This window comes from Cupressus sempervirens, chromosome 9 (genome assembly GCF_028749045.1).
Source record: "Cupressus sempervirens isolate cs-2001-9-10 chromosome 9, ASM2874904v1, whole genome shotgun sequence".
Lineage (NCBI taxonomy): Eukaryota > Viridiplantae > Streptophyta > Pinopsida > Cupressales > Cupressaceae > Cupressus > Cupressus sempervirens.
In genome coordinates, this window is record NC_143126.1 from 387,888,155 (window position 1) to 388,032,333 (window position 144,179).

At 32.0% G+C, this 144,179-nt stretch overlaps 2 pseudogenes; one reads left to right on the forward strand and one right to left on the reverse strand.

Moving 5' to 3' along the window:
- Positions 1-7,153: 7,153 nt before the first annotated feature.
- LOC149538894 (sugar transport protein MST4 pseudogene) lies at positions 7,154-80,046 on the forward strand (annotated as a pseudogene).
- Positions 80,047-123,115: 43,069 nt separating this feature from the next.
- LOC149538895 (U6atac minor spliceosomal RNA) lies at positions 123,116-123,245 on the reverse strand (annotated as a pseudogene).
- Positions 123,246-144,179: the final 20,934 nt, after the last annotated feature.

A 144,179-nucleotide genomic window follows, 5' to 3' on the forward strand; every position in this document is an offset into this window, starting at 1 on the left:
TCACCTTGCTGCAGAGACTACCATCGAGCACAAGTTATTGGAAATTGCTTTGCATAATTGGGATGCAGCTCTCAAGATGATTATGAAGGTAAATAGCCCATTTTTGGCAAAATATGGTCTTAACCCTTAGTACCCTTTGACATTTGTGTCAAAAGGGGGGAGATAAGCAAAAAGAGGAAGATATAACAAAGGGGGAGATATACTATATAACAAAGGTATAGAGTACAGAAACAGCTAAAGAGTATTAGATTTATCAGGATTTTGGTTATAACAAAGGTATAGAGTATAGAAATAGCTAAAGAGTATCAAATTTATCAGAATTTTGGTTACAAGAATTTTGGTACAATCAACTCATGACACAATCAGCTCAGGGGGAGTTATAAGAATTTTAAGGTATACTGTTCCTTGCAAAACTTTTGAACAAGTTTTTGAGATTTTGTGCATATGCTGAACATAATGAATTATGTACCTATAAGGTTAGACAAATAATTATTAGTTAAGTGTTTTTGGCACTCATGTGAAAGGGGGAGGTTGTTAGTCTCAGAATGGTTTTGACATTTGAGTGCCAACACACTTAACCACTTTCTACATTGAAGCCAAGTACACTATGTATGCTGAGTCAGAATTCCAACAAGTGCTGAGAAATCTTTAAATCCCAAGTGAAGATCAAGTGCCAAGTGACTACAAGTGCCAAGAATGATACAAGTTATGAGTAATATTTAGGTTCCGAGTCATAGATGATGCCGAGCAGGATAGAATCACTACAGGAACCGAGTGAGCTAGTTTCTTATATGTGTCAAGCATCAGGAATTAGTAAGTGCCAAATAATACAGAATGTGTATATGAGTTTGAAAAGGCACAAACTCATATGTAAACTATTTTTATGGCTGACATATGATGAATCTCAAAGGATCTAAGTGATAAGATTGAATCTTTTGTATTTCTTATGCAATCTACATGTAGCCAATAAGAAAAATGGAGAAGGCATGCAACCAATAATAAAAGTGCAAGGAATGAGTGGGAAATAAAGATTCAATATGGATCATAGATCCATACCTAACCCTAAGCCTTTGAAAGCCTTTATAAGGAAGAAAAATCTCATTGTGATAATGAGAAAAGAAAAATATGGAAAGCTATAGTGAAATTCAGAGCAAAGAGTGAAAAGACTTAGAGGAAAAGAGTAGCAATTAGATATTTAGTTGATCAAAACAAAGCAAGGAATATGAACAGATATCAAATTTCAGAGAATCAAGATCAGAGAGAGTAGATCAAGTGCCTAAATTCAGCAATCAAGGATTGTAAGCTATTAGGTTTATTATACCTAATATTCTCTAGCAATTGTATTAGAAAGGAAATCCTATGTTGATAGGTTAGCTTAACAGCTAGGTTGTAGATCCTTTTGAAGAGGTGATTAAATCTTTTAATAGGGTGACACTTAATGAAAAGTGTTTGTAAATCCTTTAACCAGGTCACTATTGATATAGTGTAAAGCCTTTAACAAGGTAGGCCTTTCACAAAGCAGACCATCAGAAGTGATCAAAACATTAATTGCTGCAGTGATTTTGTGGGTATCATCCCCACCCTAGTTTTACCTTCTTATTCCTGCAGGGTTTCTGGGTTACAAAAATCTAGTGTTATGTGTTGTTGATGCATGTGTTTACTTCATGTCTATTTCATATGTTTACATGCATGTAATATACTTTTAGTTAAAAGTTATAAAAGACAAAGTGTAATACTTTTGATTCACCCCCCCTCTCAGAAGCATTCTTCCCATTTGAGTATTCTAACAATATAAACTCCCCAAATAATTTGACACCATTTGTTGCCATTGAAAGCCTGAGATTTTGAGGTTCTTCTTTATAGTATGGCCACTTTTCCTCCATGTCCATAAATACTAAACCATTCACATGCATTCAAATAATTTCATCTCAAGTTCTATTATGTGCATGGTAATCCATAATTTTTTCCAAGCTACTGCACTTGTATAATCATTGCAAACATGGAATAATGGGGATGTAACAAAGAACCTTGTAAGGAGCCTTTTTTATTATTTCATCTAGTGGATATCTAATTGTATAAAATTTATGGCATTTTTCAAAAATTCATGTTCTTAATGGTAAATAATATGATCATTGGGGCAAGCATCTATTTCTTGATACTCTATTCCAATATCTTTTATAGTGCCACATAATTATCGATATGAGCAAGGGAGGATATTTGATGGTGGTAACAAAAAGTTACCTATCATTCTACAAAAATATATATAAATTATTAATATAAACAACATTAATGGTACATGTTTTACTCTTTATTAACTATAATGACATTTATGGAAAATCTTAGTATACATGGCATTAGTATGTTAGATAAATCATTCATAAACTTTAAATTCACCAACACCAATACATCAAAGAGAAGAGTTATTTGAGATCTTGAAGTAGTGAAAGGTGGGAGAATCCCCAAAGGATATGTCCTATCCCCTAGAAAATATCCACACAATGAAAGATAAACAACAATGCAAGATTTGAAGCCAAGTCACAATAAGCTATTCATACATATACCTGATTACATGTAATGTGTGGAGCTATAAGGCCTTCCTAATTATGACTAAATACAAAGAAAGTAATAGTTAAATGAGATTCCTCAAGATCCAATCCAAACCCTAGCTAGTCCAAATCCACACTCTGGTAGAAACCTCCCAACTTTGTTAGTAACTCTACTCTTATTCTTAATGACAAATGTGAAACTTTGCAAGTACTCAACCCACTTTATATGTCTCTAATTCAATTTATGTTGACTTCCCAAGTATTTTAAGGCTTTATGATTAGTATACAACACAAACTCCTTAGAAATCAAATAATGTCTCCATTTCTTCAATGCTTGAACAATAGCATAAAACTCTTGATCAGACATAGAATATTTCCTTTTAGCATCATTCAACTTTTCACTAAAAAAGAAATAGGTTTACCTTCTTGAATTATTATAGCTCCTATTGCACTACCACTTGCATCACATTCAATTTTAAATACCTTATTGAAATTAGGAAAGGTCAATATAGGTAACTCAACAACCTTTTGTTTCAAAGTCTCAAAACTCTTATTAGCTCCATGTGTCCACTTAAATTCCATTTTATCTCCTCTCATTGTCTCAATCATAGCATTAAAAATAGAACTAAAATTTCTTATGAAATGATATTACCTCACCCACATTCTTAGGTAGAGGCCATTCCAAAATTGCTTTTATCTTCTCAAGATCTATCTTCAAACCATTAGTTGAAATCACAAATCTTAAATACATAATCTCCTCTTGCATAAAAGAACACTTCTTCAAATTAATCATCAACTTCTCCTCTTTCAATCTCTACAATATTTTTCTAACATGCTCAAGATGTTCTTCCTTAGTTTTACTAAATATTAGAATGTCATCCAAATAAACAATCACAAACTTACCCAAAAATCTTTTCAGAACTTCATTCATCAACCTCATGAAAGTACTAGGTGCATTAGTCAAACCAAAAGTCATAACCAACCATTCATACAAACCATCTCTTGTATTGAAAGAAGTCTTCCATTAATCACCTTCTCCAATTCTAATTTGATGATAACCACTCTTCAAATCAATCTTTGTAAAATGCATTGCTCCACTCAGACAATCCATTATGTCATCCATCCTTGACAAATGAAACCTATATTTTACTGTGATCTTGTTAATAGCTTTGGAATCCATACACATTCTCCATTCTATATTCTATTTAGGTGCTAATACAATAGGCACAACACATGGACTCAAAGTTTCTTTGATTAAACCTTTCTACAACAATTCATGCACTTATTTGTTAAGTTTTTCATTCTATGTAGGTGTTAACCTATATGGTGCTTTGTTTGACAAACTAGCTCCAATAATCTTATCCATACAATTACTTATACTTCTTGTTGGAGGTAAACCATTAGGAATATCCTCTACAACAATCTCTTTATACTCATTCAACAATTCTAAAATTTCTTCTGGTACTTGGTCAATACTACCAGCGATCACTCAGTCACCATTAACTAGCACTTGGTTAACATTGTTTTCTGGCACCCAATTACTATTAACAAAAATTGGTCTCCTTAGAATTATAGCAAAAAAAAATTAATTCGTTTTCATTTCCTTTTCAAAAAAATTCCCATTAACCATGCAAATTTTTATAGTAGTGTAATTAACCTCATGTGGATTTTCAATCAACGACAGCAATATTTATTTCTTCCCATTCACTCAAAGAGTATATTGATTCAAACTTCCATCATGTATATCATATCTATATATTGCCAAAGTCTACCCAATAGAATATGACAACAATCCATAGGCATAATATCACATAAACCTTCATCAAAGTAATGTCCAATCTTGAACTTCTATAATGTCCCCCTTTTTTAGCATTCATAGCATGATGTTGTCGTTAGCCTATTTCCCCATGGTCCCATAGGCTAACCAGGACATTAAAGGGACTTAGAGGCCATTTGGCCTAGATAGTTTCAGTTGCAGGTCTTTCTAAGGGGTTTTGAGGAAACTTTGGGCATACTTACTATTTATAGTAAGTCATCTTGGATATGGTCAGACATCTAGTGGCAGCGGTATGTCGATGGTAATTGTTTAAAATCGACAAGAAGACTTGTTTATCATTGATAAGATTTTTTATGCATTGATAAAGCTATTTTATAAAGTTAAATTTAAATATTTAACTTTATTAATGCATAGACTATAGTTTGTGGGAAATATTTAAATTAAAAGAGTCCCCTTTATTTTATAACACATGGAGACATAAATTACATAAAGGGAGTTATCTTTTATCCCACATTGAGAAAACAAAAGATGGAGCTCTTGTGAGAACACTATAAAAGAAATTGAAGAGCTTCTTTTTAGCATGCTTGGAAATATCAAAGAAATTGGGAAATTTTTTGGAGATTATGTCTCAATAGTTTGGAGGACGAAATCCCTTCAAGCTAGAAATCTTGATGCCATTGAAAGATATGGTCTTTAGATTCAACATAGTAGCAGTCCAAAAAAGCAGAACTGAAAAATCAGGTTGAAAAAGTGGGTACGAAAAAGTAGTTCGAAAAAAATGGAACCGAAAAAGCAGACTGAAAAAGTGGGTACAAAAAAGCAGTCCGAAAAAGTAGAATCGAAAAAAGCAGGCCGAAAAAGCAGTTCGAAAAAAGGAAAGCAAAAGGGGCAGCATAGAAGGAAATTATTATAGCCATCTACAACCAGGTTCTTTTGTTAGTATTGTTTTTTAGGGTGTTATAAGCTTTTAGCTGTAAGTGTGCATTATACCAGCATTATCATTTTGTAATCCATGTAAATGCCAAAGCCTTGGCCATATTTCATGAGCATTGTAATTTTCATTGCAATTAAGAAGATAATAGTTGCTGGTGTTATTTAAACAATTTAATATCATTATTTATCAGCTAGTTAGTTTGCATACCAACTGTTTGTAAAAATGCCAGTTGATTGTAGGTGTTCATTTCTCATGCTTAGATCATATATATGCACTGAATATTGTCAAAATTAGTAGCACACTCATGTTAGTTCATTGTGTAGTCCATTGTAGTCTTCTAGCACAAGATTCTTATTGATGCAAATTGAAGAAAAAGTCATTTGAAGCTAGCTGAAATACTATATCAGTCATACGTCCCTTGCATGTGAATTGTTTGATGAAATTCCTTGAGCTTTCATCAGCATTTTTGAGACCAAATTTGAGGAGGGTTATTACAGTGGTATTAGAGCGGTTTCCTGCCATCCTGTGGAGGTCTTATTGGGAATTTGGATTAGCCAGATAGAGAGAAAAATGTTTGACAAAATGAATGCCAGTCTAGATTAGGGAAAGGAAAGATTCTTACAGTTATTAGACACCTTAGCACAGGGACAACGATCAGCAGAGCAGAGAGCACAGGAATAGAGTCAAAGATTTGAGCTTATGATGTAGATGATGGCTCGTCAAATAGGGTTGAATGCTAACGTAGGTGGAAGAAATAATCAAAATGGTAATAATCAGAATGGTAACAATCAGAATGGGAATAATCAGGATGGAACACATAATGGAGGTGAACAAGTTGGGAACAATTTTAGTCATGCACCCCAGCAAGCTAGGACAGTAAGTTCAAGGCCCATGATTCCCACATTTCCTCCTAGAGCTCCAGAGAAGCCCATACCAGAGCCCTAGATCACTGATATTCAGGACTAGCTGAGGAGAGATTGGGAAGCCAGAGGTCTAGATTTTACTGCTGCAATTACCTTTAGGGAGTATATAGATGTGTGTATGAAGCATATGCCTCGTGGACATGACAAGAACCAAAGCTATGAGCTACGAAAGAAAGTAGGGAAACTTCAATTACCACATTATAATGGCTCGAGGAAGTCTACAACAAGAGCTTGGGTTCAAAGGCTTGACACATACTTTCAAATGAACCCTATGCCTGAGGAATAAGCTATTAAGTATGCAGCAGTTCACTTGGATGGGTTAGCACACGAGTGGTGGCATCATGGTATGGTCACTATGGGTCATGTACACATTACCTCATATGTAGAGTTTAAGGAGAGACTAATTGAACATTTTGATAGGCCTAAGGATCGTACCTTCCCTATGATAGGAAAAAACTTGTATGAGGAGTTTAACAGACATGCTGATTTGATACAGGGAGACATTAGCATATCTTCAAGTAATGGTTTATTTGCATCATCTTCACAGGTAGAAGGGGTTACAGACGTTGTGCAGGTTGAGCCAGAAGGTGATATCATAGGCACACCAGATTGTGCGATTGACACAAATAGTGATTCTAGTAAAGTTGAGCTGGATGAAGTTACAACAATTGAGGATACTGTCATGTTTGAGGATAGTACAGTTGATCAGAAAGTGAGCATTCAAGACTTTGCAGAAAGTGAGTATCAGGCACAGTTGGATGCTTCTTCACATGAGATAGAGGCTAGTAGCTCTTTACTTGGTTTGGCACGCCAACTGAAGATAAGGGACAAGAATATTGTCACAGCTTTATCTCATCATGATAGGATACATGGATTGATTGAGAATCACATTTGGATGATTCAACTGCAGTAGAGACAGAAAAGAGTCACAACAGGTTCTTCTTGTGATGACTTAAAGCAGATCAAGGAAGGCATGGAGGCAATGAAGTTGGCTCTCCAAGATTCTAAGAGACATGTGGACGAGTGCTATCTCGAGGTGAGTTCAGTTCGGGAGTTAGTGCATATAGCAGGGACTCAGTTTCCTTTTATAGTCGAGTCACATATTGATGATGATATAAGTACGTCTAGCATTCACACTCCAGATTTAGAGACTGTAGACACGTGTGTGAAGTCAGTTGGTATTGTTCACATTACTTAGGTGAGAAGTTTACTTGAATTTCCAGTTGGTTTTCGTTCATGGATTAGATGTTGGGATCCTTATCTTAGTACTTGGGATCATTTTGATCAGAGATATTTATCATTCTTTGGTAGTAGTATTTGTTGCACCATCATGGATTTGATTAGTAGCTTGCTAGGTGTAGTTCTCATCCATGTCAGCAGCTTGTTTGATGCTGGAATTAGTTTTTACACACTTTTGTTGGGCATTGTTCATGTATCTAATCGACCATTCTTGTTGGAATGGGTTGATGATCTCTCAGATATGAAAAAGTTTACAGAAGAGTCCCAGGATCTGATTATTACAGATGACACCCAAGGGGATGTTGTGGATAGTTTTGAGGACTTAGTCTCCTCAACAGTTTCCTTTGATACGAAGGTTTATGTTGATGCCTCAGTCACTCCATTTGATGATACAAGTTTAGCAGTTGGACTACAAAATTTGGATGGCAGTATTACAGATGATAGCCATTTTGAGGTTACTCCTTTGGATAGCGTACCAAGGGTAGAGTATAGGAGTTTGACCAGTCAACACAATCATGTGTCTAGTCAGTTGAGAGTTTGCGAGTGAGACATTGCTATTGCGTGCGAACATTTTGATGCTGCTCGCCAATTGTTAGCAATTTATGGATGGGGTTCTCCTACTAGTGATGAGCAGGGAGGCAGTTATCTTTCCTTGACAGAGATCCACTCTTTAGGGGAGGTTATTCAAATTTTGAGATAGAATTATATGCAATTGGTAGCTGACAAAGATTATCTTATGGAGTGGGGGAGTACAGCATATGAAGCATTATTAGCCAAGGAAGATGAGGTGAGTGAGCTTACTCAGTAGCTCGAGATGACTTATGAGATTCTTGAGAGTACACAGCTGGCTTTCGAGGAGTCGCAATTTCATTTGGCTAAGGTGACCATGGAGTTAGAGTGACTGCAGTCTTTACCAGATTCTATACAGTCACAAGCTGTGGTGTCTGGTGATCCGTGGATGTCCATGGTCGAGATTATCAAAGACAGTGGAGATGGGAATGCATCCATCCTTGATACTAACAATTGCATATCGGGTTCATTCCCACTAGAGTCAGGATTAGTTGAGTTGGGTGTTGCAGCAGATTGTTGTGGTATACTTGACATGGTGGTGGCCTCTAGTACTGATGGCACGGAGACTAGAGATTTTGTATCAAAGATCATGTGTGATATTGGTGAGCTGGTAGTTGGCATGGTTCCTGCTAGTAATACTACTCCCTTGGTGATGTCTTCGGAGGTAGTAGTCAATTCCAACATGGTTAATGATCAATTACAGTCTGAGCCACTAACTAAGATTGGCGCATTCTATCGGCATTACACTGTGAGGTATGCTCATCAATTTACCTTTGATGACCATGTTGATGAGATGATGATACAGAGATGTACTTTGGTTCCTAGTGCTTCTCATCAGTTATGGGATGATTTGACACCTTGGGATCAGAGTTCTGATGGGCATGACATGGCGATAGGTTTTGTGGTTGACAGCTTGATAATACATGTTTTAGAGCAGGAGTTTGGGAGTGATGCTTCAACAGTTGTTGTTATTGATTCTACACCTTTGGCTATGACATCTCCTGAATTAACTGGTGATCAATCACAATGGGTTGTATCACTTGTTCATGGTGAGCTATTGACTGAGGTTGGTTCTTTTTATCAGTATTATACTGCAGGGTATGGACATCAGTTAGCATTTGATCCTTGTGTTGAGTAGTTGATGGTAGGAAAATTTGGTTTGGGTTCCATTTCTTGCTGTTTATCTTGTGATGTCTTTTCACCACCAACGGTGCAGGGGAGTTATGGTTATGAGATAGTGGTCGGTGATCTGCAGAGTTGTGTTGACTGTAGGAGTTGTACAGTGTGTGGATTCTCCATACTTGGTATAGTTTCATTCAGGAGCATTCACCATTATTGTAGAGTTGGATTATACATTTCATATAGGCTCATGGGATGTGTTGATGGTATTTACTATGTTGGCAGTTTCAGTTATCTACTCTACTTGGGTTCTGATATTTCGAGAGCTTTTTTCTCATGGGTTCTTGACTTTGGAGTTTGGGTGAGTTGTATTCGCCAATTTGATTATGGATTCCTCTTGGTTAATTTTCAGAGGTTGTTGCAGGAGCCTATGTTGACTGACAGTAGTATAGTTCATGACTACATTTGGGATCCAGTTGGATTGATTGGGTTGTTGTTCGACCATTGCTTGGGGACAAGCAATTTTGGGAAGGGCAAACTGTAATGTCCCCTTTTTTAGCATTCATAGCATGATGTTTTTGTTAGCCTATTTCCCCATGGTCCCGTAGGCTAACCAGGACATTAAAGGGACTTAGAGGCCATTTGGCCTAGATAGTTTCAGTTGCAGGTCTTTCTAAGGGGTTTTGAAGCAACTTTGGGCATACTTACTATTTATAGTAAGTCATCTTAGATATGGCCGGACATCCAATGGCAGAGGTATGTCGATGGTAATTGTTTAAAATCAACAAGAAGACTTGTTTATCATTGATAAGATTTGTTATGCATTGATAAAGCTATTTTATAAAGTTAAATTTAAATATTTAACTTTATTAATGCATAGACTATAGTTTGTGGGAAATATTTAAATTAAAAGAGTCCCTTTTATTTTATAACACATTGGAGACATAAATTACATAAAGGGAGTTATCTTTTATCCCACATTGAGAAAATGAAAGATGGAGCTCTTGTGAGAACACTATAAAAGAAATGGAAGAGATTCTTTTTAGCATGCTTGGAAATATCAAAGAAATTGGGAAATTTTTTAGAGATTATGTCTCAATAGTTTGGAGGATGAAATCCCTTCAAGCTGGAAATCTTGACACAATTGAAAGATATGGTCTTCAGATTCAACATAGTAGCAGTCCAAAAAAGTGAACTGAAAAAGTAGGCTGAAAAAGTGGGTACAAAAAAGCAGTCCGAAAAAAGCAAAACCGAAAAAGCAGACTGAAAAAGTGGGTACGAAAAAGCAATCTGAAAAAGCAGAACCGAAAAAAGTAGGCCGAAAAAGAAATTCAAAAAAAGAAAAGCAGAAGGGGCAGCATAGAAGGAAATTATTACAGCCATCTACAACCAGGTTCTTTTGTTAGTATTGTTTTTTAGGGTGTTATAAGCTTTCAGCTGTAAGTCTGCATTATACCAACATTATCATTTTGTAATCCATGTAAATACCAAAGCCTTGGCCATATTTCATGAGCATTGTAATTTTCATTGCAATTAAGAAGATAATAGTTGCTGGTGTCATTTAAGCAATTTAATATCATTATTTATCAGCTAGTTAGTTTGCATACCAACTATTTGTAAAAATGCCAGTTGGTTGTAGGTGTTCATTTCTCATGCTTAGATCATATATATGCACTAAATATTGTCAAAATTAGTATCACACTCATGTTAGGTCATTGTGTAGTCCATTGTAGTCTTCTAGCACAAGATTCTCATTGATGCAAATTGAACAAAAAGTCATTTGAAGCTAGCTGAAATAATATATCAGTCATACGTCCCTTGCATGTGAATTGTTTGATGAAATTCCTTGAGCTTTCATCAGCATTTTTGAGACCAAATTTGAGGAGGGTTATTACAACTTCACAAGGCATTTCTCACTTACCAATATCTTATACTCATCTTTGATCCATGAAACATGATAGGGTTTAGGATGCTTCAACCTCTACAATCAAAAATTTGTAACCAAATCTTCTAATGCCAAATTTATAGAACTTCCACTATCAATGATCACCTTGCAACATTTTCCAGCCATCTTACATCTTGTCTTAAAAATACTTCTCCTTAAAACAAGTTCCTCATCACTTCCCTTATTACATAAGGTTCTTCTCACCATCAAATTTTTTCTAGCCTCAAGTCCACTTGGTGAACTCTCATCATCTCCTTGAATGACCAAATTTTTTTTAGCTTTCCCTCTTTCAGAGGATCTACATTCTAAAGATATATGTCCCTCTTTACCACATTTGAAACAATTACCATGAAAACCACCTCTAGAATAAGAATTGCCTCTTCCTTGGTAAGAATTAGTACCTCCTTAGTAAAAATTACAACCTTTCCATTCATTCTTTCCTTTTTCATCATTCTTCCATTCAAATTTTCCCTTATCTTGTATAAAATAATTAGATCTACCACCTTCACCATAAGATCCACCTCTACCTCTCTGGAATCTACCATCTCTACCTCTTTGTCTTTGTTCATGCTTCTTTTTCAAGATCTCCTCAGCCTTCAAGGCATATTGGTATGCTTCTTCCACACTTTCAAACATCACAAAACCTATTTCATCTTGAATTTCAGATCTCAATCTATTTATGTATGTTGCATTTTTTTCAACATCATCATCCACATGTCTAGATTTGATGTCCAACCTATAGAATTCCTCAGTATACTCCACACTCATGTCTCTTTGCCTCAAATTTTTGCATCTTTCTCAACAAGCTAACTTGGTAATTAGCAAGAAGAAATTTTTGCTTCACTTTGTTTACTGTCTTTGGCCAAGTCTTGATATTTTCCTTTCCTCTCGTTTGTATATCAGTTTGTAAATGCTCCCACCATAATGAGGGATGACCCTTTAACCTTGTAACAAAAATTTTCACCATCCTATTATCAGGAGTGTTTTCATACTCAAAGAAATTCTCCATATTAGAGGTCCAATCCAACATAACATTGGTGTCCAATTTTTCATCATAAGGAACAACTTCTACAATAGCCTTTGAATGTGCCCTATACAATACTCTCAACAATCAATTTTCATCTTGGTCTTCTTCAAGTTCTAGATTAGGGTTTGGTGCTACTGCTTCATCATCACTTACATCATCAAGATGTGCTCCTCTCCTTTGGGTAGTCTCTATAGCATCTAATCTAGCTGTAATTTGTCTCAATGTATCCAATATTGTATTATCAACATTTCCTCTACCTCGAACCATCTTTACAAATCAGGTTCCTACAAGATCATAACCCTCTACAACTTATAGGTCAAATACATAGATCTGCAACCCTACAACCCAATACACTTAGGGTTCTACATGATCTAATCAGCATAAGGATGAACCTCAAGCTCTAATACCACCTAACATAGGGAGGAGTGAATAACTAGGGCCAAAGGCACACCCAACTATCTAATCCACCTTGCAAGAGTTAACACAATAGAAACACAAGACAAAGAACAGTAGCCAAAGGAGGAAAAAGAGAAAACACTTTTATCAATTCACCAAATAATCAACATACATGCCTAGTTGTAAGGCCTTTTGGGTTATGACTAGAAACAAAATACAATAAAATCCACAATCTAGCTTCAAATTCAGATTTCTAGACACATATGCCTTCAACTTTTACATCATGTAAGTTCTTTTCTAAAACTTAATCCTAGACCTCCTTAAATACTTATGTGGCCACAAGTTGGGCTATCACAAAATTAAACCCTACATTAAATGCATGCATAGCCACAAGCTAACGCACATCAAATATTAACTACCAAAATCGATTAAATGCATAAAAGGTCAGCCCAAACTGGAATGAGACACAGTCAACTTGGTCAAAGAAGGACCAAGACAAATTTTGTCACTCAACACAACAAGAACACTCAACACCAATAGTAACACTTGGCAGCAACAGACTCACTCGGCACATAAAAGAACACCTAGTCAACACTAGATTGCTACAATAACTTAGCATCCACTAGAGCTATCCTAAATTGAAATCAACTAGAGCTATAGTAAGTTGGCATCTACTAGAGCTATAGTAACTCAACATCCACTAAACAACTCAGTAGCAACAAAAAATTGGAAACCATCAGTACTTGGCTCCAACATGTAGAATGAACAAAGATGAGAAGGATAATAAGGAAACCTTAGGATGCTCTTGCATCACATAGGGAATGGAAAAGAGGCCATTTCTTGGAAAGATTCATGGGAGAGACTACCTACTCTAGATTCTAGTGATCTTCCCCTCAATATTAAAATTATGCTTGCAAACTTATGCGGTAAAAAGGTTACAGACTATAAATTGAATGTTTAGGATGAGTAGAAATGGAAAAAAATAGAAGATACAAACCTCATAGCTTAAGAAAAATCTTTATATTCTAAATTTATAAACCAAGATTAGCCAAATATATTGATAGATAAGACAGACTGATTTGGGGTGCATCTAAGATAGGGTCCTACAACATAAAGAAAGGTTATAAATTAATTATTAATTCCAAAAATTAGGACCCGATTGCTCTTCCATTAGACCTTTGTTTGGAATCCAATATTCCTACCAAAGGTAGGAATTTTATCTATAGATAGATTTATAAAATGGGCTTTGAAGGTCTAACCAGATGCCCCTATGTAAAAAGGCCTTATAAACAATAGATCACCTATTGTTCTAATGTTACCTCACAAAGGAATGTTGGCAGTGACTAACTCATAAAGTTAGCTAGTTTTCAAACTTCCCCAAAACCTTGTGGGAAATCCTTTAATGCTAGCCAAGGAGAGGCCAATCTAAGATGAACTATGGAAGATATCCCCTACAATCCTCGTATGGGAGGTTTGGAAAGAGAGAAACAAAATAATATTTAAAATTGAAGAAATGAATGTGAAATCTATCCAAAATAAAATTGAAACTAGAATTATAGAAGTTATAAATAATAATCTTAGAAATTTAATCAAAGAACAAGGTACTTTCTCATACTTAGATGCAAAAATGTAGAAGAATTGGAAAAATCTTATAAATCCACCATTAACATATAAGAAAGCTAGTAAGAAAGTGAGAGAATTTTGTGAATGGGAGCCTCCACTAGAGGAATGGGAAAAGATTAATTTTGATGGGCTCTTTAGAGGTAATCCTAGTCAAGTTCGTATTGGATGTAATATTTATTATAGCTTTGGATCTTATATCGTATCAAAAGCTCAATACATTGGGGTTAACTCTAACAATGTTGTAGAATTAGAAGCATTGATAAAAGGTTTAAAACTAGGATTAGAGCTCAAAATTCCCAAAATTGTGATAAAAGGTGACTCTCAAACTCCCAAGCTATAGTGGTGGGAAATGTTGAAGGTTTGCTTGCTCCGTTCTTTCCTATTAGTGGTTGGTTGAATGGAGACATTGTAACCTTTTTATTTTATTTAATATAATACAAAGACTTAGACCTTTTACCGAGCAAAGAAGACAATGTAAATTAATTAAATAATGAAGTGGTAAAATTTAAATGATAAAATAAATTATTTATGTTAAGTAAAATACTAATAAAAATAATAAAATATGACATATTATTAATCAAATGTTTTCAAAAGGGCATGACCCTTGGGATTACCATTTATATAAAGGTGAAGAAATCTCACTTATTAGATATAGATTCAGACTAAAATAAATTTGGATAAGTAGAGATTAAAAATTGGATAAAGTTCAATTTGGGACATTACACAAATAGTCAAGCAAGATTTGCAAGGTGTGAAATTGTGACAAAAAATTAGAACCCTAAAAACTGAGGTGAAAATACAATAAGTAGGCATGAAAAATCCTAGGGTCATTTAGAAGATAGAATCATGAGATAAGAGAGGTCAACCTTCCAAGAACATGTAGCTGACCACCCCAAAACATCCTTAGACCAAGTAGAATTGATGTGAAAATTAGAATTTATACAAAATTGCCTCATAAATCCCTCAAATGATGCAAAACTAATGAGTTCATAAGAAGAAGAGAAATCAACCAAAAAATGAATGCAAAAATCAAACACTAAAAGACTACTAGACCTAAAGGTCACTGAATTGGTATGGAACCCAAAAGTAGGCCTCAAGAAACTCCCGTAACTACCTAAAAATTGAAAAAACCTCTCTCATAGTCTGTTATAACTGACATAGAAAAAACCTTTGAGTATTACGCATGTACAAGAAAACAAAAATAGCTTCCAAGATCATAAAAATTCACTGTGATAGACTACTAAAACTAATAGAAAATAATATTCCCCTCCCCCCAAGTTGTAAGAATCATACCTGATAGAAAATAATAGCCACCCATGGTTATTTGGATGCATGAAAATGTTAAAAGTGTAATGCCCCACACAGAGATCCTTGGAACAAGGATAAATAAAAGCCAAGATATTTATTTTTAAAACAAGTATGGATGTACATGACATACAACATACAAGGATCAAAAGATCATAATGAAAGACTTAACTCACAATCCCATCAACCAATGAATCTGCACACACCACTACCAAACTAACACACTCAAACTAAAGACAAAACCTAAAGATGACAATAGAACACAAAATCTCAGATCTATCAAAGCATGGAAATACAATCAATCAAAAAGGGTACTCAAATCACCAAATTGAGTTCCCCAAAAAATAGTAGAGGTGCCCCCTATTTTCCATGTGAGGAAATACAACAAACAGTCTCATGCAAGGAAGTGCCCCTTCGTGTGAGGAAGTACAACAAGCTACACAAGAAACTAGCCTCTTGCACAAAGAATTGCCTAGCCCAGTGGCCCAAAACCACTACATTATTGTCAAGGTTCATGTGAAGAAGTACCAAGAACTACGTGAAGAAATGCAAGCCTGCATGTAAGAAAACACCAAGTCTCATGCAGGAGAGTGTACAATCCTGTATAGGAGAGAGTACAATATTCTGAGAGTATTTATGAAAGAAAGAAAGGAAAACATAAAATGATAAGATAGAAAGATAATTTCCTTCACACTAGAGAGTACTGGATCCACAAGTAGAGGCTTGAACAATCGAACACAAGAGCAAAAACATAGAAACTACATCTAATCATCTAAAACATAGCGGCAAAGGAAAAGTATTGAAAACAACATCACTATGAACAAACATAACAAAACTCATGCATGGTTCCTCCCAACCATAATAGCATCATAAGACCTCAAAGGCCCTAGCTATCCCCCACGTATAACATCCCAAATTGCCAACTAGATAGTCAGAGCTATCTTATGAGGATGTCACTACTAAAACATAATAACATCATAAGAATAGGAAATTTAACGTTCTAAACCAATAAGCAATAGATACTTGAACTAAATAAATCACATGATCTAATTATATGTTAATCATCATAATATAGGAATGTGTCAAATAAACTAACAGCATCTAAAACATGATATCCAAGAATTCCAGTGAAAGCATAAATTACAAGAAAACATACTCTAGAAACCTAAAATACTAAGTAAAACATCAAGCAATAGTTTCACTAGAACAATAGACCATCTCTATACATTTGTCTCCCAGCAGTGGTATAGGTAGCTATGCCTCCCAAACATGGGAAACCTCTAGGTCCACTCCCATTGTACTAATGGAGCAAATGATCCAACCACAAATACACATAAAATAAACATCCATGGCTAACAAAAACTAAACAATAAGATGACTGAAACCACGATCATGAGACAATACAAGTACAATAGGTCCTAGTTAGACACTCAATGGGTTACTATGAAGGGACTCACCTAGAAGGGAAATAGCTTGACATCAAGTAGCCCAAGCTAGTGTGGTGCTAAATCAAATTCCCAATGGAACACTTCACACACTGTGTCCTCAAACTTAATCAGGTGCTCGCACATTTTATTATCTTAAGTTTTATTACCACCCAATATTTTACTTAGTTATCACTTAATTAAGCCTTCTATCTGTCAACCTAGGCATCATCATTAGGGATGTAGTAGAAGTCCCTCCATGAAGCTACCCTACCCTACCCATACTCATCCAACGATGAGCACCTGTAGGCATGCATATTTCCAAACCAACCCCAAAGTGTCATGCCCAAACTACGAGGTAAAGACACAATTTTTTTTTTTTTTTAAATAATTAGAACGCTCTAAGTTGATAAGTTTACGTTCAAAGTTAAAAGTAAAGGTTCTCTATTTTTTAACTTAAGTTTATAAACTCTTGAGGATGAATACATCGTGAAGATTTTGAAACTTTTGTTATTAGATTGATATCGATCATTAGATTCGTTATTACATTTCTTATACAATCATTATATTTAAATTTATTGAAAACCATCTAAATGAATACGGGTCAATTAAATTGAATATTTAAATCAAGAACTAATTAAGGTAGAAGTCACATTACGAGTTTTATTTAAATCACTTTATTCAAATCTTGAGTCTTATTTAAATCCATGAACAGTTTTTTAATTTTAAATCAACATTCCTAATTAAATAATAAATTTAAAACTTAAATTCCACTTAACATTAAAGCAAACAATTTAACCTTTCTTATTAGTCTCACATAAATTTACAACTAATATTAATTTACAACTTTTTAACTAATAACTCAATAAGCCATTTTCAAAATACCACTTAAACAATATTAATAAATCTAATTTTAAAACTAACTAAAATAAATAACTAAATATTATCTAGCAACAATTCATATCTAAAAATTAAATACTGATAAATAAACTAATATAAATAAATAATTAAATAACTTATACTAACTTAAATTATAATATAACATCTAACTAACTAAAACTTTAATAAAATAAAATAACATAAAAAAAAAATCCTAACCTAAATTAACATAACATAACATAAACTAACTTATACTAACCTAATCTAACCTATACTAACCCTTCCCCATACTTCCCCCCTACACCCTACCTAACCTAGGCTGAGCGCTTCCCAAGTGCTGGCCAAGGATAGCGCTCTGCCCAAGCTTGATACCATGCGCAGACCCCATCTAATAAAGGTGAAGATAATAAAGGTGAAGACCAAAACAAGCAAGGGGGGTTAAGGTCTTAACAATATTATTTCCCCTTTTCACATTGCAAGTCAGATTTAGGGTTATGTGAATTTCATGGAGGGGACAGGGTGACGTCACCCTCATAATCAATTTGACTTTGAAAAAAAACTTTGTAATAAAACCCTTTCAAAAATGCATTTTCAGAAGTGACGCCCAAGGGGGAGATGGGTAAGAATTAAACACATAAAGTTTTATAGGTAAGAAAAGATATTTAGGATATTTAGCTTAGTTATAACTTTTTTTTTTTTTTTTTAATATATATTTCGCTATTGTTTTTTTTCATTTTAAATATAATTTTCAATAAAGAAAAAAGGATAATAAGAGAATCTTTTAGATTCTCTGTTACCAAAAAGGTAACAATTCTATTTCTCATACAAAATACAGAGAGTTTTTACTCTCTTGAAACATTTATTTTTTTCAAAAAATTTCTAAGTATAGATTTACAAGGTCATGTATATATATTTTTTTCCAAGAGTATATTATTTGAATGGATTAAAAACATGGAATTTATAATTGTGTCACAATAAAACATGATTAATTGATCTCCTAAACAAAATTAAAATTGAAATATACCAACCATATCCATTTTTCTTTTCTTAACATAATTTTCATATTTAACATATAAGGAAAACTTGAAAATTTTGCTTAATTAAGCCATCAACATTTCATCCTATTTTTGATGTGCATCCATAGAATTGAAAATTACAATTAAATCTCATGATAAGCAATATTACTCAGTCACCATTTTTATTGGCAAACCTGATTCAAAGGCTCAGCCGGGAAAGAACTAGGAAGAAAACCCGACATTGTTGCCATTACAATAGGGTTTTGAAATAAAAATTACATAGGATTCCAATTCCAAATTTACAACAATCAAATAAATTTCCTTCAAGTCCCTTATCAAGGGATCAACATCATTTTCTGCAACACATTTCTAAGAACCGTGGAGGGAACGAAATCTGATCAGGAGTCAAACAAGCATGACCAAGAGACAAAATCAAACATGCATATTCATACTAGGTTCTCACAATAGGATTCACAATGAATCAACACTAGGGAAAGGTGGATTTTCTTGATAGGAGACGTCAACCACAATACCATAACATAGCCCTTTCGAGGCTAAAATCTTAGGAACTTTCTTTGTTCCACAAATGCCCTTTCGAGGCCAATAATACAAGGATTTTCATTCCTTCACTTCTTCAAATTTTACAATTTCAAACATGGTATGTGATGACAAGTAGGGGCCCATAACACCCTACCCTCTTTCCCTCTTCTCATCATGAGAAGCGATTCTACACTATCAGGGTCCAACTTAAAAAGACCTTTCCTGAAATGGTCACTTATGCCCTATCCAAGGGTGAGTAATACCAAAACACCCAACAAGAAAACTTTAAAATTCAACATAAACATGAAAAGAAAACATTCAAGAAACATGGTTGCAATCCTTCCCAACATACCCAACATACATACAAGCATCCAAATAACAACACCATAGCATAAGCATGAAACAAGCATGAAAGTCTGAACAAGGGAGATGAAGAACTCCTACCTTCACAAAGTGGTAATGGCAAATGAATAATTTGAGTAGAGCTTTTCCCTTTCTTCCTTCAATCTTCTAAGTCTCCTCCCTAAAAGTAGAGATTGGGTAACCCCCTAAACTACTCCAAGAAGGGCGTCTAACTAAGCCTCAAACTTAACCACTAAAAAAAATAATAACTTCTCCTACCCACCTACAAATCTAGAAGTTCCTAACTCAACCCATACTATGGTTAACCACTAAGTGGAGGTGGTGTGAGGCAACTCATGGTAGCCATAGTCAATTTTCGCACAAAGGCAAAAAGAGACTTTTTGAGTGATCTCAAAAGTCAATAAAAAGGGCTTAGGGGTTGAAAAAGACCCCCAACCCATACCCATACCCTTTGGGCATAAATATTTCATGTTTTAAAGTCTTGGGAATAGATTTGGAACCAAACAAAAGCTAGGAAATAATTAGGACCATCTAAGAACTCTAAAAATGCAAATTAAGCACTAATCCAGATTAAGGGTGACTAAACTCAATTAAGAACCAAATTAGAAAAAAGACACTAACTTAATCCGACTTAGGTCCAAAGGTTACATAGCTAATCCTAACTAGCACACTGAAGAGCATAAACAATTTCACGAATGTCAAGTGACACTAAAAGAACACAGTTACGAAACATTAACATTTACTGATTACGGAAAGATACATTCATACATCTCACAATACAATTAAGTTACGAACAACAAGGTTTCCATGAATGGCACATAGGGATCAATTTCATTCCTTCGTTGAGTTTCTCGGCTAAAATATCCTGCACACTCATTGCACACATCAGTAGCCCCATAAAATCATATGGACATATATTCAAAGCTTATTTGGATCGTTACATAAATCAAAACATGAATGTATTAGGATCTCAATTCTTATTAGGACATCTAAACCATAAAACATTATTTCATATCCATTCTAATCTCCTACAACAATTTTAATAGAGAGATACATATTTAATAAGTACATGCGAGGAGGGACCTTACACAAAGATATAACTCAACCACATTACCACCAAGAGTTTGGGTCTCGTAAGTCACCTAATAAATGTACACACATGTGCTTGTGAGTGGGCACACCACCATCACAAATATCAAAACACAAGGGCTGGATGAGAACACAAGAAAAATAATGCTCAACCAAAAACAAGCTCAAGAGAACAAATTCTACTTGAATTCCAAAGAACAATAAAACCATACATCATAAATTCACTCAATCGACCTTAATTCAGGAATATGTATTCTACATGAATTCAAATGATGCATCAAGACCCAACATCATGAACTCACTCAACTGGCTTCAATCCAAAATAATATATTCTACATGAATCCTAGTGTCCATGAAATAATAACAAGGGTCCAAAAGAAATAATAACACCAGGTATAAAATCACTCAACCAAACACAATGCCAAGAGTGTGGATGTGTCACACATCTCAAAGAAAACATAAAGATGGAACAATGGTCTAACTGACATCCTACAGATGATCCAAGTCCACAACTAACATTATGCCAAAAAAACTTGAGAAAATTTGGCAATATGGAAATCAAGGTAAAAACCCAAAAATTTGAAAACTTTAAAAATAAAACCCATTTGGTCTTGGGGTACAAAAACAATGAAAATAAAATAAAATTTAGGTTTAGACACCATATGTAAAAATGATCAGCATAACAATGTGAAACCCCAAACCCTCATCTCAAAAAAAGGAAAAATATTCATACCTATCGAATTAGGTAGAACTAGCAATAAAAAATGGAGGGGACCACTAGTTCTCAGCCTTCTAACATACATCTACTAGAAATAGAAACAAAAATAGAGCTGAAATACAAAAAAGGAGAGCCCTACCTAATAGCCAAAAAGGGTAGAAATAGGAATCAACATAATAAAATAAATAACTTGTAGAAGCTGTTGAAAGTCATGACAAAACAAGGTCTCCCCGAGCTAGATCCAATGAGACCAATTTCACAAAGATCCCATGCCCATAGCTCCCATAATGAATAGAACAATAATTCCTCATGAAGAGAATTTTGGGTTTTACTCTCAAACTTTCTAATTCAAAAGTGAGAAGTCTAGAATAAAATTCATTTTTGGATACCTATTCACTTTTTGAGTGAATAATCAATTAAGGTAAATAACTAGGTAACCTAGTTAGACCCTAAAACAACCCAAACAAAAACAAGCTATTCCAATTAATTGGAATTCATCTATGGAAAGCTGCCTAGAATTAAAATTAATTAAAATAAAGACCAAATAATCAAAAACCAAAATCATAGAATCCTTAACAATTTCATGACAATGTGAACCTCTAAATGCACAAGCATGTTCACGGGTCTAATCACATAATACAAATGAGTCCAAATTTATCAAATCATTGGAAGTTTTAATTTAAACATTTAAATAAGATACATCAACCATATAGAGATGACATTGGTAAATATGAATAGCTAAATCACTAACTCCATGTGCCACTGCTAAGAATATAAATCCAACACACTAAAAAACATGATCAAGTGCAATTGCATATGATAACATGACCGAAGAAATAAATACATCAAATACCTAATTTAACCATTTATTCAAATATATTGAAATAATCTATTTACACCACTCACATTCACATAAAGCATAACAAATAAAGAATGAAGTAAATAACCATAGCATTAAACCCACATTTAACATAATCAAATATTTTGAAATACTTTAGAATAACTAAGAGGGGGAGGGGGGTGAATCATTTATCAAAGGTCCAAATGTATAAATAAATCTTTTCACAACTTAGTGAACCAACAAAAAATTTGTCTTCATCCATGCATCCAAAAGATTATGCAATCACTTAAAAACTTGTAGGTTACTGTCAAATCAACTTGTAGAAATATAAACATGAAACATAATAGATTCATCAACACACTTGACACAATGATTTATGTAAAAACTCAATTTGGGAAAACCCACCAGTAACATGCTACTCTTTTTCACTCTTCTGAAGTGATGACCTATGAAAGGCCAACTCTATTAAAGGTTACAATACAAACTATTAAATGTGACCCTATTAAAGGATTTGAAGCACCCTATTAGGAGTGAGCTTTATTAGAGGACTTTAGACCATTCACTTGGAATGTCACCCAGTTAAAAGATTTACAAATGACTATTAGGTTAACCTTAATCCAAATGATTTACCCTAGACTGATACAATTATTAGAGAGTAACAGTAAGACTTGATCTGATAACAACTTACAACTCCATTTGTAGATTATAGATCTCTATTTTAGTCCTCCATTCTACTTGGCCTTCAGTCATTACAACTCTAATAGCTTGTTCACCCTTCAAGCATTCATACCCTTAAGCCTTCTTACTTAACATACGATTGTAGAAGCTTTTCTTAGGTCACTTGATGAAGCAAAAACCCTTGTCTCGATGTCTTCCTTAGGTTCTCACATATGAAAACCTTTGCTTCTAACTAGTCATTCCTATAAATAAGAAATTAAGATCTTTTTCCACTCATTCTCCATTTTCCAATTTAGGGTTAGGATAGATTAGGTAGGATACAATGAATCTACCCCTTATTCTATATCTCTTCTAGAAAATTCTCCTTAAATCCTCTTTGAATTTGCCTAAAAATAGTTTACCTTAAATTCTATGCCTTTAGCTCATTAATCTTATCTTCCACCTAGTTCACATAATCTAAGAAACAAACTTGTCATCTCAGATCCATCAAATTCACAATCTTTTAAATAATGCAGCCACTGGACATTATCTAGCTTCTGATGCTTAACACATACTACATTGCTTGACATCCTCTGTAAAATCACTCAGCACAAACTAAAGTTTACTAATGCTCAAGATCAAAAAAACTTTACTTGACATCCATTGTTCTACTTGGCATACACTAGAATAGAGTTTTTCTTAGCTGTAACAAATTTTCTGCTCGGCTTTCACTAACTTTGCTCGGCACCTACTATCCACTCGGTCAATCTTGGTAGACAAAATTTGTGTAACTTGTTCTTCTAAACTTAGTGTAACCAGCCTTTGTAATCTTAAGTAGATTATCAATACATCGTGTTATGACTATCTTAACTAATTCTTGTACTTCTTTACATAAGCATAACTCAACCTTTCCTCTAGATTCTATTTTTACATCTTTTGATCAAATCCTCTTCATCAATCAAATAAGAGGTAGTACTTAAATCATATAAGTAGTTATTTTACTATAAAATAGTAGGTTTGACATTAATGACAAAATAATGATTGAAATATATTGATCATACTTGTATGTTCTCAACAATCTCCCTCTTTGACATTGATGGAAAATCAAACTAATCAACCAAACTGACTAGGTTAAAATAGTAAGACAATACCAAAAGGAAAATGATTCCTTGTATTGAAATCTCTCCCTCTATCAACAACTTCCATATTTTGAATAGGTTACAAAAATCTTCCTTATAACTCCCTCAGACTTTCTTCTTGTATGGCTCTCTTACTAGGTAGATGTTAGGATTTCTCTATCTTTGTTCTCATGATTAGCAACTATCTCCCTCTAAGATCATTTTTAATTCATTCTTGTATTTCTCCCTCTTATCAATAAACCTCTCCCTCTTTGACAACAATGCCAAAGAATTGTCATTTTAACATGTAGATATAAGTTTATTTAGTTTCATCCTCCATCACCATACTTGTGTCTAATTTGGACTTTTAGCTCTTTGATTACTTTAGACAACTCTTAAAGTAAGATCCTCTACATCAATGTGTAACATATGGACATCAACTTGTTTGATGCAAGGCACTCCTCTTGTTACTTAGATAGCCTTTGATAGGGGGTATCACTACTAGTTTGCCTCTTAGATACTCATGAGCATCCTTAGGTAATGCTTTTGTGAAGATATCAACAATTTTCTCTTTAGTGTTAACATATTCAATCTTCACCTCTTTATCTTGAACTAATTCTCTCAAGTAATGATATCTGATTGAAATGTGCTTAGTCTTTGTGTGCATTACATAATTTTGTGATATATTGATAGCACTTGTATTATCACAATAAAGTGTCACTGGTTCTATGATCTCTTCATACCTTTGAGTAGCTATTTGATCCATACAATGTTTGTACAATTTACAATAGCAACAACATATTCACTTCAACAATAGATTGTGAGGTGCACTTTTGTTTCTTGCTAGTCCATGTGACCAGCCTTTTGCTTAAGAAAAATGCTCCTCCACTGGTGCTTTTTCTATCATCAATGTTTCCAACCCAATTAACATTAGTATAGGATCTTAATTAAAATTTCTCATTTTTCTTTTAATATAGACCATACTCCTCTGTTCCTTTCAGATATCTCATTATTCTCTTTATAACCATCAAATGATTCTCCCTAGGATTAGCAAAGAATCTTGTAACTATCCCTACAAATAATACAATGTCAGGTCTGCTATGTACTACATATTGTAATTCTCTAATCATAGACCTATAGAATGTTTGATTTACCTTAGCTAAATCATCATTCTTTGACAACTTGTGTCCTATCAGCATAAGTGTACTTACTAGTATGGTATCCTCCAATCCAAAAGTTTTTAGTATTTCCTTGACGTATTTAGACTGAGTGATGTATATACCATATTTCATCTGATATACTTGTGAACCCACAAAGAATTCAATCTCTCCAAACATGGACATTTCAAATTCTTACTTCATTTGATTTGCAAAATCCTTACATAAAACATTTTGACCTCCAAATATGATATCATCAATAAAAAATTCAGATAATAAAATATCTTTTCCTTTCTTTGTCTTCATGTACAGATTGCTATTATCATTAGTCCTTTCAAATCCAATCTTCACAAGATAATTATGAAGTATCTCAGACCATGCTCTTAGTGCTTGTTTCAAACCATATAGAGTTTTGTGTAATCTACATACCATGTTCTTATAGTTAATATCAAGAAATCCTTTTGGCTATTCTACATAAACTTCTTCCTCTAATATGCCATTTTAGAAATGTAGATTTAACATCCATTTGATAAACTTTGAAACCTTTGTATGCAAAATAAGTAGAGTTCTTACTCCTTCCAATCTCGTAATAGGGAAAAATGTCTCTCCATAGTCAATTCCTTCCTCTTATGCATATCTCTTGCAAACTAATCTTGCTTTATTCCTTGTGACTTCACCATTTTCATCTAGCTTGTTTCTAAATAACCATTTGGTGCCAATCACATTTTTGTCTTCTAGTCTAGGAACTAGAGTCCATGTTTTGTTTTTCTCAATTTGTTCAATCTCTTCTTCCATGGCTTTACTCTAGTAAACATATTCTAAAGCATCTCTCACTGATTTGGGTTCCTTCATGCCCAACAAACATGTATCATTTCTCAATCTATTTCTTGTCATTTGTCTAGCATCTTTATCTCCAATAAGTTGTGTAGTAGGATGATGCCTTTTGACATATTTGGACAATCTTGGTTCAACTCTAGTTTCTTCAATTTGTCTTTTAACTTCAGAGTCCTTGTGCACATTTCTATCAGGTAGTTTAGCATCTCTTTCATGTACACTAATCTCAAAATGAGAATATGTATCAACTTTTTTCTATAACTTGACATCTAATTATAGCTTAATTTTTTAATGCAACTCGACATTCATAGTATGTGACTCGACAGTCACTAAAACTTACTATTGGTTTGTAGCTTAATTTGTAGAATCATCCTTAGTAGACATACCTTCATAAAAGTATACAAATGATTTGTATTCTTCTATTTCTTTCATAGGTTCAACCTCATGTACTTCTATATATTCATTGAAATTTACATTTTCACTTTCCACAACTTTGTTAGTGTTAGTATTTAAACACTTATAAGCTTTACTTCTTGTGGAATATCTTAGGAATATACCTTCTTCACTTTTTGCATCTATTTTACCATTCTTAAAGTCTTTTAAAATGTAACACTTTCTTCCAAATACCTTAAAATATTTTACATGCAGTGATTATCCATACCATAGTTCAAAAGGTGTTGAATTAATACCTTTCTTGACTTGCACATGGTTCAAGGTATAGACAACTATACTTATAGCTTCTCTCCAGTATTTCAAATCAATAATTTTCTCCATCATGAGTGTTCTAGCACAGTCCATTATAGATCTATTCCTCCTTTCAACTATTCCATCTTGTGGAGGGGTTCTCAGTGCACATGTCTATGTTTTGATTCCTCTATCATTACAGAACATCTCAAACTCATGTGATGTAAATTATCTTCCTCTGTCAAATCTTAAACACTTTAGACTTTTACCTATTTCCTTCTTGACTCTTGCTAAGTACCACTTAAACACTTGGAAAGCTTCAAATTTTTGTTTCAAAAACATAATTTTCATAATTCTAGAATAGTCATCAACAAACAACATAATGTATTTATCTCCTTTGTAGATTTGCACATCAATTGGTCGACACAAGTTAGTATGAACAATCTCTAGTATTCCTTTAAAGTTATGAGTTTTACTCTTAAAACTTGACTTAATCATGTTACCTAAGTGACATTGTTTGCACATTATATTATTAGGCTTCTTCAACTTATGCAAACCTCTAACTTTTCTCATACTGATATTGACTAGGTTATCAAAATTAACATGACATAACCTTTTGTACCACAAGCACACATCATCAAATTTTACAAATAGACAAGTAGAATCCTCTATATCAAGATAGAATAGATTAATCCTAGTTTGATTACCCTTTCCAATTAGTTTTCCATTTGTGTCATATATCTTAGCAATCTTGTTTTCAATCTCAACCTTACATCCCAAATTATTAAGTTGTGACACACCCAACATACTATAGTTCAGTCCTTCAACATATGATGCAGGAGCAGCAAGCTTGGATTTTTGTGGAGTTATGATTTTCATGGTTAGGGATGTGTTGGAGACACATTGGGGAACCTTTCCTCATGATTGCATAGAGATTGGATGGATTGAGTTGAATTTTGAGTCCTTTTTACCTTGCTACTAGAGATGCATTTTTGAGTTTCTAGGTTCTTGTTGCAGGCCATGCAACTAATTTTGTGCAATGAATGAGAGGATTTAGATTTTAGGTATTGAAGAGGGCCTAGATTAACATCTCTAGTTAAATGCATAAGTCATAATTATTTATTAGTTGGGAGATATGGCAATTCTCCTAGAGTATCAATTTTTGGTAGTTTGTGCGATAGGTTTCTATGCATGACTTTTGGGTTGGATGCACAAATATCCTTAATAAATAAGCCTTTCCACATTTCAAGTTTTTTAGATGACCTAAACTCATACATTTAGTTCAAAGAATGAGTTCTAATTCAATCAGGGCTATGAGATATCATGATTTTGATCATGTATCAATTTTTGGACATTTAATTGTTGTTGGAGGCCAACTTGTGGCTCTTCAAGTATTTAATGATTGTTTTATTTAATTTTTAATTGCTAGGCTAACATGTGACTTATTTGGGTATAATTAAGGTCTCTTTTGGAGTATTTTATTCATTCATGGAGGGATGATTCATTTATTTGGAAGAGGAGTGAGTGTGGAGAGTAGCTGAAGAGCTATTTTTCCTGACACTAGAGCCCTGAATGTGAGGCAATTTATAGTAGGATTATGATGGAGTTGTGAGTGTGCAAAAAGAGTGTCAAATTTGAGGTATTTTACACTTGGATCTTGGATAAAGTTAGAGAAAAACTAGGGCTGCATCTCAAAAACAAGGACATTGCTTGGTGGGCTTGTGAGCACAAGTTTAGATTTCCTTGGTGGTTTCTTCTTGATTGTTGTTATGTTATAGATCTAGGCTAGCTAGGATAGTGTTTGGGTTGGATCTTGAGAGATCTTACATAATTGTTATTGTAATTGCTATGTGTTTGGCCATAATCGAGAAGGCCTTATAGCCTGACACATTGCATGTAACAGTTATTTTATGAATAAATTATTGTAATTTGGTATCAGATCTTGCATTATTATTCTATTTCTACTATGTGGTTATTGTTGAGGGATTGAACATCTCCTCTAGCGATTCTCTCCTTTCCTACACTATGTTAGGTGGCATCAAAAGTTAAGGTTGTTCCTGAGCATGTAGATAGATCACCAAAGTTGAGGCAGTTTACACTAGGACTTGGGTTGGAGAAGTTGACTTGACTTGATCATGATCTGGTGGTGGATTTTATTTCTAGATTCCTAGGTCTCTTGGTTGTGAGGTGGAAAATCATGGTTCTGACTTGCAATTGTAGAGGGCTTACAAATGGATCAATGGATGCAAAGATGGAAGACTGGTCTTGTTGAGGCATGATCATAGAGAGTTTGTGGATTGCAGATCTGTAGTCCTAAACTCTTGATGTGGATTTTGATTGTTCATATGAGGTGGCAGGTTGTGATTTGACTTGCAAAAAATTCAATTTTTTCATAAAGAGCATGGGAAGGATTTTTTGCAAAGGGTTTACTAAGATCTTGGGAGATGGCTCCGAGAGGATTAGACCTTGAGATGATTGCAAATCTCTATGATGTGCTAAAAAGGAGGTTAACTAAGATATCTACTCAGGTTAAAGCTAGTTTGGCTAATCAAACTAAGAAGGTGGTTTCTCAATTTGAAACTAGTTCATCTGATCAAGATAAGGATAGGACGAGGAAGGAATTTCATGGATGTTTGTGGAGTTGGAGTCTACCAATCCAAAAGAGATTTCTTTGGCCAATTAAGAGACTTGTTCATGAGAGAAGATGGCATGACAAGGTTGAGGTGGAAGACGTTGGCTTTGTTGATCAGTTTGTGGAGTATGATACAAAACTTTTAGAGTAGCTGGAGGTTGTTGTTGAAGATATTCCTAACCTTGTTGATTCTAGGATAGACATTGGTTTTCATGATTAGTCAGTTGGGTCTAACATGGAAATCATAGAACACTTGGTCATGGATGATCCAATTGTTGTTGGTGATGAGTTGTGTGTTGTAGAGCATCTTGTTGTGAGAAATAAGATTTCTAGGGTTGTAAATTTGGTATGTGTTGATGGAGATCTACATGTTGATGTTGATGCAGAGTTTGTTGCTAGTTTGGATTCACTAGTTGCTAATGTAGATAAAGATTTGTTGATGAAACATTATGTTTAGTTTTTTCTTGGGTGTGAGCATGCTAATTTGGGTTGTTGATATGTATTTGATTCTAATTTTTTAGTAGATAAAGTGTAGATGGTTAATTTTGGATCTATTCTATTGATTTTGATGAAGTGGGAGCCTTTGGTAAAGATGAAGTTGGTTGCAGATTCTTCTCTGGGCATCAAAGTATGGGACATTCTTTCTATTTACTTGGAGAATTTGATGCAAGAGCATCAAGCTTGGATTTTGGTGGAGTTATTCTTTTCATGGTTAGGGATGTGCTAGAGACATATTGGGGAACCTTTCCTCATGATTACATAGAGATTAGATGGATTGTAAAGTTTGAGTCATTTTTACCTTGCTACTAGAGCTCCATTTTTGTGTTTCTAGGTGCCTATTGTAGGCTATCTAACTAATTTTGTGAAATGAATGAGAGAATTTTAATTTTAAAAATTGAAGAGAGCCTAGATTAATATCTCTAGTTAAAGGTTCAAGTCTTAATTCTTTATAAGTTGGGAGATATGACAATTCTACTGGAGTATCAATTTTTGGCAGTTTGTGTGATAGGTTTCTATGCATGACTTTTGGGTTAGATGCACAAATATCCTTAATTAATCAGCCTTTGTTCATTTTAAGAGTTTTATAGGACCTAAAGTTCTAACTTTATTTTGAATCATGATTTCTAATTCAATTAGGTATAGGAGATATCGCGATTTTGATTGGGTATCAATTTTTGGATATTTAATTGTTGTTGGAGGCCGAGTTGTGGCTCTTCAAGTATTTAATGTTAGTTTTATTTAATTTGTAATTGCTAGTCTAAATTGTAGCTTAGTTGGGTATAATTAAGATGTCTTTTGGAGTCTTTTATTTATTCATGGAGAGATGATTCATTCATTCGGAAGAGGAGTGAGTGTGGAGAGTAGCCGAAGAGTGAGTTTTTCCTAAGATTATGGATAGAGTGTTGAATGTGAGGTAGTTTACAGTAGGATTATGATGGAGTTGTGAGTGTATGGATGGAGTGCCAAATGTGAGGTAGTTTACACTTGGATCTTGGATAAAGTTGGAGCAAAGCTAGGGCTGCGACTAGAAAATAAGGAGATTTCTTAGTGGGCTTGCAAGCACAAGTTTAGATTTCCTTGGTGATTTATTTCAAATTGCTATTATGTTACAGATCTAAGCTAGCTGGGATAGTGTTTGGGTTAGATCTTGAGGGATCTTGCAAAACTATTATTATAATTTCTTTGTATTTGGTCATAACTGAGAAGGCCTTATAGCCTAGCACATTGCATGTAATAGGTATTTATAGAATAAATTATTGTAATTTTTTATCATATCTTTGCATTGTTATTGCATTTCCATTGTGTGGTTATTGCTGGGAGCTAGGACATCTTCTTTGGAGATTCTCTCCTTCCCTACACTGTGTCAACATAGTAAGAATTGTCAAATAAAATATTGTCTGAGTTTGATAGAACCTTTTCCTTTTATCAAACATGGTACATCATTACTAAATATTAGACTATTTCCATCATAACAATTCAATGTAATGAACCTACTTTTGTCTCCAATCATGTGATGTGAACACCCACTATCAATGATCCATCTATCATTCTTGTTCAAACAAGTCACAAGTGCAGTTGCCTCATCTTCATCAGATTGATCCTTCATTGCAACATACACCACTTCATCATCATGTTCATCATATTCATCATTTTTTTCCTCTTCAACAATGTAGCAAGACTTCTTGCCTTTGTCTTTGTAGTCCTTGCTCTCTTTATCTCTTTTACTTTTATACTTGTCGCCATCTCTATAGTTCTTCTTCTCTGGACATCTAGCAGCAATATGACCAACCTCATTGCAATTGAAACAAATGATAGGTAATTTACCTTTGAACTTTCCTTTACCTTTGTGGTATCTTCTTGCAAGTAGTGCTTCAAGCTGTTCTACATCCTCCTCATTTGTATCACTATCACTAGACACATACTTCCTCTTTTTCTTCTTCTTCTTCTCACGAGGTTCTTTTAATGATACCTTAGCTTTGAAAGAAGATTCAATAATTTTAGGTTTTTAATTATCAAAGTTAGATAGCTCGAAAGTAGTGAGTCTACCTACCAGAACTTCAAGTGATAGATCATTCCCTACTATACATATCAGTTCTTGAATTGCATAAACTCTAATAGCATATATAGGCAGTAGTGTTCTCAAAAAAATTCTTAGCATAGTATCATCATCTATTTTACTAGTAACTTCTCTTATTTCATTAACAACTTCTCTTATCCTTGCAACATATTAAGCAATATTTTCACCTTCTTCCATTCTCATATCATCAAGCTTACCTCTGAGACTTTTAGCTTTGGCTCTTAGAACATTTGCATCTCCTCCATAGATAGTGGTTAGGTCATCCCACATTTTATTTGCACTGTCAAAACCTTTGATATCATCAAATTTGGCATAGCTTAGGGCAGAGGCAATCTCCACCATTACTTAATTGTATTCTTTCTTCTTTTTTATATCCTCAGTAGTTGGGGCTCTAAAAGGATTAATATGCTTGGTGGTAATGGTAGATTGTGTTGGAAATATGACCAATCAATCAAATAAAGTGAGACATGTGGTTGTCATTTATGGCAACATTTGTTTTGCAGTTTAGTCATGATTATTTGTGAAGGAAAATTGTCTAAGTATTAGATAATGTGACAACAACATGACAAGATTTGTTGATAGTAGAATATTCTATTGGAATATTCCCTTATGTAGTTAACCCTAGATGCATGACATCATTTGATGATGCATACCAGTGCACATGTATGTACAATCAACTGAGTTCAAGTTATGGAAGAAATACTAATGTAGATACCTCACAGTGTAGAATAGAGCATGTCAACAAATTGACTTGTATGACTTGCAGAATTGTTTTGATTACTAACTCTTGTTGAGTTGACCCTAAGGATGATATGTGAGCCAACTAAGAAAGAAATTATTAATATGTTTGATATAAGTAAAGAACTTCAAAGGTGAAGATAAATATATACAAGTGAGTTTGAATGCGATATTATGATATGTGATGCAAAGTAATGTTGTGTGAGATATGATGCAAATTGATATGTGCATAGTCACTCTTTGTATGAAGAACTGATGATCAGAAAATTTGTGAAGTAGAAGAAGTGATCTAATATTGTATGTATACCTATTCTCTTGAAGAACTTATTGTATAGCTGCATTTTAGGGAAGTTGGCTCTTCTTGCACATATTTGTATATGATCTACCAACTCCTAATAGGAATGAAGAAACTCCTAATAGGGTTGAGGTTTCTAGCAAGGCCTAGTCTACTAATAGGGACTCAAGACACTATAAATTCTTCATAGACTCCTAATAGGGCAAATATCCTTAATTAAATTCTTTTATAAAGTGAATCATCTAGTGGGTTTCATCCCCTCCAGGGTTTTCCCTTGGCCAGGGTTTCCCTAGTTAACAAAATATGATGTTATGAGCTCTCTCTATGTATGGTTGTTTCTACTATTCAACATTGTTGAATTAATACTTATCCATATGGTAAAGTAATTAATAATATTCAGTTGAGGTAAAAAGATTGAAAATACAAATTCACCCCTCCTCTTAGTATTATCTATTTCTAACAATTGGTATCAAAGCCTACTTATTTAGATGAGACTTAATAGCTTGAATAAGATCCCTATGGATATGGAATAGTTGAAGAAGAATCTTGAAGAAGCTCTTGAACAAATTGATCTCCTTACTAATGAAAGAGATGACCTGAAGAAAAAAGGATCTAGTGAGCAAACTAGTGATGATGATATTGAAGATCTAAAGAAACAAAATGAGATCTTGAAACATGATTTAAAAATAGTTGAACTCAAGATAAGTCTTAAGAAAAATGGAGGAAAGAATGACTCTGAAATAAAATCTAAAAATAAAGATCTATGATCCTAGTTAAGCAAGGTAACATCCGAATTGGAATATATAAAGTTAGAGCATGCAGAATTAGAGAAATACAACACTATTGTGAAAGGTGAGTTGGTGCAAACCAAAAAAAAACTTGAGAAATTATATACCAGTAGTGAAAATATTGAAGAACAAATATTTGTATAGAGACCTAGTTATGACAAGACTGGACTTGGATCCTTCCTTGGAAATTCACCAAGAAATCCATTGAGAGAAAAGAACCTAATAACCCTAAAGTAAAAAAGGATTTAAGCATAAGAAAAATAGATGATACATCTAAGGAAAAGGAGAATGTTGTTCACTTTGAGAAATCTAAAGAATTTGATCAAGATGAGGATACTAGAAAAAAGGAATCTCATGCCTAGTGTAATGAACTTGAACATACTGGAGATGATTGCAAAGGTAAATCTTTTAAACCTATTCTAAATTTTTATTATCATAATTGTCATGGATATGGACATTATGTATTAGATTATAAGAAACCTAAATTTTTTAGTGATAATGCAAATAGTAGAATGTTTAGAAACACTAACTATGTAGGAAAAAGAAGAATATCTCACAACAATGAAAGTGGAGAAAGAAGACAAATTGTTTGTTATAGATGCAACAATCTTGGACACATACCAAGGAATTGCAGAGAACCTAACAACTAGAATAATGAACAAAGAAGGAATGTACCTCTATGCCAATTATGTAATATCTTTGGACACACAACAAAGTTTTTCATAATGGATAGAAGAAACCTTAAAGAAATTAGAATCATAGAAGGAACAATAGAAGAAATGATAATATTCTGAAGGAAGAAATGAAGGAGCTAATAGAAGAATTTAAGGAAATATTTGTAAAAGAAAGAGAACCTAGAAATTTTCATACAATTTAGGAAGAAGCTCATCCTAATGTACCTAACAAGATAGTAAAGTCACTTATTTTTTGTGACTCATCTTACCTACATTAAGCACTCTTAGTAAGAAAGTGCATTAGTTAATCATAACTAATGTTAGAATGCATATCACAAGTTGCACAGTTAACAATATATACTAGACATTGAGAGGAGTCTATAGTTAAGTGTGCATTGCTTAATATGATAAGGATAAGGATATATAATAAAAATAACCTCTATGTTATATAGAGATAGTACTTGGACTAGTGGCAAATACACATTAAATGTGAAGTATAGATTGCAAAAGATTTAAAGGACACAAACTAATTTAAAAACATCATTTTCTTGTGCAAAATCTTAAATGTGAGATTGCAGAGAGATTTGAAGTGTTGAAGAAGTTTGGAGATACGCAAAATCACTAAAAACCCTAAAATGAAAATTTAAGGTATTTTCTAAATTTGTTGAGTATATTTTCAAAAATGGTAAGTCAAGAAGTGTTTAATGTAAGTAATAGACCTAGATATAATTTCAAGAAACACCCATTTGTTTCTCTACTTGATGACCCCATTGGAGCATTTTCACAAGTGCCAAAAAATGTCTTCATGTTGAGGACATAAGAGGTTATATTCACTATAAAATTGAAAGCATATGAGATACAAAGATTCGTAAGGAATTAGAGAAAATGTGCAACAATAATTTGTCACTAAAACTGAAACATGCATACCTAGAACAACTTAACCTAGTTAAGCACATGTTCTATATGGACTTTGATAATCATGAATGGACAAGAATAATTCTGAGCAGAGTTTATGATGACCTTCTATCATTGGGAGATTCTATCATATGTATTGATAATGACCTAATTCACCAGGTCACAGGTTTAAATAATGAAGGATGCAATCCAATAAACATAAAGAATGTGCACAGGTTTAAAGGACACAAATTGATTTATGAATATTTGTTTGTGCAAAATCTTAAGTGTGAGATTGAAGAGATATTTGAAGTGTTGAAGAAGTTTGGAGATAAGCAAAATTGTTGAAAACCCTAAAATGAAAAATTAAGGTATTTTCCAAATTTGTTGAGTATATTTTTAGAAATGGTAAGACAAGAAGTGTTTAATGTAAGCAATAGACCTAGATATAATTTCAAGAAACACCCATTTGTCTCTTTGGTTGATGACCCCATTGGAGCATTTTTGCAAGTGCTAGAAAATGTTCTTCATGTTGAGGACATAAGAGGTTATATTCACTGTAAAATTGAAAGCATATGAGATACAAAGATTCATAAGGAATTAGAGAAAATGTGCAACAATAATTTTTCGCTAAAACCAAAACATGCATACCTAGAACAACATAACCTAGTTAAGCACATGTTCTATATGGACTTTGATAATCATGAATGGACAAGAATAATTCTGAGAAGAGTTTATGATGACCTTCTATTGTTGGAAAATTCTATCATATGCATTTATAATGACCTAATTCACAAGGTCACAGGTTTAAACAATGAAGGATGCAATCTAGTAAACATAAAGAATGTGCACAATTTAGTTGAATCAAATATCAACACATGTTTTCATGGCAGAAACATGAAGGTCATATCATTCAAGATGATGAAGTGAGACTCATTAGTAATATTTTGGGATTTAGGTTCAACCATGGATCTAGGATAGATTCAATTCCTGTCGAATTTCTTCATGTAGCTTATATGGTAGTAAAGGGTGAAGAGGTTAATCTATGTGATATTATCCAAACAAAGTTTTTGGATAACATATCAAGAATAAAGAAGTCTAAGAGCACAGTCTTTAGATTTGAATTGCTATTGACAATATATTCTTGTACGCAACAAAGAAGTTTCCTGGTATCACAAATTGGGATGGAAGTGAGTGCGCAATGCAGACTATCACTCATGCATACAGAACCAAACCAAAAATAAGTCAAAGACAATGATATTAATAGAATGATTAAATATTTCCAAGCTGAAATGAAGCAAAGGTATAGGATACCTCCTGTGCCAGTGGAAAAATATAAAGATGAACTATGCTTCATGGTAGAAATATATTTCACATGCATGGAGGTAGCAATTCCTTGAGTTAAGCTCATTGAACCTATGGGTTACAAAATAAGTGAGGAACTAATTGAAGGATATGTGCAGATAATCCTACACTTAGAAGTTGATTTTGAATGTCCTAGATGGTGGACATATACTGAGAAGATGAGAGAAGTTAAAACAAGTTAGATAATCAAGGAATTCAAGAAGAAGGTAGAAAAAATGATTGATTCTATGTTGAAGGAATCAAGAATGTCAAGAAAGGAATTTTAGGAGGTGAAAGGGATAGACATAGAAATGAAGGCCAACAGTCAATCTAGACTATTGACCCCTAGACATATTGTAATGGCTAGATCTACTAAAGAGAGGTCACAGTTTCCCAGACAAGTGCACAAGCACCTACAATGCCATATGCAATAGTTGCACAACAACAACCTCTAAGGAACCCAAAGAAAACAAAGGAATTGTCAACACCTAGGAAACACACAAGGCTTGAGAAAACCCCTCCTAAGAAGAGAGTCAAGCAAACTACAAGTGGACCAAGTAAGAGGAGAAGAACCTTGCAAATTAGTTCCTCTTAATTTGAAAAAGAAACTAGTGACAAACTAGTAGAGCCAGCAAATCGAGAAGTAAAGACTTCAACATGAAGAAAAACATGGAAACCAAAGGTAGAAAATATTAACATGAAAATTATTAATGATAATAATTTTGTACAATTAAATAAGTACAATGACTTGTATAATAATATGGATAGAAGATATCTAGAGAATGTTGTAGTTAGAAATATGATCCTAAAAGATACAAGGTTTGATAGCATAAGAGGTCAAATACCTGAAGACTTGTACAATAGACTTTTAAATAGAAAAAGTAGAGTTATTAAGGTAGATAAGAAAATAATGATAAATATGGTGAAAAGGCTATGTATTGTAAACAATGAGGAAGAAATAACTAAAATTTTGAAAGGAATAGGACCATTATTGAGAAATAAGAAGAGATCCATTCTCTTGATGGGAGGAAATTATTAAGAAGTAAATGTGGAAACTCAAGGAAATAGTCACAAACATGTCTACTATGCCAAAGGAGAGTGTGCAACTAGAGAAGGCAAGCCCTATGCCTAACAAGTCTGAGAAGAGTGTGCAGACAGAGAAACCAAGTCCTACTATAGTTAGCCCACCTCACAATTTTGAGACCCAACTAAAACACCAATTCCAAGTGATTCACCACATATTATCATTGGTAGTGAATCTATGCAAGTGGATGAAACCAATGTGATAATGGATAAAAGTGAGGACCCATTTAAAGATTTTGGTTCCAACATTTTTGGCAATATTGTTGATTACAGTAGCTCATCTGATGAAGAAAAAGATTAGGAGCCTAAGGAAGAAGATGCACATTCTATAAAGAACATTGAATCTAGCATTGAAGCAACTACTTCAAGTGTGCCTTTAGCAATAACATTAGTAACACCTTCTACACCACCTACACAAGCAACAATGATCACAATAGCAATAGTACAGTTAGATGAATAAGATGAGGCACAAAATCTTACATCTTCTTTAAGTAAACTTCTTAAAAAGAAGAAATTTATTAAGTCTATTGAGAAGACTCTAACTTTAGTTTTGGATAGATTGGAGAAGACAGTAAGTCCTATTGATACACCTATCAACAATTTTGTGCAAAACCTTTTGATAATGAGTTTACAACACTTACCAATGTGGCTACAATTCAAGTACAAACTGAGCATGATGGTAAAATTCTTAATACCATGTGTATAAATATAAGGAATGATATATAGAAACTCTAAATGAATGCATTAAGACATTAAGGTAGAGTATGGAAGAAGGGAAGTAGATATATGACAAGTGCAACATGGCATACCTTCATCTTCATAGTTTTGATAAGCAAATCAAAGAGAAGATAACTGAGCTTCAGATGCTCACTGATAACTTTTTGAAATAGAATCAAAAGTTAGAAACCATTAAGCTTACAATGCAAGCACTTCATGATAGCATTAGGGATACTCAAATACAAAAGGAGAAAGTTCTGAAAAGATTCACTCTTTTAAGGGACTATTTTTACCCATAGATTACATTGTTACAAAATCAGTTAGAGGAATGCTTGGCAGCCAAGTCCTCATATGAAAAGTTTGTGGCTATAGATTTGAATGAAGCAGAGTTAGCTGCATATGCTCTATGTGTGCTAATCAGTGTGTATGATGCATTGGAAGATAGTTGGAAGAAACACCTTGCATAGTTGAAGACTAACTTCAGTGATTGTTTTTCTAAGTTTTGATGTAGCTTTTAGATTTTGATAGGATATTTTTTCCTTATTATTGGCACCTTTTTCATTGATGCCAAGGGGGGAGAAATAAGGAAAATTGTAGTTTTAAGTTATATAGCTATATTTTGAAGTATAGTAGTAAGTTTTTCTTTAAGAAAACTTTGTAATCAGAGTTATAAGGGATTCAATCTTTTTCAAAACATGAATACAATGTTTTTACTATGTTATGGTTATTTACTTTGATTGGTATGACATCATGTTTGCAACTTAGCCAATTTTTCCAAAATGCTACCATCAATGCCAAAGGGGAAGATTGTTCAGAATACAACCAATCAATCAAATAAGGTGAGATATGTAGTTTTTATTTATGGAAACATTTTTTCGTAGTTTAGTCATGATTATTTGTGAAGGAAAATTGTCTAAGTATTAGACAATGTTACAACAACATGAGAAGATTTGTTGATAGTAGAATATTCGATTAGAATATTCTCTTACACAATTAACCCTAGATGCATGATGTCATCTTGATGATGCATACTAGTGTGCATGTTTGTATGATCAACCAAGTTTAAGTTATGGAAGAATTACTGATGTGGATACCTTAGAGTGCAGAACAAAGCATATCAACAAATTGACTTTTACGACTTGCATAATTGTTTTGATTACTAATTCTTGTTGAGCCGACTCTAAGGATGATATGTGAGCCAACTAAGGAAGAAATTATTAGTATGTTTGATATAAGTAAAGAACTTCAAATGTAAAGATAAATATATACAAGTGAATGTGAATGTGATATTATGATATGTAATGCGAAGCAATGTTATGCGAGATATGATGAAAATTGATATGTGTAAAGTCACTCTTTGTATGAAGAACTGACAATCATAAGATTTGTGAAGTACAAGAACTGATCTAGTATTGTATGTATACATATTCCCTTGAAGCACTTATTGTATAGTTGGATGTTAGGGTAGAGGGATCTTCTTGTACACATTTGTATATGATCTACCAACTCTTAATAGGGTCAATATCCTTAACCAAATTCTTTTATATAGTGAATCATCTATTGGGTGTCATCCCCACTAGGGTTTTCCCTAGGCTAAGGTTTCCCTAGTTAACAAAATATGGTGTTATGATCTCTCTTTATGTCTGGTTGTTTCTACTATTCAACATTGTTGGTTTATTTTCTTATGCATATGGAAAAGTAATTAATAATATTCAGTTGTGGGTAAAAGATTGAAAATACTAATTCACACCCCCCCTCTTAGTATTATCTATTTCTAATAGATTGTGTATGATCTCCAAGTCCTCCAAGGTGTAGCTTTATCAAACTTTTTCTTGTAGGAAAGTTATCTCTATTAGGCTTGGGTACTTCTCTTTTTGACATCATGATCTTTGTGCTTCTAATACCTTCAAACTAGTGCTTTTAAGTAGATGGCTCTAATACCAATTTTTGAAATACTTTAGAATAACTGAGATGGGGGGTGAATCAGATATCCAAGGTCCAAATGTATAAATAAAAATTTTCATAGCTTAGTGAACCAACAAAACATTTATCTTCATGCATGCATCCATAAGATTATGTAATCACTTAAAAACTATTAAGTTACTATCAAATCAACTTGCATAAATGTAAACATGAAACATAGCAGATTCATCAACATACTTGACATAATGATTTATGTGGAAACCTGATTTGGGAAAAACCACCAGTAACATGCTACTCTTTTTCACTCTTATGAAGTGATGCCCTGTGAAAGGCCAACCATATTAAAGGTTACAATACACACTGTTAAATGTGACCTTGTTAAAAGGATTTCAATCACCCTATTAGGAGTGAGCCTTGTTAGAGGACTTTAGACTATTCACCTGGAATGTCACCCAGTTAAAAGATTTACAAATGATTGTTAGGTCAACCTTAATCCAAATGATTTACCCTAGACTAAAACAATTATTAGAGAGTAACAATAAGGCTTGATCTGATAACAACTTACAACTCCATTTGTAGATTATAGATCTTTGTTTTAGTCCTCCATTCTACTTGGCCTTCACTTATTGCAGCTCTGATAGCTTGTTCACCCTTCAAGCATTCATACCCTTAAGCCTTCTTGCTTAACATGCCATTGTAGACTATTCTCTTAGGTCACTTGATGAAGCAAAAACCCTTGTCTCTTTGTCTTCCTTAGGTTCTCACACATGATAACCTTTGCTTCAGACCAATCATTCATATAAATAAAAAATTAAGATCTTTTTCCACTCATTCTCCACCATCCAATTTAGGGTTAGGATAGATTAGGTAGGATATAATGAATCTATCCCTTACTCCATATCTCTGCTAGAAACTTCTCCTTGAATCCTCTTTGAATTCACCTAAAAATAGTTTACCTTGAATTCTATACTTTCAACTCATCAATCTTATCTTTCACCTAGTTTACATAGTCCAATAAAATAAACTTGTTAGCTCAGATCCATCAAATTCATGATCTTTTAAATAATACAACCACTCAGCATTATCTAGCTTCTTATGCTTGACACATACTGCCTTGCTTAACATCCTCTGTAAAATCACTCAACACAAACTAAAGTTTACTAGTGCTTGGCATCAACTAAACTTTACTCAGCTCCAATTGGTTTTCTGCTTGGCTTGCACTAACTTTTCTTGACACCTACTATCCACTTGGTCAAGCTTGGTAGACAAACTTTGTGTAGCTTGTTCTTCTAAACTTTCTTAAAGTAACTAGCCTTTGTAATCTTAATTAGATTATCAATACATCATGTTATCACTATCTTAACCAATTCTTGTACTTCTTTACATAAGCATAACTCAACCTTTCTTCTAGGTTCTATTGTTACATCTTTTGATCAAATCCTCTTCATCAATCAAATAAGTGGTAGTACTTAAATCATATAAGCATTTGTCTTACTAGCAAATAGTAGGTTTGGCATCAGTGAAAAAATAATGATTGAAACATATTGATCATACTCCTATGTTCTCAACAATATTCCTCAAACAATCTCCCTCTTTTATTGTTTTCAATCTATTCACAACAAAATATATATCCAAATCATGGATAGCCAAATATCATCATAAAACATATTGTCATCTCAAAAGAAAACATCATCATGCAGATATGATCAACTGAACAACATAGTAACCTAACATGGATAATTCACTTCTAATTATTTAATAGTTTAATAATGATTGTTTAAACAACATAAAAAGGCACTAAACATACATAAGTGAACATGGTCAAATACATGACTAACCATTGCTACAGGAACCTAGTCCAATGTAGTAGGGTAATAGTACACCGTGCAAACTCTGCACCCATCTTAGGGTAATCACATAAAAAAATCATGATAGCACAACAATCTTGGTAATCACTGGCACAAACCTTAGTGAAACCATCTAACACATCATAATATTATAAACCAGCCATAATAATAATCAAAGCAAATGATACAATAACATAAATCAAATCAACTTGTGTAGACCACTCACAGTCCCAATCATGATCACTCACCAAGAAATATCATCAAGGTTGCATCCATCAAGATGCCTTATAGAAATCAAATGGGAGATGCACTACAAAAAAAAAAAAAAAAATCTAAAAATAACATGCAAAAAATCCACTCAAAAAAAAACCATAATGTTTAGTTCATGCTTTAAGCAATAGATATTTCATGGGATGAATAAATAATAATGTAAAAAGATTAATTAATATACTAAATATTAGTAAAAATAAAATTTAGTTACATTTACTATATTAAATATTAATTTAATTCCATATATTATAGCCTATTTCTAAATATATGTACTTAATAGATTTATAAAAATCTATTAAATGTAGCTTATATATATAGAATTAATATAATACTAAATTTGAAACATTTTAGAAACTTTCATCTCTTTTTGGCCACCATTTTAAGACTAGGGTTTCAACTATGGCTAACAAAAAATTAGACGATCACAAAAATGGAGGATTTCAACTGTAATTTTGAGATTGGTGAAAATTATCCATGCTTTTTGGTTCCATGGAGTTTTATTAGAATTTCTAGGAGTCCATAGAATCTCTTCTTTGCACAGGCATGAATTGATTTTTAGCTAGAAACTTTGAGAGTTTTCCCCTTTATTTTGGGATTTTTACCAATAATACATATTTACAATGATGATTTGCTTTTATTTTCTTAATTTTATCTTTTCTACTAAATATATCTTTCATTTTTTATGTCCATCGATTCATATACATAGGGTCTCACTATTATTGTTTGGTCCCCCCAATTATGACTTTAGATTCTACTTATATCTCAACCTTTGTCATCTTGCTTGACATTTTTTTCTTGAATATACTCTTGGATACAACTTTGGTAAACCTCTTGTATGTTACCACTTCATATTTTTTTATCTAGGTTGTGTATATGTGTTCCTCTAACAAATTGATATGGCTTTTTTGAAGCAAGGGATTCTTTTTTATTTTTAGTGCCACATGTTACTAGGCATTTGTTCTTATTCATGATTTCTCTATTATGCTTTGAAAAACTATAGGGTTTGATTGATAATGACATCATACTCTAATTATTTGGTTTTTATCAACATCTAGACTTTAATTGACTAAAACCACACAGTTTGATAATGATGTCATTAATTAGACGATGAAAGCTCTCACTTAATACCTTCTCTAATTAACCATGGCTATTACTATTTTCTATTAATTACATAATGAATGGTCTCTACTTGCACTATTTTCTATGTATTCTGGGTTGATCCTACTCTATTTTACCAGAAAAAAAAATGAATCCTTTTTTATAGGATTCTTTGCAACATGTCATTGGGGATTTTCCATGGGTTGTAATAATGTCATTTTTCTTGTTGAGAAGATAACTGAAAATTAAGCCTACTTCCCATGTCAAAAGAAATTCTATTCCTAAGGAGATTGAATATATATGCTATTTCTTTGTCATTACCCATGTAGCTATTGAATATTATATATTCCTCAAGGATTAAAGCATTCTATTCTGATTTCATCAAATCATTCAACAAACATACAAAATGTAAAATTACCATCCTATGAGGACATCTTGGGTGTCTTCGATACTACTCATAATTCATCAAGTTCATCAGCATTTCTCTTGTGTTTTCATCCATGCCCAATTTAGGAAGGAAAAATTGCTCCTTTCAAATATGATTTGGCATAGTTAAAATTTGATACCAGCCTTGTGTAATAATTTTGCATGTGGGGTAGGTTTTCTCTCATAATATGTTAGCCAAAGATGATTAATCATGGAGATGCAAAAAATTGGAAGTTTATGCCATCTATTATAGAATTTGATATTTATATTGCCAAAATAGTCATCAAGTTAAAATGTAGTAGCCCAATCCTTCATCAAATCTATTAGAAGATTCACAATCACCATTATTTTCAAATATAGTAAATGATATGGATATTTCTTTATATATTGCATGATTTTACACATAACAACTAATTTTCCATTAGATGATGATGAACTACTTAAAGGATACATCACCCAATGTATAAGTTCACTTAAGTGAGATGTCAAATCATTAAACTATATTTTAAGCATATTTTTGAGAATAAACCAAGGAATTTGATTTTCCATCTTCATAATGTCAATCAATATATCCAATTGGAATGAATATATTGGGTTTTCATCTTTGATGCTTACACAAACTAAGCAACAAAACTTTTTCATTACAATAGATAGTCTAACAAAATCTAGATCAACATGCATCTAACATCATTGATAATATGTCACCATTATTATCAATTGCTTAATTATAGAACTCCATGATTTTACTTTTCAAGATTTTAATATTTTCTATTTACTTTTCCTTACTTAAATTGAGTCTCTTCAACATTCTTTAAACTACTTCTACCTTCTTCTTTTTTGTCACAAATATCTTGTTAATGTGGCCACTTTTGGGGGCTTTTTACTTTTTGATCCTCAATTTATGATTCTATTGTAAATTTGTTTTAGAAGAAAATGGATATATCCTTTCAATGTTGGTAGTGCCCAATCATAAGTTTCATTTTGGTTTAAATGCAGATGTCGCTACTATAACCTAACATAGGATTTTTCTATGTTTGTCATTTTTAGAATGAGATAATGAATGCTTCTCTAAATTTAATAATATCTTTTAAAATAATAATTCTCTATTCCCACTTTATCATGAGGGTTGTGTTTCTCAATATCATATATAATGCTACCATGTTGGCATTTTGAAAACTTCTACTCCATTTTTCTGAATGATTCTTGGCAACACTAAAAATATATTAGCAAATGAAAAACATTCATCTTATAAAGGTTGAAGTACTTCCCTTTTTGTTGCATTCTAAAAGTACCTATCTATGCATATTTAACTCATTTTTCTATTACTATTGTTGGTGTAAATAAGTATTAGTATTTACACTTTAATTAAGTTTACTTAGGTTAATGCATTTTGTATATTAGTTATCATGTAGACACCTAGCAGTTTGCATATTGATATGAGTTTTCATGTAGATAACACAGTAGTTTGCATTCCAATTAAGCACATATTGTCTAATACATATATTTATGAGATACACCTTTATATTCTTATCCTCTCATTATTGCACATACACTCATGCACAATGGAGGATAATTCACTCTTGGTAGACATGTGCTTAGTTGTTATGCTTATCTCTTGCATGACTCCTAGTCATCTTCTTTGCCTTTATATACAAGGCATTTCTATGATGTATTTATCCCACTTTCTAATTAATCCATTCTCATTTGATCATCTCTTGTCTCTCTTGTGCTATCTTTTGTACTTCTTGATCTTGACATTTCATTCTTTCCTTAGGAAACTTCTTACATTCTATAACAACTTGAGGCAAATTTTTACAACTATAAATGCATAACCCTTTGTTTTATATTATTTTTAGTCTCAATAGGTATCCTAGATAGTAGTTTGCATTTGATTCCATTTCATGTATGGTGATATGATTATGGCTTCTATATATTTTTATGTTGTGAATTTTCGCACTTTGTTTCTATTTTACTATTTAAATTTTCTTCCCTCTTTAGTTCTAGCTATGACCATTTTTTTTCACTAAGAATATTTTTAATTCTATTGTTGCTCCTCTTATGCATATGCATTTAGTTTTATTAATGTTCATAGATATGATAGAATAATGAAAAAGTTATCATTGATATTGCAATATTAATGTCCTTGAAAGTTTATTGTAAAAAATCCACACATTAAAGAAAACATGTTAGAATAAAAACACTTGTCTCTCTTTTCAATTACTTTCTTTCATTTTAGAATGATGTAATTAAAGGTGCACTCATATGGCAGTCAAATGTAGAGATATGAGTTAAGGTCTGGCATTGTTCAATTCGTTTAGAACTAACACCATTTTATCATCTCATAGGTACAAGCTCATGAGAACACAAAGACAAAGGCACTAAAGCAGCCAACTGATCCAGATCAACAACTTGGTCTACCATTACCAAGAAATGGAAGACCTTACCTTCTTGCTTCATATTTGAATTTTAAGCATTTGTGCTTCCAACTGAATCATTTTGAAATCTCATAACTTGTGTGAGATCCTTTACCAGTACTTTTTCATTTGAGACAATGAAGGATATCAAATTATAAAGGATGCATTTGTAAATATGTTTTAGAAACACATTTTCTTATAAATATTGTATTTCTCACCCCTAAGTTACAATTTTGTTATCATTGTTGAACTCTTTTAGGCCTATTTTATATTTGATGATTAGTAGTATTGTTTTAAAATTATCAGATATTGTTTTACATTCAATTTATTATATGATGAGATTACTTGGCACTCTATATTTCATGTATGCATGACAATTATTTAGTATTTTTAGTTATTAATGATGATTAGTTAGATGGTTTATTATCATATGTATTTTCTTACAGATACTTATCCCATACTGCATGTGTATGGTGTGCGTGTTGGTTTTTCTTTATGTATGTCATTTATGATGTGGTTAAGGGAGGGAATCGTAGTCACCTGCTAGTCAAGATCTACACGATGCACCACTTCCTACCATTTCCTGTTTAGCTTAGAATATTGTGTCTATACATGAGTGGATTTTATGCAGGTTGTAGGTACCAAGTATCAACTTCCCTGAATTGCTAGGATGAGCATACCCTATCGCATTATCTCAATGGTAAGAGAGGGGAGATAAATTCTTGAGTCCAAATCCCAAACCTTTAAGCCATTTGTCTTGATTGAAAATTAGGACAAGTATATGAGTCAAGTACCCTCCGAATGCATCAGATGACATTAATTCATGATTATCACCATTTAGTTTGATTTTCTATGTGGTTTTCTGTGATGGGTTTTCGTATGTTGTTTAATCAGTCTTTGATGAATTTTCTATTAATTAAGTCTAATTAAAAGATTAAATTAAGGATTTAATTTAATGGAAAATTATTATGATATTTTAATATTTAATTATATTTAATTAATTGAGAAATTAATTAAATAAAAAGAATTAAATTTGGAGATAAAGGTTCTAAGGATAAATTTAGAATGTGATAATATTTATTTAATTTAATAATAATACTTTTAGTGTTCATTTTTAAATAAATGCTAAATATTATTATTATTTAAGTTAATAAATATTTTATCGATTAGGTTTCGAAAATAAATTAAAAAGTGATAAGGATATTAAATTATGAAAAGTTTTAAGTTCTCATGATGTGTACATGAGATTAAAATATAAGAAATTAAATTAAAAGATAAATCACATGAATTTAATAAAGATATTCTAATTGCATGATGTGCGCATGAGTTTAAAACTTAATTAATTAAGTAAAGCAAAGTCAAGTGGAAATTTAATAAAGTTATTTAATAATTCTTTTATCGTGCATGAAAAAGATTAATGCAAAAAGTTAGTATGGAGTTAAGAGTTGTGAGCAAGGAGTTCTCTGGGGTGAATGCATAATTAGTGCCTTGATTTTTGGGAGAGAACTCCATATCATAACTTGGGGGTTCATTTTCAAAGGACCACAAATTCTAGAGAAGGAAGGAATTTTCAAAAAAGAGGAGGTTCTAAAAAGAGGGATTCTTCTCTACAGTTTTCTGGGGTGTAGCGATTAGCATCAGTGTTTAGGTAGACACTTGTCATTTTTGCATATCTTAATGCATACCTTTCTTTCTTGTCTTCATTGCATCTATTTAAAGGATGCCTAGATAATTTTGTAAAGAAATTTATCATATTATGACTCTTTGGTGCATGCATTAAATCTTTTGTGTATGGGAAGTTTTAAATGTTAATATAATATTTCTTTTCATAGGTCTTGAATTTGGAAAAAAAAATGGGATAGGGTTGTGCAATAAAGATTGAAGCTCTTATTCAAAGTTTGAATGTTCTTAATTGAACAATAAAATCTCTCTTTCAATGGATTTAAAATTGCAAATTAAACAGGGAAAGGGTTTTGCTCTTAAAAAAAAAAGAAAAAAATTAAAAAATTAAAAAATTTGACCAGTTGGCCATATTTTCCCTACCAGAGTAGTGCTAGAATTTTTATTTAAATATATATATATATATATTAAAAGTTCTTTTTATTAGGAGGGAGTTTCATTGTTTTATAACAAAATGAATTGTTAAAAAATTAATTTAAAAAAAAGTGTTTGGATGGGCGGGGACCACCACACCCCCACCCCCCTTATTTCCTCCTAGCACTGCCTAAGCGGGGTACCCCTGTTGATCGTAGGGTACTGCGACAGTAGTGGTATGAACCACTGCAGTCGTAGGCACCCTGCGACAGTAGGTGGTCACCTTTATTAAGGTCAGTGACTGTTTAAAACAATGCCTCTCTTTTAAAACAAAAACAAAAATGTAGGGTTATAATTGTATTTAATTTTATAAATGTTATTTTAATATTGATTTTAAATATTATTTAATAAATAAAATTGTAGTAATTATTTTTTAAATTTTAATAATTAATTTAGAATATAATTATTTATATTTATTAATTGATTTAAAATATAATTATTTCATATATTTATAATTATTAATTAATTTAATTTAATTTAATTAATTATTTAATAATGCTAATTGTTTAATTAAAAAAAATATAGATTCATTTAAGTATTAATAATTTCTAATTTTTAATAAAATTGCAAATTGTTTTATTTTAAATCCATGGAGTTTTGTTAATAATTTAAATGAATAAATAATTATCTTTTTTTTAGGAAATTAACTTTAAATAATTGTCCCTAGAATATTTTAAAAATTATTTTAAATATAATGTGGTTAATTCTATATTGGGTTCGTATAAATAGAATGGGTTAACTCATAAGGTATACCAAGAATCTCTTTTACCTAAAATGCTCTTTGAAACAAAAAATGAAAACCTTATATTTAACCCAACTATGTGATTTTGAAAACAAACCAAAACATGTTCGTGCATCTTACTTTCTATATGTTGTTTGTATTTGGGGTTTTGGGGTTGATTAGATGTTGACCAATTTAGGTTGTTACTAGAGGCTCGGGGGTTGTGTGATTGTGATGCTATGTTGTTTTTGGTCTCGATCTTTTTAAACCCAACCATGGTAATGCGATGGCATAATTTATGATGTGTGTGGATTATTTATTGTTATTGCTTTCCATTCTTCTTGTGTGAAGCTAAGGTGTATGTTTATGAGATACTTGACTTAACCATTTTTGAGTCATCAATCAATTATATTTGATTTTCCTTCCAATCATTTTGAGAGGACTGAGATGCTTTGGATGATTTGTTCTTGATGATATCATGTTGTGACATGTTTGACTTGACCATTTTGGAGTCTTCGATCAGTATTATTTTGGGATGCTTTCTAGTTTCTCGTTGAGCACCAATGGATATTGTGGAAAACTTTCTAGTTGCTCATTGGAGAATCGATGGATATTGTGGTTTATCATTTGATGCTATTCAGTTTCTTGTGGAGAACTGATGTGGCTATTGTGGATTATAATTATGATTCTTTCCAGTCACTTGTACAAGATTGAGGTGATTTTACTATGATTCTGATTTTTGATTTCATGAGCTTAGGGTAGGTAATCTATATGTAGTGTCGAGAAGTGGCCTGCAATGGGGGTTGGGGCCTTAAGTGGCTACCAAGGTAACTCATTGTAAGTTGTTTTTTATAAGTGATAAAATTTACACTAAATGAGAGTAAAATGAACCTAACATGATTAATTGTATGTTCTTGCCCATGCCTCAAGTGCTAGTACAGACTAGGATGGGAGAAAAAGAAAATGTTTGGTTATGAACTTGCATTCTATAGTATGCCTCATCAATACAAGAGGATACTAGTAGCCATAGGGATCATTAGGGACCCGAGATTCCTAAGGGATTGCTCAGGTAACTCCAAACTTGATTCATGTGATGACACTTGCCCACTTATATAGTAGATTCTTACATGTCTTGTGTGCCTCTGGGTCTAGATGTCGATCTATGTGTTGGAACCTTTGAGTTAGTATACTTTTAGGATTTCCTAGACTTAGAGAGTATTTGTGATATGTGATTTGATATCCTATTTGGGACTTGAGACTATCTCCTCAGTATGGTGGGAGTGGGTCATTTAGGTTCCATGTGGTCGGGTGGTAGTGCTTTTTTCACTCTTACCAGTGAGATTCATCTGTAGTCACCATTGCTGGAGCTTCTTGGGATGCTTGTTTATCATGATTAGGTGATTTTATTTACTAATGCATTTCCTTATATTGATGATTAGCATGTGATAGATGATGTTATCTTCTTTGTAGTATCATCTTATGCTTTATTCTAGCATGTTAGATTTCTTTATGCATATGTTGTAGCATGCTTAGGAGTGAAATCCCTATTACTATAGTACCAACAATCTTATCGGTGACTTGGGATGTTACGCATAGGGATGGCTAGGGCCCACAATGGTTTAAAGATGTTATTGACGGTTGGGAGGAATCGTGTATTTAGTTAGTTATGTTTTATGATGGATAGTTGTATTTCATGTTGGATGTTTATATCTTTTATGATGGATGGATGTATCATGTATGGTGGATGGTTTCTTTTATTTTACTATACTTTGTATCATGGATTCGAGGAGGATGATGTATCTTTATTTCTATTTCTACATATGTATATTCTTTTAGCCTTTCATACCCTATGACATGTATAGTGGATTATTGAGCATTCTAAATTAATTTTCCAAGAGGCATTCAGAACAAATGTATATTAAATGGACATTGGACTTTATTATTATTCTTTCATGTGGATGTGGTAGTTGTTAGACTTAGTATTAATTAAAATTTAAATGTGACTCAACGTCTTGGGACCCTTAAGGAATGTAACCTGTTATGTATGCTTTTAGTTGATTGTATGTTATTGCTTCCACTACTATGTGTTTGATGTGTATGATGTATATTTCTTGCTTTAAAAAAAAAAATGTCTAGCAAACTTAGTAAAACTCTAGGTTAATTCTTTTGGATCCCTTGGTGGGGCATTACAAATATGATGATCTATCTTTCATAAATGAACTATAAGTCATTTTATTTTTTCACATTGTGATTTGGTCTTCTTGGTACTTGCATAATTTCAAATGAAACATTTCACCTTGCACCTTTTGAAAAATTAATGTTGTATGAGTGTAAGAAACACCTCAAAAAATTTATAGGGCTAGCAATGTTTTGGATGAAGGCAAAATTTTGGTAATATGAATAAGATAAATATATCCAACATAATCACACCATCAACTAATCTAATAATAACCATCGGGTAATCATAAATCAACAACATAAAATACACTAAATAACATCACAAAGAACCATCATGTGTGTGTGTGTGTGTGTGTGTGTGTGTGTGTGTGTGTGTGTGTGCATGCGTGCGTGCGTGTGTGTGTGTGTGTGTGTGTGTGTGTGTGTGTGTGTTCAAAATACCACTATTTAACATGGTTAAACACATGAGTCACGACTACCATAGAAACCAAGTTAGATGCAATAGCCCAAAGCATCTCACATTGAAACCATTATATATATCTCAAGGGTACTCACAAAAGATCATTGTGATATCAAATAAATCTAGGTAACCACTAGCACAAACCTTACTAAAATCATTTGATACATCAAAATCTCAAAATTTAGGCATAAAGTAACCAACCTACGAAAACAACTTAAATCAAATAAAATCACCCCAAGGGTGTAGATTGCTCATGGGTTTCAGAATGATCACTCTTAAGGAAAGAGCATCAAGGTCACATGCATCAAAATGACTTGTAAATATTAAATGGGAGAAGCACTACATAACAACTTAACTATGACAAACCAAAACATAAGAAAAATAAAAAAAAGTCCAAAAAGGTTGAGACTACATAGTCATAGTCTATCACTTTCTAAGACTAATGCACAAGTATATTCCACTTTCCAAAATTAAATAATCATAATATTCTATCTAAATTGTTTAACATTCATGTTAATCTATTTAATACAATGAATTAACTACATTAAGATGACAACCAAAACATTGTGTATCATACATCATGGCTATGAAAAATACATCAAGTAATTGAAACATAGGTCAAATAAATCCAAATATCATAATATGCCATCAAAATGCCCATTTTCATGCTCCTATCTCCCAAGTCTTCTAATACCTACCTATTTTCAAATCTTGAGATGTGAGTGTAGCCCAGACACTTTCTTTTTTTTATAGACATTCTACCATTTTTGCAAAGAGAACAACACCATCTTTGTCATTGTAGGTTTCTATTAAAAATATCTAGTTGGTAATAAAAAAATAGAGTTCATCCCAAATTAAAAATAAAATTATAAAAAAGAATCTTAATAGTTTCCTTCTCTAGCAATGCATCTAAAATTTGTTATTTTTGTTCAAGAGTATAACACACAAATATACATATGTTGGATTGGGTACTTTTAGCTATCATGAGAGAAATGATAGCATGGTGATTTGATCTTGAACATAATAATTTAACCTCTTAACATGTACTAAACATGTGACTAACAAAATACAATGACTTTAATAATAATAGTTTTTGAAGGGAAAAGAATTATAATAACTAAATTTTATAAATGTACCATATTTTATCAAATTGTAAACCCAGATGAAAAACCAAAAATGCCTTAAAAATTTAATTTGGCTTCTTATTCAAAAGTAATTGAGGAAGTATGAAATTTAACAGCTGAATAGATACCAAGGATAGCTATAGATACCAAGGATAGCTATACTCCAAAAGCTAGAGATTAAAAAAAACATGAAATCCTTATCATATTTTCTATATAAATGAAACAATATTGGTATTCCCTATGTAGTTCATGCATTACCAAATAAAATTTAGAAATGTTTCTTTCAAATTCAAAGAATTCAAAACTATGATAAAAACCTAGAATTTACAATGATGTGACTTGAAAGTTTCTAGCTTGCATACTCCTTAACTTGTTTTCTCCCTACACTTTTTAATCATCCCACTCTTTTCTTATTCTTAGTTTTCTTCCCCTACCCCATTGCCTTTCATGCCACATTTCAAGGGTGTAACACTCAATGAAGTTTATGGTTAAGAGGTTGTTTTTATTTTTTCTACTTTCTCTTCCTTAACTAATCAATAAGTTAGTAAAACAGATTATAATATCTAGAAATTTATTACTTCTATTTTTCTACATGTACATATTTGAATTAAGATTTAATCTAAATATATATTACAATGAGAAAAATAACCTAATATGGATATTTATAATTAATATAAATCATTTACATTTCTTATTCATGTAAGTATAATGTTACTTTAATATATGATCATATTGTATGGAGAACAATAAATAGATTTAATGTTTATTTCATTTACATACTATATTAACATATCATTTTATGAACCTAAATTTAAAGGAACTAATCTAATATTAACTTTAGGAATTTTATTAACTTCACAAGATAATTGAGGTAAGATCATAAATAAAATGTTTTATTCTATTTTAAACAAAATAAAAATGTAGATGTGATGTGTTCTTGCAACTAATATATTATGATCAACCCTTATTGAGGAGCTAGCCTCCATAACTTCAACCACACTCTTCCTATCAAGTTCATTTCAAGCCACTAGAATTTTTATTAGTACACTAGTCCATTGAAACCAAAATTAAATTAAATGCATCATTTTCTATTGTATTTGACATCATTTAATCAGTTGTATTAGATCATCATCATAAGATCAATATCACCATGACATAAATTGTAGTAAATATGAATCACATATAACAACGAATATGTTTAATCATGTAACATAAGAACTTGAATTAGAAATACTCAACCAAGTCAACAAAATCAAGAAATGTTGTACACAATTCCAAAATATTTAGAATCTACAAGATTGGGTTGACATATGAGAGGAGGGAGAGGGGGAAGGAAAAAGTCAAAGGGAGGGGAAGTTGGAGTATGTGTGGAACTTTTGAATGTTCATAGGGAACAACTCATGATTCAGTTGGTAGTGTAGTCAATTGTTCATCTCATAATGAAAGCACAAGGTCAACTTGTCAAAAGGAAAGATGTAGAATAGGGGAGGAAAATTAACCCATGGATGAGACAAATTCCAATTTACAAGGTATCCAGGGTGGTGATAGAGAAGAGGACATGCACGTGAGACTTTCTACAACTCTATTAAAGTGTGACAAAGCCTTGTTGTGGAGAGATCATGCATCAGAAGAGAATAGCACCTTGAGGGAATAATTAACTAGTCTATAGTCGATAATTATTCAAAGGATTATGAATAGGGATACAAGAGTGTTAATTTTCTTGGATCACTGCAAATGTATTTGCACTATCATATTGGTATGTGATTTTCAAATGGCAACCATCTCTCTAATATAGGACAAAGTATGGCTAGACATGTCCCTTCGCAAGACATCTCTATTCATTTTTATTTAATTAATATAATGAAAAATAAATATCTCATATATTTTACATATTAACATATGTGTGTGTGTCTATTAAATCTCACAGTTATATATAATATATTTATTTGCACTATAGTTTATCTAACTAAAGCTACCAAATATTAGCACTTGCTCTTAGCTAGGGAGGATAAACACAATTCATACACAATATGAATAACATATTACCTCATTGTAAAAAATGGTTTCTAGAATGTCATCTCATTTAACTTCCCAGTTTATTGAATGCCAACTCATTTGGCAAATGCCAACTCATTTAACATTTGAAAGAAGTTATTCTAAGATCATCACCTTAATAACTTTTGCAAGTGCAAGTGATAATCATTTGGAATTTGTCACTTCCTCATGATGTACACATGGGATAGGCCCATTTAATTATGAGTAATATTCATAAATCATAGTCCTCTTAACTATTTATAATTTATTGATCATTGGGGAATCCTTCTCAACATGATATACTCCCTCTGGGTCAATACAACTGAGATCATTGAAGGCTATCTTCTATCTACTCCCTCTGTTTCAAATTAGTCTATAAATAAATATCAAAGTCCCTTTGAATCTTAGTCAATCTCCCTTTTCCTACAAGAATAATCTCAAAGGAAAAGATCAAGGAAAAGTACTTATAATACATATAGAATTACAAATAAGAGACTGATTTCAATGAATAGATAAATATAATATTCAAGGAAAATACTTACCATACATAAACATCTTTGATGCAATCTTTTATACTTGTCAATTTGTCCTTTTGATATTGATATCAATACTTCCTCTATTTTATATATCCAATCCTTGTGAGAGTCATACCCTCTTCAAAATATATCAAGTTCTATATATACATTGTCCATGCTTCATATCTTCATATACAATGATAATAGTAATTTGGAAATTATTGCTGCCAATAATATTACTATGTCATATATCATACGTAGTGTCTAGATATATTTCACACATATGCCTACCTTCAATCATCTACACTAAAATAAATTTGCTCTTCTTAAATTTGGTGATGAACAATCCTAAAATAGAAAACCTAAATTGTAAATCTTATACCATATACCCTAAACCTTAAATGCTAAAGCATAAAGTGTAAAGTGTAAACCGTATATTATATACCCTGAAAACTAAACTCAAAACACTAAACCCTGAACCAGTTATTCTAAACCCTAAACCTTAAACACTAAACCCTAAACCCTAAGCCTCAAACTATAAAACATTAATTCTTAAACACTAAATTGCAAACCCTAAACTGTAAACTCTAAACCTTAAACCCTAAACCTTAAACATTAAACCCTAAAACCCAAGCCCTAAACCGTGACCTTTAAACTGTAAACCCTTAATCATAAAACCTAAACTATAAGTCCTATACCGTAAACTATAAATTATAAGCTCTAAGCCAAAATCTTAATGCCTAAAAGCTTAAGTGTAAACCCTAAAGTGTAACCTTAAATTCTAACACCCTAAACTATATACTGTAAACCCTAAAATGTTTACCCTAATCCCTAAAACCTAAACTTTAAACCCTAAACCCTAAACCTGAATCCTTAAACCCTAGATCCTAAACCCTAAACCTTAAATCCTAAGCCATAATTCTTGAACCTTAAATCATTAACCCTAAACCTTATACCTTAAATCCTAAACATTAAAGCCTAATTCTTAAATCCTAAAGTGTAACCCTAAATTCTATACCCTAAACATTAAATTAAAACCTTAAACCCTAAACCATAAACCATAAACATCTAATCCTAAACCATAAACCCATAAACCCTAAACATCTAATGCTAAAACTTAAACCCCTTAACCTTACACCCTAAATAAGAATCCTTAAACCCTAAACACTAAATCTATAAACCTAAATCCTTCAACCCTACCCTCTAAATCCTACCTACGAAAGTATAAACCCTAAACCCTATAAAGTGTAACCCTAACTTCTAAACCAACACTAAACCCTAAAAGCTAAAAAACTTAAACCCTAAACTTATATAACATTTAATCATAAACCATAAACCATAAACCATAAATACTAAACCTTAAACCCTAATCCTATAACCCTAAATCTAAAACCTATATCGTAATTCCTACAACCCTAAATCATAAACAATAAAACTGTTTACCCTAAACCCTAAACCATAAATATAAACCTTAAACTCTAATCCTATAACCCTAAATCCTATACCCTAACCTAAACCTATATCATAAATACTATAACCCTAAACCATAAATCAATAACCCTAATCTTATAACCCTAAATCCTAATCCCTAAATAAGTACCCATAAACCTTAAACCCTAATAATCTCTAAAACCTAATCCTTAAACCCTCAACACTAAACTCTAAAGCTTAAAATATTTACCCTTACTCTAAAACTCTAAATTATAAAATAATATACCCTACACCTTAAACTTAAACCCTCCCTAAACCCTAAACCCTAATCCTAAACCTAAACGTTAAACACTAAATAAACCCAAAATACCAAAACATAAATAGTAAATCCTAATCCTTGAACCCTAAGCCCTAAACCCTTACTAAACTCTAATCCTTAAACATAATTCTTAACCCTAAACTCTAAACCCTCAAAACTAAACCTCAATCCCTAAACCCTAAACCTAGACTTTAAACTTTAAACCCTAAATCCTAAACCCTAAACAATAAACATACACCCTAAACCCTAAACCCTGTAAGCTATAAACCCTAAACCTTAAAACCTAAACCCTAAACCCTTAAGTGTAACCCTAATCTTATGCATACCCTAAATACTAAACTTAAAACTTTAAGCTAAACCTTAAACCCTAAATCCTAATCCCTAATTATGTAATCCTAAACCAAAAACCAAAACCCTAATCCTAATCCCTAATTATGTAATTCTAAACCTAAAACCAAAACCCTAATCCTTAAATTGTAAACCTTAAACCCTAAAGCCTAATTCTTAAACACTAAATCACAAACCCTAAACCCTAAACCCTAAAACCTAAACCTTAAATGTAACTTTAGAATGGCTTGTTATGAGATTGTAGCTCATTCTAGGTGAAGGGTTGACTGATTTGGTAATTTGTGATCTTGAAATGACTTACTATGAAATTTTGGTCGGCTTTGATTGAACAGTTGATCAGTTCAATGATCTATAATGAGTCTTAGAAAAAGGGATCTCAATGTAGACCATTAACTTTTGATTCCATTGTTAGATTTTCCTCAGTTCAAATATGTTGTTGGGGGGTGAAATGTGCCCATAATCGACTGTCAAATTTAAGAACAAAGTTGTGATTCAAAAGTTATGATTCTTCATGTACAAGTCTATACAAAATGGATGAGTTTAAGATTGTGTTTTCTTTCTAATCTTAGAATAGCCTATTATGAGATTATAGTTGATTATGAGTGTAGAGTTGACTTATTTAGTGATTTGTAACTTTAGAATGACTTGTTATGAGATTTGAGAAAATTGTGAGTGAAGGGTTGACTTGTTCAATCATATGTAACAATAAAATGGTTTGTTATGAGACTATACCTAATTCCAATTGAAATGCTTCACCAATTCGATGATTTGCAGCTTCAAAATGACTTGTGATAAGATAATAGTTGATTCATAGTCAAAGTTTGACCCATTTAGATGCTTCTAATCTTTAAATGGCTTTTAACAACATTTTAGTTATTTTTGAGTGAAGTTTGACAAATTTCATGATATGTAACCTCAAAATAGTTTTTTATGAGATCAGACCTAATTCCAATTGAACATTTCACCAATTTGGTAATTTGTAGCTCCAAAATGATTTGTGATGATTAGATTGTAGTTAATTAAGAGTCAAAGTTTGACCCATTTGGATACTTGCAACCTCAAAATGGATTTTAATAACATTTTAGCTTATTTAGAGTGAGGGGTTGACCAATTTGGTGATTTGTAACCTTAGAATGATTTGTAATGAGATCAAACTTAATTGCAATTGAACACTTGACTAGTTCAGTGATCCACAACTTAAAAATGATTTGTGATAAAATTATAGCCAATTCATAGTCAAATTTTGATTGTTTTTAATACTTCTAACCTTAGAATGCCTTGTAATAACATTTTACTTGATTTGGAGCAAAAGGTTGACCAATTCATAGTCAAAGTAATAACATTTAAGTTGATTCTAAGAAAAGTGTTGAGTGATTAGCTAATCTATAACCTCAAAATGATTTGTTATGATATTGTAGCTCATTTTGAGCAAAGGGTTTACCGATTTCATGAACTATATAACCTCAGAATGAATTATTATGAAATTTTGCCCAACTTTGATTAAATGGTTAATTAGTTTAGTGATCTATAATAGAGCTACAAAAAAATGGGTCTTAGTGTAGAGACCCTAACTTTTGATTCCATCGTTAGATTTTCCTAAGTTTTGAATATGTTGTTGGGGGGAAAAATGTACCCAAGATTGATAGTCAAATTCTGATTCAAAATGTATGAGTCTCCGTATACAAGTCTATAGAAAAATCACAGAGTTTAAAAATGTGTTTTCTTTGTAACCTTAGAATATGAGATTCTAGCAAGTTATGAGTTTACATTAGAATGATTTGGTGATTTATAATTCTAGAATGACTTGTTATAGGATTTGAGCAAATTGTGAGTGAAGGGTTGATTTTTTTGATGATCTATATAACCTCAGAATGGTTTGTTATGAGATTGTGCCTAATTCTAATTGAACGCTTGACTAGTTTCATGATCTGTAGCTTAAAATGACTTGTAATGAGATTGTAGCTGATTCGTAGTCAACATTTGACTGAGTTGGATACTTCTAACCTCAAAATGGCTTTTAATAACATTTTAGTTGATTTAGAGTGAAGGGTTGACCAATTTAGTGATATGTAACCTCAAAATGGTTTGTTAGGAGATTAGACCTAATTCCAATTGAACATTTGACCAATTTGGTGATCTGTAACTTCAAAATAACTTGTGATGAGATTATAGTCGATTGATAGTCAAATTTTGATTGATAAGATTATAGCCAATTCATAGTCAAAGTTTGATCGATTTGGATACTTCTAACCTTAGAATAACTTGTATTAACATTTTAATTGATTTAGAGTGAAGAGTTGACCATTCAATGATCTATACATTTTGACCATCTCTTATTGAACTGTTGATTAGTTCAGCAATCTATAGTAGATTCATAAAAAAATTGGTCTTGGTGTAGAGACCCTAATATATGATTCCACAGTTAGATTTTTCTGAGTTCTAGATATGTTATTGTGGGGCAAAATGTGCCCAAAATTGATAATGATATGTAACCTTAGAATCACTTGTTATGATATTATAGCTCATTATGAGTGAAGGGTTGACAGATAAGGTGACTTGCGACCATAGAAAGACTTGCCATGAAATTTTGTGCTAGTCTAATTGAATAGTTGATCAATTCAATGATCTATAATGGAGTCACATAAAAATAGGTCTTAGTGTAGTGACCCTAACTTTTGATTCCACTATTAGATTTTCCAAAATTTTAGACATGTTGTTGGAGAGCAAAGTGTGCCCAAAATCAATTGTCAGTTTTAAGGACCAAATTTTGATTCAAAAGTTATGAGTCTCTCTAGAATGATTTGTTATGAGATTTGAGGGAATTGTGAGTGAAGGGTTGAATTGTTTGGTGATTTGTAACCTCAAAATGATTTTTTATGAGATCGTACCTAATTCTAATTGAACACTTGATAGGTTTGGTAATCTACAACTTCAAAATAACTTGTAATTGATATTATAGCCAATTCATTGTCAAAGTTTGACCTATTTGGATAATTCTAACCTCAAAATGACTTGTAATAACATTTTATTCTATTTTGATTGAAAGAGTGACCAATTTGATGATATGTAACCTCTAAATGGCTCAATATGAGATTGTAGCTTATTTTGAGTGAAGGGTTGACTGATTTGTTGATTTGCAATCTTAGAATGACTTGGTATGAAATTTTAGCCTACTCTAGTTGAATCATTGACTAGTTCAATGATCTATAATGCAGTCACAAAAAAAAGGGTCTCAGTGTAGAGATGCTAACTTTTGATTCCACTTTTGGATATGTTGTTGGGGGGTGAAATGTGACCAAAATCAAAGGTTAGATTTAAGAACCAAGCTCTGATTCAAAAGTTATGAATCTCCATGTAAAGTCTATATAAAAATGGTAGAGTTTAAGACTATGTTTTCTTTCTAACCTTAGAATGGCCTATTACGAGATTCTAGTTGGTTATGAGTGTAGAGTCAACTGATTTGGTGATCTCTAAAATGACTTGTTATGAGATTTGAGGGAATTATGAGTGAAGGGTTGAGTTGTTTGATGATCTGTAACCTCATAATGGTTTTTTATGAGATGATACCTAATTATAATTTAATGCTTGATTGGTTCAATAATCTACAACTTCAAAATGACTTGTGATGAGATTGTAGCCAATTCATAGTCAAAATTTTACCAATTTGGATACTTCTAACCTCATAATTACTTGTAATAATATTTTAGTTGATTTAGAGTGAAGGGTTAACTGATTCGATGATCTATAACCATGGAATGGTTTGTTATGAGATCAAACCTAATTTATATTCAACACTTGACCAGTTTGGTGATCTTCAACTTTAAAATGACTTATGATGAGATTGTAGTTGATTCATAGTTAAAGTTTAACAAATTTAGAAATTTCTAACCTACAAATGGCTTGTAACAACATTTTAGTTGATTTGAAGTCAAGTGTTGATCGATTCAATGATTTTTAACCTCTGTATGCCTTGTTATGAGATTGTAGCTTATTCTAAGTGTTCGGTTTACCAATTTGATGATCAGAATTAGTAAACCTTAGAATGACTTCCTATGAAAATTTGTCTGGATCAGATTGAATAGTTAATAATTTCAGTGATGGACTCATATAAAAATTGATCTCAGTGTAGAGACCCTAAATTTTGATTCCACCATTAGATTTTTCTTGAAGGGTTGATCGATTTAGTGATCTAACCGATTTAGTGATACAACCTAATTTTGATTGACCACTTGACCAGTTAGGTGATCCTCAACTCCAAAATGAATTATGATGAGATTGTAGCTGATTCATAATCAAAGTTTGATCAATTTGGATACTTGCTATAAAATTTTTGCCAATTCTTGATTGAACTGTTGACCAATTTAGTGATCTATAATTGAGCCATAGAAAAATGGGTCTCAGTGTAGAGACCCTAACTTTTCATCCCACTATTAGAGTTTTCTAAGTTTCAGATATGTTGTTGGGGGCAAAATGTGCCCAAAATTAATTGTCAAATTTAAGGACCAAATTCTAATTCAAAAGTTATGAGTGTGCAAAAATCTATACAAATATGGCAGAGTTTAAGACCGTATTTTCTTTCTAACCTTAGAATGGTTTGTTAGGAGATTCTAGTTGACTTGTGATGAGATTGTAGCCAATTCATAGTCAAAATTTGACTGATTTGGATACTTCTAACATTAGAATGGCTTATAATAACATTTTAGTTGATTCTAATTGAAGGGATGACAAATTTGATGATATGTAAACTCGAAATGGCTTGTTATGAGCTTGTAGCTCATTCTGTATGAATGGTTGATCGATACAATGACCTCCAATTTTAGAATTACTTGGTATGAAATTTTGGCCAGCTCTAATTCAATGGTTGATCAATTCAATGATCTATAATGGAGTTAGAAAAAAATCTGTCTTGGTGTAGAGACCCTAACTTTTGATACCATAGTTCAATTTTCTTTAATTTCCAATATGTTGTTGGGGGGCAAAATGTGCCCAAAATTGATGGTCAAATTTAAGAACCAAATTATGATTCAAAAGTTATGAGTCTCCATATATAAGTCTATAAAAAAATGGCAGAGTTTAAGATCATGTTTTCTTTTTAACCTTAGAATGGCCTCTTACAAGATTTTACTTGGTTATGAGTGTAGAGTTAACTGATTCAGTGACTTGTAACTCAAGAATGAGTTGCTATGAGATTTGAGCCAATTGCAAGTGAAGGGTTTAGTTGTTCAGTGATCTATAACCTTAGAATTGTTTGTTATGAGATTGTATTTAATTCTGATTGAATGGTTAATCAGTTCGGTGATTTGCAATTTTCAAAATAATTGTAATGAGATTGTAGCCGATTCATAGTCAAAGTTTGACCAATTTGGATACTTCTAACCTCATAATGGATTGTAATAACATTTTAGTTGATTATGATTGAAGTGGTGAAAAATTCAATGATATGCAAGCTTGGAATGGCTTGTTATGAGATTGTAGCAACCTTGTATTGAAATTTTGGCTGGCTCTAATTGAATGGTTGATCAATTCAATGATCTATAGAGTCACAAAAAAATGCATCTTGGTGTAGAGACCTTAACTTTTGATTCCAAAGTTCAATATTCTTTAATTTTGGATGTTGTTGGGGGGCAAAATGTGCCCAAAATTGAAAGTCAGATTTAAGAACAAATTTTTGATTCAAAATTCATGAGTCTCCGCATACAAGTTTATACAAATATGGCAGAGTTTAAGATCATGGTTTCTTTCTAACCTTGCAATGGTCTGTTATGAGATTTTAGCTAGTTATGCATGTAGAGGTGACTGATTTGGTGATTTGTAACTCTAGAATGACTTCTTATGAGATTTGAGTGAGTTGCCAGTGAAGGGTTGAGTTAATCAGTGATTTGTAACTTCATAATGGTTGTTATGAGATTGTACCTAATTATGATTAAATGCTTGACTAGTTTGGTGATCTATAACTTCAAAATGATTTCTGATGAGATTGTAGTCGATTCATAGTTAATGTTTTCTAATTTTTATACTTGTAGCCTTAGAATTTTTTATAATAATATTATAGTTGATTCAGAGTGAAGGGTTGACCGATTTAGTGATCTGTAACTTGAGAATGGCTTGTTTAAGATCAAACCTTATTCTACTTGAACGATTCACTTGTTTGGTGAAATGCAACTTCAAAATAACTTGTAATGAGATTGTAGCCTATTCATAGTCAAAGTTTGATAGATTTAAAAACTTCTAACATCATGGCTTGTAGTAATATTTTAGTTCATTTCAGGTGAAGTGTTGATCAAATCAATGATATGTAACTTCTAAATGGCTTGTTATGAGATTGTAGCTTATTTTGAGTGAAGGGTTTACCGATTTGATGATCTACAACCTCAAAATGACTAGCTATAAAATTTTGTCCAACTTTGATTGAATAGTTTATTAGTTCAATGATCTATAATGGAGTAATATAAAAATGGGTCTTGGAGTAGAGATCCTAACTTTTGATTCCACTATTAGATTTTCCTTGAAAGGTTGACTGATTCATTGATATTAACCTCAGAATGGTTTTTTATGATATCCAACCTAATTCCAATTGAACGCTTGACTAGTTAGGTGATCTACAACTTCAAAATGAATTCTGATGAGATTATAGCTGATTCATAGTTAAACTTTGATCAATTTGGATAATTCTAACCTTAGTTTGGCTTGTAATAATATTTTAGTTGAGTATGATTGAAGGGTTGACCAATTTGATGATAGCTCATTCTGAGATTGTAGCTACTTCAAAATGGCTTATTATGAGATTGTAGCTCATTATGAGCAAAGCGTTGACCGGTTCGATAATTTGCAATCTTAGAATTACTTGGTATGAAATTTCAACCAGCTCTAATTGACTCTAACTTTTGATTCCACTATTGGATGTTCTTAAGTTTCAGATATGTTGTTGGGACGTGGAATGTGCCAAAAATCAATGATCAGATTTAAGAACCAAGATTCTAATTCAAAATTTATGAGTCTTCATATACAAGTCTATACCAAAAAAAAAAGATTTTAAGACCGTGTTTTCTTTCTAACCTTAGAAGGGTCTGTTATGAGATTCAAAAAATGATGTATAATGAGATTTGAGTGAGTTATCAGTGAAGGTTTTAATTTGTTCGATGATTTGTAACTTCAGAATGGGTTGTTATGAGATAATACATAATTCTGATTAAACACTTGACTAGCTCAATGATTTGCAACTTCAAAATGATTTATGATGAGATTGTAGCCAATTCATAGTCAATGTTTGACCAATTTAGATACTTCTAACCTCAAAATGGCTTCTAATAACATTTTATTTGATTTTGAGCGAAGGGTTGATTGATTCAGTTTTCTGTAACCTCAAATGGGTTTGTTATGAGATGAGACATAATTTTGATTCCACCATTAGATTTTCCTTGAAGGCTTGACTAAGTCAGTGATCTATAACTTCTGAATGGTTTGTTATGAGATCAAACGTAATTATGATTGAATGCTTGACTCGTTCGCTGATTTGAAGCTTGAAAATGACTTGTGATGAGATTTTAGTTGATTCATCATCAAAGTTCAATCAATTTGGAGGCTTGATCGATTCAGTGAACTATAGTTTCAAAATGACTTGTGATGAGATTGTAACTAATTTAGAGTGAATGTTTAATCAATTTGGATACTTCTAACCTTTCAATGGCTTGTAATAACATTTTAGTTGATTCTGATTGAAGGGGTAACCAATTCAATGATATGAAACCTAAGAATGACTTGTTATAAGATTGTGGCCCATTATGATCAGAGTTAAGAATCAAATTCTAATTCACAATTTATATCTATACAAAAATGGAAGAGTTTAAGACTGTGTTTTCTTTGTAACCTTAGAATGGTTTGTTATGATATCATACCTTATTTAGATTGAACACTTGATGTATTCAGTGATCTATAGCTTCAAAATGACTTGCTATAAAATTTGTGCCAGCTCTGATTGAATAGTTGATTAGTTCAAGGATTTATAATGGAGTCACAAAAAAATGGGTCTTAGTGTATAGACCCTAACTTTTGATTCCACTATTGGATTTTTTTAAGTTTTGGATATGTTATTAGGGGGTGAAATATGCCCAAAATAAAATGTTAGATTTAATAACCAACTTATGATTCACAATTTATGAGTCTTCATATACAATTTTATACAAAAATTGTAGAGTTTAAGACTGTGTTTTCCTTCTAAACTTAGAATGGCTTGTCATGAGATTCTAGTTGGTTATGAGTGTAGAGTTGACTGATTTAGTGATTTTTACCTAATTCTAATTGAAGGGGTGACCAATTTGATGATATGTAACCTTAGAATGGCTTGTAAAAATATTTTTGTTGATTTTGAGTGAAGTGTTGACCAATTTGATGATATATAACCTCTGAATGGATTGTTATGAGATTGTAGCTTTTTTTAAGTGAAGCGTTTACCGCTTCAATGATCTACAACCTCAAAATGACTTGCTATGAAATTTTTTCTAGCTCTAATTGAATAGTCAATCAATTCAATAATCTATAATGGAACACAGAATAATGGGTCTCAGTGTAGAGACCCTAACTTTTGATTCCAATGTTGAATTTTCCTTGATGGGTTGATCGATTTGGTGATCTATAAAACTTTAGAATGGTTTGTTATGATATCCAACCTTATTTTGATTGAATGCTTGATCGGTTAGGTGATCTGCAACTTCAAAATGAATTGTGATTAGATTGTAGCTAATTCTTTTTTTTTTTAAAGAGGGGTAAACGCTTTGACCTGGAGCTATGAACCAGTGAGGCCACAAATGGGGGACCTCATCCCCATGAGATTTGAACCTTGATGGCAAGGATAAAAATGCAATGACTTAACCAACACAACATGCCACTGTTGGCAGATTGTAGCTAATTCATCATAAAATTTTGATCAATTTTGATACTTCTAACCTCAAAATGGCTTGTAATAACATTTTCGTTGATTCTAATTGAAGGGTTGACCAATTTGATGATATGTAACCTCTAAATAGCTTGTTATGAGATTTTAAGTCATTCTGAGTGAAGGGATATCTAATTTGGTTATCTACAACCTTAGAATGACTTGCTATGAAACTTTGACCAACTCTGATTGAACAGTTGATCGGTTTGGTGATCTTCAAAATGACTTGAGATGAGATTATAGCCAATTCATAGTCAAATTTTGATTAATTTGGATACATCTAACCTCAAAATGACTTGTAATAATATTTTAGTTGATTTTGAGTGAAGGTTTGATCGATTCGATGATATGTAACTTTGAAATGGCTTGTTATGAGATTGCAGGTCATTCCAGGTGAAGGGTTTTACCAATTTGGTGATTTACAACCTAGGGAATGACTTGCTATAAAATTTTAGCCACCTCAAATCAGTTCAGCAATCTAAAATGAAGTCATAGAAAAAAGGATCTTAGTGTAGAAATCCTAACTTTTGATTCCTCAGTTAGATTTTCGTAAGCTTTAGATATGTTGTTGGGAGGTGAAATGTGCCTAATATCGACGATTAGATTTAAGAAACAAGTTCTAATTCAAAATTTTTGAGTCTCCATATACATGTTTATACAAAAATGGTAGAGTTTAAGACCATTTTTTCTTTCTAATCTTAACTTAGAAAGAAAATGGCAAAGTTTTGATTCCATCATTGGATTTTCCTAAGTTTTAGATATGTTATTGGAGGGTGAAATGTGCCAAAATCAACGACCAAATTTTAGAACCAAGTTCTAATTCAAAACATATGAGTCTCTGTGTATAGGTCTATATAGAATGGTAAAGGTGAAGAATGCATTTTTTTCTAACGTTGCAATGGCCTGTTATGAGATTCTAGTTGGTTATGAGTGTAGAGTTGATTGATTCAGTGATTTGTTACTCTAGAATGACTCTTTATAAGATTTGAGCTAATTCTGAGTGAAGCATTCACTTGTTTGGTGATTTTGTAACCTTAGAATGGTTTGTTATTAGATATTACTTAATTCCAATATGTTGTTGTGGGGTTGAAATGTGCCCAAAATAAATGGTCAGATTTGAGAATCAAAATCTTATTCAAAAGCTATGTGTCTCCATGTATACGTCTCTACAGAATTATAGAGTTTAAGATCATGTTTTCTTTCTAATCTTAGTATAGCTTGTTATGAGATTCTAGTTGGTTAATTGATTTGATTATCTGTAGCTTAACAAAGACTTGTGTTGAGATTGTAGCTGATTAATACTTAATGCTTGACCCATTTCGCAACTTCTAAACTTAGAATGTCTTCTAATAACATTTTAGTTGATTTTGAGTGAAGGGTTGACCGACTCAATGATATGTAACATCAAAATGGCTTGTAATGAAATTGTAACTCATTCTAAGTGAAGGGTTGTCTAATTCAATGATCTCTAGCCTCAAAATGACTTGTTATGAAATTTTGATCAGCTCTAATTGAACAATTGATCAGTCTAGCAATCTAGAATGGATTTTCTTAAGTTTGATATGTTGTTGGGAGGAAAATGTGCCAAAAATCAATAGTAAAATTCAATAGCCAAGTTCTAATTTAAAATTTACCAGTCTCCATGAACAAGTCTATATAGAATGACAGAGTTTAAGATTTTGTTTTCTCTCTAATGTTGAAATGACCTGTTATGAGATTCTAGTTGGTTATGATCGTAGAGTTGACTGATTTGATGATTTGTAACTCTAGAATGACTTGTTACAAGATTTATGGTAATTGTGAGTGAAGGGTTGATTTGATTGTAACCTTAGAATTGTTTAGTATTAGATTATACTTAATTCTCATTAAGCAGTTGATCGATTGATGATCTAATTCATAGTCAAAATTTAGCCAATTCATAGTCAAAATTTGACCAATTTGACAACTTCTAACCTCAAAATGGCTTATAATAATATTTTAAATGATTCTAAATTAAGTGTTGAGTGATTCAATGATACGTAACCTCAGAATGACTTGTTATCATATTGATGCTCATTCTAAGCAAAGGGTTGACCAATTTAGTGATTTATAACCTTGGAATGACTTCTTATGAAAATTAACAATCATATTTACAAAACAAAATTTGAGTCTGAAGTTATGTGTCTCCATGTACAAGTCAATATAGAATTGTAGAGTTTAAGATAGTGTTTTCTTTCTAACTTTAGAATGGATTATTGTGAGATTCTAGGTCCTTATGAGTGTGGAGTTCACTAATTTGATGATTTGTAAATCTATAATGACTTTTTATGATTTTGAATTAATTATGATTGAAGGGTTGACTTGTTTGATGATGGGTAACCTTAGAATGATTTATTATGAGATATTACCTAATTCTGATTGAATGGTTGATCAATTTGATAATCTACACCTTAAGAAAGACTTTTTATGAGCTAAACTTTAATCATTAAACCATAAACCCGAACCCTTTAACCCTAAATCCCAATCCTTAAACTATCAACCCTAAAACATAAAACCTAAATCTAAAATCCTATACCCCAAACTATAAATCATAAACCCTAAACCATAAAAGCTAAGGTGCAAATTTTAACCTTAGAATGGCTTCTAATAATATTTTAGTTGATTTTGAGTGAGGGGTTGATCAATTTGATGATATGTAATATTAAAACAACTTTTTTATGAGATTGTAGCTTATTCTAAGTGAATGATTGACTAATTTGATGATCTGTAACCTTAGAATGACTTGCTATGAAATTTTGGCTAGCACTAATTGAATACAGAATGATAGAGTTTAATTCATGTTTTCTTTTTAACCTTACAATGGCTTGTTATGAGATTCTATTTGGTTATGAATGTAGAGTTGAGTGATTCGATGATTTGTATCTTTATATTGAATTGTTATGAGATTTGAGCTAATTGTGAGTGAAGGGTTGACTTTTTCAGTGATTGATAATCTTAGAATGGTTTGTTATGAGATCATTCCTAATTTTGATAGAATGGTTGATCGATTTGATTATTTGTAGCTTAAAAAAGACTTGTGACAAGATTGTAAATGATTAATAGTCAATCTTTGATCAATTTGGCAACTTCTAACCTTAGAAGCCATTCTAATAACATTTTAGTTGATTCAGAGTGAAGGGTTGACCAATTTGATGATATGTACCTCAGGATGGCTTCTAATGAGATTGTAACTCATTTTGAGTGAAGGGTTGAACTATTTAGTGATCTGTAACCTCAAAATGACTTGTTATAAAATTTTGGTCAGCTTTGATTGAATGGTTGATCAATCTAGTAATCTAAAATGGAGTCATAGAAAAATATGTCTCCATGTAGAGAACATAACTTTTAATTCCACCATTGGATTTTATTAAGTTTTGGATATATTTTTAGGGGGTGAAATATGCCAAAAATCAATGGTCAGACTTAAGAACCAAGTTTGAATGCAAAATTTATGAGTCTCCATGTACATATTTATACAAAATGCTAGAGTTTGAGATCGTATATTCTTTCTAGCCTTAGAATGGAAAATTATGATATTTTAGTTGGTTATGAGTGTAGAGTTGACTGATTCGATGATTTGTAGGTCTAGAATGACTTGTTATGATATTTGACCTAATTGTGAGTGATGGATTCACTTATTTGGTGATTTGTAACCTCATAATGGTTTGTTATGACATTGTACCTAAAATTTATTGAGCATTTGATGAATTCGAGATCTACAACTTTAATGTGAGAGTTTAAGATCATGTTTTCATTCTAACCTTAGTGGCCATCAAATCAGTCAAATGTTCAACATATTTTAGGTACAATGTCATAAGAAACCATGATGAGGTTATAGATCACCAAATAAGTGAATTCGTCACTCACAATTAGCTCAAATATCATAACAAGTCATTCTAGAGTTACAAATCATCGAATATATATTCTTTCTAGCCTTAGAATGGCCTGTTATGATATTCTAGTTGGTTATGAGTGTAGAGTTGACTGACTTCTAACCTTAGATTGTCATTTTATGAGATTGTAGCTCCCTCTAAGAAAAGGGTTGATTGATTCGATGATCTATATCCTCAAAATGACATTCTATGAAACTTTGGTCTACTCTAATCAAATGGTTGATCAATTTAGCAATTTATAATGGAGTCAAAGAAAAAATGGTCTCAGTGTGACCATAACTTTTGATTCCCCCATTAGATTTTCCAAAGTTTCAGATAGTGTTTTCTTTCTAATTTTAGACTGGCTTGTTACGAGATTCTAGTTGGTTATTAGTGTAGAGTTGATTGATTTGGTGATTTGTAGCTCATGAATGACTTGTTATGAGATTTCAGCTCATTGTGAGTGAAGGGTTGACTTGTTGAGTGATTTGTAAACTCAGAATAGTTTTTTATGAGATCGTACCTAATTTTGATTAAATGATTGATTGATTCAGTAATCTATAGCTTCAGAGCAACTTATAATGAGATTTTGGTAGATTGATAGTCAAAGTTTGACTAATTTGACAACTTCTAATCTCAAATTTTCTTGTAATAACATTTTAGTTGATTCTCATTAAAGGGTTGACCATTTTGATGATACCTTAGAATGGCTTGTAGCTCTTTCTAAATGAAGAGTTGATTTCATGATCTCTAACCTCATAATGACTTGCTATGAAATTTTTGATAGCTCTAATTGAATGGTTGATCAATTTAGTGATCTATAATGGAGTCACAAAAAATGCGTTTCAATATAGAGACAATAACTTTTGATTCCACCATTAGATTTCCCTAAATTTTACATATGTTCTTGGGGGGGGGAAATGTGACCAAAATGAATGGTCATATTTAAGAACCAAGTTCTAATTCAAAAGTTATGAGTCTCTATGTATAGGTTTATACAAAATGATAAAGTTTAAGATTGTGTTTTCTTTCTAACTTTGGAATGGTTTGTTATGAGATTCTAGTTGGTTATGAGTATAGAGTTGACTGATTCAGTGATCTATAATTGAAAATTGGATTTTTGTAAATTTTAGATATTTTGTTTGGGGAAAAAATGTGCACAAAATGAACAGTCAAATTTAAGAACTAATTTCCTATTCAAAAGTTATGAGTCTTTGTGTACAAACATACAAAATGGCATTGTTTAAGATCATGTTTTCTTTCTAACCTTAGAATGGCCTGCTATGAGATTCTAGTTGGTTATGAGTGTAAAGTTGACTGATTTAATAATTTGCAACTCTAGAATGACTTGTATAGTGATCTATAACCTTAGAATGATTTTTTATGAGATCGTACCTAATTATGATTAAATAGTTGACTGATTTGGTGATCTGTAGCTTCAGATTGACTTGTGATGAGTTGTAGCCAATTCATAGTTAAAGATTGACTAATTTGACAACTTCTAACCTCAGAATGGCTTTTGATAATATTATGTTTGATTTTGAGTGAAGGATTGACCAATTCAATGATATGTAACCTCAAAATGGATTCTTATGAGGTTGCACATCATTCTAAATGAAGGGTTGATCAATTGAGTGATCTGTAACTTAAAATTAACTTACTATGACATTTTGGTTAGTGTTGATTGAACGGTTGATTAGTTCAACAATCTATGATGTAGTCTCCATATACAAGTCTATACAGAATTATACAATTTAAGATAATATTTTCTATCTAACCTTAGAATGGCCTGTAATCAAATTCAGTTTGGTTACAAGTGTAGAGTTGATTGATTAAGTGATTTGTAACTATAGAATGACTTGTTATGAGATTTGAGCTAATTGGGAGACGGGTTGTCTTGTCAATGATCTATAACCTTAGAATGATTTGTTATCAGACCATTCCTAATTTTGATTAAATGATTGACTAATTCAATGATCTGCAACTTCATAACAACTTTTGATGAGATTTTAGCCAATTAAAAGTCAAAGTTTCAGTGATTCCACAACAACCTCAAAGTGGGTTGTAATAAAATTTTAGTTGATTCTAAGAGAAGGGTTGAGCGATTTGTTGATATTTAACTTTAGAATGGCTTTTTATGAGATTATAGCTCATTTTGAGGAAAGGGTTGACTAATTCAGCAATTTGTAACCTTAGAATGATTTGCTATGAAATTTTGGCTAGCTCTATCTAAACAGATGATCAATTTAGCTATCTATAATAGATCCACATTTAAATGGGTCTTGATGTAGTGACCATAACTTTTGATTTTATCATTGGATTTTCCTAAGTTTTAGATATGTTTTTGAGGGAAAAATGTACCCAAAACCAATAGTTAGATTTAATAACCAGGTTCCAATTTTAAAGTTATGAGTCTTTATGTATAGATTTATTTAGAATGATAGAGTTTAACATAATATTTTCATTCTAGCCTTAGAATAGCTTGTTATTAGATTCTAGTTGGTTATGAGTGTAGAGTTGACTGATTTACTGATTTGAGCTAATTATGAGTGAAGGGTTAACTTGTTCGGTGATCTATAACCTCAGAATGGTTTATCATGACATTGTACTTAATTTTGATTGAATGGTTGACCAATTTGGTAATTTGTAGCTTATGAACAATTTGTGATGATACTATAGCCAATTCATAGTCAAAGTTTGATTGATTTAGCAACTTCTAACCTGAAAATGGCTTGTAATAACATTTTAGTTGATTCTGAGTGAAGGGTTGAATGATTCAATGATATGTAACCTTAGAATGGTTTGTTATCACATTGTGGCCCATTCTAAATGAAGGGTTGACCAATTTAGTGATTTGTAACCTTAGAATGACTTGCTATGAAATTTTGGCCAGTTTTGATTGGATGATTGATCACTTCAACAATCTATACTAGAGTCAAAGAAAAATGGATCTCGATGTAGAGACCATAACTTTTGATTCCATCATTCGATTTTCCTAAGTTTTAGATGTGTGCCCAAAATTAATAACCAAATTTAAGAACCAATTTCTAATTCAAAAGTTATAAGTCTTCATCTACGTCTATAAAGAATGGAAGAGTTTAATATTATGTTCTCTTTATAAGCTTAGAATTGCTTATTATGAGATTCTAGTTGGTTATGAGTGTATGCCTAATTTGGGTTTTGGTGTAGAGACAATAACTTTTGGCTCTCAAAAAGTCTTGCTATGAAATTTTTGCCAATTCTATTTGAATGGTTGATGAGTTCAGTGATATATAATGGAGTCACAAAAAATGAATTTTAGTGTAGAGACCATAACTTTTGATTCCACCATTGGGTTTTTTAAGTTTTGTTGGATATATTGTTGGGGAAGGGGGATTGTGCCCAGAATCAATAGTAAGATATAATAACAAGATTATGATTCAAAAGTTATGAGTCTTTGTCTATAGGTCTATAATGAATAGCATATTTTAAGATCGTGGTTTCTTTCTAACCTTAGAATGGCCTGTTATTAGATTCTAGTTGGTTATAAGTGTAGAGTTGACTTATTCAATGATTTGTAACTCTAGAATGACTTGTTATGATATTTGAGCTAATTTTGAGTGAAGGGTTGACTTGTTTAGAGATTTATAACATCAGAATGGTCTGCTATGAGGTCATATCTAATTCCAATTAAATTGTTAACTGATTTGGAGATCTACAACTTTAGAATAACTTGTGATGAGATTGTTGTTGGAAATATAAGAGGAGAAATTGAGAGGGGAGGGTTGAATCAGTTACCACCTCATAAGTCTTTGCCATGCTACAAAGTTGTCTCAATTCAACCTAGGAATCCCTCTTCTATAAGATATCCTAATCTTTAGCTTAGGTTTATGAAACCTTCCCTATGCTTAAGCACCAAATGCTCTGATACCAATTGTTGGAATGTGATATCCCCATTTTGATATATAATAAAAAATAAGTATTATATATTATTAGAAAAGATTAATAATGTAGGTAAATTGAAAAATATAAATTATATATATACCATTAATTTTATCATATAACTATAGATACTTCTATATATATTAGATATTAAAATACTATATTATTGAATATAAATAATTAATATACATACACACAAATCAACTATTCAAAAATATATCTTAATTACTTATTAATAATATTATTATTTATGAGGAATATGATTTATATAATTATAATCATAGTTAATAAAATAATAAATAATATAGTTATCTTATTAATATATTTAATTTTAATAATGAAAGGACGTGTCACTTGGAGATACACACACACATATATAGGATATAGAAGGCATTAGAAAGGATATGAAGAGGGGAAAAATAAAATATACATACAATTAGGGTTAAAAATCTAATGGCCTGAAATAGTTCTTTAAGTGAAAATATAAGAGGAGTAATTGAGAGGGGAGGGGTGAATCAATTACCACAAAAATAAATCCTAAATCCCTTGGATGCAAGTACAAAATTAACTCTAAAAATTGAACTTCGTTGATGTTCGAAAAACACATAGAAAAATGTTGTAACTCGGTAAACAATGAAAATGCTTGGTAAAAACTTAACATGAAAATATTAAGATGTTATCTATGATTATTTATTACATTAAATTAATCGCAAACATATAAGAGAAATAGCATGAACACATTTAACACCAAGATTTAATGTGGAAACTCAATTTGGGAAGCACCACCAATTGCAACTAGTTATTGATTTTCACTCTTTTGAAGTGAGTCGTGTTAGGAGCAACCCTGTTAATGGTTTAAAAACACATTGTTAGGCATGACCCTATTAGAGGATTTAATCACACTATTAGGAGTGGCCTTGTTAGAGGTCTATAGACACTTCAAGAAAAATGCCACCTTATTGGAGGATTTACAAATAGCTATTAAGTCAACATTATTAAGAGATTTAGATCACTGCTATAATGGTTAGAGAGTAACAATGACATAACCTAATTTTTGATGCAAATATCTCCCATGCATTCACACTTTCTAATCCTCAACTTGACTTTATATTTATATCTTTCATATTGTCAAGTTGGCTAGAATTAATTTAGAATAATTAATATTCATCTTCTCAGTTGACTAGAACCAATACACAAAAGAATTGAACTCATATGCCAAAATAAGAAAATCTTTTGTTAGCTGACCCTGCTCGGTAGATACTAACTCAAAAATGATTTTCCTATGTTAAACAAGTGAACTCAGTCAACACTGCATGCTCACAAAGTTCTTTTGGTAATCAAGTGAGCTTGGTTAACACTGGTTCCATCCTACATTTCCTTTATTAATTGAGGGAGCTCGATTAACACTCATCTTTTGTAGACTTTCCTTTGATGTTGGAGTGAACTTGATAGATACTAATTTTTGAACTAGGTGACCTCAGGAACACTTGGTAGAAATATATCTTCAATGCTCGAGTGAGCTTTGCATACACTGATGACTAGTAATGACATGACATTTTGTGTAACATCAAAGACAATACACAATTAATCAATTGTTCCAACAATTGTACCCAATTTATAGTCAAAATTTGACTGATTTGGTTACTTCTAACCTTAGAATGGTTGTTGGGAATTTGACATGTGCCCAAAATAAAAGATCAAGTTTAAGAACCAAGTTTTGACTCAAAGGTTATGAGTATACTATATGTACACATGTACATAGACTGGCATAGTTTAAGATCATTTTCTTTCTAACCTTAGAAAGGCCTGTTATGACTGTAGAGTTGACTAATTTGATGATTTGTAACTATAGAAGGACTTCCTATGAGATTTTTTCAATTGTGAGTGAAGGGCTGACTTGTTTGGTGATTTGTAACCTCATAATGATTTGTACCTAATTTAGATTGAACAATTGACAGATTAGGTGATCTACAACTTTGAATGACTTGTGATGAGTTTGTAGACAATCCATAGTCAAAGTTTGACTAATTTGGCCACTTCTAACCTTAGAATGGCTTCTAATAACATTTTAGTTGATTTCGAGTGAAGGGTTGATCGATTCAATGATATATAGCCTTGAAATGGCTTGATATGAGATTATAGCTCATTTTGAGCAAAGGGTTGACTGATTCAAGGAATTGGAACCTTAGAATGACTTGCTATGAATTTGCAAGCTCAGATTGAATGGTTGATAAATTCAGTGATCTATAACAGAGTCACAAAAAAAAGGGTCTTGGTGTAGAGACCATAAATTTTTATTCCACTATTGAATTTTCTTAAAATTTGGATAAGTTGTTTGAGGGAAAATTTTTTCCAAAATAAATGGTAAGATTTAAGAACCAAATTCTTTATCAAAATTTATGAGTCTTTGTGTACAAGTGTATACAAAAATTGCAAAATTTAAGATCACATTTTCTTTCTAATTTTAGAATGGTCTATTATGAAGCAACATGACTGCTGAAATCTTTTTCGAGGAATTATACATCATATGCCCTTGAAGAGTGCTTCCTTGTAAAGAATCAAACTTCATATGCCCACTTCATTGTGCGACTCCCTCCTTCCCCAATGGATTGGCCTGTTCCCTAGAGCACTTGACCCAATCTGCCTATGCAACATAGATAAGATCCTCTTTTTCTTGTTCTATTTGAGAGTATCCATTTTCCCAAATTTCACGCGCTCGCATTTCTACTTCCCATAAGCAAGCCTAGGCTTGCTCAAGCTAATTAGTAGCTCCTTTAAATAATTCTTCAGAACTCTAAATAGTACTCACTATTTTCTATTTACAGTTATCTAATAAATTACTTAATGAAAGTAGATTATCTATTAATAAGTTGAACGAATAATCTCTTCCCAAACCGAACACAAATCTTTCGATTCATTTGGTTTTCTCGCTTGACTTTTTTTACCAAACCTACCCTTTTCATTCATATTATGTAAATAAATAAAAAAGATCAATCTATCAAAAACTGAAATCTATGAAGGGCTCTTTTTGCCAAAAGGGGTTTTTTGTTATCAACTGAGTTGTTGTTTTTTCTTTTCATATTTTTTTTCTTGAATAAATTTGCTTTTGTTCTAGTTAATTATGAGTGTAGAGTTGATAGATTTCATGATTTGTAACTCTAGAATGATTTCTTATGATATTTGAGCTAATTTTGAGTGAAGAGTTGACTTGTTTGGTGATATATAACATCAGAGAGGTTTTTATGAGATCATACCTAATTCTGATTGAATAGTTTACAAATTTAGTAATCTACAATTTCCATAATGACTTGTGATGAGATTGTAGCCAATTTATGGTCAAAGTTTGACCAATTTGGAAACTTCTAACCTCATAATGGCTTGTAATAATTTCATGATTGAAGGGTTGACCAATTTGATGAAATGTAACTTGAGAATGGCTTGTTATGACATTCTAGGTCATTCTAAGTGAAGGATGAAGAAATCAACAATCTATAATGTAGTCATAGAAAAATGGGTTTGGATATATAGATAGTAACTTTTAATACCATTGTTGGATTATTTCTTGTTTTAGATATTTTGTTTTAGAGGCAAAATATACCCAAAATCAAGTCAGATTTAAAAATAAAGTTTTGACTCAAAAGTTATGAGTCTTTGTGTATAGGTCTATACAGAATGACAGAGTTTAAGATTGTGTTTTCTTTGTAACCTTACAATGGCCTACTATTATGAGATTCTAGTTGGCTATGAGTGTAGAGTTGAACAATTTAGTGATTAATAAATCTAGAATGACTAGTTATGAGATTTGATATAATTGTGAGTGAAGGGTTGACTTGTTTAGTGATCTGTAATGTCATAATGGTTTGTTATGAGATCGTATCTAATTCATATAGAACAATTGATCGATTTAGTGATCTGCAACATTAGAACATCTTGTGATGAGATTGTAACTGATTCATAGTCAAAGTTTGACTAATTTGGGAACTTCTAACCTCATAATGGCTTGTAATAAGATTTTAATTAATTCTGAGTGAAGAGTTGACTGATTAAATGATATTTAACCTTGAAATGACTTGTTATGAGATTATAGATCATTCTGAGTAAAGGGTTGACTAATGGATTTTCTTAAGTTTTGGATATGTTGTTGGGGGACAAAATGTGCCCAAAATCAATTGTTAGATTTAAGAACCAAGTTCAGATTAAAAAGTATTAGTCTCTATGTGTTGCCCAGTTATAAATTTGCTTCAATTTTGTAAGCCATGATTAATTTTTGAAACTTTCCTGGTTTTAAGCTTTAAATTGGCCATTTTATTTTTGAATTCTTGTGAGTTTCTAAATCTTCATGTCATTGGCTTGTTCCCAGCTCCGTACAGCACTTGAAATTTTTAAAATTTGACTTCTGAGCCTCAAGTTATTGCAGGTTAATGATAGCCTCGAAAAACATGTTTTTCTTAACCTCTCAAAAGGTTAATGATAACGTCTAAAAACGTGTTTTTCTTAACCTCTCAAAAGGTTAATGATAGCATTCAAAAACACGTTTTCATTAACCTCTCAAAAGGTTAATGTAAGCCTCCAAAATTAACTTCTTAAAAGAGGTTAAGATGAGCTCAAGATCTTAACCATTAACCTGCCAAACACAAAAAAAGGTTAAGATATGCTCAAAAAAAAATTAACCTTTTAGAACGTTAAGAATGAAGCTTATTTTGATGCAAACCATTGTTATAGTCGGCAACATCATTGGAGGAAGTTGAAAGTAGAGCAACAAAGTTTATATATCAAGATGATATCAGGCTTGCAGAGGAGCCATTAAATTGTAGGCTTTTGGAGTTGAGAGCATACCTGCAAGAGGGCAGAGATGTACTGAGAAAGATTAGAGGAACAAACAATGTAGATCCAGAGTTCAATGAGTTGGTGGAGGCCAGTCAAATGGTACAACAAGTTAAGCATCCATTCAGAGACCTATGGAAGTGTAGAAACACGCCTCAAGTTGTCATAACAATCTGCCTTCAAATCTTTCAACGATTCACTGGTATCAACGCTATTATGTCTTATGCACCTCTGCACTTTCAATCATTGGGATTCAAGAGTGATGCTTCGCTCTACTCTGCTATCATTACTGGTGTAGTAAATCTTGTTGGCACTATAATTTCAATATTCTCCGTTGATAGAGTGGGGCGCAAAATGCTTCTTATTGAGGTTGGGGTGCAGATGTTTATTACCTAGGTGATAATTAGAGTTCTGTTGAGAGTAGGCTTCAAACAGAGTGAACATCTTTCTCGTAGCATAGCTATTGTGATAGTGGTTATGGTGTGCACATTTATTTCAGCATTTTCATGGTCATGGGAGCCTCGTGGATGGCTAATTCCCAGTGAAATATTTTTGCCGGAAACTAGATCAGTCAGGCAAAGTCTCACTGTGTGTGCCAACTTTGTCTTCACTTTTGCCATTGCACAGGCATTCTTGTCCACTCTTTGCCATTTAAAATTTGGGATTTTCTTTTTCTTTGCTGGTTGGATTTTAATCATGACTATATTTGTATTCTTTCTCCTTCCTGAGACAAGGAATGCACCAATTGAAGAAATGGCAGAGAAAGTGTGGAAACAGCATTGGCTATTGGAGAAATACGTGGAGAAGTAGAAAATGTTCCTTATTGCTAGAATTCATTCTCCCCTGCCTGTACGAAAGTGGGAGCTTGGAACAAGGAAGGGAGTCCATGGGTAGATTATTAAAAATGGTTATTGTGCGGATGTGTGTTATAGCAATGCATCAGTGTTACTGTATACATAGTCATTTTCCACGCATGATGCAAGCATAGTCACAGATATGGTAAAGGTTCAAGAAGTTAAGTTTGAATAAGGATGAGCAGGAATTGCAGTAATTGCATGAATCATAAAGTTTGTCAACTTTTATCAAATATTTGTAGACGCATGAATCAAATTATAGACTGGGCACCCAATTGTTTCAATGGAATGTCATGTGATACTCTCTCACAATATTTGATAATTACAAGAGAGATGAGAGTTTTGGTACTTGTGTCTGTATAAGGGTTAGCCTTTCAATAGATGTCATCATGGAAGAAAGGCACATTTTCTAGAGATAAGCACAATTGGGAAGATCATAAATATAAAGTCCATATTCAACGTAGTCGTACACACCACATGCTCTTGATCTCTTCATGAGAAAGAGGATATGAGTTCATTAATAAAATATTGTAACTTGAATGAATCATTCAAATATTAAAAGGAGATTAGCAATGATTGATTAGTCAATCTACCTCTCAAAGGTTTAAGATCCAAGTTTTAGGTCATGCCAGGTTAATTTTATTGAGGTTAATTAACCTCACCCAAATCACGTATTTGGGAGGTAGTTACTAACCACAGAAGGGTAGTTATTAACCTCTGTGTCTATATAAGGGCTCTTTTGGGCTTTGTAAAGGGACTTTTTGGCTTTAGAAGAAGGGAACACTATGCAGCAATTTCGATTAGAAGATGATATTTGGAAAGTATGTACAGATTTGTCTTTATAATTAGAAATCCCTCTTAAGTTCTTGGTGCAAGAAAGTAAAGGAACGTGCAATTTGAGTTCTCTGATTCTAAATCTAAATTGTTTAGAATGTTGATTCTCTTTGTAGTGGGCATTCTCACGGTATGGTGTAGATGTTTATGAATCTGTGGATCAACATGGTGCTAGTAATAGTTTTCAAGCGTAGATCTTGATTGTTGTTATTAACGGTTTTAATTTAGTAGTTTGGGAAAGCCTTGAAGTCGTGTGGTGCATTCGTCATCATGAGCTTTCTCCCCTTTCAATTTTAATTTTATATCTATTTGAAAAGCTTCAAAATTATATCATACGAGGGAGCTGCCCCTCTAAATGCAGAGGAAGGCCGCATATCAAGGGCCTATCCAATTGTTGTGAATGGTTTTCCACACACTCCGTTGGGCCAATTCTACTGTGACAAATCTATTTACCAACACTATGTATAGGTCTATACAAATGGATAGAGTTTAAGATTGTGTTTTCTTTCTAACCTTAGAATGGCCTGTAGTGAGATTCTAGTTGGTTATGAGTGTAGAATTGACCGATTCAATGCTTTGTAACATTAGAATTACATGTTATGATATTTGTCCTAATTGTGAATAAAGGGTTGACTTGTTTGGTGATCTATAACCTTAAAATCATTTTTTATAAGATTGTACTAATTCTAATTGACCAGTTGAGCAATTCAACGATCTACAACTTTAGAATGACTTCTAATGAGATTGTAGCAATTCATAGTCAAAGTTTAATTGATTTAGCAATGTCTAACCTCATAATGGCTTATAATAACATTTTAGTTGATTTTGAGTGAGGGGTTGATCAATTTGATTATATGTCACTTTAGTTAGGTTTCTTTTGAGATTGTAGCTCATTCTGAGTGAAGGGTTGACTAATACATTGATCTGTAACCTTAGAATGACTTGCTATGAAATTTTGGATGCCTTTGATTGAACTATTGATTATTTTAGTGATCTATAATGGAGTCACACAAAAAATAGGTGTTGGTATAGAGATCATAACTTTTGATTCCACTATTGGAGTTTCGTAAGTTTCAAATATGTTGTTTGGTGGTGAAATTTACCCAAAATCAACATTCAGATTTTAGAACCAAGTTATGATTCAAAAGATATAGAACAAAAGAATTTAAGATTATGTTTTCTTTCTAACCTTAGAATGGCCTTTTACAAGATTCTAGTTGATTATAAGTGTAGAATTGACTGATGTGGTGATTTGTAGCACTATAATGACTTATAGTGAGATTTTAGCTAATTGTTTGGTTGAATTTTTCAGTGATCTATAACCTCAGAATGACTTGTAATAACATTATAGTTTATTCAGTGTGAAGGGTTGACTGATTTGATGATATATAACCTTGTTATGATATTCTAGATCATTCTAAGTAAAGAGTTAACCGATTCAATGATTTGTAACCTCATAATGACTTTTTATATAAAAAAAACAATTCTGCCTGAAGTTGAACAATTCTCATCAATCAATAATCGAGTCATAGAAAAATGGGTCTTGGTGTATTCACCATAACTTTTGATTCCATCGTTGGATTTTCTTATGTTTTGGATTTTTTTTTAAAAGCAAAATGTGTCAAAAACCAAGTTTCAATTCAAATGTTATGATTTTCTATCTACAAGTCTGTACAAAATGATAGAGTTTAAGATCATGTTTCTTTCTAACCTTAGAATTCCCTATTATGAGATTCTAGTTAGTTATGAGTGTGGAGTTGATTGATTCAATGATTTGTAACTTTAAGATTGAGTTGTTATGAGATTTGATCTAACTCTTAATGAAGGGTTGATTTGTTTAGTGATCTGTCATCTCAAAATAGTTTTTTATGAGATCATACCTAATTTTTATTGAATGGTTGACCGATTTGGTGATCTATAGCTTTAGAATAACTTGTGATGAGATTATAGTTGATTCATAGTCAAAGTTTGATTTGGCAACTTCTAACCTTAGAATGGCCTGTAATAACATTTTATTGATTCTAAGTGAAGGGTTGACAAATTTGATGATATAGAACCTCAGAATGGCTTGTTATGACATTTTAACTCATTATGAGGGAAGGTTGAAAATGATTCAGTGATATGTAACCTCAAACCCTAACCCTTAAGCACTAAACAAAAAACCTTAAACCCTAAACCCCTAATTCCTAAACCTTATACCCTATACCCTAAAACCCAAATCACTAATTCTAAACCTAAACCCTAGACCTTGTAAACCAATACCCTAAATCCTAAATGCTAAAGCATAAACCCTAATCCCTAAAGTGTAACCCTAAATTCTATACCATAAATAATAAACTTTAAACCTTAAATCTTAATCCCTAATTATGTACTAAACCCTAATCGTTAGATCCTAAACCCTAAACTTAAACTCTAAAACCTAAACCCTAAATCTTAAACACTAATCTCTAAACCATAAATGCTACATCCTAAACCTTAGACCCTAAACCTTAGTCCTAAAACCCTAAATCATAAACCTTAAACCTTAAACCCTAATCCTAAAACCCTAAAACCTAGGTCATAAATCCTATACCCTACACTGTAAAGCCCTTAACCTAAACCCTAAATTTGTAATCTTGAACTCTAAACCACAAACAATAAACTTTAAACCTATTATTGTAAACATTAAATAATAAATCATAAATTATAATCTCTGACCCATGAACCATAAACCCTAAACCCAAAATCGTAAACCCTCATAAAACCCTATATCCTAATCCCTAAATGTGTAACCTAAACCCTAATCAGTATATGCTTAACCCTAAAGCTTAAACCCTAAACCCTAATTCTTAAACCCTTAACCATAAATTGTAAACCCTAAACCCTAAACCTTAAATCCTAAATCCTATCATTAAAATCTAAACCCTAAAATTGAAAATCTAAATTGTAAATCATGCACTCTAAACACTAAAACCTAAACCTTAAACCTTGAATCATAAATCATAAAATCCAATCCTTGAATACTAAATCCTAAAACATGTAATACTAAACCTTAACCCTAAATCCTAAAACCTAAACTTTAAACACTAAACCTTAAACCCTAAACCTTGAATCCTAAACCCTAATTCTTAAACCCTAAACCCTAAACCTTAAATCCTTAAAGCATAATACTTAAATCCTAAAGTGTAACCCTAAATTCTATACCCTAAACATTAAACTTGAAATCTTTAAACCCTCAACCCTTTATCTAACCCCAAACCCCAAACCCCTTAATCTTAAACCCTAAATCAAAATCCTTAAACCCTAAACCTAAACTTTAAATCCTAAATATGGAAGTGTAAACCCTAAACTATAACCCTAAAAGATAAAACCAAAAATCTAAAGCTTAAACAACCCTAAATCATAAATCATAAACCCTATACCCTAAACCATAAATACTAAACCCTAAATCCTAATCCCTAAATCCTAAACCTTATACCCTAAGCCCTAATTCTTAAACCCTAAACACTAAATCCTAAATCATAAACAATAAACCCTTAACCCTTAACCCTAAACCCTAAACCTATAAACCTAAAAACTAAACCCTATACCCTATACCCTAAACCCTAAAGTGTTAGCTAAATTCTAAACCCTAAACTTGTAATCCTAAAGCCTAAACAAAAATCATAAATTGTAAATCATAAATCCTTTACCCTAAATCCTAAACCCTAAAACATAAATACCAAACCCTAAATCCTAATCTTATAACTCTAAATCTTAAACCCTAAACCCTAACCCTTTAATTCTTAAAAATATTTAAAACATAAAACTTAAATCTAAAATCCTATACCCTAAATTTTAAATCTTAAACCCTAAACCGTAAGCCTAATACCAAAACCCTAAAAGGTAAAGTGTAAACCCTAAAGCATAAAGCTTAACCATAAACCCTAATCTTATAACCTAAAATCATAATCCCTAAACTGTAAAACCTAACCCTTAAACCCTAAATCCTAAACCCTAAAACCTAAACCTTAACTCTTAAGCTATAAACCCTAAACCTTCTCTAAACCATAAAACATAAACCCAAATCCTAAAACCCTTAACCCTAAAACCGAAATCATTAATCCATACCCTAAACAATAAATTGTAAACTCTAAAATATAGACCCCACCCTATTACCTAATTTGTTAATCCTATACCCTAAACCTTAAACCTATAACCACCCAAAAATGTAAACCTTAAATCCTAAATCCTAGACCATAAATCATAAATCCTATACCCTAAATATTAAATTGTACACTCTAACATATAAACCCTACACCCTATTACCTAATATGTTAATCATATGCCCTAAACCCTAAGCCTATAATAGTAAATCTAACCCAATAACTCTAAACTCTAAATTCTAAACCATTATCTTATAACCCTAAATATTTATTCCTAAATATGTAACCTAACCCCTAAACCTTAAACCCTAATTCTTAAACTTTAAATTTTAAACCCTACACCTTAAACCTAAGCCCCCTAACCTTAAACCCTAAACCCTAAACCTTAAACCTAAGCCCTAACCTTAAACCCTAAACCCTAAAACCTAAGACCTAAATCCTAAATTAATACCCTAACACAAAACACTAACCCTATAACCCTATACCCTAAACCCTAAAACCTAAGACCTAAATCCTAAATTAATACCCTAACACAAAACACTAACCCTATAACCCTATACCCTAAACTCAAAATGTTAAAGAGTAAACTCTAAACCCTAAAGTGTAACTCTAAATTCTATACTCTAAATTGTAAACACTAAAATTTTAACCTTAAACTGTAAACTGTAAACCCTAATACTATAACCCTAAATCCTAATTTTTAAAAGTATAACCCTAAACCCTAAACCCTAAACCTTAAACTCTAAATCCTACTTCTTAAACCTTGAACTATAAACCCTACAATCTAAACCCTAAACCCTAAACCTCAAATCCTAAAGCCTAATCCTTTCACCTATGGCTGTCCATCTTCACTTTCTAGTTATCGGAGTGGAACACTCCTTCAAATCCAATACCTTAAATCCTAATCCATTTATCCTATACCCTAGTTTCTGTAATGCCCCGCCAAGGGATCCAAAGAATTAACCTAGAATTTCACTAAGTTTAGTAGCATTTTTTTTTTCATGAAAATAAACATCACATATAACTTATTCACAATAACGGAAGCAATAGCAATGTCCATCTGAAAGTAAACATAACATAAATAAAAGATTATATTCTTTAAGATCCCTTAACATTGAATTACATATTTGAATCCATCTAGCACAACATCCTCATGAAATAATAAGTCCAATGTTTATACATTACTTTTCCAAATACTTAATCATCCATTGTACATGTCACAGGGTATGACAAGCTCAAAAACATACATACATAGAATAAGGTACATCATCCTATTCTAATCCATGATACATCAAAGTAGAGATAATCACATGATACAACATCATAGAGAACATATACATCCATCATAAAGATCAAACATAATAAACTAAGTGCACGGTTCCTCCCAACCGTCAATAGCATCATTAGATCATCGTGGATCCTAGCCATCCCTCTGTTCGTAACATTCCAAATCACCAAGAGATCATCGGTATTCATAGTAGGAATGTCACTCCTAATAAATACAACATCATATGTAGAAATTAATCTAACATGCAAATAAAAGCATAAGATAACATCATCTAACATATGTTAATCATCAATGAAAAAGGATACATATCCACCATCATGAAGGACACATCAACCACGATGTCTCAATGAATCTCAAAATGATAAGAGTGGAAAATACACTACCACCCGACCACGTGGTACCTAAGTGATCCACTCCCACCGTGCTAAGGAGATAATCTCAAGTCCCAAATAGGCTATCAAAATCACATAGCACATATTTCTATAAGTCTAGGAATCCTAAAACTATACTAACTCAAAGGTTCCATCACACAAAACCAACATCTAATTCCCAGAGGGACACAATGACATGTAGGAACCTACTATGCAAGTGAATAAGTGTCTTCGCAATTATCACATACAAGTTACCATGGCAGTTAGCTAAACTCCATAGTTCCATACTAATTTCATGCAACCACTAGTTTCCTCTCATACAGACGAGGCATACTACGGAATGCAAGGTCGCAACCATGCGTCTCACTACTCCCATCCTAGCTTGTACAAGCACTCAAGGCATGGGTGAGAACAAAACACTTATCTTTTTAGGTTCATTCAGTTAGTATTAGGTGTGAATGTTATCACTTATTAATCCAACTTACAATGAGTTACCCTGGCAGCCTCTTAGGGCCCCGGCCCTCATCGCAAGCCACTTCCCATCACTACATGTAGATATCCTACCCTAATGCTCATGGAATCATAAATCTCAAAATCATAAAACATAATCCATAATAAAATCATCAAATATGCAATAAAGCATCAAATCTCCATGAGCTAACATCCATAAAAAATCATGAACACAACAGCTCTCTATTGGCAACTGAAGTATCACTGATAATCAAAGTATCCAATGGTTCTCAATAACCAAAATATATACCTCAATCATACTGATCGAAGACTCCAAAAATGGTTGAGTCAAACATGTCACAACATGACATCATCAAGAATAAATCCACATCATAGTCCCATCATGGCGACTAGAAAAATAACCAAGGATAACTGATCGATGACCAAAATAATGGTTAATTCAAGTGTCTCATACATAAGAATCTCAACTATAACAATTAGTAATCACAATCAATACATAGAGCATTCCATCACATAACCATGGTTGGGTTTATAAAGATCGAGATTAAAACATCATCATGTCACCACAATCACATAACCTCCCCAAGCCTCTGGTAGACGTCCTATACTGGTCAACACTAGTAAACCAAAACCCTAAACAATAGCATAAAGAATACACAATGTAGACACATGTTCTGGTTTTACAACTTGAATGTAGAGATCTCAGTTTAAGTTTCCAAGTCTGAAGAATGAATGAAGGAACACATATATTGCTTTGGATAAATAAAAGTTTCCTTATTAGAACTAAAAATCCATTTTCCAATTAATAACATTTGTTTGATACATCCCCCACCCAACTATCAATTCCTTATTTAATAATTTAAAACATTTAAATTATTAAATAGTTGAAAATTATTAAAGAGTCACCTTATGAAAATAAACCATCAATATAAGCCATTGATCAAATAATAACTTAAATTATAAATATCACATATACATACATACATACATACATACATACATACATACATACATACATACATACATACATACATACATACATACATACATACATACATACATACATACATACATACATATATATATATATATATATATATATATATATATATAGATACATACATATGTAAATACGTTTTCATTAAATCGAATTAACAATTTTGATTGACTTCATATGAAAATCGATTGTATATAAACGTTTTAACATAAACATTATTATTATTATTATTATTTATTTTTTTGCATATCATTAACATCAATTAAAACTCCCCCCAACTCATGCTGCGGTACGTAGTACCTGCGGTTGCAGGCACTGCGCCGATAGCGGGTACATAGTACCCTTGTCGCCGTAGACTTGCGACGACAGGCCTCTGCCTTCCACCAGCGCGGGGTACAAAATGTGCCCACGGCATATAATATATAAACTTTGTTCCATGCGATATAAATCGCAATGCAAATTAATAAATCTTCCACTACGATTTAATCAATCGCTCAATTCGGTGCATTATATAAACATACATAGGTATATATATATATATATATATATATATATATATATATATATATATATATATATATATATATATATATATATATTATAATAGATCCATAATAATGTATACATATGCATATATATATATAAATATATATTTATATATATGTATATGTATGCAGATCTAATTATATAACCATGTATATTTTTCACAAAGATTATATCTACAATTAAGAATAAGATATTTGCATATAAAGTTCTCCAATTAAATTAATCTACCCACATTGAGAATGCATATAAATATGAAACTTCTCAGAAGACATATGGAAGACATGAAGAAGACAAGGAATGCATGATGCAAAAGTAGCATAAGTTAAATCACAAGAATCTACCCGGATTCTGATGCTAAATCGCTCTTCCTCAGAAAATCTGCAGAGCAACTCCTCCTTCAGAATTCTCGAGTCCTCCAATGCTCCAATTGCACTTCAAATGCTATGTCTAAGCTTCTATGAATGCCTGAATATAAAGAGCTTTCAGGAAACATCTAGAATGCTTCTAGAAACAGCTGGAAGGTGTCACCAACTAAGCATGGGTCTTTTCCAACCTTCAAGATGAGCCTTAGGGTTGTAGACACTATGTGCTTAATTGATGCACTAACCCTCGTGTTGTTGACACTTGAGAAATAGAGAAGTGCATTAATTCCCATGCAAGCTTATAACTCCAATTCACTTTTATATAATTTTTATTTAAATATTTATAACTTTCATTTTAACTTTATAACTTTTATTATTATTTATTTATTACTTATTATTATTATTATTAATTTTAATTTCTAATTTTCTTTTATTTAATTCATTTTCCTTAATAATTCACATTTAACTACTTACAATCAAAATATCAAATAACATGATATTTTATATTAATTTTCTCAAATAATTAATTTATTAATTAAATCCATTTATTAAGACTTAATTAATAGAAAATTCACCATAGACCTCCAAGATAAAATATGAAAACCCATCATAGAGCAAATCATTCAAAATCAGTCTGAAAGGTTAAAAATCACGAATCATGTCATCTGACACATTCGGTGGGTAAAATATCCAGATACTTGTCCTACCTCACTAGGACAATTGGCTTAAGGGTTTGGGATTTGGACTTGAGAATTTATCTCCCTTCTCTTATCATTGAGATAGTATAATAGGGTACACTCATCCTGGCAATTCAGGGAAGTCGATACCCGGTACCTGCAACCTGCAGAAAACCCATGCATGTACATACAATATATATAATGCTAAGCTAAACAGATAATGGCAGGAAGTGGTGCATCATGTAGATCCTGACTAAGCAGGTGACTATGACTCCCTTCCTTAACCACATCAGAAATGCCATACAATAAGAAAACATACACATCATACACATGCAAGTATGGGGTAAGTATCCATAATAAAACACATAAGATAATAAACCATCCATCTAATCATCAATAATAACTAAAAATAGTATAATGATCATCATGTATGCATGAAATGTAAAATCTAAATGATCTCATCATATAACCACTGAATCCATAACATAATGTCTAATAGTGTCAAAACAATACCACTAATCCATCAACATAAAACTAGTCTATCATAGTCTGATAATAATAATAACAATGTCCAGAAAAGATGTGAACGAGGGTAGGCACTACAGTTTCTAAAATGTGCCCAAAATCAATGATCAGATTCAAGAAGCAAGTTATGAGTCCATATGTAGAGGGCTATATACATAATGGCAGAGTTTAAGATCATGTTTTCATTCTAACTTAGTGGCTTATTATGGGATTTTAGTTGGTTATAAGTGTAGAGATGACTAATTCAGTGATTTGTAACTCTAGAATGATATGTTATGAGATTTGAGCTAATTCTGAGTGAAGGGTTGAGTTGGTTAGTGATCTATAACCTTAGAATGGTTTTTGGTGAGATTGTACCTGATTGCAATTTGAAGGGTTGACCAATTCGATGATCAACAACTTCAAAATGACTTGTGATGAAATTGTAGCCAATTCATACTCAAACTTTGACCAATTTGGCAACTTCTAACCTCATAATAGCTTGTAAGAACATTTTAGTTGATTATGAGTGAAGGGTTCATCAATTTGATGATATGAAACCTAAGACTAGCTTGTTATGAGATTGTAGCTCATTTTGAGAAAAAGAGTTGACCAATTTGGTGCTTTGTAACCTTAGCATGACTTGCTATAAAATTTTGGTCCACTTTGTTTAAATGGTTAATCACTTCGGTGATCTATAATGAAGTTACAAAGAAATGGGTATTGGTGTAGACACCAGAAATTTTAATTCTATTGTTGGATTTTCCTAAGTTTTGGATATATTGTTGATAGGAAAAAAGGTTCTTGAGATGAAAAATCATATTCAAGAACCAAGTTCTGGTTTAAAAATTATGAGTCTCTATGTACTTGTTATGAGATTTGAGCTAAGTGTGAGCGAAGGGTTGACTTGTTTGATGATTGTATCTAATTTTGGATCTACAACTTCAAAAAGACTTCTAATGCAATTGTAGCCATTTCATAGTCAATGTTTTACCAATTTGGCAACTTCTAAACTCAGAATAGCTTGTGATAATATTTTAGTTGATTTTTGAGTAAAGGGTTGACTAATTCAATGATATGTAACATCTGAATGACTTGTTATCAAATTGTAGATCATTCTAAGTTAAGGGTTGGCTGATTTGGTGATGAGATTTTGGCCATCTCTAATTCAACAGTTGATCAATTCAATAATCTATAATGTTGTCATCAAAAAATGAGTCTTGGTATAGAGACCATAACTTTTGAGTTACAGAAAAATGGGTATCGGTTTAGAGACCATAACTTTGATTCCATCATTGGATTTTCCTTAGTTTTAGATATGTTGTTAAGGGGCAAAATGCTCCCAAAATTAAGGCTCATATTTTAGAAGAAAGTTTCAATTCAAAAGTTATGAGTCTTCATGTACACATCCATACAAAATGGTAGATTTTCAGATCGTGTATTCTTTCTAACCTTAGAATGGCTTGTAATGAGCTTCTAGTTGGATAAGAGTGTAGAGTTGATTGATTTAGTAATTTTTAACTCTAGAATGACTTGTTATGAGATTTGAGCTAATTGTGAGTGAAGGGTTGACTTGTTCGATGATATGTAACCTCATGATGGTTTGTTATGAATTTGTACCTAATTTCAATTGAATGGTAGATTGATTCAATGATCTAAAGCTTCAAATTGACTTGTGATGAGCTATAGCCAATTCATAGTTAAAGGGTTGACCGATTTGTCTACTTCTAACCTCAAATTGATATTTTATGAGATTGTAGATCCTTCTAAGAAAAGGGTTGACCAATTCAATGATCTGTAACCTCAGAATGACTTGCTATAAAATTTTGGTCGGCTATGATCAATTCAACAATTTATAATGGATTCACAGAAAAATAGGTCTCGGTGTAGAGACCATAACTTTTGATTCCCCTGTTAGATTTTCTTAAGTTTTGGATAGTATTTTATTTCCAACCTTAGAATGGCCTATTATGAGATTCTAGTTGGTTATTAGTTTAGAGTTGACCGATTCGGTGATTTGTAACTCATGAATGACTTGTTATGAGATTTGAACTCATTGTGAGTGAAGGGTTGTATTTTTTGGTGATCTCTGAACTCATAATGGTTTTTTATGAGATCGTACCTATTTTTAATTAAACTGTTGACCGATTCTCTAATTTGCAGCTTCAAAACAACTTATGATGAGATTTTAGCGAATTGATAGTCAAAGTTTGATCGATTTGACAACTTCTAATCTCAAATTCACTTGTAATAACATTTTAGTTGATTTTGAGTAAAGGGTTGACCATTTTCATGATATCTAACCTCATATTGGATTTTAGATCTTTATGAGAGAATGGTTGATCGATTTCATGATATCTAACATCAAAATGACTTGCTATGAAATTTAGGCTAGCTCTTATTCAATTGTTGATCAGTTAAGTGATCTATAATGGAGTCATCCTAAGCTATAAACCTTAAACCCGAGACCCTAATCCTTAAACCTAAACCCTAAACCCTAAATAATAAACACAAAAATATAATGTTGTAACCCTATATCCTCAACCTAAAATGATAAAATGTAAGTGTAAACCCCAATCCTTGAACCGTACACCCTAATCCTCAATCCTAAACCTTAAACCCTAAACCTTAAATTCTAAAACCTAGGTCATAAATCCTATATGCTAAACTCTAAAACATAATCCTATACCCTATAACGTAATCTATTAATCCTATAGCCTACACCCTAAACCCTCAACCTTAACATTTACTATAACCCTATAATCCTATATACTAAACCCAAAATGCTAAAGTGTAAATCCTATACCCTAAAGTACCCTAAATTATATTCCCTAAATCGTAAACACTAAACTTGAAACCTTAAAACACTAAGACCTAAACCCTAAACCCTAAGCGCTAAACCCTAATCCTATACCATAAACTATTAATTATAAACCCTATACCCTAATCCTTATAGGCTAAAGTATAAACCTAAACACTATGCTTTACCCTAAAGTGCTTACCGTAAACCCTAAACTTGTAATCCCAAATTCTAAACAACAAATAATAAAACTTTAAACCTGTTATTAAACATTAAATCATAAATCATAAATCTAATCCTTGAACCCTAAACCCAAAACCCAAAACTATAAACCCTCCAATAACCATAAAATCTAATCCCTAAACCTATAACCTAAACCCTAATCATTAAACCATAAACCCTAAACCTTAAACCTTAAACCCTAATTCTTAAACCCTTAAAGATAAACTATAAAACCTAAATCTTAAACCCTAAACCTGAATCCTAAACCCTATCCTTAAAATCTAAACCTAAAATTAAAAACCTAAATTGTAAATCCTAAACCCTAAAACCTAAACCTTAAACCCCAAATTCTAATTCTTAATCCCTAAACCATAAATGGTAAACCCTAAACCCTAAACCCTAAACCCTAAACCTTAAATCCTAAATCCTAATGCTTAAAACCTAAACCCTAAAATAGAAATCCTAAACAGTAAATCTTATACCCTAAAAATTAAATTGTAAACTCTAGAACATAAATCTGTTAATCCTATACCCTAAACCCTAAACCCTAAGCCTATAGCCCTAAATCCTAAATCCTAACCTTGTACCCTAGACCCTAAATGGTAAATCATTAACTGTAAACCATAAATTCTATGCTCTAAAATTCTATGCCCTAAACACTAAACTTGAAACCTTAAACCTTAAACCCTAAGCCCTAAACCTTAAACATGAAACCATAAACCCTAGACCTTAATTCTTAAATACTAAATCGCAAGCCCTAAATTGTAAATTGTAAACCTTAAACCCTAAACCTTAAACAATAAACCCTAAACCCTAAACCATGATCCTTAAATTGCAAATCCTTAAATATAAAATAACAATTGTAAATCTTATACCCTAAACTATAAATCATAAAGTCTTACCCAAAGCCCTATAACCCTAATCTTGAAAAGTTGAAGTATAAACCCTAAACCCTATATTGTAAACCCTAAACCCTAAATTTGTAATCTTGAACTCTAAACCACAAACCATAAACATTAAATTATTTTTTAAAACCTTAAATCTTAAATCCTAAATCATAAATGCCAATCTTTGAACCCTAAATCCTAAACATGTACCACTAAACCTCAACCCTAAACCTTAAAACCTAAAATTTAAACTCTAAATCCTAAATCCTAAATCCTAAACTTTAAACCTTAAATCCTAAATCCTAAATCAAGAACCCTAAACCTTAAATCTTTAAAGCCTAAATCATGAACCCTAAACCTTAAACCCTTAAAGCCTAATCCTTAAATCCTAAAGTGTAACCCTAAATTCTATACCCTAAACATTAAACTTGAAACCTTAGACCCTAAATTGTAAACCATAAACCCTAAATATCTAACCCTAAACCTTAAACCATAAATAATAAACACTAAACATCTACCCTTAAATACTAAACCCATTAACCTTAAACCCTAAATCTAAATCTAAATCCTTAAACCCTAAACACTAAACTTGTAAACCTAAACTCTAAACCCTAACCCTATACCCTAAATCCTAACTATGAAAGTGTAAACCCTAAACCCTAAAGTGTAACACTAAACACTAAACCCTAAAAGCTAAAAGCTAAACCACAAACATCTAACCTTAAGCCCTAAACCCAAAACCCAAAACCCTAATTCTTAAACCACAAATGTTAAAAATTTAAATGTATTTAATCTAAAATCCTATACCCTAAACTGTAAATCATAAACCCTGAACTATAAACCTTATACCCTAAACCCTAAAAGCTAAGGTGTAAACCCTAAAGCCTAAAGCATAATCGTAAACCCTTATCCTGTAATCCTAAATCCTAATCCCTCAACCTATAACCCTAAACCCTAAAACCTAAACCTTAAACCCCTAATCCTTTAATCCTAAACCCTAAACCTTAAATCCTAAACCCTAACCCTAAATAGTAAACTCTAAACCTTAAAACATAAACCCTAATACTAAAACCCTAAACCCTAAAACCTAAATCATAAATTCTATACCATAAAAAGTAAATTGTAAACTCTAAAATATAAACCCTAAATCCTATTACCTAATTTGTTAATCATATACCCTAAACTTGTAACCACCATAAAACCTAAACCTTAACCCTAATTCCTAAACCCTAATCCTTAAATCCTAAACCCTAAACCCTAAACCTTAAATACCAAACCCTAATTCTTAAACCCTAAACTCTAAACCTTACCTAATCCTTTAACCTTAAACTCTAAAGCCTAAATCATAAATCCTATACCCTAAACAATAGTAAATTTTAAAATATAAACCCTGTTACCCTATTACCTAATTTATTAATCTTATACCCTAAACTTAAAATTCTAAAGCATGATCATATAATCTTAAATCCTAATCCCTAAATATGTAACTTAAACACCCTAACCCTAAACACTAAACACTAAACACTAAACACTAAACCCCTGTACCTAAAACCATTTAACCCTAACCCTAAAATCTAAATTCTATACCCTAGACTGTAAACACTAAACTTGCAACCTTAAACTGTAAACTATAAACCCTAAACCCTAATACCTAAATCCTCATTTTTAAACCTATAACCCTAAACCCTAAACCCTAAAACCATAAATCCTTAAACCTAATCTATAAACCCTAAACCCTAAATCTTAATTCTTTAACCCTAAACTATAAACCCTAAACCCTAAACCTTAATTAATTGTATACCCTAGTTCCCAAAATGTGCCCAAAATTAATGGTCATATTCAAGAAGCAAGTTCTGATTCAAAAGTTATAAGTCTTTATGTAGAGGTCTATACAGAATGGTACAGTTTAAGATCATGTTTTCATTTTAACCTTAGTGGTCTCTTATGAGATTCTAATTGGTTATGACTATAGAGTTGATTAATTCTATGATTTGTAAATCTAGAATGACATGCTATGATCTTTTTGCTAATTTTGAGTGAAGGGTTAAGTTGTTTGGTGATTTGTAACCTTAGAATGGGTTTTTATGAGATTGTACCTGATTGTAATTGAATAGTTGACCAATTTGATGATCAATAGCTTCAAAATAACTTGTGATGAGATTGTAGCCAGTTCATAGTTAAACTTTGACTGATTTGGCAACTTATAACCTCATAATGGCTAATAACATTTTAGTTAATTTTGAGTGAAGGGTTGATTGATTCAATGATATGTAATCTTAGAATGGCTTGTTATGAGATTGTAGCTCATTATGAGCAAAGGGTTTATTGATTTGGTGATCTATAACAAAAAAATGTATTGCAATAAAATTTTGGTTGGCTCTGATTGAATGGTTGATTAGTTCAGCGATGTATAAAGGAGTCATAGAAAAATGAATGTCAATGTAGAGACCATAACTTTTTATTCCACCATTGGATTTTTGTAAGTTTAAGAAAAAAAATTAGCGGAAAAAATGTCCACAAAATGAATGGTTAGATTTAAGAACTATGTTCCCATTGAAAAGTTATGAGTCTCTATGTACAAACATATAGAATGGTAGTGTTTAAGATCATGATTTATTTCTAACATTAGAATGGCCTACTATGAGATTCTAATTGGTTATGAGTGTAGAGTTGACTGATTTGGTGATGTGTAACTCTAGAATGACTTGTTATGACTTGTATGGTGATTTGTAACCTCAAAATGATTTGTTATGATATCGTACCTAATTATGATTGAACAATAGATTGATTCAGTGATCTACAATTCCATAATGACTTGTGATGAGATCGTAGCTGATTCAAACTCAAAATTTAACCAATTTGACAACTCCTAACCTTAGAATGACTTTTAATAATTTTATTTTTTATTCTAAGTGAAGGTTTCTGACCAATTTGATGATATTTAACCTCAGAATGGCTTTTTATGAGGTTGTACCTCATTGTAAGTGAAGGGTTGACTGATTCAGTGATCTATAACCTAAAATTGACTTGCTATGACATTTTGGACAACTTTAATTGAACGGTTGATCAGTTCGACAATCTATAATGGAGTCTCCATATACAAGTCTATACAAAATGCTAAGTTTAAGATCATATTTTCTATCTAACCTTAGAATGGCTTGTTATGAGATTAAATTTGATTACGAGTGTAGAGTTGATTGATTCGGTGATTTGTAACTACAAAATAACTTGTTATCAGATTTGAGCTAATTGTGAGTGAAGGGTTGACTTGTTCGATGATCTATAACCTTAGAATGGTTTGTTATGAGATCCCACCTAATTTTGATTGAAAAATTGACCAATTCAATGATCTATAGCTTCATAATGACTCATGATGAGATTGAAGTTTGAGCAATTTGACAACAACCTCAAAATGGCTTGTAACAAAATTTTGGTTGATTCTAAGGAAATTGTTGACTGATTCAGTGACTTGTAACTATATAATGACTTGTTTTATGATCTATAACCTCATAATGGTTTTCTATGAGATCATACTGATATGCAACATCATAATGACTTGTGATGAGATTGTAGATTAGTCATAGTCAAAAATTGACCAATTTGGCAACTTCTAAACTCTTTATTGCTTGTAATAATATTTTAGTTATTTTTGAGTGAAGGGTTGACCAATTCAATGATATGTAACCTTGCAATGGTTTGTTATGAAATTGAAGCTCATTCTAAATGAACAGTTGACTAATTTGATGATCTAAAAACTAAGAATGACTTGCTATAAAATTTTGGTCAGCTCTAATTGAATGGTTGATTAGTTCAACAACTTATAATGGAATCACAAAAAAATGGATCTTGATGTAGAGATAATAAACTTTTGATTTCAATGTTTGATATTTCTAAGTTTTAGATATATTTTTGGATGGCAAAATGTGTCCAAAATTGATGCTCATATTTAAGAACCAGGTTCCAATTCAAAAGTTATGAGTCTCCATGTACAAATTTATAGTGTAATGCCCCGCTTGGGAACCCAGAAGAAATAAACCTAATATGTTACAAAGTTTATTAAACTATTTTTTTTTTTAAAGCTTGACAACATCAAGATAACATTAATGCAAAATTAATATGGACATACACATCAAATACCCATAAACAATTATAGATATAGTTTCAATTCCTTAAGGGTTCCTTTACGTTGCCTCACATTTAAGAGTTTAAATTAATTAGTTTAAGTTTCAAGTACAATGTCTCTTGAACATAAAGAAATAAAAAATACATAATCACATAAGAAAATGCATAAGTATAACTAATACAATAAAAGTACATCTAATAAATAACATCCACTACACATGTCATAGAATAGATACAATACACCAGAATACATGATAACATATATACATCAATTGAAAAGAAGTCTCTAAGATTAGAAAAAAAAAAGAATGATAAAGGTACAATTGCATCACCTAACATCCAACAACTAAAAATGTGAGGGGGAATCAAATGATAAGAAGACACTACCTTCCAACTAGGTGGTTACCTAATTAGGCTTCCACTCCCACCATGTAGGGAAGATAATGAACGACCCACAAATAGCTAATCAAATATAAAGCATTCCTAGGATAGGAATTCTAAAAGCCAAAACTACCTCAAAGGTAACACATACTACTCGAGGAGATAAGATGCTTAAAAATAAAGAACACTCAATCCAATACTAACATCACATAACAAACATCATACATGTACCAAGAATATATCAAATCACCAAAATCATAAGATAAAGTCAATGAAAGATATCCACCTCAAGTCAAGGACCACATGACAAAAGTATAATATCCATAAACCACCAATCACCATCAATGAAAGTAAATAACCACATTAAATGCATCCAACAATAAGTACACCACCAAAGGTACAAACAAAATCTATAGAGGAGACTTAGGCTACATTCTAGGGAGTGTCATCACACGGTCAAACTACTTGAGTTACCTTGGACTGGTCTCTCAATAGATCCCAGACCCTCAAGTGTTGAGTTACTCTAGACTAGTTACTCTGAACCTCGAACCCTCAATGTGACACATGCAGAACCAAAGAATCCTCTCAAGAAGACGAGGCAAACCAATCATACTATCATCCCATTCCCATCCTTATTCTATACAAGCACTCAAGGCATGGGTGGGACAAATATCTCTAACTTATATTTTTAGTGTGTTTTCCCAAAATATTAATTACTAGATTATCACTTATTAAAATAACTTACAATAAGTTATCTTGACACTAACTATTTTGTGTCCCAAACCTTTACAAGCCATTTCCAAAGACAAGTACCTAGAAAACCTCTCCTAAGTACATAAAACACACTTGTGTCCCATACCATAACACCCATAAAGATCAAAAACTTGGTTCCTTAATAGGCAACCCAAAAATAAGTTGGTTCTACCAACCCAAGTAGACATAAATGCACCACATAGAAAAACTCATAAATGCTCTTTTAGATTTGAAAACAAACACAAGCTCATCATAATATTTAGAATAAATATACATCATAAAATAAATCACAAAGATAGCCTCTGGTGCACATCCTAACTTGGCAAGCACATAAAATATTAGAAAGCACATAATTTTCAGCTACATAATTTAATTCCACCATTGGATTTTCTTAAGTTTTAGATATGTGTTGGGGGGTGAAATGTGCCCAAAATCAACAATCAGATTTGAGAACCAAGTTACAATGCAAAATTTATGAGTCTCCATATACAAGTCTATACTAAAATGGTAGAGTTTAAGATTGTATTTTCTTTCTAACCTTAGAATGGTTTGTTATGATATTGTAGCTAGTTATGAGTGTAAACTGATTTGGTGATTTGTAATTCTAGAATGACTTGTTATTAAATTTGAGTCATTTGTTAGTGAAGGGTTGAACTGTGTGATGATCTATAACCTCATAATGGTTTGATATGAGATTTAACTTAATTTTGATTGAATGCTTGACCAATTCGGTGATCTATAGCTTTGAAATGAATTGTGTTGAGATTGTAATTGATTCTTAGTTAAAATTTGACTAATTTAGATACTTTTAATGGATGGCTTGTAACAACATTTTAGTTGATTATGAGTGAAAGATTGACCAATTCGGTGATCTATATAACCTTGGAATGGTTTGTTATGAGATTAGACCTAATTCTAATTGATCACTTGACTAGTTCAATGATCTATAGGTTCATAATGACTTGTGAAGAGATTGCACTTGACAAATTTGGATACTTCTAACTACAAATGGCTTGTAATAACACTTTTGTTGATTATGAGTGAGGGGTTGATTGTTCGATGATATGTAACTTTGAAATGGCTTGTTATGAGATTTTAGCTCATTCTGAGTGAAGGGTTTATAGATTTGGTGATTTGTAACCTAAGAATGACTTTCTATTAAATTTTGTCTAGCTCTAATTGAATGGTTGATCAATTCAATGATCTCTATTGGAGTCATTGAAAAATGGGTCTCGATATACAAACCCTAACTTTTGATTTTACTATTGGTTTTTTCTAAGTTTCATATAAGTTGTTTAGTGGTGAAATGTTCAAAAAATTGATGGTCAGATTTAAGAACCAATTTTTCTGATTAAAAATTTATTTCGTATACAGGCCTTTACAAAAATGGTAGAGTTTAAGACTGTGTTTTCTTTCTAACCATGGAATGGTCTATTTTGATTGGACATTTGACTGGTTTAGATATTTGTAGCTTCAAAATCACTTGTAATGAGATTGTAGCCGACTCCTAGTCAAAGTTTGACTAATTTGGATACTTCTAACCTCATAATGGCTTGTAATAACATTTTAGTGGATTCAGAGTGAAGGGTTGACCAATTCAGTGATTTGTAACCTCGAAATGATTAGTTATGAAATGAGACCTAATTCTGATTGAACACTTGACTAGTTTGGTGATTTGGAGCTTCAAAATGACTTGTGTTGAGATTGTAGCCAATTCATAGTCAAAGTTTGACCAATTTGAATACTTCTAACATTAGAATAGCTTGTAATAACATTTTAGTTTATTTTGAGCGAAGGGTTGATCGATTTGATGATATGTAACCTCATAATGGCTTGTTATGAAATTGTAGCTCATTCTTATTGATTAGTTGGTTAGTTTAATGATCTGTAAGAAAGTCACAAAAAAATGGGTTTTGGTGTAGAGACCCTAACTTTATTCCATCATTAGATTTTATTAATTTTTGGATATGTTTTTGGGGGGCAAAATGTATCCAAAATTGATGGCTAGATTTAAGAACCAAGTTTTGTTTCAAAATATATGTGTCCCTATAATAAGTTTATACAAAATTGGCAAAGTTTAAGATTATTTTATCTTTTTAACTTTGGAATGGCCTATGATTCTAGCTAGTTATAAGTGTAGAGTTGACTGATTCAGTGATTTTAAACTCTAGAATGACTTGTTATGAGATTTGAGCAAGTTTTTAGTGAAGGGTTGAGTTATTTGGTAATTTGTAACCTCATAATGGTTTGTTATGAAATTGTACATAATTCTAATTGAACGCTTGACCAAATCAATGATGTATAGCTTCATAATGATTGTGATGAGATTTTAGTTGATTCATAGTTAAAGTTTGACTGGTTTGGATACTTCTAACCTTAGAATGGCTTGTAATAACATTTGAGTTGATTCAAATTGAAGAGTTGACCGATTTGGTGAGCTATAACCTTAGAGTAATTTGTTATGAGATCATATCTAATTTTGGTTGAATGCTTGACCAATTCAGTGATCTATATAGCTTATTAATGAGTTATGATGAGATTGTAGTTGATTCATAGTCAAACTTTGACCAATTATTATACTTAAAACCTCATAATGGTTTTTAATAATATTTTAGTTTATTTAGAGTAAAGTGTTGACTGACTTGATGATATGTAACCTCAGAATGACTTGTTATGGAATTGTAGCTCATTCTAATTGCTTGGTTGATCTGTTTAGTGATCTATAATGGGGTCACAAAAAAATGGGTCTTAGTGTAGAGACCCTAACTTTTGATTCTACTGTTGGATTTTATTAATTTTTGGATGTCATTGGGGGAAAAATGTACCCTAAATTGATGGCCAAATTTAAGAACCAAGTTTTGTTTCAAAATTTATGAGAGTCTAGCTAGTAATGAGTGTAGAGTTGACTAATTCAGTGATTTTAACTCTACAATGACTTTTTATGAGATTTGAGTGAGTTGTCAACGAAGGGTTGACTTGTTCGATGATTTGTAACCTCATAATGGTTTCTTATAAGATCATACATAAATCTTGATTGAATCGGTGATTTGTAGCTTCATAATGACTTGTGATGAAATTTTAAATGATTCATAGTTAATGTTTGACCAATTTGGATACTTCTAACCTCAAAATGGCTTGTAATAACATTTGAGTTGATTTGGAGTGAAATTTAAGTAGCAAATTCTGATTCAAAATTTATGAGTCTTTGTATACAAGTCTATACAGAAATGGTAGAGTTTAAGACCATATTTTCTTTCTAACCTTGGAATGGTCTAATATGAGATTCGAGATGTCTATGATGGTAGAGTTGATTGATTTACTGATTTGTAACTCTAGAATTAGTTGTTATGAGATTTGAGTGAAGGGTTGGATTATTCTGTGATCTATAACCTAAGAATGGTTTGTTATGAGATCATACCCATTTCCAATTGAATATTTGACCTATTTGGTGATTTGCAAACATAATTTTTATTTGGATACTTCTAACCTTATAAAAGCTTATATTACCATTTTAGTTTATTCAGAGCAAACGGTTGACATTTGAGTGGTTTGTTATGAAATCAGACCTTATTTTAATTGAACGCTTGGCCAATTTGGTGATCTGCAATGTCAAAATAGTTTGTGATGAGATTGTAGCTTATTCACTATCAAAGTTTGATCAATTTGGATACTTCTAACCTCATAATGGCTTGTAATGAGATTGTATCTCATTTTGAGCTAAAGGTTGATCAATTTAGTGATTTGCAACCTTAGAATGACTTGCTATGAAATTTTGGCCTGCTCTATTTGAATGGTTGATTAGTTCAACAATCTATAATGGAGTTACAAAAAAATTGGTCTCATTGAAGAGACCCTAACTTTTGATTCAACAGTTGGAATTTCTTAAATTTGAGATATGTTTTTTGGGGTAAAATTTGCCTGAAATTGATAGTCAAATTTAAGAACCAAGTTCTGATTCAAAATTTATGAATCTTTGTATACAATTCTATACAAAAGTGGTAGAGTTTAAGACTGTATTTTGTTTTCAACCTTGGAATGGCCTGTTATGAGATTCTAGCTATTTATGACTATAGAGTTGATTGATTGAGTGATTTGTAACTCCAGACAGTGACTTGTTATGAGATTTGAATGAATTATTAGTGAACGGTTTGTTATGAGATCGTACATAATTCTGACTAAATGCTTGACTAATTTAGTGATCTACAACTTCAAAATGACTTGTGATGATATTATAGTCAATTCATAGTCAAAGTTTGATCGATTTGGATACTTCTAACCTCAGAATGGGTTGTAATAACATTTTAGTTTATTTGGAGTGAAGGGTTGACTGGTTCAGTGATCTGTAACCTTAGAGTGGTTGTTATGAGATTAGACCTAATTTTGATTGAATGCTTGACTAGTTTAATGATTTGAAGCTTCATAATGAATTGTGATGAGATTGTAGTTGAGTCATAGTTAAAGATTGACCAATTTCAATACTACTATCATCATAGTGGCTTATAATAACATTTTAGTTGATTCAGAGTGAAGGGTTCATTTATTTGGTGATTTGTATTGTTGGAATGGTTTTATATGAGATCAAACCTATGGTTTTATATTGATAGTGAATACTTGACCAGTTCAGAGAATCTACAACTTCAAAATAACTTGTGATGAGATTGTAGTTAATTCAGAGTCAAACTTTGACTAATTTCTATATTTTTAATTTCATAATGGCTTGTAATAACATTTTAGTTGATTCAAAGTGAAAGGTTTACCAATTTAGTGATCTGTAACCTCAAAATGCTTTATTATGAGATCAGACCTAATTTTGACTAAACACTTGACTAGTTCAGTGATCTGTAGCTTTAAAATGACTTGTGATGAGATTGTAGCTTATTCATAGTCAAAGTTTGACCAATTTGGATACTTGTAACTATAGAATTTCTTGTAATAATATTTTTTGCTAATTTTGATTGAAGGGGTGACCAATTCGATGATAAGTAAACATGAATAGCTTGTTATGGGATTGTAGGTGATTTTGAGTGAAGGGATAATTGATTTAGTGATTTATAACCTCTAAAGAATTGGTATAAAATTTTGGTCAGCTTTGATTGAATAGTTGATCAGTTCAACAATCTATAATAGAGTCACAAAAAAATGGATCTTGTTATAAAGACCCTAAATTTTGATTTCACTGTTGGATTTTCTTTAATTTTAGATATGTTGTTGGGGGGCAAAATGTGCCCAAAATTGATAGTCAAATTTAGGAAACAAGTTCTGATTCAAAATTTATGAGTCTTTGTATACAAATCTATACAAAAATGGTAGATTTTAAGATCATGTTTTCTTTCTAACCTTGGAATGGCCTATTATGAGATTTGAGATGTTTATGACTGTAGAGTTCACCAATTTGGTGATTTGTAACTCTAGAATGACTTCTTATTAGATTTGAGAAATTTTTTAGTGAATGGTTAAGTTGTTTAGTGATATGTAATTAGAATGGTTTTTTATAAGTTGATATTGTAATCAATTCATAGTCAAAGTTTGACTGATCTGGATACTTCTAACCTCAGAATGGATTGTAATAACATTTTAGTTTATTCAAAGCAAAGGGTTTACCAATTTGGTGATCTATAACCTTGGAGTGATTGTTATGAGATCAGACCTAATTCTAATTGGACGCTTGACAAATTCAGTGATCTACAACTCCAAATTGACTTGTGATGAGATTGTAGCTGATTCTTAGTCAAAGTTTGACCAATTTGGATACTTCTAACTTGAGAATGGCTTGTAAAAATGTTTTAGTTTATTCAGATTAGAGGGTTGACCAATTCAATAATTTGTAGCCTTGGAATGTTTTGTTATGAGATCAAACCTAATTCTGATTGAATGCTTGATCAGTTCAATGATCTATTGCTTCAAAATGTGTTGTGAGGAGATTGTACCTATATCATATTTAGAGTGAGGGGTTCATCAATTCAATGATATATAACCTCAGAGTGGTTGTAATGAGATCAGACCTAATTCTAATCGAACACTTGGCCAGTTTGGATCTACAACTTCAAATTGACTTATGATGAGATTGTAGTTGATTCATAGTCAAAGTTTGACCGATTTGGATACTTCTAACATTAGAATAGCTTATAAAAACATTTTTGTTATTTTAGAGTGAAGGGTTGATCGATTCAATGATCTGTAACCCTGAAATGGTTTGTTAGAAGATCAAACCTAATTTTGATTAAATGCTTGACCGGTTCCATGAACTACAGCTTCAAAATGACTTGTTATGAGATTGTAGATTATTCATAGTCAAATTTTGATCGATTTGTATAATTCTAACCTTAGAATAGCTTGTAATAATATTTTAGGTGATTCTGAGTCAAGGGTTCACCAATCTGATTATTTTTAACCTCCAAATGGGTTCTTATGAGATTGTAGCTGATTCATAGTCAAAGCTTGACCGATCCGGATACTTCTAACCTTAGAATGACTTGTAATGACATTTTAGTTGTTTCAAAGTGAAAGGTTAACTGATTTAGTGATTTGTAACCTTGAAATGATTTGTTATAAGATCAGACCTAATTTTGATTCAACGCTTGACTGGTTTGGCAATTTGTAGCTTCAAAATGACTTGTGATGAAATTGTAGCTGATTCACAGTTGAAGTTTGATCAATTTGGATACTTGTAACCTCATAATCAATTGTAATAAAATTTTAGTTTATTCAGAGCCAAGGCTTGACAAATTTGGTGATCTATAATCTTGTAATGGTTTTCTATGAGATTATATGTAATTCTTATTGAACACTTGAATGGTTTGGTGATTTACAGCTTCAAAATGACTTGTTACGAGATTTTAGTCTATTCATAGTTAAATTTTGACCCATTTTGATACTTCTAACCTTATAATGGCTTGGAATAACATTTTAGTTGATTCTAAGTGAAGGGTTCATTGATTTGATGATAACCTACGAATGACATGTTATCAGATTGTATCTCACTTTGAGTGAAGGGTTTACTAATTTAGTGATCTGTAAACTTGGAATGACTTGCTATGAAATTTTGGCCATCTTTAATTGAACAGTTGATCAATTCAATGATCTATAATGGAGACACTAAAAAATGGGTCTTGGTATAGAGACTCTAGTTTTTGATTCCACAGTTAGATTTTCCTAAGTTTCTGATATGTTGTTGGAGAGCAAAATATTCCCAAAATTGATGGTCAGATACCAAGTTCTGATTCAAAATTTATGAGTCTCCATTCACAAGTCTATACAAAAATGAAATAGTTTAAGTCTATGTTTTCTTTCTAACCTTAGAATGGTCTGTTATAAAATTTGAATTGATTATGAGTGTGGAGTTGACAATTTTTTTTATTTGTAACTGTAGAATGACTAGATCTTAGTTTTGAGCAAATTATGAGAGAAGGGTTATGTTCTTTTTTGATCTGTAACCTCAAAATTATGAGATTACAGCCCATTCTTTTTTGATCTGTAACCTAGTTTGGTGATCTATAGCTTCAAAATGACTTATGATGAGATTGTGGCCAATTTATAGTCAAAGTTTGACCAATTTGGATAATACTAACCTTAGGGCTTGTAATAACATTTTACTTGATTCTATGTAAAGGGTTGATCGATTTGATGATATGTAATGTAAGAATGGCTTGGTATGAGGTTGTAGCTCATTCTAGGTGAAGGGTTTACCGAATCATTAATCTACAACCTAGGAATGACTTGCTGTGAAATTTTGGTTGGCTCTAATTCAACTATTGATTAGTTCAACATTTTATAATGGAGTAACATAAAAAATGGGTCTTAGTGTAGAGACCTAACTTTTAATTCCACTTTTAGATTTTCTTAAGTTTTGGATATGTTGTTGGAGGGAGAAATGTGCCCAAAATCAATGTTCAAATTTAAGAACCAAGTTATGAGTCTCAATATGCAAGTCTATACAAAAATAGTAGAGTTTAAGACTGTGTTTTCTTTCTAACCAAGTTATTCATATAGAGTTAATTGATTCACTAATTTGTAATTTGAGAATGACTTGTTATGAGATTTGAGCAAATTGTGAGTGAAGAGTCAAGTTGATCGATGATTTGTAACCTTAGAATGGTTTTTAATAATATTGTACCTAATTTTGATTGAAGGCTTGACCAGTTCGATGATCTGTAGCTTCAAAATGACTTGTGATAAGATTGTAGTCAATTCATAGTCAATGGTTAGATTTAAGAGGCATGTTCTAATTCAAAATTTATGAGTCTCCATATACAAGTCTACACAAAAATGACAGAGTTTAAGACTGTGTTGTCTTTCCAACCTTAGAATGGCTTGATATTAGTTGGTTATGAGTTTAGAGTTGATTGATTTGGTGATTTGTAACTCTAAAATGACTTATTATGAGATTTGAGATAGTTGTCAGTGAAGGGTTGAGTTGTTCCATGATCTATAACATTAGAATGGTTTTTTATATGATCGTACCTAATTTTGATTGAATGTTGGGTCAGTTCAATGATCTATAGCTTCAAAACAACTTGTGATAAGATTGTAGCCAATTCATAGTGGAAGTTTGAGTGACTTGGATATTTCTAAACTCAAAATAGCTTGTAATAACATTTTGGTTGATTTAGAGTGAAGGGTTGACCGATTTGGTGATTTGTAACCTCAGAATGGCTTAGTATGAGATCGTACCTAATTTTGATTGAACACTTGACCAGTTTGGTGATCTACAGCTTCAAAATCACTTATGATAAGATTGGAGTCGATTCATAGTTAAAGTTTGACCAATTTGGATACTGCTAACCTTAGAATGACTTGTAATAACATTTTAGTTAATTCTAATTGAAAGGGTGACCAATTTGATGATATCTAATTTGAGAATGGCTTGTTATGAGATTATAACTCATTTTGAGTGAAGGCTTGACCAATTCAGTGATCTGCAACCTCAAAGTGACATGCTTTGAAATTTTGGATGACTCTGATAGAATGGTTGATTAGTTAAGCAATCTATAATGTAGTCACATTAAAATGGGTCTTATTGTAGAGACCCTTAGATTTTCATTGAAGGGTTGACCAATTCGATGATCTTTAACCTCAAAATGGTTTGTTATGATATCCAACCTAATTCTATTTGAACACTTGACTGATTAAGTGATCTACAACTTCAGAATAGATTGTGATGAGATTGTAACCAATTCATAGTCAAAGTTTGATTGATTTGGATAATTCTAACCTCAAAATAGTTTGCAATAAATTTTTAGTTGATTTTGATTGAAGGGTCGACCAATTTGATGATATGTAACTAGAAATGGCTTGTTATGAGATTGTAGCTCATATTAAGTGAAGGGATGACTGATTTGATGATCTACAACCTTAGAATGACTTGTTGTGAAATTTTGACTAGCTCTAAATGAATGGTTGATTTCTTCAGTGATCTATAATGGAGTCATAGAAAAATAGGTCCTGATTTACAGACTCTAACTTTTGATTCCACTGTGTGATTTTCTTAAGTTTTGGATATGTTGTTGGGGGGCAAAATATGCCCAGAAAGGATGATCAGATTTAAGAAACAAGTTCTAATTCAAAATTTATGAGTAAGTTTAAGATTGTTCTTTCTTTCTAACCTTAGAATGGCCTGTTGTGATTATTGAGTTGAATGTTTTAGTGATTTGTAGATCTAGTTATGAGATTTGAATGAGTTGTCAATAAAGGGTTCAATTGTCTAATGATCTATAACTGATTCAGTGATCTACAACCTTAGAATGACTTGCTATTAAATTTTGGCTAGCTCTGATAAATAGTTGATCAATTCAATAATCTAATGGAGTCACAAAATAATGGGTCTAAGTGTAGCGACCCTAACTTTTGATTCCATCATTGGATTTTATTAAGTTTTGTATATGTTATTGGGGCACAAAACGTGCTTTAAAATTGACAGTCAAATTTTAAGATCATGTTTTCTTTCCAACCTTAACTTAGAAAGAAAATGGCAGAGTTTAGACACCATAAATTTTAATTTTATTGTTAGATTTTCTTAAGTTTTAGATATGTTGTTGGAGGGAAAAATGTGCCAAAAATCAATGATCATTAAGAACCAATATCTAATTCAAAACTTATGATTCTTCATGTATAGGTCTATATACAATGGCAAAGGTGAAGACCATGTTTTTTTTCTAACATTGGAATGGTCTATTATGAGATTTTAGTTGGTTATGAGTGTAAAGTTGATTGATTTAGTGATTTGTTACTCTAGAATAACTACTTAAAAGATTTGAGCTAATTGCAAGTGAAAAGTTGACTTGTGTCTCCATGTACAGGTCTCTACAAAATGATAAAGTTTAAGATTCATGTTTTCTTTCTAATCTTAGAATAGCTTGTTATGAGATTCTAGTTGGTTAATTGATTCAGATATCTGTAGCTTAATAAAGACTTGTGTTGAGATTGTATCTAATTAATGACCAATTTCTCAACTTCTAAACTCATAATATCTTCTAATAACATTTTAGTTGATTTCAAGTGAAGGGTTGACAAATTCAATGATATATAACCTCTAAATGGCTTGTAATGAAATTGTAACTCATTTTAAGTGAAGAGTTGTTCGATACAATGATTTGTAACCTCAAAATGACTTGTTATGAAATTTTGTTTGGCTCTGATTGAATGGTTGATCAGTCTAGTGATTTAGAATTGATTTTTTTAAGTTTTAGATATGTTGTTGTGGGGCAAAATGTGCCCAAAATCAAGAGTTAGATATAATAACCAAGTTTTTATTCAAAAGTTATAAGTCTTCATGTATTGGTCTATATAGAATGGTAGATTTTAAGATTGTATTTTCTCTCTAATGTTGAAATGACCTATTATGAGATTCTAGTTGGTTGTGATTGTGGAGTTGACTGATTTGATGATTAGTAGCTCTAAAATGACTTATTACATGATTTAAGGTAATTGTGAGTGAAGGGTTGACTTGTTTGGTGATCTGCAACCTTAGAATGGTTTAGTATGAGATAGTACTTAATTCTGATTGAATAGTTAACTAATTTAGTGATTTACAACTTATGAACAACTTGTGATGAGATTGTAGACTATTCATTGTAAAAGATTGATCGATTTGGCAACTTCTAACTTCAAAATGGCTTATAATAACATTTTAGTTGATTCTGAATGAAGGGTTGACTGATTTGATTATATGTAACCTCAGAATGACTTTTTATCATATTGAAGCTCATTGTAAGCAAAAGGGTTGACTGATTTGGTGATTTATAACCTTAGAATGACATGTCATAAAATTTTGGTTGGCTCTGATTGGATGTTGATCACTTTAGTGATATAAAATGGAGTCAAAGAAAAATGGATCTCAATGTAGAGACAATAATTTTTTACTCCACTATTGGATTTTCCTAAGTTGCAAATATGTTGTTGGGAGGGAAAAATGTACCCAAAATCAATGGTCAAATTTAAGAAACAAAATTTGAGTTTGAAGTTATGTGTCTCCATGTACTAGTCAATAAAAAATGGTAGAGTTTAAGATAGTATTTTCTTTCTAAGCTTAAAATGAATTGTTGTGAGATTCTAGTTTGTTATGAGTGTAGAGTTGACTGATTTGATTATTTGTAACTCTGTAATGACATATTATGATTTTGAGCTAATTGTGAGTGAAGGGTTGACTTGTTTGGTGATCAATAACCTTAGAATAGTTTATTATGAGATCATACCTAATTCTAATTGAATGGTTGATTAAGTTGGTGATCTACAGCCTAAGAAAGACTTTTTATGAGATTGTAATTGATTAATACTCAATGTTTGACCAATTTGGCAATTTCTGACCTCAAAATGGCTTCTAATAATATTTTAGTTGAGTCCAAGTGAAGGGTTGACCGATTCAATGATATGTAATATTAGAATAGCATGTTATGAGATTGTAGCTCATTTTGAGCAAAGGGTTAGTTAATTGATTCAATGATATGTAACCTCAGACTAACTTGCTATGAAATTTTATCCAACACTAATTGAGTATAGAATGACAGAGTTCAAGATCATGTTTTCTTTCTAACCTTACGCTTATTGATTGATTCCGTGTTTTTAATTCTAGAATGACTCCTTACGAGATTTGAGCTAATTATGAGAGGAAGGGTTGATGTGTTTAGTGATTTATAACCTTAGAATGGTTTATTACTAGATAGTACTTAATTTTGATATGTTGTTGGGGAGGTGAAATGTGCCCAAAATAAATAGTAAGATTGAAGAATCACAATATTATTTAGAAGTTATGTGTCTCCATGTATAGGTTTCTACAGAATGACAAAGTTTAAGATTGTATTTTCTTTCTAATCTTAGAATAGCTTGTTATGATATTCTAGTTGGTTACATGATTCTATTATATGTAGCTTAACAAAGACTTGTGTTGAGATTGTAATTGATTAATAGTCAATGTTTGACTAATTTCACAACTTCTAAACTCAAAATGAGTTCTATAACATTTTAGTTGATATTGAGTGAAGGGTTGACTGATTCAATGATATGTAACCTCAGAATGGCTTGTAATGAGATTGTAACTCACTCTGAGTGAAGGTTTGTATAATTAAGTGATCTATAACCTCAAAATGACTTGTTATGAAATTTTGGTTGGCTTTGATTGAATAGTTGATCAGTCTAGTAATCTAGAATGGCTTATAATAACATTTTAGTTGCTTTCGAGTGAAGGGTTGATCAATTCAATGATATGTAACCTCAGAATGACTTGTTATCACATTGAAGCTCATTTTAAGCAAAGGGTTGACTGATTTTGTGATTTGTAATGCTTGGAATGACTTGCTATGAAATTTTGGCTCACTCTAATTGGACGATTGATCACTTCAGCAATATATAATGATTTCAAAGAAAAATCAATCTTGGTGTAGAGAACATAGCTTCTTATTCTACAATTGAATTTTCTTGAGTTTTGGATATGTTGTTTAGGGGTTAAAATGTGCCCAAAATTAATGATTAGATTTAGGAAACAAAATATAAGTCTAAAATTATGTGTTTCCATGTATAGGTTGTACACTTGATTTGTGTCACACTCTAAACCCTTCTATCCAAACGATTCCATGAGCTAGAATGCTTGGATGCCGGCTTAGAGCTCCCTATCCACAAAGTGCAAGAAGCTAGTTTTCAAGCATGAAGGCTCTCAGCCAAGCCTTAGAAATGTGCTTCTTACTAGTAAACCATGCAATGGGAGGTTCTTTGAGACAAGAGCAAGAGTGAAAATATCTTCAAGGAATCCCTCAAGAATGCAATGTAAGTATGGAAACTAAGCTAAGATGATAATGCAAAATGTAGCTATGCTAAGCATGTATGAGAGTATTACAAAACCAAATATTAAGCTATGTGAGATTATTTGCAAGAATGAAAGCTAAAATAAAATGCAACTATGCTAAGAATGCCATATGATCTTATGCTAATATGATGGAATGAGAGAATGAGACAAGAAATGAGAAGTTCTCCACAAAGCTCCCAAGAAACCTGTTAGAAAACCTGTAGCATGACAATATTCAAATGAGGATTGGATCCTTTGAGGGGGAAAGCTCTCTCCCTTTTAAAGTCATACGAATAGTAGAGATCAAGATGAAGATGGTGGATGATCAACGGTGGAATTCGAAAATAGGTGTGATCCATGTGCACACACAAGTCAACCAATAGAATATAAGTTGACTTGTCATATAAGACAAAAGTTTCACAAGCCTTTTATTTTAATTGTAAAATAGAAAAAGGACTTTATGTGTGCACTTTAAGTGGGTTAGAAGAATGGGGTGTTTTATTTAATTAAAAGGGAAAATGTTCTTTTAATCAAATAATGAACTTAGGATAGCATAGTCAAACTATAGGTTATAATCAAATAAATTAATTATTAGCAATTTGGCTTAGGTAAGTGATTAAATTAATTTAGCCAAAATGTTGAAAAGGGGGCTAATAGTCTAGATGACCATTTTTAGGTGATTACATAGGTCAATACAGAATGGTAGAGTTTAGATAGTATTTTCTTTCTAATCTTAGAATGGATTGTTGTGATACTCTAGTTGGTTATGAGAGTTGAATAATTTGATGATTTGTAACTCTGTAATGACATGTTATGAGATTTGAGCTAATTGTGAGTGAAATTTGACTTATTCAATGATCAATAACCTCAAAATGGTTTATTATGGGATCATACATAATTCTAATTGAATAGTTGATCGATTCAGTTATTTATAGCTTAACAAAGACTTGTGATGAGATTGTAACTGATTATAGTCAATATTTGACTAGTTTGGCAACTTCTAACCTCAAAACAACTTCTAATAACATTTTAGTTAATTTAGAGTGAATGTTTGACTGATTTAATGATATTATACCTTAGAATGGCTTCTAATGAGATTGTAACTCATTTTGAGTGAAGGGTTGACCAATTTGGTGATCTATGACCTAAAAATGACTTGTTATGAAATTTTGGTTGGCTTTGATTGAATGGTTGATCAGTCTAGTGATCTAGAATGGAGTCATAGAAAAATCTGTCTCTATGTAGAGACCATAAATTTTGATTCCACCATTGGATTTTATTAAGTTTCAAATATGTTTTTGGGGGATGAAATATGCTCAAAATCAACGGTCAAGTTTAAGAACCAAGTTTGAGTGCAAAAGTTATGAGTCTCCATGTACAAATTTATTTAGAATGGTCTTTACGAGATCCTAGTTGGTTATGAGTGCAGAGTTGACTAATTTGGTAATTTGTAACTTGACTTGTTATGAGATTTGAGCTAATTGTGAGTTATGGATTCACTTTTTCATTGATCTATAACCCCATAATGGTTTGTTATGATATTATGCCTAAATCTTATTGAAATTTTGACCAATCCAGTGATTTGCAACTTTATGATGACTTTTAATGAGATTGTAGTCAATTCATAGTCATTATATTTCCTGATTTACCAACTTCTAACCTTATAATTGCTTGTAATTAGTTGACTTTGAGTAAAATGTTGACCAATTCAATGATATGTAACCTCAGAATGGATTTTTATGAGATTGTAGCTCAATTGGATTGAAGGGTTGACCAATTCGATGATTTGTAACCTCATAATGAATTGATATGAAATTTTACCTGTCTCTAATTGAACAATTGATCACTTCAAAGATCTATAATGAAGTCACAAAAAATAACTTTCAGTGTAGAGACCATAACTTTTGATTCTATTGTTGGATTTTCCTAATTATTAGATATGTTATTGTGGCAGGGGGGGGGGGATGCGCCCAAAATCTATGGTCAAATTTAAGAACCAAGTTCCAATTCTAAAGTTATGAGTCTCCGTATACAAATCTATACATAATTGTAGAGTTTAAGATCATATTTTCTTTGTAGCCTTAGAATGGCCTATTATGAGATTCTAGTTGGTTATGAGTGTAGAGTTGATTAATTTGGTGATTTGTAACTTTAGAATGAGTTGTTATGAGATTTGAGCTAATTCTGAGTGAAGGGTTAACTTGTTCGGTGATCTGTAAACTCAAAATGGTTTATTATGAGATCATACTTAATTGTAATTGAATAGTTGATCAATTTGTGATATGTAGCTTATTAACAACTTGTGATCTAATGGTAGCCAATTCATAGTCAAAGTTTGACTATTTGGCAACTTCTAACCTCAAAATGGTTTGTAATAACATTTTCGTTGATTTCAAGTAAAGGGTTGATCGATTCGATGATATGTAACCTCAAAATGGCTTGTTAAAACATTGTAGCTCATTCTAAGTGAAGGGTTGATTGATTTAGTGATTTGTAACCTTGGAATGACTTGCTATGAAATTTTGGCTGAATCTGATTGGATGATTCATCACTTCAGCGATCTATAATGAAGTCAAAGAAAAATGGATCTTGATGTAGAGACCATAACTTTTGATTCCACCCTTAAATTTTCCTAAGTTTTGGATATGTTATTGCAAGGTGAAATTTGCCCAAAATCAACAATCATATTTACGAACCAATTTCTGATTCAAAAGTTCATGTACGTGTATACAGAATGAAAGAGTTAAAAACCATGTTCTCTTTATAACCTTAGAATAGTCTATTATGAGATTCTAGGTTATTCATTTGAGCTAATTGTGAATGAAGGGTTTACTTGTTTGATGATCTATATATAACCTCAAAATGGTTTGTTAAGAGATCATAAGTAATTACGACTGAATAGTTAACTGATTTAGTTATCTACAACTTCATAATGACTTGTGATAATATTATAGCCCATTTGTATTCAAAATTTGACCAATTTGGCAACTTATAACCTTAGAATGGCTTGTAATAACATTTTAGTTTATTTAGAGTGAAGGGTTGATTGATTCAATTAAATGTAACTTCATAATGGCTTGTTATGATATTGTAGATCATTTGAGCAAAGTGTTAACCAATTCAATGAATTGTAACCTCATAATGACTTGCTATGAAATTTTTTTGCCTCTGATTGAATGGTTGATCAGCTCATTAATTTATAAAATGTGTCTTAGTGTAGCAATCATTACTTTTGATTCCACTGTTGCATTTTCTTAAGTTTTGAATATGTTTTCTAAGGGCAAAATGTACCAAAAATCAATGGTTAGAAAGAACCAAGTTTCGATTCAAAATTATGAGTTTCTATGTACAAGTCTATACAAAATTGTAGATTTTAAGATTGTGTTTCTTTATAACCTTAGAATTGCCTATTATGAGATTCTAGTTGGTTATGAGTGTAGAGTTGACTAATTTGATGATTTGTAACTCTAGAATGGTATTTTATGAGATCATACCTAATTTTGATAGAATGGTTGATTGATTTGGTACATTTAAACCTAAAATTGCAATCTTGAACTCTAAACCACAAATAATAAACTTTAAACCTGTTATTCTAAACATTAAATCATAAATCATAAATCATAAAGCCTAATCCTTGAACCTTGAAACTGTAAACCCAAAACCCTAAATCATAATCCCTAAACATGTAATCTAAACCCTAATCATTTAAACCCTGATTCTTAAACCCTTAACCATAAACTATAAACCCTAAATCCTAAACCCTAAACCCTAAATCCTTAACCCTATCCTTAAAATCTAAACACTAAAATTGAAAACCTAAATTGTAAATCGTATACCCTCAACCCTAAAACCTAAACCTTAAATAGTAAATCTTAAAACCAAATTTTTAAACTCTAAACCCTAAACCCTAATTCTTAATCCCTAAACTATAAACCATAAACCCTAAATCATAAACCCTAAACCTTAAATCCTAAACCTTAATCCTTAAAACCTAAATCTTAAATTAGAAAACTTAAATTGTAAATATTATTCTGTAAAAAGTAAATTCTAAACTCTAAAACATAAACCCTACATCCTATTCCCTAATCAGTTAATCCTAAACCCTAAACCCTAAATCGGTAACACTAACCTTTAATTCTTAAACACTAAACCACAAACCCTAAATCATAAAACCTAAACCTTAAACCCTAAACCTTAAACTCTAAACCCTAAACTGTAAATCCTATACCCTAAACTATAAATTGTAAACTCTAACCAAAAACCACAAAAACCCTAAAGCATTTACCATAAACCCCTATACTGTAAACCTTAAAGAGTTTACCCTAAACCATAAATTTGTAATCTTGAACTCTAAACCATAAACCATAAACTATAGATAGTTATTTTAAAACTTAAAATATAAATCCTAAATCCTAAACCCCAATTGTTGAATCATAAACCCTAAATTTTTGACACTAAACCTTAAACCCTAATCCTTAAAACCTAAACACTAAACACTAAACCTTAAATCCTAAACCATAATTCTTAAACCTTAAATCCTTAAAGCCTAGTCCTTAAATCCTAAAGTGTAACCTTAAATTCTATACCCTAAACTTAAAATCTTAAACCCTAAACCCTAAACCTTAAACATCTAAACCTAGAGCCTATCCCCTTATCCTTAGACCCTGAATTGAAATCGTTAAACCTTAGACTCTAAACTTATAAACCTAAAACCTAAACCCTAACCCTATACCCTAAACCCTAATGTGTAACCCTAAACTCTAAACCCTAAAAGCTAACAACCTTGAAGCCTAGAAAACCCTAAACCCTAATCTTATAACCCTAAACCCTATACCTTAAACCTAAACCTATATCATAAATCCTACAACCCTAAGCCATAAACTGGTAACCCTAAACTCTAAACCCTAATCATATAATCCAAAATCTTAATCCCTAAAAAAGTAACCATAAACCTTACACCCTAAACCCTAATCCTTAAACTCTAAACTCTAAATCCTAAACCTTAAACTCTAAACCCTAACTCTTAAACCCTAAATCATAAACAATAAACACTAAAATTTCAACCTTAAATCCTTAACCCTAAACCCTAAACCTTAAACTTTAAACCCTAATCCTTAAACCCTAAACACTAAAACCTAAAACATAAATCATAAATCATATACCCTAACAAGAACTAACCCAAAATGCTAAAGCATAAACCCTAAACCCTAAAGTTAACCCTAAATTTTATACTCTAAATTGTAAACACTAAACTTGTAACATTAAACTATAAACCATAATTCTTAAACCTAATCCTTAAACCCTACACCCTATACCTTAAACCTTAAATCCTAATTCTTAAACCCTAAACTATAAACTTAAATCCTAAAGCCCAAAACTTAAAAACTAAACTCTAAAACCCAAAAACTAAATCATAAATCCAATATCTTAAATCCTAATTTGTTAATCCTATACACTAATTCCCAAAATGTGCCCAAAATCAATGACTAGATTCCAGAAGCAAGTTCTATTTCAAAAGTTACGAGTCTCTATTTAGAGGTCTATGCAAAATGGTAGAGTTTAAGATTGTGTTTTCATTCTAACCTTAGTGTCCTATTATGAGATTCTTGTTTCTTGTGAGTGTAGAATTGATTAATTCAATAACTTTAAATTTTAGAATGACATGTTATGATATTTGACCTAATGTTGTTTGGTGATATGTAACCTCATAATAGCTTTTTATGAGATTGTACCTGATTGCAATTGAATGGTTGACCAATTCAATGATCAGTAGCTTCAAAATCACTTGTGATGAGATTTTAGTTGATTTATAGTCAAACTTTGACCAATTGGCAACTTCTAACCTTATAATGGCTTGTAAGAACATTTTAGTTGATTATGAATAAAGGGTTGACCTATTCAATGATGTGAAACCTAAAAATGGTTTGTTATGAGATTGTAGCTCAATCTAAATGAAAAGGTTGACTGATTCTGTGCTTTGTAACCTCAGAATGACTTACTATAAAATTTTAACCTACTTTGATTGAACGGTTAATCAGTTCAGCAATTTATAATGTTGTCACCAAAAAATAAGTCTTGGTGTATAGACCATAACTTTTGATTTCACTGTTGGATTTTCCTAATTTTCAAATATGTTATTAAGGGGCAAAATGCTCCCAAAATCAAGGCTCATATTTTAGAACAAAGTTTTGATTAAAAATTTATGAATCTTCATGTACAAATTCATATAAAATGGTAGAGTTCCAAATTATGTATTCTTTCAAACGTTAGAATGGCCTGTAATGAGCTTCTAGTTGGATAAGAGTGTAGAGTTGATTGATTCAGTGAATTTTAACACTAAAATGACATTTTATGAGATTTGAGTTAATTGTGAGTGAAGGGTTGACATTTTTAGTTATTCGTAACCTCATAATGGTCTGTTATGAGTTCATACCTAATTCTTCTTGAATGATAAATTGATTTGATGATTTGTAGCTTCAAAATGACTTGTGATTATTTGTAGTCGATTCATAGTTAAAGTTTGACAAATTTGTCAACTTCTAACCTCAGATTGACTTTTTATGATATTGTAGCTCCTTTTGAGAAAGGGTTGACCAATTTGATGATCTGGAACTTAATAATGACTTGTAATGAAATTTTAGTTGGCTCTGATTGAATAGTTGATCACTTCAATGATGTATAATGGAGTCATAAGAAAATGGATGTTGGTGTAGAGACCATAATTTTTTATTCCACAAATTAGATTTTTGTAAGTTTTAGATATTTTGTTGGGGGAAAAAATGTGCACAAAATGAATGATAAGATTTACAATTAATCTCCTATTCAAAAGTTATAAATCTCCATGTACAGACATACATAATGGAACTATTTTAAGATCATGTTTTCTTTCTAACCTTAGAATGGCTTGCTACTAGATTCTAGTTGGTTATGAGTGTAGAGTTCACCAATTTGGTGATTTGCAACTCTAGAATTACTTATTACGACCTTATAATGATTTGTAATGAGATCATACCTAATTATGAATGAACAGTTGACTGATTTGGTTATCTACAATTCCATAATGACTTGTGATGAGATTGTAGCCAATTCAAAGTCAAAGTTTGATCGATTTGACAACTTCTAACCTCAAAATAACTTTTAATAATATTATATTTGATTCTAGGTGAAGGGTTGACTAATTCAATGATACGTAACCTTAGAATGGTCTGTTATGAGTTTGAACTTCATTCTAAGTGAAGGGTTGATCGATTTGGTAATCTGTAACCTAAAATTGAGTTGCTATGACATTTTGGTTGGCTCTGATTGAATGGTTGATCAGTTCAGCAATCTATAATGGAGTCTATGTATACAAGTCTATACAGAACGAAAAAGTTTAAGATTGTATTTTCTATCTAAACTTAGAATGGCCTGTTATGATATTCAATTTGGTTATGAGTGTAAAATTGACTGAGTTGGTGATTTGTAACTATAGAATGACTTGTTATTAGATTTGAGCTAACTATGAGTCTTGGGTTGACTTGTTTAGTGATATTTATGAGATCATACCTAATTGTAATTGAATGGTTGACCAATTTGATGATCTGTAGCTTCATACCAACTTGTGATGAAATTGTAGCTGATTCATATTTGAAGTTTGAGCGATTTGACAACAACCTTAGAATGGCTTGTAATAACATTTTAGTTGATTTTGAGGGAAGGCTTGACCAATTCGATGATATTTACTCTCATAATGACTTTTTATGATATTGTAGCTCATTTTAAATAAATGGTTGACGGATCAATGTAGAGACCATAATTTTTAATTCCACTATTGGATTTTGCTAATATTTGGATATGTTGTCAGGGGTCAAAAAGTACCCAAAATCAATGGTCAAAATCAAGAACCAAGTTCCAATTCAAATTTTTTGAGTCTCCATGTACATGTCTATAAAAAAATGCCAGAGTTTAAGATCATGTTTCCTTTCTAACCTTAGAATAGCTTGTCATGAGATTATAATTGGTTATGAATGTAGAGTTGATTGATTCGATGATTTGTAACTCTAGAATGACTTGTTATGAAATTTGAGCTGATTGTGAGTGAAGAATTGACTTGTTCCATGATTTGTAACCTTAGAATGGTTTGATATGAGATCATACTGATCTATAGCTTCATAACAACTTGTGATGAGATTGTAGCTAATTTAGTGATCTATATCCTTTGAATGTTTTTGTTTATAAAATCTTACCTAATTCTAATTGACTGGCTGACCAATTCAATGGTCTACATTTTCAGAATGACTTCTAATGATATTTGTAGCAATTCAAAAGATATGACTTTTTATGAGATTTGAGCTAATTGTGAGTGAAGGGTTGATTTGTTAGGTGATTTATAACCTTATAAAAATGATTGAACAGTTGACCAATTTATTGATCTACATCTTCAAAATGACTTATAATAACATTTTAAGAATATTTTAGTTGATTTCGAGTGAAGGGTTGATTGATTTAATGATATGTAACCTTAGAATTACTTGTTCAGTGATCTATAACCTCCAAGTGGTTTGTTATAATATCATACCTAATTCTAATTGACCAGTTGATCGATTCAATTATTTGTAGCTTCAAAATGACTTACGATAAGATTACAGCAATTCATAGTCAAATAACCAATTTTGCAACTTTTAACCTCATAATGACTTGTAATAACAGGTTAGATGATTTTGAGCAAAGTGTTGACTGACTAGATGATATGTAACCTCTATTAGGCTTTTTATGAGATTGTAGCTCATTCTAAGCAAAGAGTTGACCAATATGATGATCCATAACCTAAGAGTGACTTGCTATAAAATTTTGGCTACCTTTGATTGAATAATTGATCATTTCAATGATCTATAATGGAGTCACATAAAAATGGTTATTATTAGTGAAGCTTTGACCTTGATCAGTGATCTATAGCCAAATAATGGTTTTTTAAGACATCATACCTAATTTTGATTGAATGGTCAACTGATTTAATGATCTACATCTTCAGAATGACTTGTGATAAGATTATAGCTCGCCCATTCGTAGTCAAAATTTCATCGATTTGGCAACTTCTAACCTTAGAATGGCTTGTAATAACATTTTCATTTATTCAAAAGAAAGGGTTGACTGATTCAATGATATTAACCTTAGAATGAATTATTATTGTAGATCATTCTGAGCAAAGGGTTAACTGATTTGATGATTTGTAATGTCATAATGACTGATTGAATGGTTGATTAGCTCAATGATCTATAATGGTTTTTATGAGATTGTACCTAATTTTGATTGGATATTTGACCAATTTGATGATCTGCAATTTCAAAACAACTTGTGATTAGATTATAGTCAATTCATAGTCAAAGTTTGACTAATATGGAAACTTCTAACCTTAGAATGACTTGTAATAACATTTTAGTTGATTCTTAGTGGAGATTTGATTGATTTGATGATATAATAACTCAAAATGTCTTGTTATGAGATTTTAATTCATTCTAAGTGAAGGCTTGACGAATTTTGTGATTTGTATCCTTAAACCCTAAACCCTATATCCTAAAACTTTAACCATTAATCTGTAACCCTAAATTCTAAACTAACCTTATAAACCTATACCCTAAATCATAAATTTTAAATTGTAAACCCTAATACCTAAACCATTAAAGTTGATCCTATAACCCTAAACCATAAAACCTATGGCCCTGTTTGGTTGCGAGAATTGGTCAATGCAGAATTTAGCTATGTTGGAATAAGCTCTCTTCCAAAATTTGTGCATTCTAAAAATAAATTGTAGAATATCATTTGGAGGTGTTTGGTTGTCCCAGAAAAGGAATCGGTAGATGACTATTCTGTGTTTGGTTGCATCAATAAAAATAGGAATTAGAATAAGTTTATTTTTAAATCTTAATATGAATTTATTATAAAAAAAAATTTGTTAAATTTTTAAAAGTCAAATTAATTTACTACCCTCTTCATTATAAATTGACTTTTATTAGTAAGAAAGGTATATCACATATTTCGCTTAATACTGAGTTAAACATTTTTCAAAGTTTAAAAAGTTTAAATATTTAGACCTCTCTTATCCATAAATATACTTTCTTGCTTAGCCCACACTGAAAGCAATCAATTTGCTTTGTCATACCCACTTTTTTGGATCTTTTCATTGGATTGAAATCTAGTTATTTTAAAATTATATTCAATATTGCCTAAAATTGTTTCCATTATAAGCATGATTTTTTAATATATATGTTTATTGTTAAAGAAGTCAAAAGTTACAATTTTTAATTATAAATATTTGACAACATTTTTTAAAATTTTAATTACATTTGAAGAATTTGATTATAAATACTATTGTATGCATAAAGAATATAAAAAATTATGTTAAATATAACTATAAATTTGAATATAATATCAAAAATAAAATTATTTTATTTTTGGGTAAGAATCGTCAATGATATCGCCTTAAACTGTGTATGAAGGAAAGTCCAAAGACTATTCTTGTCCTTACTAAGGGAGATGCTGCCTGTCTCTCATTTTCAATGAGCACAAACATTTGTGTTTTAAATATATAAAAAAAGTAAAATATACAATATTTGAACCTAGTTTTATTTAGAAGGCTAAAGATAAGATTTATTTGTAAAGATATTTTTAACAAAAGTTTTGGTTAGGTAAAAATAGGTTTTGAAAGGTCCTGAAACCTTGTACATCAAAGCTAAAAATATTACAATATAAGGCCCAAATACTAGTGTGATTCACCAAACAAAGATAGGGAACAACCAACAAAATTTTATAATAAATATGAAGTTTGATATTAGACATTTTGTCATTGATAAAAATCCTTATAGCTATGAATTTTTTCACATATGTTCCCAACAAATAAATGTAATTAATAAACAAAAAAGACATCGTAAAAAGTAAATTTCAGCCCTCTAAAATTATAGCTATGCATTTTTTCACATATATTCCCAACAAATAAATGCAATTAAAAGACAAACAAGACATCGTAAAAAGTAAATTTCAGCCTTCTGACTATTGCAACACTTACACTCTACTCTAGCCTTTTGACTATTGTAACACTTGCACTCTACCCCATCATCATGCATTGTACTTGTTTGTGCATCAGTAGCCCATTCTGACAATCCACATCCGTCATGTCCTTACAATAAAAAAATCTTTGTGTCCTTATAATAATTATTTATTAATTATGCTAATTTCTAAGAAAATTAATAACAACCTTTTTCTTATTTGAGCAAGACCAAAATTTATGCCCAAGATTTTTTTGTGTGTTGGAGATTTTCAACAAACAAGGGCCAACACCACATCGACATGTTGGTACATTGATTAAATCCATCAACCCTACAACATAAAAAATAAATTAGTTATATGAAAATACACATACTATAATAAAATTCTTTTAAGTCACTATACAAAATCTTTATAATCATTATTAAAAGCCTATTTAAATATCAATTTATTATATCAAGCGATATGAAATCCTTAAAATGGTAAGTATAGCATCTCCTATTGCTGCATTATTTATAGGAGTGAAGAATCAAACAATAGGTTTCTAAAAATGAGAAAATACATGACTAGAAAGAAGATATCAACATTGTGCACACAAAAAAAGATGACATTGTCCAAATTAAGACATTATCCATAGGAGCCTAATAGCACAAGAGTTAGTAATGTTGATGTAGATATTACTAAATAGTAGAAAAGTTAGTAATGTTGATAGGATTCAAATAGTATAAGTGAATATTATAGTCAAACAGAACAAGAGTTAGTAATGCTGATAGGAGTCAAATTGCACAAGTGAATATCACAATATTCTGCATTTTATCCAACAAAATAATGTGAAGCAGCCTAGACACCATGTAAACTGTTTGACTAAATGCCTATCCAAGTAGCTCAATAGAAGTTAGGGACTAATGTGTAAAGAATTTGGTACCAATAGCTATCAAATCTGCAAATAATTTTATGATTAATGCAAATGACTAAGTCCACCATGTGGGTTAATATATAACAAGAGCCTTTACAAGCATCTTTAAATATTTAAACAAGTAAAGCCAATGAATAATTTTCCAAATATGCATGTCATAAAGTCATAAAAAAGCTGATAAAAATATGTTTTGCAGCTGATAAAAATATGTTTTTAGCTGATAAAAATATGTTTTGTAGCTGATAATATCATAAGGCATGCATAAGGCATGCTATGAAGTAGTCAAATATAAAGGTCACTATAATTCAAAATAGTTTTAACAAAAACTCTAGAGTCCTCCATACTTAAGTTGTATGTATTTGACTCTCTCCCCCTCGGTCATTCTCAAGAAGCCTTTTGTTCTTTTGGTTTCAACCAAAAAATTATCATAGGCCTTTATCATTGAATCTTCACTAATCCCATGAATGCCTTTGAGGGCATCATATATTTTCTCTCCAACAGATTCAAAATCCACTTCATCTACTTTGATAATGTAAGGCTTTTTAACATGCCCTTGTGGATCTTATTCATGACATGCTCGCTTTCTTTCTCTTTCCCTTCCTTGATGAAGGTGATATTCTTTGACTACCACTTGTACTTGATTGATTGAATTGAGCAAAGTCTTCATCCAAATGACTATAAACATCAACTAGTATACTAAAATCCCCAACATCATCAAGATCAATGGCTCATCCATAATGTTCCCTTCCTCCATCTCCTGAGCTGTGGCAGCTGCATTACCTTCTACCATGTCATTTTCCACAATGAAGGCTAACTCATTATAGTATTGGAATGGCTGCCTTTTATACACTTTTGTGTTTTTGCAAATTGGGAAACAATTGGAATGGTTAGTTGTCTTTCAATACTAAATTTACAAATATAAAGTTATATTTAAACAAAAAGAATATTAAATACCATTTTACCTTCAACAACTCATTCCAAACACTATCTTCAGCATCCACACACTATGTTACTTCATTCCATGCAAAGCCACTTGTATTTCTTAAATCTTTCATTAGTCTAAATCTCGATTTCCATGTTTTCAATTTATTCTTCAAATTATCCTTGGTTAGATTTTGCTTCAGCTCATCATTGAACTGCCTTTCAAGGGTAGTCCAAGCTTCCTTTTTGAAACCACCTTCACCTTTTTAACCTAGTTGTACTTTCTCTTGAAGAAACTCAAGGAATTTGTGCTCCATATCCCTAGTCCATAGCACCCTATTCGTAGAAGGTGCATTGCTGACTTGTGTTTCATGAGCCATGGTAAGGAACATAACAAAAATGGGTAAAAAATACTCGACCATATAATATTAGACCTTAATAATGTGTATGGAAAAATGAAGATGGTCAAATAAATAAACATAAAACAAACTCGCATCAATCAATATGCATAAAGTATTCTTTTTGAACTTTAATGCAAAATGATTCAGAGATTGTCTTGTGTTCTCTCTATAATGCATGAAAGATGTAATGTGAACTGCATCATGCTAGCATTGAATGTATCTGCATTTGGTTTGACAAAATTTTGGAAAGATGGATAACCTATAGGTAAGTTTAACAAAATCAATATTCAGTAGGGAAAACTCATAACCTACAAGCTCTAGTCTTCAATTCAAATGCACATTAAAATTAATCTTAACCCCTCAACAAGACAACATCAACAACACAAATAGCTAAGAGTTAGAGAAGCTCTAGGAGTCAAGTTATAAGAGAGAACATAAAACAACATCAACAACACAAATAGCTAAGCTTCCTGACATAGTTGACTAGAGAAGTGTTATATTGTGAGTTGAAGTAGGAATGAAACAAGAATGTTAACAATGAAAGGGAAAGAAAACAACATGTTGGACGCTAACCCCAAACTAATTTGTAACCCCTGCTTTCTCTATTATCAATTAAGAACTACATACACTTTTGTCAGTTGGTTGACCTGCGTAGCTAAGTTGTTTATACTAGTTTATGGATTCTCTGTATTATATGTATCTATAAATAAAAATCAATCTACATAGTTATAGATGCAAACATGATGAAAAGGATAACAATGTATAGATTATGCAGGTTTATGTACTGCACATTATAGTCTTGGCATCTAAAAATTAAGTTTTTAGAGACATCATCACAAAAAGGGAACAAAACTACGGGACAAACTTCCAATTCTTGAAAGCTTGAAACCTAATATAAAGTAAATAGTAGATCACAGTCAATATCATAGCTGTAAAAGTTGTATGCCTTCATTAATCTAATATATTTAAAAAGATAAAGTGCTGCTAAAGTTGCCTTAACTCTAAGTTGTTGGCAAACTCATCACTTTTGACATATGATATGGTGTCCCATCAATTTCATGTTTCATAACATGCAAAGAAAGTGATTGGATACTTCTTGTTACTATTGCCATATGAACCCTGTTGGCATAATTTAATATTCAGTGATAAGAAGATTCTTGTGTAAAAGAAGGGAATATTTTAATGAGGTTCTTTGCATAGCACTGGAAGCAAGGAATCTAAATATGAAACTAATGACCTTACTTGTAGCAAAAAATTCCTATAATTGCTCATAAATTCAACAACCACTTGTTACTTTCCCCACTGCAACACTGATCAGTTTGTTATACCCATATTATCAATGCTCAATTCTTTCATGCTAAAAGTGTATGAAAGAAAAAAGGAGTTGTACACTGCTAATACATGAAATCTAGCTCTAAAATCTGTGGTCTACCACAAAAACTAATAGCTATATGTCACAATAAGTGTCCATCCAAACAAATGGACACTGATATATAAATGAATACTATAATTATTTTTCTTAGATTGTTGGCAAAACTTGGATTCTAAAAGGGTTTCCCTCAAAATATTTTTTCCTCCATGCCAAAGTTGTGCTACTATGCAAACACATTGTAGAGGTAGACTTATTCTCAATGTTAAAAGAAATAGTTAGTTGCACATAATACTGCATTAAATATATTTTCATGATTGAGACTTTAATAATCTAATTATAGTTTAGCATACATTGAGGAATATAACAATAGGAAATAATTCAAGTACTTTAATTGTTGATTATAGTTATTTATTTTCTTTGAAGGAGAGAGCATGCAAATGCTTGCAACAAAACTGGGTCTTCTGTTGGGTCTTGTTGTGAGGAAGGAGTTATTTGAAGGGTCTAAAAGTCTCTTGGAGGACTTGACATATAGCCACATTTTGTATCCAAAAATTTAACATAGATTGCATCAAATATGAAAACTCAATATCATTAAAGACACCAATCACAAGACAATAGCGTATGCATTGAATTACAAATCAAAGAAACAAATATCATACAAACTCACACTAGTCAATATACTTATGGCAACATTATAATGATGATGAAAATGTCACATATAATTCATTCATTTTAAATAACACACAAGTGTCAATATATATATCAAAAATATCTGCCAATATATATTCTACAATAAAATGTAATATTCCAACTACAACTAAGCCCGTGCTCTAGTCTTCCCACATCCTCTGATCTATTTCATCTCAAAAGTTTCTCCAATCATCTCTATCTCACTGACTCATCCCATATGTCTCAAGTATGGGTACATTTATCCCATCACTCTCATCCTCTTTAGTTTCAACTTCACAAGGAATGTCATCCTCTATTGTAATGAAGTTGTGCAAGATGCAAGATGCTAAGACAATCTTAGTCTGTGTCATTATTTTATACAATGTTGCATGCCTCAAGATAGGAAAAGGTTGCTTCAGAATGCCAAATGTACCCTCTATTATATTCCAAAGTGAGGAGTGGTAGTGATTAAATGGCTGTCATGGAGAGTTAATCGAATTTGCTTTGCAAAAGTCCTTTAGATGGTAGCATGTACACTGATAAGGGGCAAGAAATCCAAGTACATTTGGATATCCCACATCAACCAAATAAAATTTACCTACACAAATGTACGAAAAGTATATTGATATAACCTTGACATGTTTCTCATAAAATCAAAGGAATTAAACATTAATAAGTTGATTGCACATACTGGGGGGAACTACTAGTGTATATGATCTAGACAAAGCAGAAGCAAGAACATGACTATCTATTGCAGACCCTTTCGAAGTAGCAAGAATGTATTGCAACTTATAATCAAAGGAACACACACCCATAACATTCTGTGATAGGTTTCCTTTTCTATCACAATATTTAGCTTGGTTGTCGACATCAATAGTATTCAGTATATGGGTCCCATCTGTTGCTCCAATACAATCCTACAAGTCATGAATTTGCATTAAAAAACATATTATTATGAGTAATAATCAACATACACAATATATGGCAATAGGAGATGTACCTTGAAGTAGGAATCAAAATGATCCTTCCCAAGAATTTGAGGAGGTCCTGTGTTTGGCTCAGTGGGCAACATATAGTCAGCATGGAGCACTGAGATAGCCCTCAAGAGCTTATGGAAATATCCACTAAGTGTCTCTCCTGAGTGACCAAAATTATGAACAATCTTACGATTCCTCAAATCTTGGCCAAGTGTGTGGATAGTGGATAGATGAAAGAAGGTTGATCTAGTCATATGAAGCTGGTCATGGCAATCAATCTCATTTGAATGAATAATAGTCTTATAAAATGGGATTTCATCTCTTCTTCACTTACACCTCTCTCTTCTTGCTTCTTGTGCAGATGTTGCAATGGATATTGCAAGCGCGACAAGAGCATCTACAAGTGCAAGCATGATTCTAGTACTCCTACCAATGAGACCATGAATCCTTGGATCATCAGAAAGATCCATCGATGACCTAGATAAAAATCAGTACCAAAGATGAGGAGAGCAAAATTTGAAACAAAAATTGGTTTGCTAACATGAAATCTGAAACAAATGATAGTAATGAAATGCCAATAGTATACTATATATAGGCTATGCAATAAAAGATGCATATAATCACAAAGGTAGACTAGATATAAATGTGTGGTATAACATGCAATAAAACATGCATATTATCACAAAGGTAGAGTAATATAGTATGTTTTGCTAATGTGTACAATTATTCTTTTATAGTCTAATTCCATTCTTTTTAAACAATCATATCAAGTAACAATGTGCACACATGAAGTAATCCTATAATCAACCACATAATGTTATAAGCATCAAACATAAGGAAGAAAAAGGAATGCAATCAACATTATTATAATATAGAAATCAAATCAGCAAGTCATCAGCAAGCATCACGAATATACCTTCAGCAATATCATACCAAGAGTCTTGCTATTTTGAAATAAATTGAATATACAATTTAGGCAAACCCTGGGTGGAACCAAAACAAGGTATCCATCTATTCAGGAAACTGTGAGAATAAGTCTAACTAAGTTTACATTTATTGTTCATGTTCCATAGAGTTTGAGTAGGATTCAATTAAAGACTATATAGAGCTGCTCATCATTTCTATTACTTCACAAGTTTGCTGTCAAAATCGAGATTTATAGGAATGTTGCTAAAACTTGAATGTCTATTAAATCAAAATATATTATAAATTTGTACTGCTGTTACATTTTATAAATTAGAAGAACTAATAGATTTTTATGCAGTAAGAAATCTATGATCGTCTTTGTTACTTTTGTTGGTGATCTATCTCTATTACTTTTGCTGTTGTGTTTTCTCTATTTAACAGCTTCATGGACAATGTAGAAGATATGGTGACTTCAAAATTGTTTTTTATTGTATGCTTTTTTCAAAAAGGTTGAAGATCCTAGAGTAACTGACCAGCCATGGCCTTGCTTCAATGTAAATTAATAATTAATTCTAATCAGAGATTGAAAAGTGATTATGGATAAAAACCAAGAATAGCATTCCTAGGTATCTTGAGAAGACAATTATCAGGAATAGGAATGTACAAATAATTTTTAATTGACTTTCAAATCACTCTCTATTTCATCACCACAAATAGGAATGTATTTTGTAGGTACCACACCTAGCTCAATGACATAACCATTGAGCCCATGTTTCATTCTTAGGTGGAAAACTAGTGTTCCATGATATATATCCATAATCCTAAATTTTGCATCTTGGTCATAGTAGTCTAACCATCATATTAGCATTACATTAGCCATAGCCTAACATTATTAATAGACAAATAACGTACTTAATTTTTCTATAAGCAATTGGCAATACTATATGAATGTCACTACACTCTAGTTTTTTTTATAACATATTTACTGTTATGCTATCTTTGCCCAATTAAGGCTGAAATGTTCTCCCTACACTCAAGTTACAAAAATCAACAAAAGACAAAAGATAAGAAACCAATCATTTATAAGGAAAAACCTGTAGGCTTTCTGAAAAACCCACATTTTACATCATTTTGATTCACAGGGCATTGCCAGGTCTAGTTGTTGTATGTTATATCAATGGGGCAATATCGAGTTTTCCATTTAATAATGCTTGTCAATTTGAGAGCATAAATGGTCAAGGAAGTTCTCTAATCAAACAAAAATCATCCACACACTAAAAAATTAGATGAATTATGTCCTAGTGGATTCAGTGGAAATTAAAGATATAAATCATTAGGCAATATATACTTCAAAGTTGGATATTTTGATTTGTAGAGATGAGTTCCACCCACCTTAAAACAAAATAAGCAATCCAAATGTGTTATTAGTGAACAAAGGCAACTTGGTAGATAAGAGAATGTAACATGGTTTAATAGATTTTGTTCACAAAACCTTCTTTATGTCCATATTGACTTTAAAACTCCACCTATATTTTCTAGATTTCCACAAACTGCAATCAAAATAGGAACTTAAGTGGACTTCAATTAGACTATTACATAGATCACCTCCAAGACTTGTATATAGTTGTATAAAAGTCCTTGATAAAAATTTATTCATAGAATAAGACAAGTAATTGTATGAATGGAAGTGGCAAAACAATTCAATACGGAAAATGAACACATAAAATTGCATGGCTTAGCCATCCCCATACGTAAGGATATCTAAATTATTTTTCACGAAATGGTAAATACCCCTAAAACTGACTTACTAGCCTAGCAAATCTAAGACTGATTTCATAGTAGTGCAAGGTATTTTCTAAGATAAATACCCCTAAATCTAACTTACTAGCCTAACAGAGATCTAAGACTGCTTCCATAACAGTGCATGGTATTTTTTGAGATTAATCCCCTCATGTTTTCTTACTTCATATACAAATAGTAAATCCATCATACAATCTAAAGATTACATTTATAGCAATCCAAAACAAACTTAAAATCTAGATTAACCTCCACATTTTTTTCTTACATCTGTACAACTTGGAAATCAAACATGTATAACTCTTTAAAATGGCAACCAAAAGGAGCATCTTTCAAATGGCAACAAAATGTTTTAACATTACCACTATTCTGATTCTGCAATTTATGAATCCAAACTTATAATATTATAACATGGAAAAGATTCTTATGTAAGCTCTAAAATGTAGAATAGTATGAAGGCCTTAATGATAATACTTCTTTATAAGGTTAGCCGAGTTATAGAGTTCCTGTACAGTGCCATGGAATCAAGAGATTTCCAATTGAAAAGGGTGATAAATTGACCAAAATAAAAGACTCCTTAAACTTCCCTATAAAATTTGTAATGATAAAGTATTTTTTATTTTTCCCATGATTTGTCTTCCTATTTCATTCAAGATTTAGCTTATATTTGGCTGGAATTGAAATCTAAAATCTAAAACACAGTCAAATATTATTCCTCTTACATAGCATTTGGCTGTAAGAATAGTGGAAGTTTTGTGGGTGTTGGACAAGATTAACAAACAAAGATCCTTTTAGAGACTTTTTTGTCTAATAGAAACAATAGCTATAAGAATAGTTGGAATCCTATTGATATCAGATAAGAAAATGAAGTGAGGTAAAGATACCAATGAAGAGAAAAGAGAGGTGGTCATCTAAAAATTTCATTGTTTTGGCTCTCTTTTTCCTTCAGTGGTACTTTCCATTGCCCATTCTCTGAACTTTTGTGCTTTACAACACAAAAATGGCTAAGAATCTAGAGCCTCAGTTTACCTCCTCATATGGAAAAGTTCAAGTGTTATTATTATATTTGCAAGTGGCATTGTCTTAAAGGAAGAACAATTAATGAGAATAGATTGTGAGGCACAGGGCAGTCCTAAAAACATTCTTTAACACTTAAGTCCCCTTAACAAAGGTATACAAAAATGTCATGTTCTCTCAAAGTAGGCACACGGTTGTAATATTGAAGAGCAAAGCTTATGGAGAGCAGATTGACAGAACTGCTATAGGAATGGTGATCTATGAGGTCAAAGAGGAAGAGAAGGCTAAGAATGCTGAAAAAAGAAATAGAAAAGTTGTTCTATGACAAGAAGGAGGAGGTGAAGTTTGCTACTCAGGAGGCTGCCCTCGCTTCTCCCAAGCTTGAAATACCCATATGCAGATATCAAATGGGTTCGTAGCTTTGTTCTTATTGAATAGCCTAGTAAGTCAAGATAAGAACTCATAAACAAAGAGAATGAATAATCATTTGGTGCCCTAAAGAAACTAGTAGCTCCATAACCTATCTTAACATGAAAAAACAAATCTGAAGCTAGAATGCATAGAAGATGCCATAGAAGGATGTGTTTTTCCAAAGGAATCCATAAGATGGCCTGTTTCATTACAACCATATGCATACCGAAGGTAAAAAATTACCTAGTGTTTTGAAACCCTCCCTTCGCTCGCTAAAATATGCAATGTGTTTGGTAATTTGGTGACACAAGAAAAGCCCTACCAAAAAATACAAAATCCAAATCCATTAGATGCAAAAAAATATAAAATCAAAGAAACTGAAAGGGCTTTGCTTCATATCAAACTGAAAGGGCTTCATTTCATACCTACTATCAAGGGCATACAAGGCTAGTGCTCTCAAACGCTTGACGTGCTTAGAAGGGAAAATCTTGCATCGATGGCTCTCTCAAATGTTTGAACAACATCGAGTGGCAGAATGAAGATGGAAAAATCGAGCGGCAAAATGAAATGGGCAAAATAAAATGGGAGTAAACTCATATAATATTTGCTTTATAAAAAGTGGAATAAGAATAGAATATTCTTATTCCAACCTTTTTTAGGAACTCCACTATGCCCATTTAAGGTAAAACGAGGAGACGAGTATTCTTATTCCACTTTTATTTTTTGCACACAAATGTTAAATTGGCATATTCCAGTATATAACTTTTCCTATTTTGCTCCTATTCTTGCAACCAAATGGGGCCTAAATTCTTAAACCCTAAACCTTAAACCCTACAACCTTATTTGTAAACCCTAAACCCTAATCCTTAAATCCTAAACCTTAAAACATAAAACATAAAACATAAATCTGATACCCCAAACAATAAATTATAAACCCTAAACTCTAAATCTTATACCCTAAACCCTAAAAGCTAAAGTGTAAGCCCTAAACCTATACCCTAATGCCTTTACCCTAGACCCTAAAGTTGTAACCTGTTATTCTAAACCTTAAATCATAAACCCATATCCATGAACCCTAAACCTTAAACCCCAATACTATAACCCTAAATCTTGATCACTAAACCTGTAACCTTAAACCTTAAACCCTAAACTCTAAACCTTAAATGTTAATCCTTAAACCACCCTACAATCTAAAAGCTAAATCATAAATACTATACCCTAAATAATAAATTGAAAACTCAAAATAATAAACCCTACACTCTATTCACTAATCTGTTAACCTAGACCCTAAACTCTAAACCCAAACCCTAAGCCTATATAAACCTAATTCTTAAACCAATAACCCTAAACCTTAAATTGTAAACTCTACACCTTAAACCCTGCAAACTAAACCCTAAACCCTAAACCCCAATACTATTACCGTAAATCTTGATCCCTAAACCTATAACCCTAAACCGTAAACCCTAAACTTTAAAAATTAAACCTTGATCCTTAAACCACCCTACAATCTAAAACCTAAATCATAAATACTATACCTTAAATAATAAATTGAAAACTCCAAAAAATACACCTTACACTCTATTCCGTAATCCATTAACCTAAACCCTAAACTCTACACCTTAAACCCTAAAAACTAAATCCTAAACCCTAAACCGTGATCCTTAAACTATAAACCCTTAAACATAAAAACTAAATTGTAAATCCTATACCCTAAACTATAAATTGTAAGCTTTAAACCAAAACCCAAAACCCCTTAACCCCTTAACCCCTTTAACCTTAAACCCTAAATTGGAATACTTAAACCCTAACCCTTCAAACCTCTACCCTAAAAAAGCATAAATCCTAAACCCTATAGTGTAACCCTAAATTATAAAACCTAAACCCTAAACCCTAACTCTTAAACCCTAAACCATAAAAAAATAAATCCTAAAACCTAACCCTAAACCTTAAACCCTCCCTATACCCTAAATCCTAATCCTTAAGCCTAAACACTAAACACTAAACCACAATCTTGAAATAACTTTATAACCTATACCTAAAATGCTAAATAATAAAGCTTAAACCCTAATCCTTGACCCCTAAATTGTAAACCCTAACATGAACCCTAATCCTTAAACCCTAAACCCTAAACCTTTAAATCTAATTATTAAATTGTAAACTCTAAACACTCAACCCTAAACCTTAAACACTAAACCCTAAACCTTAAACTTTAAAATTAAAACCCTATCATAATCCTTAAACAATAAAACCCTAAAACCTAAGCTCTAAACATGTAGACCTAAACCTAAACCCTAAAACAACCTAAGCAATAAATCCTAAACCTTAAAACCTAAACCCTAAACCTCAAATCACTAATCCTAAACCCTAAACACTAATCTTGTAAATTGATAATCTAAACCCTAAATGCTAAAGCATAAACTCTAAACCCTAAAGTGTAACCCTTCTATACCCTAAACACTAAAATTTAAATGTTAAACCTTAAACCATAAATCCTAATTACTAATTATGTAACCATAAACCCTAAACCCTAAATCCTAATCCTTAGACCCTAAACCCTCATTCTTAAAGCCTAAATCATAAACCCTAAACCCTAAACTCAAACACTAAACATTAAACCTTAAACCCTAAACCCTAATCCTTAAAATTTAAACCCTAAATTCCAATCCCTAATTATGTAACCCTAAACCCTAATTCATAAACCCTTAGCCATAAACTATAAACCCTAAATCTTAAACCCTAAACCCTAAACCTTAAATCCTAAACCCTATCCTTAAAATCCAAACCCTAAAATTAAAAATCTAAAGTGTAAATCCTATACCCTAAACCCAAAAACCTAAAACTTAAATTGTAAATCCTTAAACCATAAACTCTAAACCTTAAACCCTAAACCTTAAATCCTATACCCTAATTCTTAAACCCTAAATTATGAACCCTAAACCCTAAACTTGTAACACTTAACCTTAACCTTAAATGCTAAAACCTAAACTTTAAAGCCTAAATCATAAACCCAAATCTTTAAACTCTAAGTCCTAAATCTTAAAATTATAAATGCAAATTCTTAAACCACAAATCATAAAACCTAAACCTTAAATCCTTAAAGCCTAATCCTTAAATCCTAAAGTGTAACCCTAAATTCTATACTCTTAACATTAAACTTGAAACCTTAAACCCAAAACCTGTAAACCTAAACCCTTTAAACCCTAAACCCTAACCCTTCAATCTTATACCCTAAATCCAAACTACAAAAGTGTAAACTCTAAACCCTAAATTCTAGATCCTAAACACTAAACCCTAAAAGCTAAAAGCTAAACCCTAAACTTGTGACCCTAAAACCTAAACAACCCTAAATTGTAAACCATAAACCATTTACCCTAAACCATAACCCAACAACCCTAAAGCCTATCGTAATCCCTAAATAATTACCCTAATCCTTAAACTTGAAACATTAAAACCTAAACCCTAAACCCTAACTCTTAACCCCTAAATCATAAATAATAAACTTGAAAACCTAAGTTTTAAACCTAAACCCTAATCCTTGTACTATAACATAAACCTAAAATACTAATGCATAAAAGCATAAAGCATAAACCCTAATCCTTCAACCCTAAACCCTAAACCTTAAAACCCTAATCCTTAAATCCTAAACCTTAACTTCAGACCTACTACTATTGATGTTAGGGTTGCTTTACTATTTTGCATTTTGAATATCTCCAAGATCTAATTTACATATTTGTCTCTAGAGATAAAGATTTCATCATGAATTTGTTTTACTTCTATGCCTAGAAAGTACTTCAACAAACCTAGGCCTCTCATTTCAAATTCACTCTTCATGGCCTCTTTGAACTCACCAATTAGGAAATTATCATTTCCAGTGAAGATTAAGTCATTTACATATAAGAAAACAATCAAAACTTTACCATTTGTTGCCTTGATGTAGAGTGTGGGCACATCATCACTTTTGCTAAAGCTATAGCTCATTAGATATGAGTCAATCCTTCTATACCATGCCCATGGAGCTTGCTTGAGCCCATAAAAAGCTCTCTTCAACCTATACACTTTGTGTTCTTCACATGGAACTTCACAACCAAGTGGCTTCTCCATGTACACCTTTTCTTTCAATACTTCATTCAAGAAGGCAGACTTCACATCCATTTGATATACCTTCCATTTGTGCTAGGCTGTAATTGCTACGACAAGATGTAGGGTTTCCATTCTTGTAACTGGGGCATAAGTCTCATCATAATCTCTGTCATATTATTGTTTGTACCCCTTGACCACCAATCATGCCTTATGCTTATCTATTTTTCCTTTAGCATTGCACTTGGTCATATTGACCCATTTAACTCCAATAACTTGTTTCTTGGGAGCCAGATTAGTTAATTTCGATATTTTATTTCTGTCTATAGCATATATGTCCTCATCCATGGCATTACATCATTTCTTTTCTTTCATAGCTTCTTCAAAATAGATTGGATCACTATGAGAAAATAATGCAAAATTAACATTCTCGTCATAGTCTTTATCATACCTTTCATCTTGGTATATCTCCCTTAGACTCTTAGTCTTTCTTGGCAATAGAGAGGTGAGAGTGGGATCATAATTTCTAGTATTGTTGTTGCTACTGCTTTGCATACCAACTCAGAGTTGTCTAGGGCTGCTAGGAATTGACTCTCTGGATGTTTGAGGTTTCTTGTCTTTTTTCCTTTGTTTGGACCTATCTATATATGTTGATCCTTCATCTTGCTAATCACCAATTTCATCTTCTTCGTCAATAGTTAGCACTTTAATTAAAGTGCTTGAAGATTCATCTACTGAACCATCCCATGAATGATTTTCAAGAAACTCCACATCTCTTGAAATGATGATCTTCTAGATGATTGGATCATACAATTTATAAGCCTTTGATTCTGAGCTATAATCTATGAAGATACACTTCAAACCATTTTTATCCAACTTTTTCCTTTGCTCCTTTGGCATGTTTGCATGTGCTACACACTCGAACACTCTTAAGTACTCAATTGTCCATTTGTATCTTGCCCATGCCTCAAGAGGAATCTTGTCATGGGCTGCCATTGTAGGACACCTATTTATCAAGTATATTATTGTTGCTATAGCCTCTCCCCAATATTCACTTGGAAGTCCCTTTTCTTTCATCATGCTCCTTGCCATCTCAACAATGGTCCTATTCTTCCTCTTAGCCACTCTATTTTGTTGCATAGTACAATTAGTTGTAAGCTCCTTCTTGATGCCATTTTTCCTACAAAAATTTACAAAAGAATTGGAGGTATACTCCACTTCTCCATCTAACCTTGGGACTTTTACGTACTATCCACATTCCTTTTTAGCCAGGGCTTTAAATTCAAAAAAATTATCAAATTCTTAAGATTTTCTTTTTTAAAAATACATCCATGTCCTACAATTGAAATCATCTACGAATTTCATAAAATAAGTACTCCCCCCAATAGAAGTGGTTTGCAAAGGGCCAACTATATCATAATGCACCAACTCTAATGGTGTCCTTGCCCTTCTCAAATTGCCAGAATTAAAGGGAAGCCTATGTTGCTTACCCAAAATACAAGCCTTACACTTGTCACATGAATTTACAATATTTGACAAACCTTCAAAAAATCTTTTCTTGGACAATAAATTTAAGCCAACAAATCCAAGATGTCAATACCCGAGATGCTACAACTTGGAGGGGTCTTCAATTACGCTCTTTAGAGCTGATTGCTAATGTACTATTATACTTGCATGCTTAGGAGGTGCAACAATGACTTGAGAAGAGAAACATGTCTCTATCTTCAATGGGAACATTTGGTTCTTTGTCATTTGGATTGTTGCAAGTATCTTCTTACTCCCATCCTTCTCATGAATGATATGCTTGTCATTTTCCATTAGTAAGTTGTAACTATTTTTAATGAGTTATCCAACACTCATCAGATTGTCCTTCATAACTGGGGCAAAACAAACATTTTGAATCTCCTTCTAACATTGCTTGGTGCTAACCATGATAGATCCTTTGCCCACAATAGGAATGGTTCCATTGTTTCCCATTTTAATTTCAGACTTGAAATTTCTATCAATGAAAGAAAATAAACTTTCATTACACTAATACATTAGGGGTCAATTTGTGATGCCAGTTTGAGATGACGGGAAAATGTTATGTGTTTTTGGCCTTTTTTTTTCAATTATAGCCCGACGATGTCGCAATAACGTAGGTTTCACAATTATGATGTCATCGGGCTATAATTGAAAAAAAAAAATTTGGCACGTGGTTTTGTTCTACAGCATACAATATATGCCATTTCAAACATTTACACCCTTATTCCATCGCGTTATATTGATTTGTAGAAGGGTGCACCATCAGCGTACTAACAAAACTAGAGGATATAATGAGGGCATAACAAAGAGGATATAATGTTCTTGCACTAACCCTCTAGTACCTCCAAAACCTCAGACATACTCATATTCTTCATAGAAATCAAGGGCATCTTCTGGAAAAGGGAACAATCTATGGATGAGCTGTGAGGATGCTGGAGCTATCTTCGTTCTGATATTCTGTAATTACTCTATCAACAGTCCACATGACATGGGTATGTTTTCTTATATGCCTATGAGGACAACTGCAATCAATACTTCCAATGAAATTTCCTCTTTGTTATGCCTTGTTTGATGTCCATACTTTATCCCAAAGCTTTCATTCAGGTTGCAAGAGTTTGAATAGAATGTGAAGCTAGGCTTAGGCTGATGTTTGTTAATGGTATTTACACATTTGGCTTAGGCCTCACTTTTGGTTTGTGGTTCTCTTATCAACACAGGATGACAACGTAGGCTTATTAGTCCAATTGGCCAAGGAAGATACTTTTGTTTTAAGTTTTAACCAATATAAAAAATATCTTTCTATATCAACACTTCTCCTTTTCATTTCTTTTGGATATTTGTTTCGAGTGTGATTATTAAATTCGATAAAGATGGCATATACAATATCCATGCATAATAGTGCCGATGAGTATAAAAGAAATATATGCATTCAATTTCTTGAGTACAAAGGCAAATACTGAAATGCTCAGTCCATCAATCTCACAAGAATAGGATTATAGAACAAGAATAATGTCTATTTTAAAATATTGAAGAATTCAACCTCAAGTTTGAAACCTATAGTAGCTGGACTACTGATATTATTTGAATTTTACAAGCATTTTGGTTTTCAGTCAGGTCAGAGTTATTTGCTACAATTTTAGAACAGCAATATCTCTCACTCTGAAGGTTATAAATTGCCTTAGAAGTTCATCTTATTCCAAGGCTTAGAGTCATAGTTGCATCAACAAATTTCATAGGGTATAGCTTACATTAATCTTAAGAAAGGATCGAACACATGAACATGCATAATCATTCACAAAACAACCATTTTTACATTTTCCTTGTTGATGGTTGTTTGATTTCACATTCCATGACATGTCAATGGTCTAAGGACATTAGTAGTTCTCTATAAAAGCACTGTGAATGTTTTGAAACCATTGTTGCTACCTTGATTCATTTATTTGCTGACAAGGTTAAGGAATTTTCTTTCTTTTTCTAACCAGTTTTGAGTTTCTACATGGAAGAATGATCATTCCATGGATGTGAGAGTCTAATCCTCATGGAATGATGAAGAATTGATTTTTCAAATGTGTAACTAATAGTAATTTTGCAAAAAGTGTTGAGGAAGTTGGTGATATCTCATTGTCTAAGAGATGCATACTGTCTTAAAGCACTATTGATATCACTATTACATTGAATATCACTGTTCCATTGAATATCACTATTTTTTGTCTTCGATATATTTCAAATCAATGGTTTGATCTTCATTTTATGACTGCACATTGCCCTTCACCCTAAGACCCCACGAATCCACTTTGATCCATTACTACCAAGAGAAATAAATGTTGATGTTAAAAAAGAGCCACATTCAAGTTCAAGTAAATTAATAATACATTCCCTGAAAATATTTTAAGATTACAAAAGGAAGTTGCCTAGTGGGGATCATTTGGGGTTCCTAAAGAAAGGACAACAAGCTGGTCATGGGCAACCATGAAAAATTTGGGGTTGGTTTCACAATAAATCCTAACCGTAGGACCCCGAGGTTCTTCCTCTTCAACTTGAGGGTATAATGAATGATGCTTAGACCCTCCCTGAGATAAGCTCACTTATCACATTTAGAAAAACATAATTAAAGGCCAGTCCTCATAAATAAGGACATATAACAGTTAGAGAAATAAATCAAATCTTTTGCAATAGATATTAGAGACATTATATAATACTTGAAATAAATCAAATATTTTGCAATAGGTTTCTATTGGAAATGTTCAGACGACCTTTCTTTGATCAGATCACTTGATTCAATAGAGACATAATACAACATATAAAAATATAGATAAGACTTTTTTTCTTTAAGATTTTGCAATGACCTCTCCTTGATTGGACCACTTGATCCAATGCAGACATTATTGAACATAGAACACTTCCTTGATTAGACCACTTGATCCAATGGAGACATTATTGAACATGGAACATTTTCTTGATTAGACCACTTGATTTGATAGAGACATCATAGAACATATAGAGAAGTCGATGAACCTCTTTGAAATTTATAGATAACCTCTCTTTGATGCTTGATCCACGAGAGACATGTTGGACCATTTAGAAAAATTGGTATAACTTCTTTGAGATTTTTTGATGAGCTCTCCCTAATCATTGATCTAATTGAGACATCATAGAACATTTAGAGGAAAGATAAAACCCTCTTTGAGATTTTGTGATGGCATCTCCTTGATTAGACCACTTGATCTAATGGAAATAACACAAAATATATAGAATGATAGAACCCTTCTTAATTTTGTGATGAAGTGTTCTTGATTTTGGTCCAATAGAAACATTATAGAATATCTAGAAAAATAGATAAAACCCTCATTATAATTTCCTAATGATTTCTCATTAAATAGATGACTTGATCCAATAGAAAATAATCCAATGAAAGAAAATTAAATGAAAATAGTTTTTCGATTGAAAAAATATATTTAAAATATTTAAAAAATATAGACTACAGAGAAGAACTAATCTTGCTTCTCAAATAAACTCTCTGATTTTAGATGAGGATACATAAAACTAAAGAAGATGGCTCAGCCAACATTGATTTTGGTGTCTACTTTAAATTTTCTATCATTTCTTCAGAGGGAAAGACAAATTCTAGATGTGTAGAACATTCACCTTGCATTTCATGCTTATCCTCATCATGAGATACTAGCTCAATATCTCCTGTGAAACTATCCAGATTACTTGAAGCAATCTCAACATCATCTAATTCAACAAGAATCTCTCCCTCTTCAATATCTGGTGTATTAGAGATCTGACTACCTTCAATGGCTTCAACAGAAAAGTTATGTCACATTTTTTTCATTCTAAACATCAACACCAGAATGTACCCCTTGAGACTCGGGTTCTTTAGAAGCAGAAGCATTAGCATCAACTCCAGTAACCAGCTCCATAATTGGCAACCCTTCTTCTTGCTACTTCACAATATCATCACTCCGAGACAGTGGTGCAGAGCACCTAAACAATTGTTTTTTTTTTTTGTTTTATGTTTTATGCAATGTCATAAGGCCTAGGATTAATAAATATCCTCAAGGCCATCCACCATTGTAATGGACACAAGACCCTAGGTAACAATATGAACTTGGGCATCAATTGGTCCTAGGGTGGAGTTGGATTTATTCCCTATTTTCTAGGTTTTTTTAGGGGTCTAAAGTCTTATAGTAAGCATTTGGAAGGTTTAGAACCTTTTTAGAATGGTGGGTAGTTAAAATATTAAAATATGCATAAAATTGCAAAAGTTGCATTAGCAACTTTTTGCAAAATGTTATAACTCCTAATGAAAACCACTGCCAATAGATGCAATTGCCATGGGGTGGTTCTGCCCACATTGTACAAGCCTATAAAGCCTCAAAACATCCATTGGATGCACGAGAATCAATGTACTTTCTTTGAAATCAATAAAATTTGCTATTTTTGGGCCATTTTGACTATTTTTCTATACTGTACGGACTCCTAAAGGTTGTACGGTGGCTATTTTACATTGAAAAGTTGGAGGTTGCATTTTAAGAGGTTTTGGCATTGGTTTCAAGGAAAGATCAGTTTTCATTTGCAAGATATCTATTTTTCTTCCTTGCTACCTATGAAACCCTCAAAAAAAGGGTTTTGGCCAAAGAAATGGCCCTAATTTGAATTCCCACCATTGGAATTTTCTCCAATTTGGCATGGAGCAAAATAGGGTAGTGTATTATCAAATGTCAAAAGCTTGAAGGTAGGAGATTGTAGCAGGCATTTTTAAGAGCAAGCCCTAGGTCTAATAAGCCACATGTATTAGACCTTGTTTTTGCAATTTGATGAGTTAGAGTGAAAAGCAGAACTTGGGACTTGGTGTGGAGGCAAGGCATCTTTGACCAAGAGAACATACTGGAGTTGAAGAACTAATCCATGCACCCAGATTTTTAGCCTTTTCATTGTAGACCAAGCCTAAAGTTGCTAATTAGGCCTGGGTGCGAGATTGAGGTTATGGTATGCTGGAGTGGAGTTGGGTTTTGAAACTTTGGAGTCTTTTGGTACTTTGAAAAGGGTGTTTGAATGTGTCTTTTGTTTGCCTAGTCCTTTGTAAACAATTTGAGTTATTGGTGAAAAAAAGTGCTAAGAAACCTAGGTACTTGTTTGGTTAGTTGCAGCAGTTTGCATGGTAAGTGATTGGCAGGGTTTCCAACCTTTGTTTCACCTTATTTTGGTCATGTTGGAATTTTTTTAACTGTCCAAGGTGTTTAGAAGCCCTGAAGTGTCCAATTGCATTCTTGGTGTGTGTATGGTATAAGAGTCAAGTGCTGCAATTTACCTTATGACTGGTAACAACAGGTTTGTCATAAGACGTGATTTTTTGGGTGTATTGATGTTTGTTTTGGTTTCCATTTATGCTAGGAAGGTTGGGGTTGCTTGATCACCTTGTGCCAAGGTTGGTGTGTGATGCTTGGGTTGTATAAGTGAGAAGAAG